Here is a 141,612-nt window from a genome sequence, read left to right as displayed (position 1 = left end):
CGCCTTGAGATCCTGGACCTTTCAGGGAACCAACTGCGTGGTCCGGTTCCAGATTCGTTGATGGTGATGGAGAGTCTGAAAGTGCTGGACCTGTCAGCAAACTCTTTGTTTGGCCCCATACCGTCGCGGATTGCGATGCTAGATCATCTGCAGAAGCTGTTCCTGCAGAGCAACAACTTCTCCAGTCCTATACCGGATGGCATGGATAACCTTACCAGGTTAGAACAGGTGATACTATCCCATAACCTGTTTTCGTCAGCTATACCGCCAAGCTTGTTTCAGCTCGGCAGCCTTCTCCAGCTAGATCTTTCCGGAAACATGCTGAGCGGCGCATTGCCGGTTGATGTAGGAGACAGTATGAAGCAGACCTACCACATGGATCTCTCGGCCAACCGCATGGTCGGAAGCCTCCCGGATTCCATCGGGCGGCTCCAGATGATCGCATACCTGAACCTGTCTGTCAATTCGTTCCAGGGTTCGGTTCCGGACTCTCTTCGCAACCTGGCCATCTTGCAAACTCTGGACCTGTCACATAACAGCATATCTGGAGCCATCCCAAAGTACCTGGCCAATTTCACCATGCTGGCTAGCTTGAACTTGGCTTTCAACAAGCTGCAAGGTCAGATACCGGAAGGAGGTGTCTTCTCAAACATCACACTGCAATCCCTGGTGGGGAACTCGGGGCTGTGCGGTGCTGTGCGCTTGGGGTTTTCTCCGTGTCCAAGTGAATCTCCCAGACGCAATGGTCACATCATGCTGAAGTATCTGCTCCCTGCAATCATCATCGCAGTGATTGGAGCTGTAGCTGCCTGCATGTTTGTTATGATTAGAAAGAAAGTTAAGAAGAATCATCAAGGGATTTCTGCCGGTATGGTTGACAATATGGGCAACCATCAATTGGTCTCCTACCATGTGCTCGTTCGTGCCTCTGAAAATTTCAGTGATGAGAACATGTTGGTGTCTGGGAGCTTCGGAAAAGTTTACAAGGCCCAGCTGAGCGATGGTTTGGTGGTGGCCATCAAAGTTATAAACATGTATCTGGAACGTGCTATTACAAGCTTCGATGTTGAGTGCCGTGTGCTTCGGATGGCTCGCCACCGGAAATGATAAAGATACTGAACACATGTTCCAACCTGGACTTCAGAGCATTGGTGCTCCAGTACATGCCCAACGGGAGCCTAGAGGCACTCCTGCACTCTGGAGGAAGACTACAACTGGTGGGGTTCCTGAAGAGGCTAGACATCATGCTGGATGTGTCGATGGCAATGGAGTACCTACACCATGAGCACTACGAGGTAGTCCTGCACTGTGACCTGAAGCCTAGCAACGTGCTATTTGATGAGGATATGACGGCGCATGTAGCAGATTTTGGCATTGCAAGTTTGCTGCTGGGTGATGACAATTCCATGATCTCAGCAAGCATGCCTGGAACAGTTGGTTACATGGCACCAGGTATGTACTAGCTATTACCACCTGACTCTTCCCCGGCCAATAATCTCACTAACAAAATTTGTGGTTGATCAGTGATGCTGTAACTTCTTGTTTTGTTTTTGAATTTCTTGAGCAGAGTATGGGTCTCTTGGAAGAGCGATGTGTTCAGCTACGGGATCATGCTCCTGGAGGTCTTCACTGGGAACAGACCAACTGATGCTATGTTCATCGGAGAACTGAGCCTCAGGCAGTGGGTCTATCAAGCATTTCCCGGAGATCTTGTCCGTGTCGTGGACCGACGCTGCTGCTTCTCCTACCAGTAGCCTGAATGGGTTTCTTGTGCCAGTGTTTGAGCTGGGTTTGCTCTGCTCGGCTGACTCACCGGAGCAAAGAATGACGATGAGTGACTTGGTGGTGACGCTGAAGAAAATAAGGAAGGATTACATCAAATCGATGGCAACGACGTCGAGCACTGCCCAGCAGTGATTCATCAACTTTAACGGTTTGGTTTACCTCGTTTCTCTATCCTTGTGAGGCATTGTACTGGCTATATGTGCAGTCGTCTGCACTATTCCACTATCTAACAATAGATATCTTTGAGCTTATTGACCGTGGTGGGCTATTGCAAAGGTATGTGCTACCTTGAGAGTTCTCATGCGCTTTTTCCCACGGGCGCTACAAACTCCTTTTGTCACCCACACCGTGGACAGAGGAACCTTCTAGCTTATGCTGCTGCTCCCTGCCAAGTTCTCAAACCAACACCAGCGATCTTACTGCATGTCAAAGAATACACTTGGCATTTTTTTCGAAGGGTTAGACGTGTCAGCTCACCAGTGTCCTTAGCATTTGAAGTCCTCCAGACAAGTGAGTGGCTCGGCAATGACTATGTATCACTCGCGTGATGTTAAAACTTGTATCACCCGAAGCATATGCTCTACGTAGGTGGAAAGAGTACGGCCCAGTCTAGTTACGGTCATCGCAGCGTTTCATGAAGATGCACATTAGATAGCATGTATGCGGTGCCAGACTGGCCGGATAAAAAACCTTTTTCTTATTCTTTTGTCCAAGACTCCGAGCGAGGTAGGAAGGAGCTGGACGTAGTTTTTTTTTTCTATTTCTTTCTCTCTTTTTTCCTTCTCCTTTTGCTATTTATTTATTTTCTTCCACTATTTCACTTTCCTTTCTTTTTTTTGCCCTTCTAATTGTATCCCTATACATATTTAGTTATTTTTTTCTTTGTAGGCATTCCTAATTCTTTTTTTCATAATTCAATATGTTCGTTTATTTATTTATTACTATGTATGCTAATGTGCATATAAACCAATGTGTTTGTTTTCCCTTTTTCTATTCCTATCCTTTTATTTTTTCTATTTCTTTATGGTTTTCCTTTTCTTGTAATCCTTTGATGTATAGTATTTATTTGTATTTCTGTTCCCTCCCTTTTTCATTCTAAATCCCATGTGGATATTTATTCTACAAATCAAAGCTCTTCTTATTATATATATATATTATATACTAATTTGTTCATATTCTGTTTATCTAAAAAGATAATTTGCTTGCGATGTGGATGCTTCATCATGTAAAATTATTTGTTTGTGTCTAACTAATTTGTTCTCCTATACAATCAAATATTCACGATGTTTAATCTCTTATTCGCAGTACACTATTGTTTGTACGCTACGTATAATCTTTTTATTTGTAGAAAACGATAGCTTGTTCGTATTGTTCCACCATCAAAATTAATTATTTTATTTTAAGAAAATGTTTTATAAAGAATATTTTGCAAACATAAAGAATCATGGTCTTGTTTTGAATGTATCTTATAATAAAAAACATGATGGTCAATCTGAGTTTATTTTAGATGCTTGGTTTAATATCTATAGAGTCTTTTTTATTTTGGAATTTGTATGGACATGGGTGCATCACTATCTTTATCTTCTCTTGCATGCATATACCAACTCTCACTCCCTTTTAGCTGGCAACGCTACACAATAGTAGTCTCATAAATAATAAAGTATACATGGATGAGCCGGTTGTTCGCAGCGGATACATGCATGCGTGCAACCGCGCTGAATTACTGGGCTGCCGATCCATCTAATACCGCTAACCGCTTCATGTGATGACTTGTGGCGACACGTATGGCCGGGCCCGCACCCGAGTGGCTCGGCCCACCAGCCAGCCGCCTCGCCTGCGGCCACCCTCACCGGCTGCTGCTTGGTGCGAGCTCCGTGTGCCCTTCCGTTCGAGGCTCTGAGCCCGTGGCCGTAGACTAGAGGAGGACACGAACTGAGTTCCATACGATCATATCGCTGTGCTTTCTCTTCTTTTATTTCAGTTAATATATATGTAGTTCATACTTTTTGCATTTCGATATGTTTTGTTCCACGTGATATCTATATTTGTTCCACTAGTTAAATATATTTTAATCCATACGATCAAAACATTTGTTCCACATAATATGAGTCTGTGTTCTATGCATATCCACATTTGTTCCACCAGATCAAAACATTTGTTCCACATCATCACATCTATTGTTCCACCCGATATGAGTTCTTGTTCCATATGATATCTATACACATATGCTCATATGATTTTCAATTTCTGTTCACTACAAACAAAGTTTATCTGTTGTAATTATTATTATCTATTCTATTGGAACAAGTTTTAAAATTTTATGTGTTATATTTTGCATAATTATTTGCACTTTTTTCACATATAATCAATTTGTTCTAATACAATTAAAAAAAGCGGTTTCTAATTTAAACGTTCCTATCGCGCGCCTTTCTTTCTCCCTTCCCGCCACCAAGGGCGCTTGCTGCGTTGTGCGTTGAGTGGCCGTGACACGTCACCGCCACCGCGCGCACGCTCCGCGGGCCAGGTTCCGCCACCAACTCCAAGGCGGTGGCCGGCGGGCATGCATGCACGAGCACCGCGCCGTCGATGGGGGTCGCCCCCGTCCGTCCTCCCGTGACCCGAAACAGCGGTCGAGTCGGCCGCCGAAACCGAACCGGGCTAGCTCAGCCGACACGCTCGGCTCAAACAGTCGCGCTGCGCGCACGGGGCCACTCTTTCCCCGGCCGCTGGAGATTCTCGGACACGCCCCCAAGTTCCATGGGCCACCGCCCGCGACGAGCGCGAGAGGCAGGCGGAGTCGTGTCGACGGAGCAGCGGCAAACACTACGGGAAACGGTTACTTTGCCGAGTGTAAAAAACACTCGGCAAAACTCAAAAAACACTCGGCAAAGGCTTTGCCGAGTGTTGCACTCGGCAAAGGGCACACGGAAGAGAGATTGTCGGTAAAGGGTTCTTTGCCGAGTGCATTTCGTCGGGCACTCGGCAAAGTCTTTGCCGAGTGCAAAGCGCCGCGCTCGGCAAACTTTAAGCGCCGTGACGGAACAGGGATATGACGGCTGGTTTGCCGAGTGCCGAGCGTTTGACACTCGGCAAAGGATGTCACTTTGCCGAGTGTCAGATGCACGGCGCTCGGCAAAGGATGTCACTTTGCCGAGTGTCAGATGCGCGGCACTCGGCAAAGGAGGTCGCTTTGCCGAGTGTCAGATTCACGGCACTCGGCAAAGTGACCTCCTTTGCCGAGTGTCTGATGCTAAGCACTCGGCAAAGATTCTTCACTCTTTGCCGAGTGTTTACACGCGGCAAAGATTCTTCACTCTTTGCCGAGTGTTTACACTCGGCAAAGATTCTTCAGATTTCCCATTTTAATCTGTTTTTTCGATTTCATCCACACATATACATATATATCAGAAAAATATTATATCATCACAAAGAACACCAATATCACATCTATATCACAAATGTCACATATATACTACAAACACAATTGATTCACATACATATCCCAAAGTTCACACACGTACTATTATTACAGATCATAAATATGCATGTCTCACAATATAGTCCACAGATGTTCAAAAACATAAAAAGTCTATCGAAACAGGATAAGTGGTAAGAATCATGATGAAGACCTCCAATCCGGCGACCTCCATACCGGCGTAGTTGGAGAAACATGAGGGTCATTTGAGGCCGCCGATTGATTCTGCAAAGAGGAGAAGCGATCCCATGTATGAGACAAAATAAGTAAAGGTCAGACATGGGTAAAACTTATCCATACTCACAGGAGTAGAAAACTCCGCAGGAGGTCGAGGTGGTGTAGCGAACAACGAAGGTGGTGGAGCTACACCCGTTGCGGCACCAATAGTCTGCATGTAGGCAAACATATCCCTCATCCTGTGCTCGTTCTCCAGACGTAGCCTCCTCTCTTCTTCTAATTCGGCCTACAAAATTTTCACTCCAATGTTATGATAATACAAAGAAATGGTATACAATAATCAATGAACGACGAATAAGAAATGACCTGGAGTGCCTGTATCCGGTACTGTGAAGTGTCTTGCCGAGGTCGTATGCCTGGGCTCGCACTCGTGCTCCTTGCTCTAATCTGAGATAGAGTAGGAGTAGAGGACGAGTCGATTGCGCTGTCGGCAATCCAATACCGCCCATGATTCTTACCTCCTCCAACCCTCATGACGAATTCTCCGTCAAGGTCCTCGGTGGCCGGATCAAACTCTGGACCATGGACCTCCCTTGCCATCGTTGTGTACGCATTGAGGCGGGTATGGACCATGGGGTTGCTGTATGCCTCGGGCCCGTCCTCCGGATTGTAGTTGACGTCAGACGTCACCTTGCCCTTATGGGACATAGCATATGCCTTCAAGAGGGAGCAAGGCTGGCCACCATGTGACGACGACTGCAAGAAAACAAGCAAGACGATTAATAATCATGCATAATTGAGTTCAGGAGAAATAAATTCATTCGCGTACCCATGCTTCTGCGTATCCGCTGAGGCTGCGACTGCCTTGATGGTGTGTTGCACCTGGCATCAACAAACATCGCTCCCGACAAGCGTTATGCGACTCCTCCCACTCGTCGGAGCACCACTTCTGCACCATCTGTCGCCAGCAGTCTTGATGCCCGAGGCACCAATAAGGAGTCGTCTACAGGGCATCAAGTATTTGAAATATTCGAAGATGAAATTAAGCCTGCTTAATGTAAATCAGAATGCATATAAAATTTTTTATTTACCTGCAAGTACTGCTCCTCAGTCAAAGACATGGTTCTTGCTTCCATTTTGGTGACCCTCTCCCCAAGAACGTTGCCGTGAAAACTAATAATGGCCTGGATACGCGCCTCATAGTGCATATCCACGACTCGTTTCTTACATACTTTGGTGGCCACCACATCAGCTTTGTCCTCAAATCCATGCTCACATCTGAAGAAATCCTGCATGAAAACATGGAAACACGATGTATACCATTCATTTTTTTAAGAATGTGAAATGAATGCAATGTATTTAGCACTTACCCACAGCTCTTGTTTCACCCGCTCCGCCTTGTTGTTGAATACCCTGCCATCCCGATCTTCAGCATCAGGGGCGGCGGCGTAGTGGTCGAACGTATAGGCCGGCTCCATCACTCCACCGTACTCAACCAGGCCAGGGAAGTGTTCCCTGCAAAGAAGACCGAGGATACCATTGACGGAGCGTTTGTGAGCAGCACCTGCACTCTGCACAATCGTCCAGGACCTGCACAAATGATTTGGACTTGTTAATAGTTTCAAATTTGAATTTGAACATATAACAAGAAAAAAAAATATGAAAAGTTACTTACTTTTCCCCTTCGGGTCGAATCAACGGGCGCCTCTCACGAGGTATCGGTCGTTTAGGGAGACTGGCGGGACCTGTACATGTGATTAAGAAAAATTATTAGTAGACGCTCGACTTTGACTATGAACGTATAACATAAAGATGCAATGAAAACATATAAAGGTTCTTACCTCGCAAGTAGACGCTCGGCGAACTAGAGGCACCAGAACCAGAGGCGGTCTGCTGCGCCTCGTCCTCCTCCTGCACCTCCTCCTCCTCCTCCACATGCACCTCCTGTGCCTCCTCCTCCTCCGTCTCCTGTGGGGGCACCTGCGGCGTCCCCCTCCTCCTCTCAGACGACCCAGATGTAGCTGACCTAGCCCTCTGGTAAAGCGACCTAACGGTCCTCAACCCACTGCCTACCATCTTTGTTCAATCACCTGCAATTAAGAAGAGTAAAGTAATTAGTACATATAAACAAGACGTACTTACAAAGAGATGCAAAATAAATTAAACATAAATGCATAATAATATAGTATTACATTGATTAAAAATAATCTTCATAATCGGGATTAGCTGGATCATAAGTCTCATCATCACTATCAATCAAATCATAATCAACAGTATCCGAAGGATCAACGTCATCATTGGCATTGCCTAAATATAATCGTTCTAGCATTTGTAGTTCTTTCACATTTTCGACCTCATCCTCCTCCTCATCAACAACCGTTTCAACATCCATTCTGTCCGCTTCGGTTAAGTCTATCTCAAATCGCCCTTCTAGCCCCTCTTCTTGAAAGAATTCTCCGTCATATGTGTTTGGGTCTAAATTGTAGTCTTCATCGTTTGGAACAGGTACTTTACCGTGCGGTGATACCTTATGCACAACATACCAACCCTTAAGATGCTCTTTGGTTTGGCACGCATATGGGAGATAATAAATTTGTCTAGCCTGTTGGGCCACAATATACACATCGTCTCCAGGGAAGACGGAATCCTGTCAAATTTCCACTAGCCCAAGATTAGAATATGTCCGTCTCGTTACTTCAGGATCAAACCAATGACATTTGAATATGACAGGATTAAGAGGTTTAGAACCATAAAAACTGAGTTCGTATATTTCTTCAATTCTTCCATAATACTCGATCCCATCAAGGCCAGGAGTAAAAACTCCAGTATTTGTGGTCTTTCGATTGGGTCGACTTGCCTCGTAGCTTGCTGTACAAAAACGATATCCATTCACGTCATAAACAGAATATGACCTGACCCTAAGGGCAAAGCCATCGGCTACCTGTCTCAACTCAGCATTCATCGTATGGCCCTGCATGTTCAAGCACATTTGATCATTGTATGCCTCGTATATGGGACCAACTTCAAATGACAAACTAAGTACAAGCTAGATTGCACGGTTACCTGCTGTTTGAACCAATGAATGAAATCGGGCGCTCCATTTCCGGCACCCTGGCTAAAAAGGGTATCACATTCCTGTTGGGTAGGTTCTCTTGATCGATGCCAGAATTCATGAATAAATTGCTTCATGTACGGCACCACCTCGTCAAGGTTGGTCAACACATATAGCATTATCTGGCGCCACTCTTGATGTGTCAATGTCTTGGTGGTTGAACCACTTGCACTTCCGAGTTGCCCTAGGAAAAGGCTAAGGTTCGAGTCATTTTCACTAGCATTGTAACGAGGGGGTGGATTGTGCACACTAGGGAGGTTGTCACCATAGTATGTTGTTGTGAAGTTCGACACCTCCTCCAGAATGTATGCCTCTGCAATGGAGGCCTCGATTTTACATTTATTTCCACATTTCTTCCGAAGAACCTTTAGAGACCGCTCGATTGGATAGAACCAACGACCCTGAACGGGCCCCCCCATTCGTGCCTCATACGGGAGGTGCAATATCATATGCTCCATCGGATTGAAGAAGCCGGGTGGAAAGATATTCTCCAACTTACAGAGCAACACCGGTGCAACTTTCTCCAAGTCTGCCACCATGATCCGAGATAACTCCTTGGCACAAAGCTGGCGGAAGAAATAGCTCAACTCTGCAAGCACTAGCCAGACATGCTCAGGGACATATCCTCGAACCATCGCCGGAAGAAGCCGCTCAATCCATATGTGGTAGTCATGACTCTTCATCCCTAAGACTCGCATAGTAGATAAGTTGACCCCCCTACTCAGATTAGCTGCATACCCATCAGGGAACATCAACCTCTTTATCCATTCTAGTACTTCCCTCCTTTGGGGCTTGCTCAATACGAAATCGGCCTTAGGCCTTCTCCATGTCTTTCCACGACCAGGAGGCTTCATCTCTAGGTTCGGTCTATCGCATAACATTGCTAAATCAACTCTAGCCTTAACATTATCCTTTGTCTTACCGGGAATGTCCATGATTGTTGCCCAAAGTGCCTCAGCGACATTCTTTTCAGTGTGCATCACATCAATATTGTGTGGAAGGAGAAGATCATCATAATAGGGGAGCCGAGTCAAGCCTGACTTATGAGTCCACATATGTTGCTGGCTATATCCCACAAAGCCACCTTCTGGATTCAGCACGAGGCCATCTATCTGCTGACGAACTGCGGCACTAGTCTTCATAGGAGGTGCAAGGTCTGTCACTACGACACCTTTCATAAAGTTTTTGATGTCTCGTCTGAATGCATGATCAAGAGGGAGGAATTGCCGATGTTTATCAAACGCCGAATACTTGCCACCCTTCTGCAACCAAATGAACCTAAGACCTTCCTTGCATACTGGGCATGGATACTTCCCGTGAACACACCAAGCGCTGAATATCCCATACGCCAACAGGTCATGAAGGGAGTATTGGTACCAGACATGCATTTTGAAGTTTGTCTTTGTAGCCCGGTCATATGTCCATACTCCTTCCTCCCAAGCACGGACCAATTCATCAATTAGAGGCTCCATGAACACACCCATATTATTCCCCGGGTGTCCAGGAATAATCAACGATAACAATATGTTCTGTCGTTGAAAGCATACGCCTGGAGGAAGATTGAGGGGGATAACGAATACTGGCCAACATGTGTATGTTGCAGCCATCATTCCATAAGGATTGAACCCATCTGTTGCCAGCGCAACACGTACATTACGAGACTCTCTGGCTTTCTCATGATGAATGCTATCAAAGTGGGTCCATGCTTCACCATCGGACGCATGTACCATCTTATCATGATTGTATCATTTTCCATTTTTATGCCATGTCATCTGTTTTGCGTATTCCTCTGTCATGTATAACCGCTGGATTCTCGGTATGAACGGAAGATGACGTAGGATTGTCACGGGGATGTCAAGCTGCCTCTTCTGCCCATCACCAGAGTCTACCTCCATGAACCTAGAGGATCCACACCTTGGACAATACTTTGGTTCTGCGTATTCTTTCCTAAACAAGACACACCCCTTCGGACAAGCATGTATCTGGTCATACGGCATCTTGAGTGCACGAAGAAGTTTCTGTGCCTCGTACATGCTCTTTGGAAGAATGTGACCCTCCGGAAGTAGGCTGCCAATAACTGTCAACATACCATCGAAGGCGTCTCGGCTCAGGCTATACTGTGACTTTAACGCCATTAGGCGTCCAATGGCATCCAATTGAGAAACCTTCGTCTGTCCATGAAGGGGTTTCTGTGCCGCGGCAAACATGTCGTAGAAGACCTTTGCAGTTGCCTCTGGCTCCTCCTCCGTATGTCCTTCAACAAATTGTGCCTCGTGGTAGTCATGTAACATTTCCGCTACCCCGGCATCGGCATCATATTCCTCGACACGTTGCCTCACCACCTCCTCTCTCATACGATCGGCTTCACCGTAGAAGACCCACTGGGTATAGCCTGCCGTAAATCCATTCAAACAAAGATGTTCCCCCATGACCTTCTTCGTTTGTCGTTTCCTATTTGCACATTTGCTGCATGGACAGAAAATTCTACTCGCTCCTTTAGCAGCTTCGCCAAACACCCGTTCCAAGAAGGACTCGGTCTTGTTGATCCACTCATCGGTGACTTGACCCCGACTTAAGTGGCCAGTGTACATCCAGTCACGGTCCTCCATCCTCTAACATATGCATTGGAAAGTAATATCAATTTCACATGACAATGCATTCACACTATTTAGCCTAAAAGATGACTAAGGGACTAAAGTTACAAACATTGCGATCTCCTAGGCTTCTATGCTATGTTAATATATTTAATGGTCCAAAATGGTACCTGTCTCTACTTCAATACAAACAAACCATAGCAAACATATTCGCAAGTACACATGCATCTTCTGGAGGAACATTAATGGATTAACGGATGCAGTACCTGCGGCGGCCGGGGGAGCGGGGCGGGGACGGGGTTGCGGGGCGGGGCCGAGGGCGCGCGGGGCGCGGAGGAGCGGGGCGGGGCCGAGGGCGCGCGGGCCGATACACCTAAAAAGATCAATTTGTTAGAACTAAACAACTCACAATACTCACAATCCGCGGGCTGGAAGGCTTACCAAGCAATTGAGTTGGCAGTCTCCCTAAGCTCTATACCAATCCCGGGGACGGGGCGCAAGGATGTTTGGTACTTTGGTTGAGCAGTACCTGCGAGCACAGAATCCCCGGGATTAATGGAAGGAAAGCAGCAGATTCTAAACAGAAAAAACATCTTCCAATCTCATCCACATTTCCTACTGGTGGTGCAAGTTGAATAGTGAGTGGTATTACATCTCCTTTCAAAATAATGTCAGCAGACTTGTAATTAACATTTCTAGCTAGCCTATATATGCAAATAATGAAAACAGAAAAGGCCTAACTAAAAAAATGATATATGCTTTAAAAATGAATAGGATGTTGTACAATCTAACATTTGCATGTAAAATAATCGTTGCATGTAAAATAATCGTTGTAAAGTGTCACATTTGCAGGGGCGCTCGGGGCGGGGCCGGTGGCAGGGCATTACTAGATGGTAGTTACTAGATGGTAGTTGAGTAGCTGGTCATTGACATCAATACCTTGTATCTATCTTAGCTTTTGTAGCCTATATAAATAGGAGAGGAGAGGCGCTGCAGCAATGCAGCCTCAGTTCAGCAGCGCAGCAGTTTCTTGCGTGCTATCTCTGTTCTCCATCCCTGTCCTGAGTGTGTGCGTGAGTAGCAGAAGCCTGAAGGGCTAAAACAGGTCGCGCTAGTGTGTGTGCTTGAGAGTGAGTTTAGGTGCTGATCAAGTGCTGATCAGGTTTAATTTGGTTGCGTGCAGTCTGAAGTGTAGAAAATGGAGGTTTATAGCAGCAATAGTTCAGAGTTGCATGCATGAACAATTTCCTTCTTCTTGTAAAAAAAATAATAAGACTACCGGCATCGTTGCCAACGCATCAAAAATAATGGAGTCATGTACAGGATAAGAAATGAACAAACACTGAAAGTTCAGAGGAAGAAAAATAATCTTCTCTTAGTAGACGTTTGCAGCATAATTCAATTCATAAGTGCATTATAGAACAGATGATGCGATTGATATAAATCTATAATCTCATACAAGTGGCGGGGGCGGGGGCGGGCCGGGGGCACGGCCGGCGGGGTCGGCGGCGGGGGCGCGCGGGGCCGGGGGCGCGCGGGGCCGGGGGCGCGGCCGGCGGCGGGGCCGGGGGCGGCGGCGGGGCCGGGGGCGCGGCCGGCGGCGACGGCAGGGCCGGGGGCGGGCGCGCAGCCGGCGGCGGGGCGCGCGGGCCGGGGGCGGCGGCGGGGGCGGCGGCGGGGCCGGGGGCGGGCGCGCGGAGCAGGCAGCGGCGGGGCTTTACGAAATTTGCCTAAGTGCTGCTAGGGTGGGAGCGAGCGAGGGAGCGGGTGGCGGGGGGTATATTGAATAGCTTTGCCGAGTGCCAGATCGGCGGCACTCGGCAAAGTCACCCCTTTGCCGAGTGCCTTACGGTAGGCACTCGGCAAAGCTATTAAATATATATATAGAGTAGCTTTGCCGAGTGCCAGATCGGCGGCACTCGGCAAAGTCAACTCTTTGCCGAGTGCCTGACGGGTGGCACTCGGCAAAGACGTCACTTTTTCCATTTCCCTTTTCCCAATTCATTTAATTTTTGTATTTATTGAAAATTGAGCTAGAAGTCACTCGAAAAAAGGAAAATAATGAATGAAAAAATTATATTCATGTTATTGAAGGATGCGTTGAGATCTTATCGAGAAAAAAATCAGAAATTTCAAACTTGTTGTCCATAAAACATGACGACGAACTTCATATCCAGTTATTTTAAAAATGTATAAAAAGCAATTATGGTTGGAAAATTATGAAATTTGTCGAGATGTAATGAAATCATATGGGAAAGCTATGATAAAAATATGATGAGGTTTCGTGGAAGTTAAAATATACGATGCTTACAAATTGAATGTTCTTCAAAGAGATATATGATTTCATGTGACACCCGATTAAGTGTTAAGCATCGTAGATGTCAAACTTTCATGAAATCTTATACAAATTTTATCACAATGTCCTCACATGATAACATGACATCTCGACAAGTTTCATAATTTTCCGACCAAATTTATCTTTAATACAATTTAAACACGACTTGAACATAATTTAGTCGCCATGTTTTGTGAATAGTAGGTTAGAAATTTATGGTCCTTTCTTCGTTAAGGTCTCAAAGCATGCTCATTAATATGAATAACAATTTTTCACACATTTTTTCCACTATTAAAATGACCACGCAGTTCAAATTTGAAATATTCGAGAAATTCACTACAATGAAATAAATTATCGAAATATAGCAAACACTTGGATAAAAGAACCTAAATTACATATCTTGTTCAGGAGACTGTAGGAAGACAATACAAAAATTTTTAGAGAAATTAAAGAAAAAAAATTTGTATATTTTGCCGAGTGTCTGGCAGTGGCACTCGGCACAGGCTCTCTTTGCCGAGTGTCTTGGACCAGACACTCGGCAAACAATCACGGCGTGACCTACCGTTATTTGCTGGCGCATGTTTGCCGAGTGTAAACCTTTGCCGAGTGCCAGGCACTCGGCAAAACTTTCTTTGCCGAGTGTTTTCCTTTACCGAGTGCCCGACACTCGGTAAAGGATTAATTCACCGTGTGTTTGTCTTTGCCGAGTGCGGCACTCGGCAAACAGTCTCTTTGCCGAGTGCCCGATATTTTGCACTCGGCAAATGGTGTGGCACTCGGCAAAGGGCTGGTTTCCGGTAGTGAAAAGAGGTTCCGTTCCGAGGTCGAGCGGTGCACGGGGGCCCTGCCACGCAGGCGGCGCTATGCAAGGGACTAAGGATGGCAATGGACATGAATTATCCGCGTACCCGCGGGTAAAAAACCGTTGGGTATGGGTTTGGGTACCATTTCATATCCGCGGATACGGGTACGGGTAGCGAATAATATCCACGGATATTTTTAAAACGGGTAACAAAAATTACTATCCGTACCCGAAACCCGAAATCCGCATCTGACATGTGGGTCCACGTCGAAACCATATATATAACGAAAACCCTAACCCTAACTCTCCCACACTCCCACCCCCACTCCAGCAGCCCAGCCGCCGGCGCCCCCTCCCACCGCCCCACCCGACCGCCCACGCCAGCGCTCCACCCGGGCGGCGGCTCCGGCTCCGGCCGCCCCCCCAGCTCCGGCCGCGGGCAGATCCAGCTCCGCCCGCCCACCCCCCCCCCGGGCCGCCCGCCCCGCGCCCCCACCCCAAGCTCCGGCCGCGGGCAGATCTAGCTCCCCCGCCCCCCCTGCGGGCACGCCAGGCCGCCCTCCCGGCACCCGCCGGCGGCGCTAGGCCCCGCCCCCGCGCCGCGGGTCTCCCCTCCCCCCCCCGCCCGCCCGCCGGCGGCGCTAGGCCCCGCCTCCGCCCCCCCCCCCCCCCCCCGCGCCAGGCTGCAGTCTTGTTATTGGACAAACGGATATATCCGCAGATATCCGCTACCCGCGGGTAACGGATATGGATACGGTTTGCTATCCGTTGCGGGTAACGGGTATGGGTTCGGGTATAGTTTTTAGGTCACGGGTATGGATATCCAGAGGCAATATCCGCGGATAGTTTACCCGTTGCCATCTTTACAAGGGACGGAGCTAGAGCTAGGTGCCTGCCCCCTGTTGGTGAGTGGTGACTTGGATTGTCAGTCGCTTCCTGGCTGAAAACCGAGGTACCGGACAAATTAAAGGATTCAGTTACCCGAATTATGAGTCACCTGAAGTTTGGTTGCCAAATTCGGCAAGACCAAAGGTGATCGGACCGTCTCAAGCCGTGGACGGCGAAATGCTTCATCTGACGGAGTAGTACTACTTTTACGTTGATAAACTTTCAGTTTTAGCTAATAATTGTTGGTCCTAACCTGGAACTTGGGATCCATACATATAACCTTCTAGATGTAATGAAAAAGGGCACTTGTGTCTTGTCTATAAAATCACTTGTAGTGCCTAGTTACCCTCACTTTATTTTATTTTTCGAACAAAAACTTATCCTCTGTTCATCCATCCATTCCCACCTTCTCCTGATTCCCGTAAAGTTTTTACCTGCTTGCCAGATCATTCCGATCCTGTCACTCGGCTGTCCGGCGTGTAACCAACTCCGGCACTCGGCTCTGTCAGGTAGGGATGGAAAAGATATGAACGTGAATATCCAAAATATCTGATATTCATATTCGGTTAAACATCAATATGGATATCCATATCCGTATTTGAATTCAGACCCTGTTTGGTTGGGATGTGGATGTGGAAAAAACTGCTGTGGGCTGTGAGCTGTAGAAAAAACTGCCGCAAGCTATGAGCTGTGAGAAAATTGAAAGCCGTTTGGCTAGAATAACACTGAGCTGTGGAAAAAGCTGCTGTTTGCTGAGAAATATCTGTAATACCCCCGAAGCGTAGAGGGCATATTGATATTCAAATTGATTGTAAATCATTGTTTTGTTGACTAATTCGCATGCAAATGACCAGTTTCAGAAGGGAATCTTAATATTTATTAAGTTTTGCATTCAGCACTAATATATGTTTGATGTTAGGAAGCGGTAGCAAGGCTTATGACCCATCCTTCATCTTCTCGAATCACCTTCACAGGCAAACTCGAGCGTAGCATGGGCTTCAATCGTACCAAACGATGATTGTTGGGGGCGAATTCCGAGTTGGATCCTGAATCGTACCAGGCTATCCCTAAGGAATGGGATAAGTCCAGATCAACATCCGTATGCAAACTTTAAAGTGGACTAAACTAAGGGTATAACAAAAATTGGGATATAAGTAGGGTTTCCTATGCATACGCAATAACAAGTATATAATCTTCCAGACTCCGAACTTGGGCCATTCCAGCATCCTGGACTCCCGATTCAGCACACACCTTTTAAAACCACCAAGTCGGTATGAAGACTCCCGCTCCCCACACCTCAACTGCCCCAGGTAGGAAGTCATCGCTAGAGCGAGGTAGAAGATATGAGTAATACTACCTAATAAGAGCAACAAAAGAGTAGGGATGTCCATGACCAAGGATGTGGCTGTACGTATAGTTTTCACCCTGTAGGAGTTGTACAACTTGATCCACTCGAAAGAAGCCAGCCGGGGATCCGCAAAGTGGACGACGAGACACCGGTCTACTGAAACAGAAACTAGTAGCCTCGGTACCATCCGGCTTTCCTGGGTTTTGGGCATATCCTCTCGTAAGAGGTCGTCCCGGGACTGTGAAGCCTCCCTTGCGTCTCGGGGGATGTGAGGTCAGCACCTCCTCCCCCTCACCGATATCCGATCCTCCTATCGGCTTGGTACCGTACTTGCTAGTACCGGGCCAGGCCCACCCTCATAATGGATAAGTGGTGTGCACCCTTAATATAGTCCCATTAATTATAGTTACTCTCACTCGGTCCTCAATTGCCGAAGCGGGCATCTTCATCACATGGATCTCCACCGCAATGGTCCGCAACTACACCCATTACGGGTGCCCCCAACTCCTCAATCAAGTAACCAAAAATTTATACCCGCCACATTTACTTCGTAGGGTGTGTCAAGATACACACCCCAAGCTCTCGATCCAATATCGAGTTAAGTTCGCTCGCTCCCTGCTATAAGCCCTATTCACCAACTCTTGGAAAGTGTATCTCCACTCACGCCAAGACTATCCATCCATTCTCACACATACATATGCAAAGCATAGCAGAGCATTTCATATATCAAATGTATGGGATAACAAAGAATTGAGGTAAATAAATAGGCTACGTGGGTTCATTCACCACAACACAATAGGGAGCAAAATCATATCTAGCAAGAAATGCCTAATAGGTATTTAAATTGGAGATGGGCGTGAACCTGGCATTTCTTTGTAGTCCTCTTGGGCCTCCGGGTAGTCCTAGCCGTCGGGCGCTATTCGTAAATATGTATAACGGCAAGAGCCAAAGTGCAAAAGTGCATGAAAGTTACCAAATAAGACCCCAAATCACAACAAGATCTATTCTAACAAGTAGTTCATGATTTTAGAAGAATTATGGAACTCGTTTCATAATTTTTGGAGGTCCGGTTCATTTATTATGAATTTTTAAGAAAAAATCTATTTCTAAAATTAATAAAAGGATTTCGGAAGAGAAAAACACTTAGCAGTGACACGTGCAGCACCAGAGCGTGCCACATGGCATGCTGATGTCATCAGTGGCATGCTGACGTCAGCATGATGTCACCAGGGGCCTGTACTTGCTGACGTCAGCATTGATCAGTCAACGGGGTCAAGGTCAGTGGGACCTACTGGTCAGCCTCACCCCGAGGCTGACAAGTGGGGCCCTCGGTTAGGCCGAGTAAAAGAAAAGGGAAGGGACATGGCTCAGGATTTTGGGCTGAAAGCGTTGGGCCGGCTCGGTCGGGCCCATCGACTTAGCTCGGCTCAAGGGCCGGCTTGGCAGGCTGGCTGGTTAGCGGCTCGGCCTGTGGCCTTGTAGGCCGGCTCGGTCTGGCCCATCTCCCCCTCTCCCTCTCTCTGACAGAGCGGGCCCAGGGGCAGAGCCCCTTGCTCCCCCTGACAGGCGGGTCCCGCTTGTCAGTCTCCCATCAGATCTGGTGTGGTGGCCAGATCCGGTGCGGCTCGGGCCTGTGCAGATCTGTGTGCGTGTGGGCCGGTGTGTGGGTGTCGTGCACCCAGGGCGTTACATGGAATGCCCCAACGGGGTGGCCATGCTGCGATCGCGACATCGTGGTTGCGTTCGCGTCCAACAGATCCGCGGCAAGGCCGGGCAGGTCGTAGGCGAGAGGCGCGCACGCAGCCGAGCCAAAAAGGCGCTGCCTTTGGCCAGCGCAGACGTGTGAGCACGTTGGGCATGACCACAGCGTGGCGCAGGTGTGCCCGCGAAGTGACAGTGCGGCTTAGATCCAGCGGAGGTCCTGCCCACGCGCAGGCTCCTGGCGTTCCGGGTCCACGCATGTCCGTGGCGCGTGTGGGGTGCCAGCGTTTCGGACCCACGACGCGGCATGGCGGCGTGAGGCAAACGACGGCGGGCGGCAAGGTTGCACTGCGGCGGGCCTCCTACAAATAACGCGACGGGTAGGGGTGCCTAAGGCCTTATACGGTGGGTTCATCGGCGGCACATGGCATCATGCCGGCAACAACAAGGAGGTGTAGGTGAGCGCCAGTGACACATATCGAGTGGTTCGAAGAAGAACAGGGTGCGGTGGGGAGGCGTGGCCATGGCGGGTTGGAGCAGCGCAGGTAGAGTAGGGGTGTTGTTGAGATTCGATCGGAGGCGCCGACGTGGGGAAGATGCTCCGGGGCGTCTCCAGCGCTGGCGGCTTCCTTAGCTCTTCGACTTTGGGTGGCTCCTCTCTAAGCTCCTCCTCTCCTCCTTTCCTCCCTCGGCCTGTCGGTGTTTTTACCGTCGGCCTACCTAGGGATACCCTAAGGTAAGTGATTATTTGGTGAGGGTTCACCAGATCTAGAATCTGAAGGTGAATGCAAAGACACAAGACACAAATTTAGACAGGTTCGGGCCGCTAGAGTAGCGTAATACCTTACGTCCTGTTTTGGGGTGTTGTATATTGCGCCCTACGCTTGGGTGTTGAGTTGCCTGTTGTTTGCTCTCTATTGGTTCTCTGCCTATCTAGGTATCCCTGCCTCCTTTATATATCTCAGGGGACAGGGTTCCTAGTAGGATTACAAGGTAGGAGTCCTAATAGGATTACAAGGTATGAGTCCTAATAGGATTACAGTGGAATTCTAGTAGGAATCAGACTTCTTTTTCCTTACGGTTAGCTTCCTTGTAGTACCCAAGGGATCTATCCCTGACAAGCCTCCGAGCTCTTCATAGCCGAGTACTGCAGGCATTTCGAGTACTTCTGAAGTAGTCTTCGGCTTCTTCTGAAACTCCGTCTTGAAGGTCTTCTTCAAGTACTTCCTTGGTTGCATCGAGGCTATGAGGTGCTCATGCCCCGAATAGCTTCAAATCTTCTTTTGCATGGGGTACGATGGAAAATCGCACTCCATATGGAGTAGCCCCCGAGCCTTAGGTTGAATTGAAGAATCAAGCTAAGGGTCAAATTAGTCTTGAATCTTCTTTTCTTATCCTTCGAGTACATTCAAAAAATAAATAGTCGATGACACGTATCCTGCGGCCCCCGAGCTTTGAATCCAAAACCCTTAGGTTCGAAAAAAGGATCCAAAAATCGTGGCATTGGTGTTACTCTGAAATTTTGAGAAAAACTCTTCGCCTTCTGCACAGTGAAATTGAGCCTCTCGCTGGTTTATTTAACCGCGCAGTGACTTAGGGTTTTTTCTGCACTCTCAGTCTTCATATGAGTAATCTTCGAGTAGTTTTGCGACGTCCAGCCCCCGAGCTTACGAGCCAGAAGAGCCGAAAGAGCCATGTCGAGTAGTGTGCATCGCCAGCCCCCGAGCCTGGGAACTAGCGGAACTGTGATGGCACGCCGTGCTGCTTGGAGAGTTGTTGCCGAAGCTTGATCTGAAAAAAGACAATGCATACATTATGTAGCATAATGAGAAGATACCGAGTAGTACTCAGTAATAATGTGATGACACCAAAATTTATTCGGTGTAAAAATTGCTGTGTCAAGCTCTTTTTTAGGCCATTTAAATCTCCCGAGTAGTCCACCCTTTACGTTCACCCGGTCCCAGTTCAAACTTCGCCTATAGCATGTACGAGTCGCTTAGGTCTCTTGCCTTCGCTCAGACAGGACGGGTCGCTTAGGTTATGACTGGAGACTCGAGGTTTCACGGATTAAGGTATTTGCTACTCGAGTATATTAGCGACCGTTAAGAGGAGACAACGAGCAAAAAGTAGTCGTCATGTGACAAAGAGGATGTGCAGTGCGCAAAAGTAGTCGACAAAGTGTAGCTCTGGAGGGTTTCGATGCCCATCGAGAGTCGTACACGGATAAGTAGTCGGCGAAGTGTAGCTCTGGAGGGTTTCAATGCCCGTCGAGAGACGTACACAGATAGGTAGTCGATCATGGTGTAGCCCCCGAGAGTTTGATGCCCGTCGAGAGGCGTACCCAAAAAGGTAGCCGATCTTGTGAAGAACAAGTCAGAAAAGGTATAAGTCACTTAGTTTGATTCGTGGACGAATGTCGATGAAGCCGTGGAGCTCATTGATGGAGCTGCGATGGTTTGTTGATGAAGCTCGACTAGTCGGAGTCTATTCCAACTAGTTTTCAAGTCAAGACGAGTAGTTGATGTAATCGTTGTTGTGAGGCTCGCCCTCGACTAGTTTCTAGTCGAGACAAGTAGTCGAAGTAGTCGTCGGCGGGCCGCCGATCGTCCTCGCGAAGTCGAAGTGATCGCCAGCGGGCCGCCGAGCCTTCTCGCGAAGTCGAAGTAGTTGCTGGCGGGCCGCCGAGCCTCCTCGCGAAGTCGAAGTAGTCGAACTCGTCGCTGCTGCGCGCGGACATTGTGGCTCAAGCTGAAGGTAAACCGGGTTGTGGAGGTCGGCAGCCGCGGTGCATCGACGTCACAGCGTGAGGTGAAGTCGAGCCGAGCAGTCGAGGTCGATGTAGCCGTTCGCTGAAAGATCCGATCTCAAACTCCATGATTCGATCCGCCGATGCATATGTACGAAGTAGCAATCCGCCACCTTGAGTGGATTGATGTTGATGAAGAGGTTCTTCAAATTCGCCCAATGATCGCGACGATCGGCCCCACGGTGGGCGCCAGCTGTAGGTGCTTTTACCGTCGGCCTACCTAGGGATACCCTAAGGTAGGTTATTATTTGGTGAGGGACCGCTGGATCTGGAACCTGAAGGTAAACGTAAGGATATAAGACACAAATTTAGACAGGTTCGGGCTGCTAGAATAGCATAATACCCTACGTCCTGTTTTGGGGTGTTGTATATTGCGCCCTGCGCTTGAGTGTTGAGTTGCCTGTTGGCTGCTCTCTATTGGTTCTCTGCCTATCTAGGTTTCCCTGCTCTCCTTTATATATCCTAGGGGATGGGGTTCCTAGTAGGATTACAAGGTAGGAGTCCTAGCAGGATTATAAGGTATGAATTCTAATAGGATTACAGTGGAATCCTAGTAGGAATCAGACTTCTTTTTCCTCACGGGTAGCTTCCTTGCAGTACCCAGGGGATCTATCTCTGACATGGCTGTGACATCCAGGTAATAAGATTTATAAAATTAGACCTTAGACATAATGGACATAGATGTTAAGGGTGTATTTGAAAATTTTCATGTTTTATAAGTCTTTTGTGTGTAAAGTGTGTGCTTTGATATGGTTATATAAGCCCTTAAGTAAGGGTAAGGGCCTATGTGTAAAAAAAGTACAGGAGATAGGGTCCTTTGTGTAAAAAGTTGAGAAGTAAAAGTAACTTTTATGTTTACTTAAGGACTTATTTGTAAAAATCCCGTTCGGTAAGGACGGGAGTAAATTTAAATTTTACCTTTGTTTAAATTTAACATGTAATGCTGCAAGTTTTGGGTTTTTAAGCTTGAGCCCTAAAACAATGTTGTAGGGCCTGAATAATTCTACAACTTTCGTTTTGGGCATCCTCTCATTAAGTCATTGTATCGATGGGAAAAATTAGTTTACCGTAGAGCCCCTGTGTTTCTTAAGTTTTACAAACAGGTCCCTGGGAAAATCTCCCTTTTCTTCCGCCTCCGGCGCCGCTCTACTCTCTGCTCTGCAGCTTATCGCTGACCACTTTGCCGCCTCCTGCTGTGCTGCAAGTTCCCGTGGGCCATAATTTCCCTCCGCAGGCAGCTGTGCTACTTCCCTCTCGTCCAAACTTGCACTGTGACCTTATCCTCACCCTGCGCACGGCACCAGGTCTTCTGCCGTTGCAGTGCTGCTGCAGTGCCGCCGCCGCCACTCGCCCCACGCCACCTCCCTCCAGTGCGCCTCCTGTCCATCGCTGCCGCGGCCCTCTCCTCCCCGAGCTGCTTCGCCCCGGAGGACCGCCTCCACTAGAAATCCCCCACCTCCTGACGCCCTCAATTCCTCCCCTCGTTCTGTTCACTGCCGCTCCCCTTGCGCCAGACTGCCATCTCCTCCCTGCTGTGCACCGCCCCTCTGATTCAGGCCGCTCCAACCCTCGCCTCCGGGTCCTTGCACCGCCCCTGCCCTTCCCCAGGACAGAACCGCACCGCCGCCTTGCCCTCCCCGGCCGGAGCAGTCTGCTCCACTGAGCTCCGCCTCCCCACCGCCGAGAACCTTCTTTTGGCCCTCCTGCTCACCTTTTGACCCTCAAAATGGGCTCCTGGTGTGCTGCTCGACCCCCCCCCCCGGCGACCATCTGGTGAGGTGCCTCCCTGAGCTCTTCCCCCTGTACAAGATTTCCATCTACCCCCATGGAATCGACCCCAAGCGCCTCCTCTGTTTTGTTTGCAGGTGAGGGACCTCGTGCAGCAATTAAGGCAAGCACAGGGGGTTTTCTGCGAAGTCTAGACCCATAGGAACAGTAGAGTTTGAGGACCTCTGTGTAAGGGTAATCGTTATTTCATGTGATATGCTTGTGCTATCTTGTAAAATGCATAACAAATCGTAGGAAATTCCAAAATTGACAAAACTTGTTTTGTTGGAAATTAGATTTCAAATCCTACAGCTTTTGTTAATAAAGATTGCTGTGAAATCAAATAGTTTTGGATCTATTTTAATTTCAAAGTAAAATGGTAAAGGGTGCATAACTTTCACATAATTGCTTTGTTGCTTGCAATTGTTGGTATGTAGCTTCCATAGGTTATGTGTGAACTTGTGTAAAAATTTCAAACCCAACACTATTTTGTAGTTTAAGTTCTTTTGAATTTGGGCAATTCAAATTTGAAATACTATGAAATTAATTCAGCTTCTTCCTTAGGCTTAATTGCTTAGATCTTTTTGTCATGATCTAATATGTTGATAATTAGTCTATAGTTAAACTTTCAAAACTTTATAATTCTATTTGTCTAGAATTTGAATTTAAACTTAATAGTTGTATTCAAATCCAAATGTTTAAGCTCCTGTTCCAATAACTCCAATACGATAATCACGACTTAATTATGAGTGCTAACTCAAGACTAAACCCCCTTCTGTTTTGTGAGTTCACATATGATAACTGCTTGGATTGCAACTTTATCGTGAATTAAGATAGTTCATATGCACACTTTGAATGTAATATCGCATTGCATGTAGATACGATTATTTCAGCAACGGTAACTATGAGATCTCCCCAGAGTCTACGGCGGATGTTTCTGAAGACCAAGTGAACGTCACCAAGAGATTATCTGAAGCCCCGAACTAAAGTTCGGAAGATAATAATACTAACATCTCTGACTCCAGCCCCACCAGTAAAGGCAAGCCCCGGACATAACCCACTATTTTATTACACCGCAATCTATATCTATTTATGTATTCTATGCATTAAGTTCTTAGGAATTGCTTGAAACCCTAGTTGCATTCTCCTAGGAACCAATGTGATGGATACTAGCATTTGAGTCCGACTAGCTGCTATGCTAATAGGGCCGGTAGAAGTCGGGTGATTTCCTGTCACTCGCGCGATATAGGAATTGTAATGTTTACATTCCTGTTATCACTATAAGGATGCCGGATGGGAGTTTTGTGCGGTATCATGGTTGAGGTGATACCCCGTCTGTGTTGTTGAATTTTGATAAGGTCGCGGTGTGTGCCGATCGGGGTTAAGCATTTGAAAGTACTAGCCACATGCCGCGAAATATGGTAAGCGGCAAGCCTAGTAGCCAATCGGCCCGAGGAGTGGACATACCTCCCACCACTCGTCTTGCTTCTTCTGGTTACTTATGTTCGATTGGGGAAATACGTGTTGCAAGGGCAACCAGGAATACGGGAGTGCGTATGTTCCTCCAGTCGCTTGTGGTGGACCTGTCCACGAGTCGGAATGAAAGGCAAACGGTTGCTTCGGAACTATCGTTGGATGTTCCAAGCGTGTGAGTTAGGTTTACCTTGCAAGGTTAAAATTCGATTCAGAATCGTCCGCCTCTTACGATGATTGAGACTACTTAATCCCTTTATCACACAGAGTAACAAGAGCAACTAAATGATGAGTAATACTGATGGTTGAGATAAAGAGCTCTACCTTGCTTGCTTAGTTATAAGTGCTTATCTAGAATGGATAATCACATAGAACTTGAAAACTAAAAGTTGAGGATAAGGATCTACTCTTAGTTGCTTTTCAGCTAAAACTAAACCTAGAACTATTATAAGACTTCATAAGTCTAGTTATGGGCTAAAGTATACCCAATCCCGGGTAAGCCTTGCTCAGTATTAGTATACTCAGCCTTGCTAGTTATATGTTTTGCAGGTAATGTCTTGAAGACCCTACTCTTCCCTTGCCTTGGCCCTGTGCTCTTACAGAAGGTTGGTCCGTGGAATGGAATCCGTCCCCGGCCAGCACTGGTGATATCGAATGATGTCATGCCCAGGCTTAGCATGACATCCGTCTTAACGACGTGTTGTAATCATCGTGTATGTTTTTCCGCTGCTAAAAATCATAGTTTTAACAGTTTGTAATCTTTTCTCTGAATTTGAAACTTCGTACCTCTTTTGGAAACCCTTGTAATGTAATTTTCTCTGTGATGTAAAATGTGATGGTGATTGTATCTCTGGACTCACCTTCGTGTGAGGTAACCTTATTTGATCCTGTGTATCGGTGGTTTATCGGGACGTTACCCGACAGGCCAAGGGATTATACCGTTTGAAGCACGTTGGAACCCTCGAGAGTGGACTCGCGTACTTGAGCCGGTATAATTCAGTTTGGTTCTGCCACAGCTGGTATCAGAGCTATAAGGTTACCCTGGAGATATATTTTACCTTAAAAATGCTTTCAGTATAAAAGTTTGACCACCAAAATGTTTGGCAAAACTACGTTGGTTTCGTTAAGAATCGTGCTTAGTACGTAAAGCCCTAGGGTAATGTTTATGAGGGAAATAGAGGTGGCTATATATATATAACCCTAACTACCAGCATTACTTTTCTGTCAAAACTTAAATTCATGCACAACTCCAACTTTACATTCTGTAACGACACCTTCGATCGTGAGGTAAGAAGGTAAGGATCCTCAGCCAACTGAGGGAGCTTGGCCTTCCCGTCGGTGATGCGAACCGAACGCTGTTTCTCAAGCAGTGGCCTACTTGAGATGCTGCCGATGTACCAACTTCGGTTGACTACATTGGGAGTATATGGTTCGGCGCAGGGTATGGCGATCGCTGTTCATACCCCCGCATTTTGCGGTACCCCCGTGAATACGTTGTTTCGGCGACGTATGCTAATGTTGTCTGTACGGCGGTAATTGTACAGATGCTGTTTCTATAGTGAACAGTAATGATTGGGGACGCTTTCATGATATGCTGGCATGAAAGGTTTATTGGATATATATATATATATATTGTGGTTTTCTGCAGGTACACTAACTACGATTACGAAATTAGGACGGATAGGGTTTATCGGCTAGTTATTAGGGAGAGACGTATATGTTGCCACCGAAACTAACCACGTAAGTCCGAAGATATTCGGCAGTTGTTTCTGGTTTGTGAGGATGAGTAGAACGTGCATGCATAACTCATCATTAAATACATCATACAATGTGTGTTTTGGTTCTTCTAAGGATGTGTGGTAGGATGTTGATCTTTGATGGGGTTAACGGGATTCTTGTGAAAGTATCTTAAGTATCTTTCTGCTTTCCAACCCTTACTATATCAGAATCCGTTGTCTCGTCCTATTTACCCTGTAAGTCTTCAACAGGGTAAATAAATTTTATCATCCAAACTCTTGTTTCAGATGGTTGGAGTCACACGTGGATCTAGCCGACGTTCTGGCTCGGAAAACTGAACTTCTTAATCTATTGGTACAAGCACAACAAAATCAACAACACCAGCAATCACGAGGTCGTGGTGAACCTCAAGTGGCAACCTATCAAGATTTCCTCAGTACCCAGCCCCCGCTATTCAGCGAAGTGGAGGAGCCCTTGGATGCCGATGCTTGGCTCCGCACCATTGAATCTAAGTTTGTTCTTCTTACGATTCCATGTGCGGACTCTAACAAGGCTTATTTTGCTGCCCAACAATTACGTGGAGCTGCCCGTATCTGGTGGGATAGTTATTGTGCTATGCAAACGGATGGCCATGCTATCTCCTGGGAAGAATTCCGAAATGCTTTCAGGGCACATCATATACCTGAAGGGCTGGTGGAACGGAAACTGAATGAGTTCTTGGCACTTACTCAAGGCACCCGCACCGTACTGCAGTATGCACAGGCTTTTAATCATCTGTGTCAGTATGCGGGCTACCATGCTGATAATGATGCCAAGAAGCAAGATCGTTTTCGTCGAGGTTTGAATACTAAGCTCAAAGAACATCTGAATCTTGTCAAGGCGAATACTTTCAGTGAGCTGGTCAACATGGCACTAACTCAAGAGGATTGTATTATGGCACACCGTGCCGAAAAGAAGCGAAGGATCTCCGCTGGACCTGCAAGCATTCAACCCCCGCAGTATCAGTTGATTCCGAATGTAGCGCCTAGAGCGCCACAGCAAAATACCCTGATCGGCAAACTGGTTTTCAGGCCGCCTCAACAACAAGGAAAGTATCAATCTCCTGTACCTCTACAACAACCACAACAAATTGGCCCACGGCCAACTGTTCAACAAATCCAACAGAGAAGCAGCACCAATCACGGTATCAATTGCGAAAGTGCGGATCACTTCATGAGAGATTGTCCGCAGCCCAAGAAGCCTAATCAAGGGCAGAGTTCTAGTCAGAATGACCAGAACAAGGGTAAGAGGCCGATGATGCAAGTCCGACAAGGACAAATCAACTTCACTACCCTCGCAGAACTTCCAGATGGAGCTCCTATCATGTCGGGTACATTCTCGGTACACCACAAACCAGTTGTTACATTATTTGATTCAGGAGCAACCCATAGCTTCATTAGTAACAATTGCAGTACCCGAATAGGACTTGATCTTTGCCCTACCAAGGGGTCATATGTGATCTCTACCCCTGGAGGAAAAATTATATCTGGCCAAATGGTCAAAAAAGTGCCAATTCAATTGGGTAGCAAGGAAATCAGAACTGATTTGATTCTATTAAACCTAGAGGGTATCGATATTATACTTGGGACAAATTGGATGGCAGAACATAGAGTCCTGCTAGACATCTCTTCCCGAGTGATCGAGATTGACTCACCACATCAAGGAGCAACTACCCTCTATCTGCCCCAGCAGGAGTATCTGCACTCTTGCACTTATGCCATCACGGACGTCAAAGTAAAAGATATCCCAGTAGTCTGTGAATATTCCGATGTCTTTCCAGACGACTTGCCTGGGATGCCACCAGATAGAGACATCGAGTTCATTATTGAACTTCAACCTGGCACCGCTCCTATTTCAAAGAGGCCGTATCGCATGCCTCCAAATGAATTGGCTGAATTGAAAATCCAACTCCAAGATCTTCTTGATAAAGGTTTTATACGCCCAAGTGCGTCACCTTGGGGTTGTCCCGCTCTCTTCGTCAAAAAGAAGGACAATAGCCTAAGGCTATGTGTTGATTATCGTCCACTCAATGCGGTCACTATCAAAAATAAGTACCCTCTTCCCCGCATTGACATCTTATTCGATCAGCTAGCTGGAGCTAAGGTCTTTTCCAAGATTGACTTACGCTCTGGTTATCATCAGATCAAGATTAGGCCATGTGACATTCCAAAAACGGCCTTCTCAACCAGATATGGACTTTATGAATATCTGATTATGTCATTTGGACTTACCAATGCACCGGCATATTTCATGTATCTCATGAATTCAGTTTTCATGCCGAAACTTGATAAATTCGTCGTGGTCTTCATCGACGATATTCTTATATATTCCAAAAATGATGAAGACCATGCCAATCACTTACATATCGTTCTTCAACGACTACGTGACCATCGCCTTTCTGCCAAATTCTCGAAATGTGAATTATGGCTAGATAGTGTGAAATTTTTGGGACACACTATCACTAGTAAAGGCATATCAGTTGACCCAACCAAAGTCCAGGAAATTATGGATTGGAAACCTCCAACTTCAGTCCATCAAATTCGAAGTTTCCTTGGATTGGCAGGGTATTATCGCCGATTCATCCCGGATTTCTCTAAGATAGCCAAACCTATGACTGAGCTACTTAAGAAAGAAGTTAAGTTCCGCTGGGATGATAAGTGTGATGAAGCATTCCACACCTTGAGAAGACTTCTGACAACTGCCCCAGTACTAGCTCAGCCAGATAATACTCAGCCTTTTAATGTTTACTGTGATGCTTCTGGAACCGGCCTTGGTTGTGTTCTTATGCAAAACAACTGGGTCATCGCGTATGCATCCTGAGCACTTCGAAATCATGAGCAAAATTATCCGACTCATGATCTTGAATTGGCAGCAGTTATCCATGCTCTCAAGATCTGGAGACATTATCTTATGGGTGCTAAGTGTAACATCTACACTGACCATAAGAGCCTCAAGTATATCTTCACTCAAGCTGACCTGAATATGAGGCAAAGGCGTTGGTTAGAGCTGATCAAAGACTACGACCTTGAGGTACATTATCATCTGGCAAAGCTAATGTGGTTGCAGATGCACTTAGCCGCAAGGCGCATTGTCATTGCTTATCCATTGAGGCTTTCAATGACACTCTTTGCAACCAACTGAGAAAACTTAACCTAGAGATCATTCCTCAAGGAAGTCTGAATCTGCTGTCAATTGAGAATATCCTTTGAGATAAAATCATCAGGTCACAACTACAAGATAAGGGTATCAAAATTATCAAATCAAAGTTATCTCAGGGAGAAGCTAAATATAGGTGTTTTCACACTGACCATCAAGGAACATTATGGTTCAACAATCGAATTGTTGTACCTAAAGACCATCAGCTTCACAAGCAAATCCTTGATGAGGCACATCTATCCAAGTTCTCTATTCATCCTGGTAGTACCAAAATGTATCAAGATCTTCGACAGAATTTTTGGTGGACCAGAATGAAAAGAGAAATTGCCAAATATGTATCCGAGTGCGATACGTGCCAGAGAGTCAAAGCCAGTCATCTCAAGGCATCTGGTACACTTCAGCCATTACCCATTCCATCATGGAAATGGGAAGACATTAGTATGAATTTCATTGTTGGTCTTCCTAACACCTCCCAAAAATATGACTCCATATGGGTAATCATTGATAGACTCACAAAAATGGCTCACTTTATTCCCGTACATACTACTTACTCCGCCAAGAAATATGCTGAAGTCTATCTGGATCAAATTGTTCGGTTGCATGGTGTCCCTAAGACTATTATTTCTGATCGGGGGGCACAATTCATTGCACGCTTCTGGGAACAACTACAGTCTGCTCTTGGATGCAAACTGATTCGAAGCTCTGCATATCATCCTCAGACAGATGGACAGACTGAGCGAGTCAACCAAATTCTTGAAGACATGCTCCGAGCTTGTATTATTCATTATGGTACAAGCTGGGACAAATGTCTTGCTTTGGCTGAATTCTCTTACAACAACAGTTATCAATCTAGCCTTCAGATGGCTCCTTTTGAAGCGTTATACGGTCGAGGATGTCGAACTCCTTTGAGTTGGTCCGAGACCGGTGAACGCAAAATCTTTGGACCAGACCTAGTTGTCGAAGCCGAAGATAAAGTCAAGATTATTCAAGCCAACCTTAAAATAGCTCAGTCCAGACAGAAAAGCTATGCAGATAAAAGAAAGAAGCCTCTGCAGTTTCAAGTGGGAGATTTTGTCTATCTTCGAGTATCTCCTACCAAGGGTGTTCAGCGTTTTGGCATAAAAGGAAAGTTAGCACCCCGGTATGTCGGACCCTTTGAGATCCTTAAAGTTTGTGGCCCAGTGGCTTACAAAATTTGCCTTCCATCTCAATTGGCTGCCATTCACGATGTTTTCCATGTCTCTCAACTCAAGAAATGTATCAAAGTACCTACGGAGATCGTTGAAACCAGCGCCATTGAGATTGAACCCGATCTATCTTACACCGAGCAACCTATTCAAATCTTGGATACCAATAAAAGAGTCACCAGAAGGAAGACGGTTAAGATGTACAAGATTTTATGGGATCACCACACTGAAGAAGAAGCCACTTGGGAAACGGAATCCTATCTTCAACAAAATTTCCCAAACTTCCTTCAAGCCAATTCCCAAATCTGATCGTTCAATCATCTTCTGCTTCCGAATCTCGGGACGAGATTCTTTTTAGGGGGGAAGGCTGTGACATCCAGGTAATAAGATTTATAAAATTAGACCTTAGATATAATGGGTATAGATGTTAAGGGTGTATTTGAAAATTTTCATGTTTTATAAGTCTTTTGTGTGTAAAGTGTGTGCTTTGATATGGTTATATAAGCCCTTAAGTAAGGGTAAGGGCCTATGTGTAAAAAAGTACAGGAGATAGGGTCCTTTGTGTAAAAAGTTGAGAAGTAAAAGTAACTTTTATGTTTACTTAAGGACTTATTTGTAAAAATTACTTATCATCCTAACCTATCCTGAGTATTTGCAAACATATCAAAGTTCAGTCAAAATCCCGTTCGGTAAGGACGGGAGTAAATTTAAATTTTACCTTTGTTTAAATTTAACATGTAATGCTGCAAGTTTTGGGTTTTTAAGCTTGAGCCCTAAAACAATGTTGTAGGGCCTGAATAATTCTACAACTTTCATTTTGGGCATCCTCTCATTAAGTCTTTGTATCGTTGGGAAAAATTAGTTTACCGTAGAGCCCCTGTGTTTCTTCAGTTTTACAAACAGGTCCCTAGGAAAATCTCCCTTTTCTTCCTCCTCCGGCGCCGCTCTGCTCTCTGCTCTGCAGCTTATCGCTGACCACTTTGCCGCCTCCTGCTGTGCTGCAAGTTCCCGTGCGCCATAATTTCCCTCCGCAGGCAGCTGTGCTACTTCCCCCTCGTCCAAACTTGCACTGTGACCTTATCCTCACCCTGCGCACGGCACCAGGTCTTCTGCCGTTGCAGTGCTGCTGCAGTGCCGCCGCCGCCACTCGCCCCACGCCACCTCCCTCCAGTGCGCCTCCTGTCCATCGCTGCCGCGGCCCTCTCCTCCCCGAGCTGCTTCGCCCCGGAGGACCGCCTCTACTAGAAATCCCCCACCTCCTGACGCCCTCAATTCCTCCCCTCGTTCTGTTCACTGCCGCTCCCCTTGCGCCAGACTGCCATCTCCTCCCTGCTGTGCACCGCCCTCTGATTCAGGCCGCTCCAACCCTCGCCTCCGGGTCCCTGCACCGCCCCTGCCCTTCCCCAGGACAGAACCGCACCACCGCCTTGCCCTCCCCGGCCGGAGCAGTCTGCTCCACTGAGCTCCGCCTCCCCACCGCCGAGAACCTTCTTTTGGCCCTCCTGCTCACCTTTTGACCCTCAAAATGGGCTCCTGGTGTGCTGCTCGACCCCCCCCCCCCCCCCCGGCGACCATCTGGTGAGGTGCCTCCCTGAGCTCTTCCCCCTGTACAAGATTTCCATCTACCCCCATGGAATCGACCCCAAGCGCCTCCTCTGTTTTGTTTGCAGGTGAGGGACCTCGTGCAGCAATTAAGGCAAGCACAGGGGGTTTTCTGCGAAGTCTAGACCCATAGGAACAGTAGAGTTTGAGGACCTCTGTGTAAGGGTAATCGTTATTTCATGTGATATGCTTGTGCTATCTTGTAAAATGCATAACAAATCGTAGGAAATTCCAAAATTGACAAAACTTGTATTGTTGGAAACTAGATTTCAAATCCTACAGCTTTTGTTAATAAAGATTGCTGTGAAATCAAATAGTTTTGGATCTATTTTCAATTCAAAGTAAAATGGTAAAGGGTGCATAACTTTCACATAATTTCTTTGTTGCTTGTAATTGTTGGTATGTAGCTTCCATAGGTTATGTGTGAACTTGTGTAAAAATTTCAAACCCAACACTATTTTGTAGTTTAAGTTCTTTTGAATTTGGGCAATTCAAATTTGAAATACTATGAAATTAATTCAGCTTCTTCCTTAGGCTTAATTGCTTAGATCTTTTTGTCATGATCTAATATGTTGATAATTAGTCTATAGTTAAATTTTCAAAACTTTATAATTCTATTTGTCTAGAATTTGAATTTAAACTTAATAGTTGTATTCAAATCCAAATGTTTAAGCTCCTGTTCCAATAACTCCAATACGATAATCACGACTTAATTATGAGTGCTAACTCAAGACTAAACCCCCTTCTGTTTTGTGAGTTCACATATGATAACTGCTTGGATTGCAACTTTATCGTGAATTAAGATAGTTCATATGCACACTTTGAGGTAACTATGAGATCTCCCCAGATTCTACAGCGGATGTTTCTGAAGACCAAGTGAACGTCACCAAGAGATTATCTGAAGCCCCGAACTAAAGTTCGGAAGATAATAATACTAACATCTCTGACTCCAGCCCCACCAGTAAAGGCAAGCCCCGAACATAACCCACTATTTTATTACACCGCAATCTATATCTATTTATGTATTCTATGCATTAAGTTCTTAGGAATTGCTTGAAACCTTAGTTGCATTCTCCTAGGAACCAATGTGATGGATACTAGCACTTGAGTCCGACTAGCTGCTATGCTAATAGGGCCGGTAGAAGTCGGGTGATTTCCTGTCACTCGCGCGATATAGGAATTGTAATGTTTACATTCCTGTTATCACTATAAGGATGCCGGATGGGAGTTTTGTGCGGTATCATGGTTGAGGTGATACCCCGTCTGTGTTGTTGAATTTTGATAAGGTCGCGGTGTGTGCCGATCGGGGTTAAGCATTTGAAAGTACTAGCCACATGCCGCGAAATATGGTAAGCGGCAAGCCTAGTAGCCAATCGGCCCGAGGAGTGGACATACCTCCCACCACTCGTCTTGCTTCTTCTGGTTACTTATGTTCGATTGGGGAAATACGTGATGCAAGGGCAATCAGGAATACGGGTTTTGTAGTCGCGCTACAGACGTATGTCCTGCACTTTGGGAGTGCGTATGTTCCTGCAGTCGCTTGTGGTGGACCTGTCCACGAGTCGGAATGAAAGGCAAACGGTTGCTTCGGAACTATCGTTGGATGTTCCAAGCGTGTGAGTTAGATTTACCTTGCAAGGTTAAAATTCGATTCAGAATCGTCCGCCTCTTGCGATGATTGAGACTACTTAATTCCTTTATCACACAGAGTAACAAGAGCAACTAAATGATGAGTAATACTGATGGTTGAGATAAAGAGCTCTACCTTGCTTGCTTAGTTATAAGTGCTTATCTAGAATGGATAATCACATAGAACTTGAAAGCTAAAAGTTGAGGATAAGGATCTACTCTTAGTTGCTTTTCAGCTAAAACTAAACCTAGAACTATTATAAGACTTCATAAGTCTAGTTATGGGCTAAAGTATACCCAATCCCGGGTAAGCCTTGCTGAGTATTAGTATACTCAGCCTTGCTAGTTATATGTTTTGCAGGTAATGTCTTGAAGACCCTACTCTTCCCTTGCCTTGGCCCTGTGCTCTTACAGAAGGTTGGTCCGTGGAATGGAATCCGTCCCCGGGTAGCACTGGTGATATCGAATGATGTCATGCCCGGGCTTAGCATGACATCCGTCTTAACGACGTGTTGTAATCATCGCGTATGTTTTTCCTCTGCTAAAAACTATAGTTTTAACAGTTTGTAATCTTTTCTCTGAATTTGAAACTTCGTACCTCTTTTGGAAACCCTTGTAATGTAATTTTCTCTGTGATGTAAAATGTGATGGTGATTGTATCTCTGGACTCACCTTCGTGTGAGGTAAACTTATTTGATCCTGTGTATCGGTGGTTTATCGGGACGTTACCCGACAGGCCAAGGGATTATACCGTTTGAAGCACGTTGGAGCCCTCGAGAGTGGACTCACGTACTTGAGCCGGTATAATTCAGTTTGGTTCTGCCACAACGGCCCTCTCTTCTTGGTGGCGGCGGCGGAACAGGGGAGAATACCCCCGGGGCTCTAGGGTTTCGCGGCTGTGGTTGGGGGCTCCTTATACACGCGGCGCTAGGGCTTGGGTGCGTATGGACGACGGCGATGCTTGGCTTCCGTGCCACTGACACGCGGCACGCATCCGGCGGTTGCGGGAGCGGGGCTAGGGTTTACGAGGGCGCGTGGGCGGTCACGGGCGGTCAAGCGGGGCGCGCAGGTGACGCGAGCGGTTCAGGGCATGGCCGTTTCGCTTCGATGTTGCGTAGTGAGGGAGGGCGCGCAGATGGCGGCCGCCAGGCGATAAAGCGGCGAGGAGGAAGAAAGGGGAACAAGGGAGGCACGCCTGACGTGTGTGGTCAGGGTAGCAGCAGCAGCAGTGAGGAAGGTTGGGTGGTGTTGGGCCGGCGCGCAGGGTGGGCTGAGCAGGCCGGAACGGGGCGCGAAGCAGGCCGAGGCGAGCGGGCCAACGTGGGCCGTGCGGTGCTAGGCCGGTTAACGGCCGCGCGAGGCAGGCCGGGTGGCTCGGCCTGCTGGCGAGCTAGGCTGCTAGAGGGTTATGGAGGTTTGAGTTAGCTTTTGAAATTAATTTGAATGCCATATCATTTCACACTAACATTACGGTACTTATCTCAATTTCATTTAGTATTACTAAGAATTTGGGATAGAGAGAGGTTAAACTCATATAGAATAGCTATTAGCACATACACAAAAAGTTTTTGAAAACTTATTTTTTAAATTTATAATATTTCGAAAGAATTCCGGAATATTACATTCAGGTGGATGCCCCGCCCGCCGTTGACGAACGACTTCTGGGAGGGTCCCTTCCTGCTGGAGGTACACGGGAGCCTGGCCGTGGCGGCCGTCTTCGACGGCTCCATGGACCTGTGGGTGCTGGAGGACTACGCCGGCAGCGACGGCAGCTGGAGGCACCACTTCCGGGTGAAGCTGCCTCCGTCGTTGCTGTCGGCGCGCTGGGCGATGAACGCCGGCGACCTGGGGCAGGATATGATTCTTCTGCAGGACGGTAACTATGTGGTGGTGTTGTACGATCTCGCAGAGAAGAAGGTGCTGAAGCAGTTCGAGTTTGCTAGTGATAGCAACGACGATGACACACGTCCGACTGGCTATGTGTTCAGGGATAGCCTCGAGCGGCATGCCTTCTTCGATCTACAGGACCCCAATTCTGCACCTTGTGTCTAGCAATTTTTTTTTCAAGACGAGGCTGAACCACATTTTCATTTCACCCTTGTGTCCAGCAATCGATGATGTGTTTTTACTAGATAAGCTCCAATACTGTGCTGCAAAGCAAACCGTGTCTTCAGGATATTGGCGAACCTACAGAAGTGGTTATGAGATCTTTTCGAAAAAGTGGTTATGAAATAGTTGACAGATACGTATCAATTATTGATGCTGGTTTAATCAAATTGTCGGATTTGGAGATCTATGTGAAACTACACTAGCTACAAAATGCAACACTGAGGCATTCCTTTTGGTTTGATACGATAAGCCTTCTCACCGGCATACAATCCAAACTTAGAGATAGAGGTCTCTTCACCTCCAACTTTTGACTCAAAGGCATCATTGTTGACAACATCAGAGCACATACAGAACATACCAAGTCACTATTTTCTTACGTCTAATAATATATAGTTCTAGAGTGTAGAGATGGCTATATCATCATAAGGATGATTTAATTAGGAGGACATCGAGGTTGCCATGCCAAACAGGATCTTAGTAATTGAGAGTTTCGCTCTTTTTTTTTTAGTCAAATTGATTAAGAATGGTCCCACAGTTCAGAGATTTGCTTCTTGGGCATTGGAGATTGAAAAGGTTAGTCATGGAGGGAACGGTGGCGATGGGAGAAAAAAAAAACTTTCATAGGACATAATTTTATTTATTCATTACATATAATTCCTTAGTTTCAAATTATAGTTTATTTTTTACTTTTCTAAATATAACTTTTTTCATTAAGAGGAGGGAAGAGTTTACAAGATTTTGAGGAGTGTCGCGAGAACAAGCTCCTTAAAATTAAACTAGGAAAACTATCTAAATATAAGTTTTTACTATGTATATAAACAAAATGTATATCTAAGAGTAAAGGAAAAAGTTATCTATAATTTAGAACGGAGGAAGTAATATTATTTATAGTTTTGCTAGTCAAAGTTAAGAAATTTTTTTGAGTTTGACGCACCTACTTGAACTTATGTATGATCAGTGGCAGTATTTTCTTTACTAGCTAGCATAAATTAAAGCCATCTACCTACCGACCAGTCATCCCCAGTGGCTTTCAGATTTCTTCGTATGGACCCGTGCGATGGAAAAAAAACTGCAGCTATTTCCGCCTTTGCTCTTCTGTGTGGATTCACCGGCCCTCTTTAGTTCAATTAATGGAACTAATTTTCTAAAATGGAAGATAGTAAAGATATGGTTGTTTCTAGTGAGAAGCCGCTTTTACCTGTTTCTCATTCGTAGGCAAAAAACGAGAACTGATCCTAGCGTTTCTGTTTCGAAACACCCATGCACCAAAGGTTGCGCAGGGATGCACTCATTTCTGCTTTCTGGACAGAAACCGGATAAAGAATCTCTGCCAAAGGGCCACTGAGAGTTCGGCACAACTGACCATATTTCAAAGGCGGAAAGTTTTTCTTAGTGCAGAAAGATATTTTTGTTACTGGTTAGCGCACCAATCCAACAAAGTCCACCATGCGGCTCTCAACTTTTCTTCATTGTGGGCCCATGCGGTGGAGAAAACTGCATCTGTTCTACCGTGCCGTATGCGCATGGCAAGCACGAGCATCCTTCGAGATCATGTTAAGAAGATTGGGTCATGCTCCAGGGAAAAGAAAGGTAGGAGAGGCCAAAGATGATACACAGAGCTTAAGGTCTCAACTCACTGCCTCTCTCTCTAGTCTCAGGTGTAGCTCATTTGCAAGAGCAAGTCAAGCAGTTAAGAGAAACAGAGAAAGTGCGTGTGTGCTCGTGGTGTTCACAAAGTTCCGATCCTCTACTTGAGACTACTTCATATGTGCTCTTTTGGTTTTAGCTGGATAGATTTAGACACTGAGTATCTTGAATGAAGGGACGTGGAGAGCACACGCAGATCTGATCTGCGGGCTGGTGCTTCCGTACTATTCGACGATGAGATGACAAGATTTTTGGTGTTCATGTTCCCATCTCCTTTCTTGAATTAATTATACACGGTCTCCCAGTCAGATCTCTCCTGCTAGTTGTTTTCTTTTTTGTTATTGATTCTACTTCCTGCCATTTCACATCTAGTCTCAGACCCATAATCAACCAGACCTTGGCCCCAAAACTGCTTGGAGTGCCGGTGAGCGAAGCTCAAACCCAGCTGCAAGCTCTGAATACCACTTGGTTCTCATGTCCCAACAACTTCCTTATTTGCAGGAGCAAAGAACAGTACAGAGGGGAAGGCCGAGGCGATCGAGCTATGGTGCCAGCCGTGATTAGCGCATCCAAGGGGGTGATAGGTCCCCTTCTAGACAAGCTCACTGAGATGATGGAGGACAAGTAAACACCAACCTCATAGGTGTCTCCAACAATATGGTATTTCTAAGAGATAAGCTCCGAGCCATCAATGCTCTCTTTGAGAAGCTGGAGGACACTGATGAACTTGGTCCACTTGTGAAGGCTTGGAGGGACCAGATGAGGGAGATGGGATATGAAATTGATGATTTTGTCGATGATTTCTTGCACCGTGCAGGAATTGGTGGTGCAAGTGCTGTTTTCATCGATAAGGTTTCTCTCTTTATCAAGAATCTGAGGGCTCATCTTAACACTGCCAAGCAGATCAAGGAGCTCAAGGCTCATCTAAAGGAGATAAATGAACAGCCTAAGCAGTACAAATTTGGAGATTATGTTTCTATATCTGGATCTGTGGCCGTTGACCGTCGATTGCCAGCACTTTACAGTAATGAAGCCAATCTTGTTGGTATTGAAGGCCCAAGGGAAGACATTATAAAGTTTTTAACAGATACGGATCAACAACTAAAGGTACTATCAATTGTTGGTTTTGGAGGTCTAGGAAAAACTACACTTGCCAAGGAGGTGTATCATAAAATTGGAGGGCAGTTTGACGTCATGGCATTTGTCTCAGTTTCCCAAAGACCAGATATAATAAGACTTCTCCATGGTATACAATCAGAACTTGGGATGAGGGAATCTCCCTCAAATTTCAATGTTAAAGTCATCATTGACGACATCAGGAAACATCTACAGCCTAACAGGACACTTCACTATGCATTTTATTAATTCTAGTACTTTTGCTTGCTGCAACTGTGTAGGCTATATGTGTTAAAGTTTGATGATAGTGGTGTTTGAAAAAATTTTGGTATGGTTTTAGAGTTTTAAGAAGTTTGATGTGTTAATCTTTAATTATGTGATAGAGCTACAGTCTAAAAGACTTGTTTTGGGCTGCTGTAGGCGTCCTTTCCTTTGATGAACATATAACACCTGTTGATGCACCTCACGTTTTACTCCAAGAAAGTTTAGGTGTATCAGGTCAAATGAACATGTTTACTCATAATCTGTCTACCTAGCTACATATTCCCAAATATACATAGTAATTTCTTGGAATGTTATACTGCATACATGGATTTTTGCTATTCAAGTCCAACAGATCTAAAGTGATTGGTATTAGCAATTGCTTAGCATATAAGCCTGTCTTAAATCATAATGATAGCTTCATTATATATTCTTAAGATAAAGGTGCATGCATTTTACTGAATAGAGTTTGCTTATTCTATCTTATCTTTCCCAACAATTTAACAGGTATATTGTTGTTGTTGATGATTTGTGGGATGCACGAACTTGGGATACAATTTGGTCTGTTTTTCCTGAGAATGGTATGGGTTGCATAGTAATTCTGACCACGCGAAAGGAAGATCTGGCTTCCAAGTCATCCTATCACTATGGTCACTTCAGTTACAGAATGAAGCCTCTAATCGACCATGAGTCAAGAATTTTATTTTCCAGGAGCATGTTTGGCTCAGAAAACCATTGCACTTCCCGTTTTAGAGAAGTTTCAGATGAAATCTTGAGCAAGTGCAGTGGAATTCCACTTGCAATTATTCTTGTAGCTAGACTACTAGCTAATCGACCATCACCACTAAGAGAAGAATGGGAGGGTATTCGGGATTCTATAGGCATACAGGAATCTGGCACAAACCCCACCTGGGAAAGGATGAGGCAAATTTTATACCTAAGCTACAAGGATCTTCCTCATCATCTCAGGACATGCTTTCTTTACCTTGGTATCTATCCAGAGGACTCTGAAATCCAAAGGAGTGAATTGATTAGACAATGGGTAGCTGAAGGCTTTGTCCACCATTCACCTGGGCAAAACTTGGAGGACGTTGCTCAGAGTTATTTCAGTGAGCTTATCAACAGAGGCTTGATTCAACCTGCAAACACTAACTACGGGGAGGTGGTTTCTTGCAGAGTACATGATGTAATTCTTGATTTCATCCTAAGTTCATGTACGGAGGCTAATTTTGTCAGTGTGGCATACAATCTAGGAGAAATTAGAGGTCAGAATGAATACAAGATCCGTCGACTGTTATTGGACCCGAGAATTGGTGATGAAGGAGACACCGCAATAGCCGGGACAACTGCTACTACCCTGTCACACGTTCGATCTCTTCAACTGTTTGGAGAACCCCTACCTGTGTTGTTGTTGTCCAAATATCTCCGGGTGCTGACATTGGAAAATCAAAGGGTCGATCTGACTACAGTTGGGCAGTTATTTCAGCTCAGGTATTTGAATGTTTCAGCTGGAGCAATAGAGCTCCCTACTGAAATACAAGGACTGCAGCATCTGGCAATATTTCAGATATTTTGCACAAGTGAAATAAGATTGCCGTCAGAGACTGCTCGGTTGCCCCGGCTGCGCCACCTGATTCTGCCACTGTATACAAGGCTACTTGATGGCATAGGCAGAATGAAGTCTCTATGCACTCTCGAAGGATTCGACGTCTCGGATGTCCAGAACATCAACGACCTTGGTGTGCTTATCAATCTGAGGGACCTTCAGCTCTACAACAGTCAGGTTCTGACAGAGATAGAGATAGATGCTTTGGTGACCTCACTTGGGAAACTCTGTAACCTCAGAAGTTTGTGCATCATTTGTTCAGTCGGACAATGGACACATGACGTGAACGACAGACTGGGCTCGTTGTCGTGTCCCCCCTTCCATCAGATTCAGAAACTTGAACTGATACGATGGCTGCTGCCTAGAGCTCCAAGGTGGATCAATGGCGGTCTCCAAAGCCTTATCCGCCTGAAACTCAGTGTCAAGGAGACATCAACCGCCGAGGTCCGCGTCCTCGGTGCGCTGCCCTCACTCAATGACCTCGACCTGTGGGTGCAGAGCTGCCCTCAAGACGAAGCTCCTATTGCTTTTGGCCCCGGGGGATTCCCAGCTCTGGAGCACCTGAAGATCTACTGCGGCGGGGATTTCTTCTCACGCCTGCGCTTCGAGGCGGGGGTCATGCCAAATCTTCAAAAGCTCACTCTGTCATACATGGACTCTGAATGGAGTGGTACTGCACCAGTCGGCGTCGAGCACCTGCTGAACCTCCGAGAGATGCAATTGTTTCCGTTTTCTGACAGTGGGAGTGTGGACAACGACCGTATCAGGCGCGCATTCACGGGAGTCGTAGAAGCACACGGTAGAAGTCTTGATGGCGCAGCACTTCGAGTGTGTTCTCACCCCGTACCAAGGACAGTCGCACAGGAACCCCTAATAGGTGCCAAGCAATCTTTGGTCTGTTATAAACGTTGAAAGTAAACAGATCAAACCGAAAGGGGACACGAGATTTAACGTGAAAAATCCAACCAATACGGAAGGGAAATATCACGAGCGCCAGCCAGCAGGAACTTTAATATATCAAGAGTCGGGTTACAGCGCCGTACGGCGGCTTACAAGAAGATTATCATCAAGGAAAAACCCTAATCCGACGACGGACCTCCGCTACGCTCTATCACAAGTCGGCATTTTATGTGCAACTAAATTTGGAACACAACTCAACATGGTCCAACACAGTTTCAGCATTTTCTCTTCGGGTGTACGACATTCTCGCCGTTCCTTTTCGTGGCAATAAACATTTATTTACTTGTATGGTGAAACTCTGTTCACCAGTCAAAAGTAAAACAAACTCTGTTCAGAAATGTTTTTGGCAGTACGAGGCTGCTTTGTTGAATGAATGTTTTGAGTAACCATCTGCTAAAACTAATGCCTTAGAATTACATTCACTACTAAAAAAAGGATTTTTAAGGCGGGTAAACACTATTTGTAGGGGTGCGGTATCCGCTCCTACTTTTTCAGTTGCATGAGCGGGTAACGCGCTCGCTCCTGCAAATGCATTTTCAGGCCTAACTGAAAATGCATTTCCAGGCCTAAAAATACATTTTTAGACCTAAAAATATATTTTTAGGGGCGGGTGAGGGGATCACCCGCCTCACCCGCCCCTAGAAATGGTATTTGTAGGGGCGGGTCCGCCCCTACGAATTAATTTCTGAAAAAATTTAGAAATATAAAAAACAACAAAATAAAAAAGAAAAAAATATTCCCACCAACCAACCACCACAAGCCCCTCTTACTGCTCAAGCCTCGCACGTACCCTCATTTTCACCACACTATAGTCATTTGTGATTCTATGAGGTATGTCATTCTTTTGTATTAACTATTAAATCGATTTGTACGAGTGGGTGCCGCCATCACCCTCCCTGACAAATCCGTTTCCAGGGACGGATTTCCAGAGGTGGGCGATACCACCACCCGTCCTGAAAATATTTTTCTATTTTATTCTAAAAATTCATTTAATCTTAGAATATAGCAAAATAAATAAAAAAGTAAAACTTTTACACTATGATTATTATGAATTACAGATACAGAAAAAAATATGACAAGTATATTTCAGTATATATAAATGTTAAGATTGTGAAACCTCAAAGTATGACTTAAATTGTATGTATGAGATACTATATAGCACAACGCACATACTATAGACTATAGAGTACAACAATTCAATCATGAGTATCCTAAACTTTCTTAAATGAATAGTTTATATACTATAAAATTTTAGATCCTACCACTACAGCTTAGATATGGAGCTAATCTACATCGAGGTTGTTTGGAAAAATCAAAACTTATAGATTTTTTGAACCTTAAATGAAAAGTTATCAACTACAGAATTTTAGGTCTCGTCAAGCTCTACAATTTTGATATAAAGTTTGACTTCATCCGAGATCATATGAAAATTTATGAATTTATTTGTGTTGGATCATTTGTAGAGACGGTTGACGCCATCACCCATCTTTAAAAATGTATTTTTCACCCGTTCCTAAAAATGGTGGCCATTTTTCCAGGCATCACCCGTCATCGAATACTACAATAACCCCGCTCCTTTTGTAGGAGTGAGTTACCTTTTGGGCCATCCCAGAAAAAAGAGACACCTCTAAAAATCATTTTTTATAGTGATTATTAAATTTCTACGCCCTTGCAAATTGATTCTCTCATAATAGCTAGGCTTCCGAGATAGTAGCAGGTAGAAACGAGACCCGTAGTGGAGGAAAGTTCTAAAAACATAAGGATAATAATTATCAGGACTGACACTGTAGTGTCCTGATAATCATTTAATTTCATCATTAGTCATAAAATCTTTCGTTATGTTCACAACGGGAAAATCACACTTGATAATAATTAAGTCATGGAAATACACAAAAATTCAGGAACTGTCATAAATATAGTAGAGTAGCTTATACTAGTACATTTAGTAGATAGATAAAAGAAGGTAGACACGTTTGTACAGATATATAGTAAAAGGCAAAAATGCTAGCATGAATTGGCTGAATTGGATGATAATAAGTATATTTGCACACTGGTTCACCGCGACAGCTAAGTTCCAATGATCATCTTCAAGTTAGAGGAACAAGGCTGCAAAACAAATACCTAGTTAGCACAGGATTGCATGCGCAGTATTTTCTTTATTTTAAGGGTATCAGAAACTTACATTTCTCTAAGATCGAATTTTTTTTCACGAAGTCCTAGCAGAAGGTTTGGCAGGAAACGGATAAAATGATGAGTAAAAATATAGTCAAGATGCGGTAATCCTTGAAATACTTGTGCTCCCAGGTCATTCTGCAGAGAAAGGAAGTGTCTGGTTAGTAAAAAAAAAAATCCAATCTATTTGGTCAGCGGAAGCGGTCATACCTTTACCTACAAGAAATCGATCCTCAAGTTTGTTGACTTGTGTAACATTAATGCAGCTAATTCTTTCAGTGTCTGGTTGATGTCAAATATGTTATATGTATTATATTCATAGGGATAAGTATACATACGTGTGAGCGCATGCATCTGCATCGTATATTAAAAATATAAGTAATTTACAAAGAACTACAGATGGACAAATGGGCCATCTAGCATGGAACCAGGCCAGTTATGATCAAAGCTAGGGAAGGGAGGCGGCGCCGGCGCTATATGATGACGAGGAGGATCGGAGGCGCCATGCAGGAGAGGCGGAGCGAGCGTACAATAGAGGAGGGCCATGCGGTTTGGGAGGGGCGGAGCTGGGAGCGAGTGGGCAGTCGGAGGAGGGTTGATGGCGCGGCGTTGAGCAGGAGGAGGCCGAGCGAAAAGGAAAAGGACGGAAGAATCATCCCACGTCAGTCTTGTAACTAGCTACCAAATAGGGGTTGTTGAGAGAGCCAAAAACCTTGGATTCTAGGAAGGAGGGAGGGTTTGGAGATTTACACAAAATAAGGACTATAATTGTGGGTTTATTAGAGTTTAATTTTTGACCTCGCTTTTAAATTTGAAGTAAAAGTCTTATTTAGAGTCGCGAATTACTTTGCTAATTTGTAGCATGACTTGTCCTTCAAGCTGTTGCGTTAGACGAACCAAAGATCTCCATTGGCTTGTGACCATATAACAGTAAACATATCTTGAGGGGGGCTAATAATTAATGTACTCCTCTATTTTTATTTACATATCATGTTAGGTTTGTCCTAAATCAAATTTAGTCAACTTCGACCAATTCTAACTAATTACAGTGACAATTAGCTAGCAAGGCAATGTAAACTAGGAACATGCACGCAGGGAATTAGTGGTTAGAGAAGGAAATGCCTCGAAGAAGAAATAAAAAAAAGAAAGAAGGAGCGGAATTGAGGAGATCGATTAATTATGCAGCAGGTGTGTGCGTACGTACCCATTGTTGTTTCGGCACATGCGTAAACCAATTCCTTGCAAAGAAGAGCAGGTCCACGGCGGAGTTGTCATACGAGGGAGGATTCTCGTAATTGTACACATTGCTGAAGAGTGGATGATGGGAGAGATTCTGGGACCAATTGGTTTGTTTTGTGCTCTCCACGGCCTTCCGGAATACAGTTCGCCGTTCTCTAGTCAGCGAGTCCTGAAATCTGATGAGGTTCCACCACATGCTTGCCATTTGGACGGGATCCACCGTCGCAGCTAACGCTTCCAGCAGCTGCGTGCGTCCCGCCAGCAGGCCAGAGGTGGCAGGCGACAATGGCGTCGTCGTCTCTGCTGACAGGGTCACGAGGGTTGAGTCTATGCTCTCTACATGTAAAGGGTACTGAGGCCCATTGCCGCCTGTGCGACGGAACACGCGCTCTATCACCTCGCGGAGTCGTCTCAAGTTCTCCTTTTGGGTATCGTCCGTCAGTGTCTCTTTTGCACTGATGTTATGGAGCTTCACTGAAGCTGTTTCCCACAGAACGCCATCCTGTTCGTTGGTAACGACCGAAACCCGCAATTTCTCCGCTGTGAGTTCGTTCTCCCGGAATGCCAGCTTAGCCTTGTGGTTCTTCAGGACACACGACATGATGCCGCGAAGCACCCTCACGCCGGCTTCGTCCAGCACTTTTGTTGAATTCGACACTCCTGGCCCAGGCGGTAGCTCGTTCACAACAGCATCCTTGGTCAAGGGCGCCTGGCGTACTAGCAGTTCATCCAACGTCATGTCCTCCCGACTGCACAGATGATTAATGTACATGTAAACATCATGTTCAAGAGATTAACAAGTTCATTTCGAGCGGTGCAAAATCAGAGCACAGGGAAAGAAAATTAAGCCTAGGCCGATTATTCGGCTTATTACCTGCCACCACGAATCCTTGGAAGAACATCTATGGTCGACTCATCTCGAATTGCATAATCTCTGAGCAACGTACCGTCCCGCAATGGTTTCGCGCCAAAGATCAAATACTGATCCTTAGCAGGAATCCCTTCCCGTTCCTCTACCAGGCATTTAAGTGTTTCCACCGTGCCACTCTGCAGATTGGTGTTCAGAAGGCAAGTACCATGGCAGGACCTAACAAAAATCTGCATTTATATACACACATGTATATAATTAAACGATGTTAAAACTAAGTATTGCTAATTAGAGACCAATATGGAGCCTTCTAGTAAATCATCACGGGACAAGGTAGAAAAAGAGAGAAATTCTACAAATTCCTCCAAAAAAAGCAAAGACACGATCATTAATTCTATAGACTCGATCACTTTTGGCATCAATAACTAATGCACTCCTAACTAGTAACCTCTACCATTATAAAAGATAACCTGAAATAATTCCATGAATCTGCATCTTAGTTACTCCAGTTGCCATTATGAAAGAAAATAAAACCCTAGATTTGCATCTAATAAGTCACCAACCTTTGCTATTATTAAGAATAAATACTTGCAATTACTAGATGCACACTCCTTTTGGAGTCTGCACATTAAACCTCATGGAACACATTAGAAAATGAGAGAAGCCCTAGAAATTCCTAAAAAATGCACAAAATATCCAGTCATCAATTCTCTAGACTTAATCATTGTTACCAACAATAACCATTGTTGCTAATCTTCTACCTTTGCCATTATGAAAGATACTTAAAAGTAACCACTAAATATGCACAAAAATTGTCCACCTCTAGTCCTCTACCATTATGAATAATAACCCTTTAAATTTGCATCTAAGTTATCAATCTTTGCCATTGTTATAATAATCCTAAATCATCTAGTAATTCTATGTTCAAATTACCTGCGACTATCATTATAGAAACAATAGCATAAAATACCTTTATATATGCTTTGAAATTACCCATCCAACAATCCAATCCTAACTCAAAGCAATGAAAGCATATCAACTTCCTTGGTTAACAATCACATGCCAATGACAGAAACAATTCATGTTAGATTATATACCAATCCTTATGACTTATATAATTTTCTACTTTAGATAAAATTGTAAAATTTTATAGGAAATGTTACACCATTTCTACATTAATAGTATGAATATAAGCACTCCCATTATGTAGAAAAAAATATGTGGCAGCACTTAGAGTTCTTTAGTAGATAAAAATTCAATATGTAGGGTATGTACTGCAAACTCAAATAGTGCTAGAAGTTTTATAATATTAGCCCATTATAGTATCCAAAGAAAGGCTTTAAAATTAAAGGTAGAACAAAGGCTAGGTTCTCAACGCAGTTTTTTCCTTGAAACCCTAGCGTCTGTATCGATAAGGGTATAATGTTAGAAAATAAACAAATTATAGCTGGAGAGGGTGCACAGATATTGTTTAGATAGATAACAAATTAAAAATGTATGTTTGTGTCCCAAAATACAACTTTGGTTGTATACGACTCCAGCACGTTTAACAAAATTCTATTATACAGTATCGATATTAAATTAAATTGCGTGTGCGGTTGTTGTCTGATGCTGCAAATTAAACTAATTGGCGCGATATTTCTCTTTTATTTCTTAATATCTGTATATTTATTTTTTCTGTGAATTATCCCATGATAGGAGTTATACCGTGAATCGATCTAGGACCGTGGCCAATCCAAACCATGCTAAGACTGTCTCCAGCGGGGAACTGTAAAGCGTTCTGTACTCTATATATAGAAGAAGATTCCGTTCTCTATTGCTCCAGCAGCGTTCTCTAAATGGTCCTCTAAAATAGAGAACGCTACAGGTTTTCTCTATATATATAGAGATTCTCTCTCCTCTTCTCTATTTTTCTTTACGTTTCAAACACTAAATTAAATAAAAATAAAATATGTCCATAGCGTTTGAGGTATGATAAATACGCACGTACAAAAATTTGGAACAAAATACGTTTCTAATATAGGGTTTAATGTATAGAGAACGAGATTTAGAGAACGTTGTTGGAGAGAAATGAGATATAGAGGAGAGAATCTTGTAAAGAATTCTGTAAAAGAAGGATGTAGAGGATGGGATTTGGAGGATATCGCTGGAGACAGCCTAATGATGCGGACAGAGAAATGATGGAAATTAAATGTGATTATTATTTGGCAAGATGCATGCGCACGTACCTGGGACTCAAAGTTGTCGTATTCCTGTGCGAAAGAAGATGTGGATGCACCAATGGCAGCCCCATTCCGCCTATTATTATCGTATCTCAAAAATAAGTCTCTAGGCATGCCAAACATTTTCATATTGTTGGCACCAGCAACGACAAGAGCATGATCCTCCGCTGCAACAAAAAGTCAGTTTCAATTCGGCAATTATTATCTCAAGCAGACATCACCGACTGCCGCATATGTACGGATCTAACAGTTAAATATTCATTTGTTATATATCAATTAATTACACATAAATTCAAATTGATCACCATATGGATTCATCATTTGAAACAAACTCTAATCATAGAATTCATGGAGTGAGTCATTTTGTTTATGGAAGCATCTAGCTCCTGATTCAGTTTTTGAGATTAATAATGTGGCATCATGGTCATTGTAACTAACTTGTGTTTTGTAGCGATAATTATAAGTTAGGTCACTATGATGGGCTTTATGGTTTTATTGCATTTCTCAGTATTGGTGCAAATGATATGTGTGAAGGAGATAAGGAAGACCTAGCCCTGAGCATAGAAGAATGGGAAGAATCCAAGTTGAAACTCGAATCAATCAATTTGGAGTATTTTGAAATGCACTAGAGAACATTTGATCCTTACGCGACCCTTTGCACAGGTGCTCTAACAAGGACTACATGAGAGTACTAACCTTTTTTATACCTTGAGGAAAATTAGTATTCTCAACCTTCTCTTAACTTTCCACAATTTACATTCTCAGGATTTGCATGCTAGGATTTTGTGCGTTAGATACACAAACTTTGAAGCTGGTCACATGATGAGTAATAAATTTAGAAGCCAACATCTCTTGAACATCTTGATCCTTTCAGTGTATAATCTTGGCTAAAAACAATGCTTAACTCACTTCATATTTTTCCCATAAAAAACAATGTTTCTCTGCAAGAGTCAAGGAGTTGTAGCTCTTGCATACATCAAGCCCTTGGTAGTGAATTTTACAGGTTTACGTACATTGCTTTTGATCGATTGACGGAATGAAAAGAAGTCCAGATATTGGAATATTTATATCTCTATATCGTACTCGTACCTCAATATATAATGTCAATAAAGTATATATGCGGGTATTCAAATCTTAGTGCGACGTGCATAATTCCTACGGACATTTGTGCAGCGCAGAGAACTGTGTGTGTGTGTGTGGGGGGGGGGAGAGAGAGAGAGAGAGAGAGAGAGAGAGAGAGAGAGAGAGAGAGAGAGAGAGAGAGAGAGAGAGAGGGAGGGAGGGAGGGAGGACTAACCGATACCATCTCTGTGGTCGGAGCTGCCGCGGGTCGCCATAGCTCCGGCAGGCGGCAACCAGTGCTGGTCGACCTTCGTGGTCTGCTCCTTCCGTTAGCTTCTCATGCTGGTCGCGCCCGCAGATCGCAGATAGAACAACAATGTCACAGCTAGCAGGGCGAGTCGTCGGCGACTTCATTAAAAACAAACGGAGCTAATGACATGATGATGGCCGAGCGCGTTCGACGCGGTGAGAAAACAATGGCTCTAAATCTCCTTGCTGTTGCGAGCGAACCAACCCCCCGGCCACCCAGCGGCCGATTCCAAACAAAAGAGAAAAGAATGACTCTACTTGGGTGGTCATATTGGCACGCCCAGCAGGGAGAAGATGCAAGGGAAGAATTTAAGCCTTGGGTGCAAAGAACCTCAATCAGTCTCCTAGAGGATGGCTTGCTTACTGAATAACCCATCAACAATGAACCATAAAATATAGGAGTACGCTCGTCTTTTATTTTCTTTTTTTTACCGTTTTAAATCCTTTTATTGCAATCTCCATATCTGACATTGTTAATTTACTTATTATGACTTTGTAGATTTATACATAATGAGTAATCATCCACACATATCTTTAGATCAAGTTGTGCCACATTGGCTAGCTGGCTTGTTCTCCCACCCCGTCACAGCCATCCATCTACTGTGCCAATAGTGATGCTGAAAGGTGTATAAGCTTTAAATATTGGGGCCGGGGAAAATGGATAGAGATTCCAACTCCATAATTGTGCCTGTTGGGACATGGGAAAACCCCATGGCAAAACCTAGATAATTGCAGGATATCGAGCAAAATATTTTTCAAAGCCCAAAAACTCATCGATCTCCCAGCCAATTCAAAGATCCTAGCTAAAATCCATTTTTTTTGTTCGGCGAATTTTTAGTTCCCGCTGAAATAGCCTGATATCAATTTAATGGAATTTCAGGCGGCCAATGAAATGGCTTGAAATGAAAGGCATTCGAGGGCCTAAACATGGCAAGCTGATCGCCATGAACTGCCTTTAACTTTGTACTTTCAATTTTTTCAATATTCCTCAATCTCGACTATATCAGTGTTTGGGCCTTCTAGAAGCCATTATTGGGTCACTTGCATGTGGTCCTTGGACATCGAAATCCTTCGGGATGACACCAAGTGATGATAAGATCAATTGCGGTTGCTATTTTTCATCTTGATCTCGACTTAGTCTCATGGTAAACCTTCCATGCACATGTTGTTTATGCCTAAGGAAGCTTAGCTTCTTGAATTTAATCGAATGTGGCGACCATGTGGGCGAGATGGGCTTCATGTGGGTTAGCATCGCTACTAGAAAAATGACCTTCCAACTGCAGTCCTTATATGAAGTGAACGATCATGAAAGTTCGTGTAAGGGTAATGACTCTATCGATCATAAATTCATAATCTTGGCCAACAACTTATATAACATGACAGGTTTTAGGAAGGTAAATATGCAGGGGGGGGGGGTTTCGAAACATAACAATCTTTTTAGAAACACACTTATCTTCATAAATACACGATAAGCATATCGCCTGCCACTAAAAGAATTTTCAGCCAAAAATGTGAGAACTCAAGGAGTCGGCGGCTCAAACTCAGATGGCTAGGTTGCAACACAAGAAATCTAACCAATTCGTAGCTAGTTTAGAAAGTTAAAAGAGAAGAAACGGTGCAATTGACATCATCTGTTTTTCTTTATGAATTGTTTCCATTTTAGCCGGCCAACATATCTTCTTATTACGGTGCGCCAAGGTTGAGCTGTCCAATTGTGGCGACTATAGCTCGGTAACAATCGTTTATATATGTCTGATTACTATATAAAAGCCTACAACTTGTCCGAATATTCGAAGCTTTAGACAAATTTCGTCGATTGCTGTGGCTGCTCAGAAATTTTCATTACGTCCTATGTCCTCTTCTTCCAATTTGCCCCCTTCAATTATGGAGATTAGCCGATCGAACTTGTAAAAAAGAGAGAGATTAGCTGGACATTCTCTCTGTTTCTCGTCGCTTCCGCTGTCGTGAGTTAAGAGGTATCGTGCAGATTACAGCTTGATGGCGTGCCGGCCGGAGTGTTTAATTGGCGAGTTGGACGGCACCACCTGTTGTGTCGTCACACACACACACAACACGTACTCAAACGACGTGTGCCGATAGCGACTTGTAGCTCTAGTTGCCTATTGTGTTTGCCTCGATGCCATCGTCCCATGTGTTTCCTCCTCGGTCGTCACATCGATACGACGCTTGCTAAATGCTCATAGCATTTTAATTTATTGATAGGATTGCGACTAAGAATATGATAAGCATTTATTTTTTCCGACCTAGTATTCGGTTTGACCTACTGTTCGGTTGGATGATTGGGTTAGTTCCACCCATGAAAAATATAGTTCCATTTACATACTTATTTTATTTTGAATATGTAGAGGAGTTCGACATGAGCGTATATATTACAAAAGTTCACGAGCCTAACAGGACAAGTCGTGATGTGCATGCACATCCGCTAAACCGCTCCCCCCCTCTCTCTCCCCATCTCTCTTTCTCTCCATATATATATATATATATATATATATATGAAAAATCTATTCTACACGCGCTTATAGTTATTTCTACATGTGTATCTCATGATGCAGAATGTATCTGACCTAATGAAGGTACGTACGAGGTGTATGTGATCATACCAAACCATCTGTGATGCTATATACACTGTATTGTGTATGTGACCATACGTAGAGTATGTGGAAATACTCAATTTTATATACTAGTACTAAGTTATAATAATATATATTTTAAAAATAGGATGCTGTTGGTGTTTAACAGGCTGCCCACCGAGGGGTATACCCAACGTGGTAAGTTTTGGGTGAGGAGACGCCGAGATCAGGAACTCGAAGGAATAAGGAACACAAAGCTTAGACAGGTTCGGGCCGCTAGGTGCGTAATACCCTACGTCCTGTGGGGTGGTTTGTATTGCCTTAGGTGTAGAATGATCTAGAGATCGTGTTTTGAGAGGGGTCCCTATCCTCCCTTATATATCCGAGAGGTTAGGGTTACAAAGATACTAACCAACACCAGCTAAGAAATCATACCAGAACATATCTCGAGTAGATTCCTCCTGTATCGGTTAGCTCTATCTCCTACTTAAACGGGATAAATAAGAGATAAACAAGATAAATAAGAGATAAGACGGACTTAATCTCTTAAACCTCTTTAAACTACATTATGTACACGATCCCGTGGTCCTGGGTCTGACAAGCCCCCGAGCTCTTCGTAGCTGAGTACTGCAGACTTATCGAGTACTTTCGAAGCAGTCTTCGTCTTCCTTTGAAGCTTCGTCTTGAAGTCCTTCTTCGAGTACTTGCTTGGCTGCATCGAAGCTATGAGGTGCTCATGCCCCAAATTATATTTTTAATATGGCGTGCGATTGAAAAATCGCACTCCATATGGAGTAGCCCCCGAGCCTTAGGTTGAATCGGAGAATCAGGCTAAGGGTCGCATTAGTCTGTAATCCTCCTTACCTTTCAAATAAATTTGAAAAATAAGTAGTCGATGCCACGTATCCCGCAGCCCCCGAGCCTTGAATCCAAATCCCTCAAAATTGGAGATAAGGGTCCAAAAATCGTGGCATGCAGGCTAAAAATGTTAACTTAATAAATTACCAAAATGATGATACAAATGATGGAAATTAGATCAAAAATTCAAAAAACCCCTTTTTTCGGGCTAATTAACCCTGAAAAAATGATTAATCAAATATTTAATCCAAACAATCCACCAAATGACCCCTCATCTTTGGAATATTCCCCAACCGCTGGTTATTTAACCCCGCGGCAACAGTGAGAAGAAACTGTGCCTCCAATCTGCAATTTGCCAAAAGCCGCAAAAATCCCCAAACAGAGCCGCGCTCCGCCGCTATCCTCCCAGAGAAATCCCCCCACCCCGATCTCCCCGCCCCTCTCCCCGCAGCCCCCGAGCATCTCGTGGCGAGCGGATCGGAAATGGCGCCCAAGAAATCGGAAATCGAAGGGAAAAAGAAGGAGGTGCACTCGTCGACCGGAGAGTGGACATACAGTAAGTGTTCCCTCAACGATCTGAATAAGCTAGTTTCCGAGGGGTTGCTGCAAGACAAAAATCTTGTCAACTGGCGCCCCTCTTTCCGTGAACCTTTCCCTATGGAAAATGTTGACGAAATCGTCATATTTTACCACTTTGCCGAATGAGGATTGGCCCTTCCCTCTTGTTCTTTCTTCCGCGGCCTTCTCTATTATTACGGGCTTGAGCTCCATCACCTCAACCCGAATTCCATCTGCCACATTTCCATTTTTATCCATTTCTGTGAAGCCTTCCTCAGAATCGAGCCACACTGGGATCTTTTCCGCTTCCTCTTCCGCGTCAAGCCACAACCTACCTCAAAAAAACTTTCTGAGTAGGGGGCGCCGGCATCCAACTACGTCAGCAGGCCGGCGAAAAGTACCTCTCGTACAAATTCTCCTCCAACATTCCTGGTTGGAACAATCATTGGTTCTATACTGAAAATCATGCCCCCAGCTCCCAGAAAAAACAAATAACCCACCTGTAGTGAGGCTGGAGTGGAATCTTGAACTGTCCAGGGGGGACATGGATCAAGTCGAGGAATTATTAGAACTCATAGAAGCAAACAAGTTGATGGGGGTGACCGGCGCTTCCGTTATGTTCTCTTTCTTCAAACGCTGAGTCCAACTGATCCAACAGCGCCACCATCTTGGATTCGAGTACACAGGCTCTGAAGATCCATCTCGCATGTGCGCAGAGGAGCTGTCAGACGACGCCGCACTCCTCCGAGTCAGGCGGGTACTGCTGGACGTGGACGCCGTCCCCTATGTCCCAGAATTGTTTTGCGCGCGGAATGCTCCACTGCCGGTGAGTATTCGACTACTTTTTATTGGAAACAAACTCTGTTCTACTGCTGTTAACTGAAAATCTTCTGCAAGGGCACACAGAACTGTACCGCAGCTACCCGCCGCAACCCGACATCCCCCGACCAGACCACCTCCTCCCCAGCGCCATTGTCGAAGCAAAGAGGGCTCACATAGCCCAGGCTTTGCCCAGCAGCGGGTCCACAGAGGACGAGGGCCGCCTGGTGGAGGAGGATGCTGAAAAGGGGGCAGAAAGGGATAACTCCTCCAGGCTAGCCGTGGAGTTAACCGAAGCCCTACCTCAGGTGCCGCAGGGTCGTCGAGTAGTGCGCAAGCGAAAGACGCAAGAAGTCGAATCTTCTAGGTACTGGTTTGCTGCTTTGATGAGTTGCCAAATATCAGTATTATTGTACACTGACAGTATTCACTTGTAGTCTTCCTGCTCTTTCACCCGGGACCGAGCCCGAAGAGATGGGAACAGGTCCATCCGCCACCGCGGCCATTACCATTGCCGTGGCGGGGACCACACCGTCGGCCGATCAAACCCCGCCGCCCGCAACGGAAACTCCACGGCGAGCCTTGCGGGTGAAAAAGGCCGTCAAAAAGAAGTCTACATTGTAAGTTTGCATCTGGTCACATAAATATTCTGCTTTTTTCGACTTGTATAACAATGACTCCGACATCATCAGGGCTGCAAGCGCGGTGCAGCTCCAGCTGGATCTGGCCACGACTACCTCAGCCCCCGAGTCGTCAACCCGAGCTGAGTCTTCTGGCGCAGGACCAGCCACAGCCGCTCCAGCCCCTGAGGCGTCGGCGCCTGGTGAGGCAGCGCCCACGGAGCCGGCCCCCGAGGCGGACGCGACGCTGCCCGACTTGCCGCCTCCCGAGCTCCAACAAGATGAAGCCGGAACTGGTGGCGGGGAATAAGTCGAGGCCCCTGATGCCGCTCCTACGGATGGCACAGGTAAGCGTCTGACCGCCCGCGGCTAGCTACCGGGATCTGGGCGCAATGTGTTGACAACATTTGTATTTGCAGGTGCCCAGCAGCCACCACCCGAAGAAGCCGCGGGGACCACAGGGGGTCCTCGTGAGATACTGAAGGCCGGGTCCGGATACAAGAACGTCATCAACACCGACCTGGTGGATGACCCCATGCTGACGGCCGAGAACATAAAGACCTTCAAGGAACTGTACGACTTCTCCATGGTAAGACCTGAGAATTGTTCTGCTTGTACATATTGGCGAGCTGTTTTGACCCAACCTCGCCTTTGCGCAGAATGTGATCACTCACTCCCAGAGGAAATCGGAGAAGCTGAGCGCGGTTGTGAGTGGCCACCGAGAGCTGGCTGCCCTGGACAAGCACATCTCCGATGAGAAGACAAAAAATTGCTATCTGCAGAGGGAGCTTGACATGCTGAAGCAGGAAAGAACTTGAGAGACTTGGCTACTCAAGAACGACCTGCAAAACCTCGAGAAGGCAAACGCCGAGCTCCAAAAACAGCTCAAGGAACAGCAGGCGGCGCACCAGGAGCAGCTCAAGGAGGAAAAGAAAGCGCACCAAGGTAAGACCTTGCTTCCCTCGGGTACTTTTCCTTAGTAGTTTCCCCTGGTTGCTGAAATATCTTCACCGTAGAGCTTAGGAAAATCATAAAATACAAAGAAGAGCTGCTTACTGACATGAAGAATATGCTGTATCGTCGTACAGATGATGTCGAGAGGCTGCAGAAGGTAGTCGCCGACACTGAAGAACAATTCGCCGACTGCCTTCAGCGAATCAAGACGCTAGGCGAGGAAAAGGGGCAGCGGGAGAAGGAATTTGAAATTGTCAAGGAAGCCGCCCAGGAACTGGTGGACATGGTGGATCCACCAGAAGAAGGCGAAACAAGCCCGCGGCCCTTGCTAGAACGACTTCGCGAAGCGCCGCAAAAGGTGGTCAGATTCCTCTCGGAAGCCCTGGTTGCATGCGTCAGCCACGCCCTCACCTTCGTGTAGTCTTTTGTGCCGAGGGCACAACTAGAGATATTTGCTCAGGGCATGGCTGCGGATTGCACCGAGGAACAATTCGACCAATACCTCCAAGAAGCCCAACCTGTAGCAGAACAAATAGTATAAAGTGTACTGCAGGATTAGGGTGTAAAAAATAAGTATTTACTTCCTTGTATATATAGTTTCTTTGATGTCTCCACTTGTGTGCCTTGGCTGAATTGGCGTCCAGGCTTAAAACGCTAAGTAGTGGACACTACCCTGGGTGCAGCGATCCTGAAGGTAGGCATAGCTCCAAGTAGGAACTCATCTAACAAGTGAGCCACAACCCGATCGAGCGGGTCTGAACTGTTAGAAAAGAAAGCGAGCATCGTTGCAAAATTGCCGTGCTTGAGGCAGAAAAAGCAGAACTACCCTGAGTGCATCGACTCTGGGTGTAGTCGAGGTCGCTCTTTGCATGAGCACGCTCCACGAGTTAGGTAGGGACCGGATTAGCGGATCAAACTCGTTGGGAGCAAACGCGGGCATCGCCACGGGTCTGCCGTGTGTAAGGCAAAAAATGAAACTACCCCGAGTGCAACGACTCAGGATGTAGTCGAAGTAGCTCTTCATGCGAGCCCATCCAACAAACTGGGCATAAACCAGTCGAACGGATCGATTTTGTTGGGATAAGTGCAGTAGTGAATGACCATTCAAGGCTGTGGCGGAAGTCGATTTGTAGAAGGTAAGAACGGAGCCGAGGCTTCCGTCAAAACACGAAGTTGATAAGATATGAACGTGGCCGTAGCCTCCGTAAAATTCATGACAAGAAGTCGATTTATATAAGTACAGCACGTGACCGTAGCCTCCGTGTGTTCATAAAGGAATTTACAACCCGAATCTTGTGGCACATAGCCTCCAAATTGATTCGAGAAAAGGAGACCGTCCCAGCCCCCGAGGATTCAGCTATCACCGGACATCTTCTCATGGGTAAAACTTGCGCAGGTTCTGGATGTTCCAAGAGTTCGGAACATCTTGACCCTCGGGATATTGTAGTTGATATGACCCCGGTCTTGTAACCTGCTTGACGATGAACAGGCCCTCCCACCTTGAGTTAAGCTTGTGTAGGCCGGATTTGTCCTGAATGCGACGTAGGACCAAGTCACCGATGCTGAATGATTGTTCCCTCATGTTACGATCATGATATCGCAGAATCCCCTGCAGGTATCGAGCTGACTGAATAAGAGCGGTCAGCGAGCCTCCTCAACAGAATCGAGCTCTAATTGCCTCGCCTCGTCCACCTCGCCTTCGTTGTACATTTCAACCCTTGGGGACTTCCACATGATATCGGCCGGTAAGATAGCTTCAGATCCGTATACGAGGAAGAAAGGCGTTTGTCTTGTGGCTTTGGATGGCTGAGTCTGAAGCCCCCAGACAACATGTGGCAGCTCGTGTATCCATTTGCCTCCCTTCTTGCTATTTTCATCGTAGAGTCTCTTCTTGAGGCCGTCGATTATCATGCCGTTCGCCCGTTCGACTTGTCCATTAGCCCTTGGGTGTGCAACAGAGACATATTTAACCTCGATGCATGCATTCTCACAGAACTCCTAGAACTGGTTGGCTGTGAAATTTCATCCCAAGTCTGTGATGATGGTATTTGGGAAGCTGAACCGATGCAAGATATCAGAGACGAAATCAACAACTCGATCTGGTGTGAGCTTGGCTATCGGCTTGTACTCGATCCACTTGGTAAACTTGTCGATAGCCACCAACACATGGGTGAAACCCCCCAGCACTATTGTGAAGGGCCCAATCATGTCAAGGCTCCAACAGGCAAAGGGCTAGGATGGCGGTATGATGATGAGGCTGTAGGCTGGAACATGGGACTGCTTGCCGAAGAATTGACAATTTTGGCACCTGCGCACGAGATCTTCCGCGTCAGATACTGCAGTGGACCACCAAAAGCCGGCCCTGTATGCCTTCCCCACCAGCGTCCTTGAAGCTATATGGTTGCTGCAGACGCCCTCATGGATCTCCTGCAGTAAGTCGTAGCCATCTTCCATTGTGACGCACTTCATGAGAACACCTGACCGAGCGTCACGCCGATAGAGCTTGCTGTCGACTTGGACGAAACCCTTGCTTCTGCACATGACGCATGCCGCATCTGCGCTTCTGGCGTCAATTCCCGCTGGTAGCCTTTGATCTCGGATGAAGTCAATAAAAGCCTCTCGCCAGTCCTCCCCCAGCGCCATAACCTCTCGATCGGGTTGTTGGGGACCCGCATCGATGGTTACCTACAGAGAAGGCTTGATGGATGGCTGCTTGAGCTCCTGGATGAAGACTCCCGGTGGGACCTGAGCACGTGCTGACCCCAGCTTGGACAAGGTATCCGCACCGACATTGTGCTCTCGTAGCACCTGATGAACCTTCAAGCCGGAAAATTTACTTTCCAACTTGCGCACTTCCTGGATGTAGGCGTCCATCGTCTCCTTGTTGCAGTCCCACTCTTTGTTGACTTGTTGAATGACAAGAAGGGAGTCGCCATACACAAATAGTCGCTTGATCCCTAGTGATATCGCCAAACGAAGCCCGTGAAGCAAGGCTTCATACTCGGCTTCATTGTTGGATACCGCCCACAGGATCTGAAGGACATACTTCAATTGCTCGCTCCGTGGAGAAATAAGCAGAACTCCGGCACCGCCGCCATCGAGCTTGAGAGACCCATCAAAGTACATGGTCCAGTGCTCTGGCCTGTCAACTAGAGTTGGAACTTGATTCTCCCTCCATTCAGCCATGAAGTCGACTAGAGCTTGAGATTTGATTGCAGTGCGTGGCTTGAACTCGATTGACAAAGCTCCCAGTTCCACTGCCCACTTTGATATGCGCCCCGTGGCATCTTGATTATGAAGAATATCAGCCAACGGGAAATCCGTAATCACAGTAATCTTGTACTCGTCGAAATAATGGCGCAGCTTTCTTGACGTGATTAAAATTGCATATAAAAGCTTCTGAACGGTGGGGTAGTGTACCTTGGATTCGGAGAGTACCTCGCTGACGAAGTAGATAGACCTCTGCACTCCAAACGCATGGCCTTCCTCGCCTCGCTCGACTACAATAGCACTGCTGACAACATGGGTTGTTGCCGCAATGTAAAGTAGTAGGTCTTCCCCCGGCAATGGTGCTGTAAGGATCGGAGGAGACTGAAGATGATGTTTCAGATCTTGCAGAGCCCGCTCGGCCTCCTCCGTCCATTGGAACTGATCTTGGTTTTTTAGGAGCTTAAAGAAGGGTAGTCCTCTCTCCCCGAGGCAGGAGATTAACCTGTTCAGGGCTGCCATACAACCTGTTAACTTCTGCATATCCTTGATTGTGGCCGGAGCCCCCATATCAGTGATGGCCGTGATCTTTACAGGGTTGGCTTTAATGCCCCGGTTGCTGACGATGAACCCGAGCAATTTCCCTGAAGGTACTCCAAAAACGCACTTGGTAGGATTGAGTTTCCACCGAAATCTGCGCAGACTGCTAAATGTTTCCTCCAAATCTACAATCAAGTCGTCGGAATCCCTGGTCTTGATGACCACATCATCCACATAGGCCTCAACATTCCGGTGCAGCTGACCCGCGAAGCACATCTGGATTGCACGCTGATAGGTTGCTCCTGCATTCTTCAACCCGAAGGACATGGTTTTATAGGCATACGTCCTGTACAGGATGATGAATGCAGTCTTGATTTGGTCCTCCTCGTTAAGCGCAATCTGATGATATCCTGAATAACAATCAAGAAAATAAAGAAGGACGCAACCAGCCGTTGAGTCGACAACTTGGTCAATGTGCGGCAGCCCAAAGTGGCATTTCGGGCAGTGCTTGTTGAGATCAGTGTAGTCAACACATATTCTCCATTCATTATTCTTTTTTCGTACAAGAACAGGATTAGCTACCCACTCTGGATGGATTACTTCCTTAATGAATCCAGCTGCAAGGAGTTTAGCTATCTCCCGTTTGATGGCCTCACTCTTATCGTGGGCAAACCTTCGCAGGCGTTGCTTCTTAGGCACAGCCTTTGGGTGTACATTCAGACCATGCTCGATCAACTCCCTGGGCACCCCTGGTATATCCGCTGGTTTCCACGCGAATATGTCTCGGTTAGCCCGAAGGAAGCTGACGAGCGCGAGTTCCTATTTGTCACCTAAGCCCGCGCCGATGACAACGGTCTTAGATGAATCTCCCTCCTGAAGCTGGATCGTCTTGAGGGCCACGTCGTCAGTTGACTGGATGCTCGACTTGCTGGCCTTCTTGGAGGTAATCTCCAGCCCAGACTGGGAGAGCTGCACGGCCGTGAGTACTTCTCCGGAAGCACCTGGCACACGAGTAGTCGAAGCGTACTGAATCGCCTCCTGATTGCAGTCATACGACTTCTTCAAGTCGCCTCGGAGAGTAAGTACCCCATTTAATCCTGGCATCTTGAGAAGCAGATAAACGTAATGTGGCAGTACCATAAACTTGGCAAGTGCCGGACGACCCAAAATTGCATGATAAGAAGATTCGAAGCTAGCTACTTCGAACTTGATGAACTCAGTACGGTAGTTCTCCCTCGTGCGGAAGGTGACTGGGAGGACAACCGTACCAAGTGGGTGTGCCGTGTTACCTGGGACGATGCCATAGAAAGGGGACTTGCTGGGAACCAGCATGTCCTTGAAGTCCAGGCCCATCTTCCTCAAAGTGCTGACGAAGATGAGGTTGAGCCCACTCCCGCCATCGATGAGGACCTTGGTGAGCTTGACCTCTGCCACCACAGGATCAAGGACCAAGGGGAACTTTCTGGGCTCCGAAAAGCTCATCCACTGGTCGTCGCGAGAGAATGAGATGGGGACCTCCGACCAACGGAGTGGTCATGGTACCGCCGGCTCGACGGACATGATCTCCCGAAGAAGCAGCTTCTGGTCCCGCCTGGAGCCAAAATCCTCATTTCCCCCGAAGATGACATTGACGACCTTCGAAGCGTCCTGGAACTTCGGGTTACGCCCTTGGTCCTCTTGGTCGTCATCCTCGGGCTCTTTGTCCGCAGGCTTCTTGTTCTTCTTACCACCACCGGAGTTGCTGAACGTTCTCCGAGGGTGGTAGCAGTCAATGGCAGCGTGATTGGCACCTGGATGCCATGGGCACTTCTTCTGCAGGAGCTTCTCGAACTCTTCCTGCGTTATCAACTTCTTGCCCCGCGAAGGACGATCCATAGCCGCGATGATATCATCTGGCTTGCGTTTTCGGGGTGGACCTGAAAAGTCCCGCTGGCCTTTGTCGTTGCGGTTGTCGTTTGGGCGCCTCAGATTACTATCTTGAGGCCGCGGGAACCGCTCCCGCATCTTCTCCTCCTGTTCCGACCAATCGTGCATCATATCACAAAGGTCCGCAACAGTCTTCAGCCTATTCCGCCCAAAATCCCTGTAGATGCCTGGGTCGGTGATGCCGTTGTAGAAGCAGTCGATGATGTCGTCCTCCGAGATGTTCGCGATGGTGGCGCGGATGTCGAAGAAGCAACGTGTGTAGGATCGCAGGAGCTCATTACGTTCCTGTTTACACTGAGCAAGATCGTGACGAGTACCTACGCGAGCGATCGCTCCTTGGAAGTTGTCGATGAAGACCTTCTTGAGACACTCCCAGGAGTCGATGGAGTTGCTGCTGAGGCTCTCCAGCCACGTGAGCGGTGCAGGGTCCAAAGCCATCAGGAAGTAGACGACTTTGGTGATGTTCGAGCCCCCTGCGACCTCAATGGCCGTGGAGTAGCAACGGAGCCACTGCTGAGGAGCCTGCTTGCCGTCGTACTTGGTGATGCCGACCGGCTTGAAGCCCTCTGGGTACTTGTAGCTGCTGAATCGTGCAGAGAAAGCTGGAAAACAGTCGCTACAGTCAGTACCTTCAGTTTCGACTTCTTCGCGGACCTTGCGCCTGGAGGAGACCACGGTCCGCGTGTCGCGACCTTCATTAATGTGCTGGCGCAAGTCTTCTGTAGGAGGCTGATGATTGGCCTGTCGCGGGTTACCCCCTGGAGGTGGCTGTTGCCTCCCGCCAAGGGCCTGGCTCCCGCGAGCGTTGTCGTTGTTGTGGCTGGGCTGATATCGAGGGCGACCGCCAGCCGTTCGGCTGTGAGCCTGGCTCCGACTCTCACCCATGCGCTCCTCCCTGATGGTGGACGCCAGGTTTTGCTGATCCAGCTGGATCTAGGCCCTCTGCGCGTAAAGAAGTGCTTGACGCACGTCCGGATCGTTGCTGCGCTCGAGGATGGTCGTAACCCTGGAAATGTTGGCCACCGGGGTCCTGAAACCCCGTTCGCTTACGGCGACAAACTCAGGTCAAGCTCGCGATACATAGATCGTCTACGCTCGTTGGCCCTCCTTCGCCGGATTGCACGGGCCCTGTTCCTGGCCCTCCGCACCTCGCGATCGGCGTTGGCAGTGGCCTCATCTTCAGAGACCGCTTCAAAATCGGCGACGGGAAAACCACCATCATCCTCGCCTTCTTCCACCATTAGCACCTGGCGGGAGGGGAGCTCGTCAGAGCTCGCGTCGACTAGTTCAGTCGACCCCTCCGCCACGGTGGCTAGCGGCCTGCCCTCCTGAAAGGGCAAAGGCTCGAGATGGGCACAAGTCGACCCTCAGCCTCGAGTAGATTGGAGAGCGCCATGCCCCTCCAATGCACAATGCGCCCCTCCGGCATGGAGGTGATCATCAGATCACTGGCGCCAAAACAACCCGAAGTCCCCAGACACGCAGTGGCTTCAGGCCTTCCAACCTGGAGCAGAGAGTCCAGGTCCTTCTCTAGCGTGGAGAGGGACCCAGAGACGTTGGCCTCCTGGAGATCAGTGGCCGGATTGCATGAACCGAGTCGGGATCGGTTACGCGAATCCTTAGATTGGAATGAGTCCAACCCAAGGGAAGTTGCCGCAACGCTGGATGAAGTCGAGCCTGGAGCAGACTCCATCTCGATCTTTGTTGCAGAAGCATGGGTCGACAAACCATCGAGATTGTCGACGAACTTGTCGAGGTCGCTGCGGGGATCCGCAGCGGAAGTCTTTGGCTTCATGCCGATGAGGAATCGCCGGAAATCGCCCACACCATCTGCGATGCAGACCCACGAGCCAAAAACAAATGTCGTGCCCTGAGAGGGAACTAACCTGGAGAATTTGAAAGATGCCATCGAGCTCGCCGGTGGATCTTCGACGCGCTCCCCTACCTGGCACGCCAGCTGTCGGTGTTTAACCGGCTGCCCACCGAGGGGTATACCCAACGTGGTAAGTTTTGGGTGAGGAGACGCCGAGATCAGGAACTCGAAGGAACAAGGAACAAAAAGCTTAGACAGGTTCGGGCCGCTAGGTGCGTAACACCCTATGTCCTGTGGGGTGGTTTGTATTGCCTTAGGTGTAGAATGATCTAGAGATCGTGTTTTGAGAGGGGTCCCTATCCTCCCTTATATATCCGAGAGGTTAGGGTTATAAAGATACTGACCAACACCAGCTAAGGAATCGTACCAGAACATATCTCGAGTAGATTCCTCCTGTATCGGTTAGCTCTATCTCCTACTTAAACGGGATAAATAAGAGATAAACAAGATAAATAAGAGATAAGACGGACTTAATCTCTTAAACCTCTTTAAACTACATTATGTACACGGTCCCGTGGCCCCAGGTCTGACAGATGCTTTTGAAATTTTTCGTATATATCCATTTGAAGTACCAAAATAAGTATATAAACATACTCAAAGTGATAAATGAGTATGTAAACATACGTACGATGGTATACTGATGGTGAGACTAGCTACACACGAGCGTAGATAAAACTCGTCATATATATATATATTAGGATGTATGATAAATATATAGAGTGGTGGGAACATATGTGTTAATTCAAACTCCGAAAATAAAATTGCTCAAAACTACCTTCAATATACACATGGCTTTAACTCCAAAAAAAATAGATCTAGAGCTATGCCGAACAGCCTTATATCTTAACTTTTGTTGTTACAGAAGAATTTACGCAATTTTAGAAAGATTAGAAGCGCAAGATCTACATCGCTTCATATATATAACCTTATATATATAGTATATAACTTTAATATTGCATATGATATATACTTATTTGTCGATGTTTTGATCACCAGCCAGTAATTTACGCCGCGCTTCTCGATGGCTCGGTGGCTAACAATCGAAGGCAAGGATTTAGACTGGTTCAGGCAAAAGCCCTACATCCAGTATGGGGTGGCTCGCTTCGTGTTCGTCACGTTCAAATGCAAATGGTGTGTGTGTGATGTATGATCGCATCATCCTTCCTAGAGAAGGCCTAGCTCCGCCTTATATACGTGGCGGGATGGGCTACCTTGCGTGAGAGAGGGGTGGTGCCTTTTTTTCCCGGGGTCGGTTGCCCGACACGTGTCCTACCGGGGCCTGCGTCCATTCGTGCTCTGCCGCCTGCCGAAGTCAAGTCCCGTTCGTCTGGTCCGCGGAGCCGCCTAACACGTCCTTGGTCACATCCTCTATCCCCGTGTTAGGGGATGGCATCGTTCTCCTCCTGCCCCATCCCCCTGATGCACCGGGGGCGGGCCTCTCGCCAAGTTGGCAGGTTCCCTCCTCCTCGCTGGTCGAGAGGTCGGGCGCCTGGGTTCGGCGGCCACCGGGTTCGTGGCAGGGCCCACTAGCTCGGCGGGCCTACCTTCCCTACGCCTGGCTGCGGAGGGGACCTGACACGATCCGTGGCATCGTGCTGATGGAGTGGTGGTGCAATCGGTGGTGGTTCTGGGTGTCTTGGTGCTAGCTTGGCCATGTGTGAGTCACCTCTATATGCCCATCTTGGTGCAGGTTGTGAGCAAAAGCTCTGTCTAGCTTAAGCTATGGCCGCCGGTGGTAGCATCCCCAGATATCACACCTCTCATTGGAGGCATCGTCGAAGAATCTCTAACAACCTTTCTCTAGGTGAAAACTAAGATCCGGCTCTGCCGGATCGAGCAATGTTGACGTCTCGATGTCAAGTCCTCGTTAGAGGCATTACTTCAGAGATAGGCATCACTAGTACAGAAAAGGCCTTTAGTCCTGGTTATGGAACCGGGACTATAAATCCGGGACTAAAGACCCGGACCATTAGTCCCGGTTCCCACACCCGGGACTAAAGGCCCTGTACAAATGCAAAAAAATTACTCCGCATTCAGGATTCGAACCCACGACCTATTGTCTCGCGCATAGCTTTCTTGTTAACCCACCTATACAGCACATGTGACTCTACTTGGGATGCTTTTCTTTTAAAACGACCCATGAAACTACCTTTAGTCCCGGTTGATAGCACCAACCGGGACTAAAAGGTCCTTTAGTCTCGATTGGTAAATGGTGACTCTTTAGTTCCAGTTGATATTACCAACCGGGATTAAAAGTTTTGAACTTTTCTCCAACCAAGACTAAACGTTCCTCCAGACCCCTAGCTGTTAGATCCGGGACTAAAGCTTTTATTGGTCCCAGGCCCAACGGCGATCGGGACAAATAAGGACCAAAGACGCTTTATGTACTAGTGCATCTTGAACTTGTGTGTGGTGCTAGGCCCTCAAGGTGAATCTCAGGCACCAAGCTCATGGAGTTGCCGATGATGCGGCGCTGTGGTTCATGCTAGAAGTTGGAGCTTGTGTTTAGTGTGGTAGTGTTATTCGCGGTTAAGCTATAATTTCATACTTGTGTTAGGACATGGTGTCATTATCCGTGGTTATACCATAGTTTGCGTGGTGTGTCGTATGAGGCCTAGTTTAGCTAGGTGGATTTTATGGTTTTAGCCCGATTTTCCTAAATTAACCGAGCGTTGTAATAAGGTTGTCTCATTTTCCCTAAAACTGAGGCCGTTGATATGTGGTCGGACACACCGTTTCAATACAATGGGATGCTCTCCCCCGTGACCATTCAAAACAAATAACTGAATGTTTACCGCAGTGATTTCAAAATCCAAGGGTGGGTGAGAAATAAATCTGCCAGCTGAAGCAAGGGGCGGAACTTGGAAAAAAATGTAAGTGGAGCATACTATACATGCATAACCATAAAAAATAGACGCGTATACAGGGCGAGAAATTTCAAACTACCACTGCGAAAGGTTTGAGTGGGGGTTGGGGCCTCGCTGGCGTCAACGTGGGTCTACCCCATAGTTAATGTTTTTGTCTAGTATTTTTTTTCTCAAACATATAGAAGAGTTACGTATCATTATATTAAGAAGAAGGATTATTTTATCTAGCGATTGCGTTTACAGCTATCTTGTCCTGTATGTAGTTGTTCTTCCTTTTTTTTTGAAGGAAGTAGTCGTCGTTCTTCTTAAGCAACCATATCATTCTTTCCCTCGTCTCCCTCTCTTTCCTCCACCTCCATATTAATAAACAGCTTATCGTTCACACAGCATTATAAGAAACTTCACAGGTGCAAAGGGAAGAGAGCCACCAACAACGCTCGCTCCCACAATTGCATTGAGAAGTCGAGAGTGCCTTGCTGCTGTTCTTGTAGGCTGCCGGGCAGCAGATTCATCTTTTCCGTCCTCTTGATTTCTGCCAACACATGCATATATATGGCGCCTAGTGGCCCTTGCCTGATGCTTGATCCCCTGGGCGTCGCCAAGCACCCCCCAGACCGCCGCTCCATCAAGACGGCCACGACAAGCGCGGGCAAGAAGGTGTCTTTCTGGCTAGAGGAACACACCACGAGCAAGGGCATCTTGTTGCTGGGCGCGATCTGCCCAGACACGCCGGACCCCTATGGTGGAGACGCCATTCCATCCTTCCTAGAGGTGGTAGGCGTCGACGAGGGCCTCGCCCTCCTCCGTCTACGTACTCCCGACAGAGGAGTCCCGACGGACTACTTTGTATGCGACATCGCCGATGATGATCAGAAGGTGGCCCAGCGGCTTCCCCAAGGGATTTACTGCTCCGGCGGCTCCGTTGGCCTCCTGCGCATCGTCGATGGGAGCAGCAACAACAGCCGCGACAAATTTCTTGTGGCTAACCTTCGAATAGAGTTGGATGAAAATACTGAGAAGATGGAAGCGCACCTCGACCGGTGGTCGCCTTACTTGAGGGACAAGTGGAACCAACAGAAAGTTGACCTGCCGTTTCCCGAGGACAAGAAGGGTGAGTACATGTGCGAGTGGCGAACGGACCAGGTGGTCTCCTTGGGGAATTCCCTACTGTGGTTCGATCTCTGGCGAGGCATCCTACGCTGCTCCAACCTTCTTCTCCCCGGTTGCTCCAGTGAGGACCATGAACCTCCGAAGTTCCAGTATGTGCCACTTCCTCGTCTCTCCCCAGAAAAGCCAATCAAGGACGCCCACCACAGAAGGGAGCGACCGGAACCATTCCGGAGTGTTGCCTGCTGCCAAGGTAAGTTTATTAAGCTTGTAAACCTCCATTGCCCTGATGGCAATTCTTTAGAGGTCGAGACCTGGAAGCTGGGTCGTACAACTAGGAACAACGATGGCTGGGCCTGGAGTATGGAAGGCACCTACAAGTACGAAAAACTACGGGAGACCTTCAAGGATAAGTTTCCTCCGGAATCATCACTGCCACAATGGAAGGTCAAGCCACCGTGCTTCCCTGTTCTGGGCACGCACAATAGCAGCATCCTTTACCTCACATTGTCGGCACAAAACAAGGCATTCTTGGTCAGGATTAGCGTCAAGGACAAGAAAACAGTGAGAATGGCCGAATATTCAACCTTCTGCAAACATAGAAACCTTCTCCGCCCGGTCGATCTCTCCAAAGGTAACGCTAGCTGTACAGACCCCACGGATGAGTGGGAACTGGTTCACATCTGGGGAAGCCGTACGCGTAAAAACTTATTATCACGAATGACGCCGTCGTGGTTATCCAAAAGCTAGCTTTGTTTGTGCCAATGGGGTGTACATGAGCTAACAGCTTAAGTTTAAGAGATGTATTCATTACTTCCAAGTGTTGTACAAAATTTTTATCTAATTTTTTGAAACAGATGTGTTGTACAATCTTCTTTTAAAGGATGTGTTGTTCAATTTAGTGGTATGAAATTTCAGTAGATAAACCTAGCGCATATGTGATTTGTTCTCCGTTTGCCTTGTTCGCATGTAAACGAACGGACCCTAAAGGTGCATTAGCCATTTAGGGGCCGTGGGGAGATCAACTCACGTCGTCCCGAGTCATGTCTATGGACACATCCTGTACCGCTACTTCATCATAGTAGTGTTGAAAGTATACGTTTAAATCTATCAGATATTATATTATGTAGATCATTGCTACTGCAATGTAAACCAAACCAAATCTAGTTGCAGATAGGCACGTGTAAACCGTAATAACATGCCCATGTGAACGGTGTAAAAAGAAGCAGCTCATACAATGTAGGTATAGACAGGTCACAAAATGCAGTGTAACACACAACTGTGACAGATCCAATTGGCGCTTCGTCCTCATGTAGACTTGCTGCAGGGTACTCGATGCGGTGTAGATCGAAGATGAGGCAGTGCAAATTATATTCGATCCATTCGAGCGGTCACGCAGCTACACTGCCCCGCTCGTTGCCACCCGCCGCCACGGCCCCACCCGCCACCGAAACCCCACAGCTGCCCCACCGCTGCGGCCACACTTGCTGCCGCCCGCCACACCTTGTCCCCGCCGGCCACGGCCACACCTCATCCTTGCGGGTTCGACACGAGAGAGCAAGGAGCGGTGGGGCTGCAGAAGGGTAGGGCGCGCGGTGGCGGATCGGAGATAGGAGAGACAGACCCGCGATACTACTAGAAAGGATTTACATGGGTAGATAAAACTTCGTTTGTAGGTATGGGTGCGGTACCCGCTCCTACTTTTCACAACTATTTTCATTTGTAGGGTGGGTGCGGTATCCGCTATTTGGCGGAACGGGTAACATGCTCGGGCAGGTCATGCCTTGATCTGTTCTAGGGGCAGGTCATGACCTAATGCTTTCCAAGGGCGGGTGAGCCTATAACCTGCGCCCCTGGAAATACTATTTGTGGAGGCGAGTTGGAAATACTATTTGTAGGGGAGGGTTATAACCTGCCCTTAAAAATTTATTTTCAGGGGTGGGGGAGGGCATGACCCACCCCTAGAAACATCCGACCTGCCAAAAAATTCACCGATTTGAATGAGTTTTTGGAATCTATTCTCCGCTAATTTTGACCTAACAAGCTAGTGCGCTACTGAATGTCATAGTGATCCATATAGAATATGTTTCATAAATATAAATAATTAAGCAAAAAAATAAATTATATAAAAATAAAACATATATACAGTGCGTCTAACCATTAGAGTACAACATTCTAAGTGCATATTGAATATATATTTTTCTCCTAATCACGAACGCTACTGGAGGCGGCACGGTGTTGCTGACGAAGACCAATGTATTTTTTCAGTTGCTAATTCATGTTTAGGGTGAACAAATTTTCCCCTTGTGTTGATCACTTCATGCATAATGAAATGGTATAAATTGGCGGATCATTTAGAAGTTGTTGATTATGGAGTTGCTAGTTGTGGAGTGGAGGCCAATTCCACAATTAATGAATCCACAAAAAAGTAAGCAAGTGTTAGATAGACGCAAAAATTAAGCAAGAGTAGCCCCTTACACGTTCAGGATCAGTTGTGTATCTTCCAAGCACCCTCATATGCTCGCACAGGTAATACCCTACCCACAGTACACAGAACCAAAAGGTTGCTTGTGACACAGGAAGTTGGTGCGTATAGTCATTTTTTTCTCTCAGGTGGATGAGGTCCTCCTTTGGAAAGGTAGTAGTGCTCGTAAGTCATGTTTTAAAAGAAAGAAATGCATTTTTAGGGGCGGGTGATGGCGTCACCCGCCCCTAAAAATACCATTTTTACGGTTAGGGGCAGGCGGTGGCGTCACCTGCCCATAAAATGCTTTTCTAGTGGCGGCTGAACTGCTACAATAACCCCGCTCCTTTTGTAGAAGCGGGTTACCTTTTAAACTGTTTCTAAAAAATATGATGCCCCTACAAATCGTTTTGTGGGTGCGAGGCGACGAAGTCAGAGGGTGGAGGCATCGATGACACCGGAGAAGGTGGCGAAGGAAGGACCCTGGGGGGCAATTTTGCCTGGCAACGGCTTCCATCCAATCCCCTAAGGCGGTCGTCGGTCTTTGCCGCTCACAGGCGCACACCAACCAGCGCCACAGCTGGGTTGGACGCCGTGGGGGACCTCGTCACACGCCACCACCCTGCATGTCACCGCTGGGATTCGCGCCGTCACCACCACTCCTCACATCGCTGAGGCCCCTTGCACCGCTGCCACTGCAGTTCCTCGCTCTGCTGCGGGTGTCCCGTACACCACCGCTGCATCCCCATGCTATTGTTGTAGCCGGAGAGAGAGCGGGGGACACGGCCAACCCAACCGCTCCGAGTCTTGCCGCCCCACTCCTCACCACAACGCCACAAGCGAGGGGCGAGCGGAGGGGGGAGGGGTGGGGTGGGGTGGCAGATGAGGGTGGCGGATCAGCCGGCCGAGAGAGATCGAAGTGGAGGGAGGGGGAAAGAGAGACAAGTGGGAAGCGTGAGAGTGAAGTGGTTGGGGTCTTCTACCGTACATGGTCATCACCATCGGTTCGTATTACCTCCATAGTGGGCATCACCGCCAGTTTGAGCCACTAACTGGCGGTGATGCCCGTCGTGACTATCATTGTCGGTTCCAACAGCCACTATAGCCACCTACTTTGGAACCGATGATCAAACTGACGGTGATGGAACGTTTGCAATGATCCGATCTATAGTAGTGGAAATATTTTTTTGCTCTAGACTAGCTCTTGAACCAGAGCCTGTTCTCTATCTCATGGATCTCTATATAGGATAGACGTCAACATGTATCGCACTAATGACGTGTCTTCATGGAGATTTTCATCATGAAGTTATTACTTTTTCCAAAAGCTAAGAGGAACTTTCATCCGAAGTTCAGAGAACATTTCCCTATAAAATACGTGCCTGTAGTTGTGACTTCCAACCTTCTCTTGAAGTATACGATAGCAACGTCATGAAGCTTTGACTTAAAAATCGCGTGCTAGGTGCAATTGTCCAAAGAATGTGGCACCAAGGTTAACACATTCAGCTCCTATCTAGGTTGTTCATCGAACCTTTAAAATAACTAGAATTAAACAGACACGGCATAAGCAGAGGGGATGTCATGGTAGGTAATACATCATTATCTGATTGCTCAATTGTCAAAAGTCCGGCACAGATGTTGTCAACATCCAATATAGGGCTAGCGGATTAGGTTTGAAGGAAAATCCATCTAGCCGAACTGAACTGATCAAAGGTAGTACGTAGTTAGGTGGTTGCTTAATGGGCCACTTATGTATTCTAATGTCTTGGGTTGAGATGTTGGTATTACTCTCCATCTTCATGTTGTTTTGCAAGTGAAATTTCTTGTTTATTGTCGATCTTTCATCTTCATGTTATTTTGCAAGTGAAATTTCAGATCAAGTGTATTGCCGAGCTCTCCTTCTCTCTCTGCGCTCCTCTACTCCCCAGCCTCCCCTTCCCTCCCTGCCGCACCGCCCCTGCCGCCACCTCCCCTCCGCTCCCCTCCCCGTCGCGCCTCCCCTGCTGCCACTTCCCATCCCCTGCAACCCCTCCCCCGCCTCCCCTTCCTTCCCCCACCACCCCTCCCCTACCGCGGCGCGGAGCCGACCCTCGCCCTTCCCACGCCAGCCGCTTCACTCCCTATCTCGCGACGGAGGGGCCACAGTGGCGGCGGCAGCGCGCAGTGCCGCGCGGCAAGCGGCCTATTTTTTTTATTTTGAGAAAACAGCATCACCGCCAATTCTAGTCCAACGGGTTTTGATCCGGCGATGATGCCATTTTTGATCCGGCGGTGATAGGGTGTTGTGTACTTAGTGAAAGGCCATAGAGGCCTGGACCATCAATATACGAGGGTCTTTCTTCGTATGTAGCAGATGGTGATGTTTGAGTCAGGAACTAATATGTAGTTTATTAGCGAACAAGTTGAGGTTAGATATAGGAAGTGGAATCCTTCTTGTAATTGTAGTTGTACACACGTGCTGGAAGTCTATGGCAGTGGTGGTTTTGTCAAAGATGGAGTCCTGAGTCTTGACGCCAAGCAAATTAACTGTAGAGAGAAGAGCAGATCCTGCTATCTTTGTGTGAAAGAAAGAAATAAATCCCCACCAACTTTGGTCGTCAAACATGATACTATCTCCTACAGTTTCCAAGAATAATTGAGTTTTCCAGTTGGGTTTATTTTTGATACACAAAAGTAGAGTGTTGCCAACCTTCGCATCTACGTTTGCGCATACAATGCGATGGCAGTAGGGAAACCTTCGTGCAAACTTTCAGAAGTATATCTGAGACAGTTCTCCTCCACAAAAATAAACAGAGAAGAAAAGCAGGTTGCTAGTTTATACTACGCTAATTTTACAGTAGTATGCAGTGCTTTCTTGTTTATTGTATAAAAATAATTATGGAATTTTGCAATTATAAAATATAAAAATAGTGGAGAGACATGAATATCTAACCTGAAACAGCCGATAATATGAAAGGCTCCATTTGGTCCAATCTGGCTCAACCTTTTGGGCTTTTTAAGCAGGGCTCCAAAATAGATGTCGGCCCATAGTTCATCTTGGGCTCTAATAGATACTGGCATGGTTAAGTTGCCGAAGGGAGGAAGTTGCTCCAGCATGCAAAACTGCTAGATTACAGGAAACCATAAGAACATTGAAAAAGGTGAAACAAAAGGGCATATTATAACCTATATAAGCTCAATTGCACAAGCTGTGTATTTACAGTCAGGTATTGGCCAATTCCTCCTCCAATTATCATAAATAACTCGAGAGGGAAGAAATGTTGTGGTTGATGCTTGATGGAGGCCACCAGTTTGAAATGATAACAGGAAGGATAAAGCAATCAACTGGGAAAGAATTACTGTTTTTTTAACAACAAAATGATCGGTGAGAAATCATTAACCGTTCTAAAGCAACCTGGCTGAACCACCTTACCAATTACCAGACCTGTACTCCTGGTGGAGGGGATGCTGGGACCGCTGCAAAGGAGAATTAGAGGGACCCAATTGTGATTTCTAGATCAAATTCACATTATGTCAAACACAAGGTCATATATTGCCTCTCAAAAAGTACTAAAAAATAGGGGTCACATCACCTCAAACTATGGATGCAAGCTATATATATTTTGGGTCATTGGATCGACCTAAAAAGTTAATAAAATGAACTAGAATGGCATTCTACATAAATAATTTAGGAGGAGAAATAAACTAGAGTGGCATGCCATCATAATTAATTAGCTGACAAAAAAACAGTATTGGGTACCCACTTGCATCCTTGGCTCAACCACATGCCTCCTACTATAGGTACCTTTCTCCCCAAAATAAGGGATCAGGCACACATATTGAGCAGAAAAGTAAGAAAATTCATATGTTAGAGCCTTGGGCAGGCCTAAAATTGAGCCCTGAAAAATTGTCGATGGTGGTCGCAATGCAAGATGTATGTTGTATTATGCATCGCAGCCACCCCGTGCATCCTCCTCACCTCCAGTGCTGCTGCTTCAGCCGGAATCCTCTAACGAGTACCAGCACGCCTGCACATCGACCGTCCGTCAGCAGCGGTGGCAGCAGTTTTCCACCTTGACCTGATGCTGCTAGGGAGACCCAGTGAGGATCTCCACACCGTCGCGGGTGACCAGCACGGTGTGCTCGAACTGCGCGCTGAGGCTGCCGTCCGCAGCCACCGCCGTCCAGCCGTCATCCCACAGCACGCACTGCGTGCTCCCCATCGACAGCGTCGGCTCTGCACGCAGTCAATTCTGCTACATTGTTGATTGATCGTCGAAGCAAAATCATGGGCATCATAGAAAGGAACAGCGGCGCGTACCGATGGTGAACGTCTGGCCTGCAACCATGAAACCCGGCTCATAATCGTCTGCCATGGATGTGTGTTCAGTTAGCGCTTCACTGAATTAACCAAAATCATTGGAGAAGAGCTACTTACATGTACTCCATATGATGGGTTCGCAATGGAATATCCTCCCAACGCCATGCCCAACGAAGGGGTCGATGCCATAGCCATACTTGCTGGCATGCTCACTGAAACAACCCAAGCAGAGCCGTCACTGAGACAATCAATTTCACAGAAAAAAAAAATCAGCTGGGAAATTCTGTGAACTTCAGTAAGACAATATGCAACCTATCAGCAATCCTAACAATCCAACTACTATTCAAATGATTTGACGTGTTCACCGGAAAGTGTTGTACTAGTTAGAAACTGATGTACGAAATATATTTGTCTGGAAGTCGACAAATCCACAGAAGATTCAGGCTAATATATGTTCCATAAGAGAGATCAAGACCTTATTCTCTGGCCAATGTCCTTGAAACTAGCACCATGTCTGCAGGCCGATATGCCCCTCATCATGCACTCTTCAGTGACCTGTTACAGACCAAAAAAAAAAAGACAGTTTGTTCAGATACAGGTTAAAACAATTTGTTAGGAAGTAGTTAGAAGAGGGGAAAGCAGAATCGAACCTTTACAAGTTGTTTAGTAGGTTCATCAACATCTCCACAAAAGTATGTTCTTGAGGTGTCCCCATGATAGCCCTGGAGCAACACTCCATGTCACTTTACAAAGTGAGGGTCAGCGATGACCATATCGACCACTTTAAGCAGAACAGTAAGAATGAATTTGGTGGCTGATAAGGAAAAGAACAGCTAGCAGCACATACGTTTAAGTAGACAGTAACATCAATGTTGATAATGTCTCCATCCTGCAAGTTCAGTGGAAGGAAGCACAACATTTCAGCTCATTATTAAGTTCTGCAATCGTACCAGCTGGCTTATGAACAAGAAAAGTATCTTCTTTCAGAGCTAATTTTAGTTTGCAATTGGTATCAATCAATCTAGTAACTTAAGAGAATTTCACTAATTGCAATGTTATTCTGCTTCTATGGCTCTACAAGAAATGATTGATTCTAATAAACTGCTACGTTCAAAAGCAATAAAATGGCTCAACCTGTAGCTCGCGAGAATCAGGGATCCCGTGGCAGGTGCACTCGTTCACCGACGTGCAGACGCTCTTCGGAAACCCGCCATATCCAAGGGGCGACGGGTAGGCGCCGGCGTCCACGATCATCTGGTGCACAGCCCTGTCGATCTCATCCGTCGTCACAGCCGGCTGCGCAGAAAAGAAGAAGACATCACACACGTACGGGACACAAATTTCCCCAGAGAAGACGAAGTAGTCTGATCTGCAAAAATGCTCACTGCTCAGTGCTCAGTGCTCACTTTGACCAGTGTTCCTGCGTACTGGAGAACCCGGGCGGCGAGCTCGCAGGCGTCCAGCATACGCATGATGCTCTCGCCGTCGTGCACCTGCCGGTCCGGGCACACGTCCGGGATGGCGTCCGCGCCGACGTACGGAGGCCGGGGGATGTGGTCCGGCACCGGGAGGCGCGCGCTGACGGCCCCCCGCCGCAGCGGCTCCCTCCTCCTCCTGGCTCCTCCTCCGGCGCCCTGAACCTCTGCAGCCCTTCATTTGATTGCGTCAGAGTGCAGGAGTGTGCAGTAGTTGTTAGAAACTCTGATGCGTTATTCCACTTTGGGGCGGATTTTGGGCATGGATTAGAAGGATCTCTGTGTATGTGCACCTGCAGATGATCCTGTTGGATTCTTCCGTTCTCCGCGGCGTTCTGGATGCTACGCGGAGAGGCGCCTGAGGGGCGGCGTCGCCTGCAAGAACAAGAAGCAGCAGTGGGGACAAGGAAGACGCTAGCAAGGATGGTGGCTTTAGAGAGGACAGAGGGGTGAGGAAGGGAAAGCACGCACGTGGACGGCGACAGTGGGATGCGGCAAACGGCGATGAGCGGTGCTGGTTGAGCTCCGCCGCCGGGACCCTCGCCGCCATCGCCGTTGTTGGGTTTGCAGGGAGGCCGCCGACGGCGGGAGGTGGGTGAGGATAAGACGAGGGACAGGTGGAGGAACACTATTTTTCTAGAATTGTTTTTTCAAACCTTATTATTTTTGTAAGACAAAACCTTATTATTTTTAGGAATGAACTTAAAGTTTTCCGTCTCTATTTTTCTTTCTCGAGCTGTCAAACCAAGTAGGATACTTTGCGTAGAAACATTTTGCAAAATCCTACAGAGAATCAACAAAGCTAGAAACATTTTTTTGGAAAACAATATTAAAATTGCTTGACTAAAGAGTGATATGGCTCACACATGGAAGCGTGTCATCCAACTAGGCAACAAACATTTCCATTCAAAAGAACATATAAGGCATTCTCAATGGGAGTTTCGTGCTCATTGAATAGGTTATCATGTTAGTTTTTTATGATGTGGCAAAGAATTAATAAAGAGAGAGGTGAAATGAGTATCATAGAGATAAAATCATATCCCTAGACTCGAATCCACGGCTCAAACCGACCGATCTCATTAGACCATGTCACCTCCGTTTTCTCGACCATTTTGATCATACGTGAACGGTTGAGACATCCAGAAGATCTGGCAACAGGGATAACACAATGGTGCTGGCTTTGGAAGAAATCGAGCGCCCCTTCAAGAGGGGTACGAGGTGCGGTGGTGGTCCATTGCCCATCCTCGATCACGGCAACAGCGGAGGCTGAGCCCCATGGCGGCACGTGGGGAGGAAAGGTCAGCCAGCTCTGTTTGCGCCGGGAGTTGTACTTAATGAAATATGTGCGGTCTAGCAACGGTGATGATAAGTTAGCCCCTTGACAATGGAGAGGCGCAAAAAGCATAACAACATGGAGAAGTGAAGCAATGTGGTAATTCCCCTTACAGCATGGCAACCCTCACCACCGCGTATCCAGAGGTGGATCTAGGGGGTGCAGGGGCTGGTGTCCCCCTAGAGCTGGTGCATCAATGGAGGAGGAAGAAGGATTAGAGAGAAAAATAAGAAAAGTAAAGAAGAAAAATGGAGAGATTGAGGAAGAAAGAAGGAGCTCAGGCCCCTACAATATTTTGCTGCATTCGCCACATATACTTGGTGAATAGAAAACTTAGAGTTAACAGTTATACTAATTGCTAATTTAGAGTTTAGGAAGCCAGCCCTTATAATGCTAATAGATACATAGCTGATAGCTTAGAGCACGGTATTCTTACAGCTACTTCTCTAATTTAAATTTGATATTAAAGTCTGAATTAATTATGGGTTCAAGACATGAAACCTTGGTTCTGCGAAGATATTATGGGGTTAATACTGCAATAAGATCTGAAACAAGATTTGCATATACCCTCACAAATATTTTAGAAAAAGATAGTAAAGAATCTAAAATGGTTCCCATTCTTTCTCATGAGATATATAGATATCTACCAAAATATTACAACAACTTAAGATGATGAGTTGTATTCGTGATGACCAGTAACTCAAAGACATGGTTTGCTGGCTTAAAACTAGATGGCATGGAAGTTTGACATTTGATAGAAGGCTAATAAATCATTATTGTTAAATTTACATTTGCAATTAGATGTCTACTGTTTATTTTAATATAATTTTATGATAATTTGCATAGATAATTACCATGAATCTTTTATATTGAACGATGATTGCATCTATGTTCCCCTGCTATTCATTATTTGGACATTATATAGTTCCAATTCTAATTTCTCCTTCTTTATATCTCTGGTAAAATGTCATTTGCTATAACCATGTCAACCATACTTTAAGATTTGAGCAATGGCGGACGTGACAAAAGGCAAGGAGGGCCAAATTGTCAAAAGTTGTTTATCAAGATGCTAATAGCTGAATAAATATTAGATTTCTCAATGGCCCTTTTTTGTTGCTTAAGAACTTCCATCAGGGAAGGGGGCCAGAACCTAGTTTCGCCTCCATTGGGTTCCGCCCCTGGATTTGAGGTTGAGCTGCTGAAACTAACACTATTTCCCAACTTTGAGAGACAAAGATGATATTGAAGAGTATGTCAAGGAATGAAGTAGATACCCAAGAGAGATCAAGTGGCTATAAATGAATAGGGATTTCGGAAAGTTCACAAATTTCATCTCTCTTAGTCTTTCTCCGGTATCTTAGATTTTTTATATATTTTGTGCCTTATTCTAATCATCTAATGTCCAACTACAACATTTATAAGCTGGATAACGCCAAGATTGTTTTTGTTGCGATTGTGCATTCCTATATAGGCCCGTTATGCATAGATGTTTGGCTAATTGTTAAGTAATTATGAGGTACAATTACCAATATTCGGCTAAACACACACTATAGTGTTTCTCCATCAAATTTTAAAGCTCTTCGACCTCACACAAAACCACCATTAGCTCAAACATGGCGCAGCCCGCGCCCTAAGTGTTCTAGTATCTAAAAATCCAGTATCGCCAGACCTAGTTATTCTATGCCCCGACTTATAGAGGTAGGAATTTGTAGGATTTGATTAGTACTATAATCCTAAATATTTTATTGATCAAACAGCACCTAGATTTGAACTGGGGGTAAAGGATTTGCAGTCATTGTGGTAACTTTCAAATTCAAAGAAACTCTGGAACCAAAAATGCGCAATCCTGAGCCAAATCCCTTTCTTAAAAAGACAAGTGGTTCTCAAACTAGAACCCAAAGGAAAATAATAGGTTCAGAGACTTAATGGAAGTTGTTCTAATGAATCGAAGTAATTACGTTGTGTTGGTAGTGGAACTCCATATAAATTATAAAAAGAAAGGCTTTATACATCTAATACACACGTATAGATACTGACATAGCAAACGATTAATCATAGAACCCATATCATAATATAGGTTCTTTATTTTATTTTTTAAAATGAATCGCGAATACATACTTCACAAGCAATGCTTTTATCAAATTCAAAATGTATTCGCCCCTGGAAACGCTCCGATGTAATTGATTTTTTATAAGGTACGCGGTACAATAGAGTTGTAATTCACTTGTTACTCCGGATGCTCGCCAAATCTGAAAAAACTTCACAAATAATGATCCTTGTAGTCATAATCGTAGAATAGATCCTAATCGAAATGCATACATTTGGTTCATACACAATTGGCATGGTAAGAAGAGATGTAGTTTATAGACTAGAGAGGGACTATCTAAATCCTAAAGTGAGACAAAACTAATAAACTAGAAAAGATCGATATCAAGATAAAACTTGCACATTTTCTCTCTTTCTATATATATATATATATATGTTTCTAAGATAGTTTGTATTTTTCCTGTAGTCTAGTGTCTAGAAAACAACAAAGAATAAAACAATGCACTCTAAGAAACATAAATATGATAATCATTGAGAATGGTCTAGCTATCACCGGTTTCCTCGTAATAATGACAATTAGAAAGCTCTAACCTATCTCTATATATTATTATATTATCTCTACTACTAAAAGGACCTTAAGCTAAAAAGATCCTAAGCGGGACGAAACCTTCCGTGGTGTGTGGCGGCGCGACCCTCACTAATCGGCCTTCGTTCAGCCTCTAGTCTCCATGGTCAGTCCGATCGGTTTCGTTCCGCCGCTTCCTCCATGGCTCGTCGGATCAGACCTTCGTCGCATCCATCGGGCGTTTTTTCCTTCCGCGAGGAATCTTTTGCCGTCGATTCGTATTACGGGAGATCCGATTCTACCGCCGCAAAGCCCTTTCCTCGCCTTCTCAGGCCGTCGCCCCCGCTCTCCCCCCCACCCCCGGCTCGCCGCCGCCGTTGCCGTTGCCGTTGCCGTTGCCGCGTCTCTCTCCGACCTGGCGAGCCGCCGCCTCCTTCCGCTCACCCAGCGCCTCCACCTCCTGCGAACCAGCCGCTCGCCCAGCGCCTCCACCTCCTGCGAACCAGCCGCTCGCCCAGCGCCGCCTCCTTGCCGCCCGCCCAGCGCCTCCACCTCACGCCCATCAACGTCACCTGGCGAGCCGCACCTGAGATCGGCGCACGACTTCCCTGGACACCGTCACCTCCTCCATCGTGGAGTACGGACAGCAGCTCGCAGATTCCCCTCCCTCAATCTGCACCTTGCCCATGCTCGCCCCTCCCTGCATCCGCTTGGTGTCGATCCTCTCTTCTTCCCTGCGATCCGTTTTTCACTCCGCGCCGATCGGATCAGTCTGCTGTGATGGCCGGTTCCGTGCGAACCCAGCGGATTCCGTCCTCCGGCCTCCGCGAACCCTCGTCCTCCCTCTCTACGCCACCTCCACCTGCCCTAACCCCTGCCCACTCTGCTGTCCCGGGTCAGCGGAGATGCGAGTGGGATCCATAATTCCACATCGATGAACAAGAAGGCCCCATTGCACTCTCCGTCATTTTCTGTGGTATCCCCATCAGAGATTTCAGGCATGGAGGTTTCTGCTTGTATTTTTTAAAAAACCAATGCTTGTGTGCGTACATGGAAATGGAATAGTATGAATCATTTGTGGCATACTTGCATTCTGCAGGTTATATGTGTTTCCCAAAAATATAGCATGTTGTTTAAATTATTCCAATCAAATGCTCAGCAATATGAAATTGATCGTGGGGTGCTTGTGCCATGTGCCTCAACCACAACGGTTCAGTGCAGAGCAGATGGACAGCATCAACGTAACTAACTGGAACTGGAAGATTGATCCTCCTAATGGTGAAAAAATTATCAAAGTTCCTGAGGTTCAGGGAACCGAAATGAAGGTATGCTTCTCCTATATTTTCCATGTTGCGATCATGCAAACATAAACTATTACAGTTGTACTATATGTGGGTTTGCTTTCTTGCAATTTCCGTTGGTTTGTCTCTGCTATCGTGCAGATGGATGACTTCCTGGTGTGATGCCTTGAGGAGTGTATGGTGACTGGTGAGTTCCTGCATCTTGGCTTTTGGATGATGGCTCTGTCAATATTAGAGTATCTTGGCCTTTGGATAATGGTTCTGTCAATATTAGAGTATCTTCGCCTTTGGATAATGGTTCTGTCAATATTAGAGGGGGCTGGGTGAAGGAGAAGCCGGCGGCGGCGAAGAAAAAGTTCCTCCTCGAGAGGCCTGCTGTGCTTTGAAGAAAAGTGCCTCCTCGAGAGGCCGAGGTCACCAAGATGTGCACTAAACAGGTGCGTGCTTCAACTCCAGGTATTGTTCCGTTCCTCTATCTGCCAATTCTGATTCTCATGGATCCACACGTTCAGATTGTTTAAGGTTTCTTTGTTTTTCTTACCTTCTCCGATCATAGATCAGTGTATGGCTCTACGATTTTTAGCCCAGTTTGCTGATCTATGGGAAGATAATGATCCGAACCTTCCTTTTCTGTTGTAACTGCTGCTTCTACATTCCTATGGATTAGCAAATAACAGTGTGTGCTTATGTACTTTCTAGCTAGTCAAATGTGCAGTAACATTTTTCTGCTTGTATCGACATTTTGTAAGCTAAATATATAATTGATCAATTACCAGTTGTGTGCTCAATAGTCTAGAAAAATTGATTTGTTCCATCAACCAAACTACACCGTATTTACCTATGCATTTTGGAAGACATCTGATAATCTTAGTTTTGTTGAGTATTTGTTTCATAGTTCTTCAATTCGAGAGATTTTGACATGAGAAGCCCCACCGATTTGACACTAGAAAGAGCAAGGTAAGTTTTGAAAGCAAACTATGTGGCCTATACCAAATGCTGAAGGAAGAAACAAGTACCTTGAGCTACTACTCTCTATCATTGAGGAGTTCGGTCCAAACAGGCAAGCGTCACCGGAGCTAATTACATGTGTCTTAACATAATTTCTTCCCGTTACTATTTTACAGAAAAGAAAACAAATTCAGCAGTTTAAAAAACACTATAGTTTCGTTGTGTTCATTGAATCTCTTTCTGCAGCCTTCTGTTCTTCTCATTGAGCAATCCAATAAGCAATACATCAGGTGTTTCCTACACAAAGTCTTGACATCTATTGCTGCACTTGGCATACGGCAGTAAAATTGGTTTATGTTGTCTTATCCTGATTTCCAGTACAGTATAGTAGAAGCACTCTATCAGGTAGCATGCACGATTGCATCACATAGTAAACAAACCTTGTTAGAATCTCACAAAATTCTTATGAGTCTCCTTGACTTCTTGTTTTGATGTTCTCTAGATTGGATGGCTACCTGTTTCCTTTGTGATGTACGGATCCACATAAGAAGGGAATACAACTTGCTTCTCTTATGGTGCTTTGTCCCATCCCAAATTCAATTTGCATGCATCGGAGATTGTTAGCTGTTGTGATTACTAAGACTAAACCTGTGGCTGACCATTCTTTCTTTTTACAGTGCTGGATGTAGCAGACTCTTTCTGCTTGTGTTAAATGGTAGCTGGTTTGAGTTCAATGTAATAAAACTATTTGATTTCTTCTTAAAGCAAAGATATACAGCTCTCCCGCATATTCAAGAGATAAAAGAAAAAGAAGGCGAGCACAGGTAGAGAAAGAGAAAGAAGTTCTACAAAGTCTGGTGGCTGGAGGAGGCAACAAAATGAATGAAATCTCAATCTAATTCAAGAACGCATGGAGGGCATCGGAGCATGAGTAACTTGATCCTTCCAACAAAGGATTAAATATGAACTAAATTTTATCTTTTATATATTATTTTTAATTTCTGCCATAAAATGAAATAGCTGATTTTGCTTCTTCCATTTAGCTATAAAACATGTGTGCTATAAAGTTTTTTTTGAGATGTTTTAGCATGCATATTTGGTATGCTATAAAGTGTAATTTTTTCAAACATGTGTGCATGCACATGCCTCAATTGCTACATGGCATTACAAGTTTTTCATATAATAAAGATTGATGGTAACACAAAAAAATAATGTTTCCCATAGCATCGCACGGGCACGAATCTAGTACTACTAAAAATTACCATTGTCGAGGAGGCCCCAGGATCAGATCGGACAGGTTCTCCTCCATTGCTACCTTACTTAAAGTGGTAAAGCCTCCACCATCTTTTTTTTGTTTCTGGATACCATTTAGATGTGACATACTTGCAGAAGAGGAATTCCGGTTTAAATGTGTTTTTGTCTCTTTTGTTCAAAATTTATCAGGAGCTCATTGTCCTGAAAGAATAAAGAAATTTTCTGGTAGGGATGGAACCTACCAATCAATCTTGTAACTGAGAACAACAATCAAGTGTATTATCATTATGATGTGGCAACAGGAGGAGAAAAAGGACCAGAGAATTAATATGAGTTTAGGACCTAAGAACGATTCCTGTATAAGCAAGAAAAATATTCGTACCTTATTCTCAAAAGGTCTAGAAAGAGTCATCTGACAAGGAAATAGAGAATGATCATGCCCAGGAACCCCTTCACGAAGCAAGTTTTATGTGGTAACTGCGCTTGCTGACTTTAATTGTCTCATTACTTTCGGTAGTTTCAGGTGCAACAGTAATAATATGGAAAGAGTGCGTGAAGTATCGATGTCATCTGCTACGGGTGATTTGTGGCATAGCTTGGGCCTGTCCAAAGGATCACACTTGCCCTGAATCATCTTTGCAACCTTAATATGAAACTTATAATCATAATTAGTGCTATATAATTTTATTTTTCTTGTTTGGAGGGTTACAACAAAACTAACAGAGAGATATGGGTAAATCACTTTTGCAAACCATAATTACTGATATGATCTCCATGTGTGAACACATGCAAAGTTTTCAGGCTAATAGCATTTATGTTTCATTGCTGTGACTGATACATCAATCCTGAATAATTTTGTGTGTATCTGCATTCAGTTAGCTTCCTTGATAATATAATATAATCTTATCCATTTAGGTTTCCCTACTCAAGGTTAGTGAGCCGGTCTTGGAACCTGAAAAGGCCTTTGTCAAATTTTTGCATAAAATTGCAGAGAAGATTGAGCTAAGCCTTTGACTGCTTGAGCCTTGCAATATGGCCTTGGACATAACTGTTTTTGGCACGTTTCCGGTACAAATTATATATTCAGTTCATGGCTTCCATTTTTTTTTGTGAAGAATTTTGGAAAGGAAAAGAATAAAGAACTTGGCGAAGAAAGTGGGAGATTGTTCAAACCACTGAGCATTGGTGAGCCAAATTTCCTTTCAGAAATTTTCTTTTACTATTGCTTTCATTTGGGAGTCTTCTTTTTCTGCAATCAGCACCGTTCATAGGAGTCAACATGCATGAATGCTTTGTCTGTATTATTTCAAGGTATAGCACTGGTGGTAGTATTGTGCTTCTGAAAGGAGTTGTCTGAACGGAGCCATGTCTTTGCGTGTCTTTTGCTGTTGATATGTGCTATTGCAGAACATTTTTTTTCTGAGAAATATACTACTACCCTTTGCTGATCTATATATCTGATATGTCTCATTTCTTGATTGCTTGCCATGTCATGGGTTATAGTTAAAGCAGCTTTCGGTTAAAATATTGTTTACATTTGGTGTAATGAAGGTTTGTCCATGGAGGTGCTCAGCTATCTGTAAAGTGAAATTGATGACCTGATGTTGGCTGGACATGGCTGGATCCTCTCATAGCCCTCCATGCATCAAATTGACCCCATCTCACATGATGAGGACATCATCTAGATGGAATTATTTCTTTTTGCGTTGTTTTGCTTGTCAGTTTTGCATCTGCTACATGATTTACAACAAGACCTACATATGTACATATGCTTCTGCTTTGGTGTTTCAGTGCATGGGTGTGTCACTTGGATACTGGTCAAATTAGGTACTAAAAAATTTAGTGTTTCTGAATTGATTTCATGTATGCTTACGCTAAATAGAGCATGCCAAAAAATGTCATGTAGGCTTCAATCTCTTGCCTGTTTTTTGCTTCACTATAATGTGTGTAGTTTCTTTGTTGGTTAATGTTCGATTTGTAGGCGAGCATATGTGATCTGATGAAAAGAAACGGTGGTAGGTCTCAAATTCAGAGACTTGTCAAACACCACCAATCTAGGTCTACTATATGCCCGTGCAGCACTGAAGGTAATTCTTTCAGTTATTTTGCTCACTTGTGGACTGCAGGCCTTGTCTTGGTTGATTTATTTATGTACATGGATTTTTCGTGGTGATCATAGTACATGGCACCACTGAGTTTACTGAGTACCCATCTTGAATGTCATCAGATGTTTGCTAAATTAGTTCGACGAATGTCTCTTTTGTTAAATAAAAAAGTGTCATGTTTAGGTGTCTAGAAGCAGAGGACCTAAAAAGAACGAACTACAATAAAAAAGTGTTATGTTCAGATGTCCAGAAGCAGAGGACCCTTCAGCTTTGGCAGTAGGGCCTGTTTAGTTCACAGGCTGTAAACGCAAAAAAATCGTAAACGCAAAATTTTTGAAGGAATTTTGCTTATTTTAAGTACTAAATGAAGTCTATTTACAAAACTTTTTGCATGGATGGGCTGTAAATCGCGAGACGAATCTAATGAGCCTACTTAATCCATGATTTGCAAAAGTGATGCTACAGTAAACATCCGCTAATTATTGCTTAATCATGGATTAATTAGCATCATTAGATTCGTCTCGTGATTTACAACCCATCCATGCAAAAAATTTTGTAAATAGACTTCATTTAGTACTTCAAATTGGTAAGATTCTTTTGAAAAAGTTTTTTTTACCTTTACGGCACGCAAACTAAACAGGCCCTATATTTATAATTCATTTGGGCGAACTCTGATCCACATGTTTCTAACCTTGTGCTCTTGCAAATGATTTCCTTACATGAGATGAGTTCAGAAAGTTCGTGGAAAGTTTGAATATATACATTGTTTAGAAGATCCATGACAACTTGACAAATCATCAGGCCACAGCTGGGGGTTGCACGAACTATTCTCAGGGTGCGTTCGTTTCCCCTTAGAGGGGTCTAAAAAATAGCCCCATAGATTAGAGGTCTAATCATCAAGAGCTCTAATATTTACGAACAGCCCTCTAAAGCTTTGATCCGACTCCTCTGCTTCTCGGTGGTGCTCGACAGGGAGCGGCGGCCGCGGCCTCGGCGGCCTCCGCCGCGGCGCACGGGAGGACCAGGGGGCAGCGGCGCGGCGCGGGGAGGAGCAGGGGGCGGCGGCGCGGCGCGGTGGGGGGAGAGAGGGGACGGCGGGGCGGCGGCGCGGTGGGGGGGAGAGAGGGGACGGCGGGGCGGCGGCGCGGTGGGGGGGAGAGAGGGGACGGCGGGGGCGGCGCCGCGTCGGGGGGGAGCAGGGGCGGCGGGGGAGGGGCCGCGTCGGGGGGAGCAGGGGTGGCGGCGGGGGAGGGGCGGCGGGGGAGGCGCTGCGGCGGGGGGTGGGCGGAGCAGGGGCGGCGCGGGCGCAGGCGGCGTCGGGGGGCGCGGGCAGGGGCGCCGCGGCGGGAGGGCGGAGCAGGGGCGCCGCGTCGGGAGGACGGAGCAGGGGCGCGGCGGCGGGGGAGGCGCCGCGTCGGGGGGTGGGCGGAGCAGGGGCGGCGTGGGGGGAGGAGCAGGCGGCGGAAGAGCGGGCGGCGGCGCGCGGGGGGAGGAGCAGGAGCGGGCGGCGGAGGAGCGGGCCGCGCTGGGAACCGTGACGCGACTTTAGAGGATTTTAGAGTGGCCGGTGGCTCTAAAAGAATTAGAGGTCTAAAGTGAACAGTACCGCGGAATTATAGGGCCGTTCGGTACCAATCCTCTAAAGTTTAGAGGATTTGGCCTTTAGAGGCCGGTACCGAACACACCCTCAAGATCAGAAAGCTGGGGGGGCATGCAGCCGAAGGAGGCAGCAAACGAGAGGGGCTGAAAAGTGTCCTCACTTTGTCATGTATCATTATCGCGAAGCAAACATTAGGAAAGAATCCTTGAGAACAAGAAGAAAAGTGTCCTTATTTTGTTGAATTAGTTGCCTGCTAGCATTCGGCTTCTTGTGATATCTATGTTTGATATACTGTTTTGGATAAATTGCTAGCTTCTGATGACCTTAATACACCATGATGGTATGCATACGAGGACAGGGTGGGGGCATCGTGTAGAGAGTCCTTATTTTCTTTTGGAATGGTTCGTACTTAACAAAGATAGAGTGTTTGTATTTGTTGCTATGTATCAGTGCATAAATTTCATATAAAAATTGAGCGATGTATGGGCACGAACCTAGTATTAATTAAAATTAAAATGACACTGCAAAAGCACTCATAAAACCGTGAGTAATACTGACATGCGGGCCCTGACTTAAATCCGCCCGTGTTCCCCTTCCTCGAAAACCACCACAGAGATGCAAGGAATCCCCTCGTCCGCAGCGTTCAAATTTTGAATCTCGGAGCCCTTCGTCTGCCGCCTACGTGCACCTGGTTCATACACCAAGTCACCAGATGGCCGTGCTGCCGAGCCCAGCCACGAACGGCTCCATGCCACCGGTTCATGGACCGGGTTCACAAACCCTCCCGTTCCTTTCCTCTCGGCGCCCCCAACCTTTTCTTTCTCTGCTCCGCCGCCTTGCCTCGTCTGCTCCTCTATTCCGTTCGGCTCCCAAAGAAATCGGGATGGGGACGGCACAGCGGAAGGAGATGGCGGACGCGGTGTCGTACGAGGAGCAGCGGCGGAGGCAGGTGGAGGCGAACAAGCGCAAGCTCGAGGAGCTCCAGCTCCACCACCTCTCCGCCGCAGTCAGAGAGGCCGCCGCCAAGCCCTCGCCGGTGGGTCCCGGTTGCTTGGCCAATGGCCTGGCTCTTCCTTGTGTGGCTCCATTGTTCTTTTTATCCTGGGCTTGAATTATCCGAATCGGCGCTTCTGCAGGCCAAGAAGCGGAAGGCTCGGGTGCCGCGGGACGCCGCCGCGGAGCCGCTCCGGCGGTCCGGCCGCGTCGCCAACCTCCCGGAGAAGCCCAAGTACCGCGAGGTGAGTTCCAAAGAATCATACGCACGACCAAACATTTCATCTTTTCCGCTTCCTCCGCCGTGGCGAACAAATCACAGATTCACAGTAGTCAGACCAAACTGATCCAAGAACGCGCACAGATTTCTCAATGTGTGTGTTTTTTGTGCCTGCAGGAGGTTCAGGATTTCGGAAGGAAGGTTAGAAGGTACGCACACAGATTCCTTCCCCCAATCTGGCAATCCATCTGTGATGAACTGATGATTCGTGCTAGCAGTAGAAATCTTGATTTGTTTTTGGTTGTTCTTGGGCGGCAGGACGTACGGCTCGAGGAGGAAGGACCTGGCGAACCGGGTGTACGCGACCGACGAGGAGCGGAGCCACGCCATCACGAAGGCCGAGGAGCTGGCCGACGAGCTGGGCTCCAGCTTCCCCCTTTTCGTGAAACCCATGACCCAGTCCCATGTCACCGGAGGCTTCTGGCTGGTAAAGTAGTGGAAGCTCCGATCTGATGCATATCGGTCATATGCTGCTGCCAATTTGATTACCATACATTCCCCGAGAGCGCGAGGGTGCTTCTTGTTTGATGGATTGGTGAAATTGCAGGGCCTCCCGACCCCGTTCTGCCGGAAGTACCTGCCCAAGCGTGACGAGACAATCACGCTGGAGGATGAGGAGGATGACGAGTCCGAGACGCTCTACCTCACCAGGAAGATGGGCCTCAGTGCTGGATGGAGAGGATTCGCCATTGAGCACAAGCTGGTCGATGGAGATTGCTTGGTCTTCCAGTTGATCGAGCGCACAAAGTTCAAGGTGAGTGATATATCTTGCGTGACAGAATGCCTGCTTGAGTCATCCATGGAACTTGCTAAGTGGCTGATTTGGTAACCCTTTTCATGGACGTTCCAGGGAACTTTTGCCCAATAATTATTCAACCCAAGCATCTAAGTATAATTTTTTTTAGATAATGGAAAAGTTTCGGCTTCAAACCCCTCCACAGAGAGGTATCAGTCCACAATTATTACAATCACACACTCAAAGTTTAAACCATACTGTGTTTAAAATTAAAGACCAATACGCAAAATAAAGGGCCATCCATGGGACGTGAAGTACCGTATAGCTGAAGACTCCAGAAGCTGGCATGCTTCGACTAGTCGCTCCCTTCTGTCATCAATGTGCTGCAACAGAGCCCACAACCGGAGCAAATATGTCCACATAAAAAGCACCTGTAATAAAGTTTTTGGTCTACAATTGTGAAACACAGTACAATTAGTGATGCCAAGTTGTTACAACAGTTGGAATTGTGTTACATCAATTTCTTCTGCAGTTTGCTTATATCTGAATTTGTGGACAGAACCACCTGACATATCTACTTTCTCCTAAATTATAACCAAAATTTTGGGAATCAATATTATTTAGAAAGAAATAAAAATCTAACTTGTTTCAAACTTGTCCATTTTTGCAGGAAATAATCCACATTTGTACAAAATTTGTCTAATTGAAACTGGATCTTTATTTTTTTGCTACTGTTAGATGTTCTCATGACTGCTATCTATAATGTTATTCCAGTATCATGACTCCTTAAGGATTAACTAGGAGAAATATATGTGTTCTACTCTGATCAAGCAATTTCTTTTACGCAAATGGCTCAGGTCTACATGATACGAGCAAGTTCCTACCACGAAGATGAGGAGTGATGAAACTAGTAGCTTCTAATATGGTGATTGGAGCACAGGTAAAATGTCACCTTCGTTGTTTACAGTGGTTGAATGAGTGTTTCATACTAATATCATTTCCATGTTGGTTTCAGACATTCAGCTCATCAACAAATTTAACCCTTATCATGCCAGTTCCATTTGTGAAAATAATAGATGCTCTGATGATTATCTGAACTGTGGTAAAGCTTTTTTGGTGGGGACAGCCAGATTTTCCTTGCCCTTTTGTTCCAGAAACATTTCATCGATATTTGAACTCTGTGACCCACATTTCTTTCGTAGGTCAGTACTAGATTAGGTATTTTTACACAATTTCATTTCTGTATGTTTTCTTTTCGAAATTATTACATTTCCGTAACAATAGCAAGTTATTTGTTTTCTGGTTTTATCAGAAGTCATCAGAAGTTATGTTGTCTTATCACATGAGTTTGAGGGCAGTGAATTTTCTAATTTGAATGTACAAGGCTGTCATGAACCCATGATATTGACTGGTTTCCTTGTTCCTTTGTCATTCTCAGCTCTGGTGACGGTTGCACTGCACAAAACCAGTGTGAGCAGGATGGAACAAGCTCGCATGTGGAGATTGCTGGGCATCTTCAACCTTTTGGCTGGCGAAAACACTGATGTTCTCCCAGTTGCTAATTTGTGGACTTGGGATTTCGACTTGCATGGTTCAGAAACCTGCACTATGTAAGGGGAGGTGAATGGCAACTAACGTTATTTTGTAAATTGATGCCCGTCCTGGCTCCTGTTGGGGTCCATTTCTCTGCTTGAATTATTCCAGCTCAAGTGCGCTAGTCATTACTATACAGGCGAAACTAACTCAACGCACTTCAAACGGAACAACCCATTACCGCTCGATGCAACCACGGTTAGACAGGATCGAGGTAGGTTTACCTCGCACAAAGGCGAGTTTATAATCACACCACAGCTCACCAACTTTTAATTCACAGAAATATTAAGCATTATTACAATCTGTTTAAAGTAAACTTATACAAACATTGTTTAAAACTACAAGCCATGCAAGCTTGTTCAGAGTCACAGTGGAAGAAATTAACACGCGATTACATACGTCGTGAAAGTTAACACCACGCTTAGCCCGAAACATGACGTCATTCCGGAGGGTCATTATCAGCCGGGGACGGATCCTATTCTACGGACCAGCCAAACGGAACAGAGAATGGCCAGGCTGGACTATCCATTTGGTTCTCACAGGCCATACCTGAAAGACAGACTAGCAAGACTGAGTATGCTAATACTTAGCAAGACTTAACCGAGATTGGGTATACTTAGCCCGAAGCTAGACCATGGAGGATTGAGAGGTTCTGGTTTTCTTTTTGCTGAAAAGCAACAAAGAGTATGATCTAACTTTCATATTTTAGCTCTCAGATTCTAGTTTCATTAACCATTCTAGGTAAGTACCTATGCTAGACAAGCAAGGTAGAGATTAGCATCCATCAAGATTATTCCAACAATAGTTACTGTTCTTACTCTATGTGGCAGAAGGAGCAAGCAGTCTCAATCTCCGCGAGAAACGAACGATTCTGAATCGAGTTTCATAACCTTGCAAGGGATCCTAACTCACACGTTCGGAAACTTAACTTTCCGAACAACCGTTCCCATCATATTCCGGGTTATGGATCAGGGCCACCACAAGCGACTGTAGGACCATACGCACATCATGTGCGGGACGTACCTCTACAGCGTGACTGTATGACCGTACTCCCGTCCGCTGTACGGAACGTATTCCCACACGTCAGTGCGTGTGTGCAACAGAAACCAATATATCGAGTGGTGGGGATAAGTCCATTCACCGGGCAAATCAGGTAATAGGCTTACCGCATACCATATTTACGGCATGTGGCTAGTACTTTCAAACACTTGACCACAGCTACCACACACTGCGACCTTATCAACTTTTATCAATACAGACGGGGTCACCTTTCAAGTCATGATACTGCACATGACCCCGTCCATCAACCTTATAGTGATTGCAGAATAATAAACACTCAACTCCTATATCGCGCGAGTGACAAGAAATCACTCGACTTTTGCCAGTCCTATTAGTAGAGCATCTATTCGACAAGGACTCAGGTACAATACATAGGTTCCTAGGATTCATGTATCTAGGTTCCATTTCAACTCCTAGACTTAATGCATAATATAGATATAGAAGTATAAAACTGTATAAGTGTAGTAATTTAAAATACTGGGTTATGCATCGGGGCTTGTCTTCTTGAGCGGGGCTGGGGTCAGGGATGTCAAGGACTTCCGAACCTTGGTTCAGGGCTTTAGTTAAATTCTCGACGACGTTTACCGGATCTTCAGAAAACCTTTGCTCATGTTCCGGAACTAGTTCGTAGTCTCCGTCGTCGAGTGTTGTTGACTCTACATGATATGCAATGATTTGAATTAGGTGGTTCTTGAGTTAAGAATTTCATTTCACGATAAAGTTGCAATCTAACAATGAATAAACACAACTTCATAACATAAGAAATTTGAATTCAACTTTACTATTGGTATCTTAATTCAATTATCATAATCAATTAAATTAATTAAATTAGGCTAACAAGTTTGATTTTAGTTTTGAAATCCACCAAGGCTATGGACTTGAATTTTTGTGGGTAAGCTTACTTCTAGCAGATGAGCTTACTATGAATTTTTTATAATTTTCTGAAAATAGAAACTAAAGCATTTGAATTAAGTTCAAATTTCAAGTTTAAATTCAAACCCTAGACAAAACAGTGCCATAAATTCTTGAAAGATTTACTATGAGCTACTCAATTACAGAACATCATATGGTAAAAAGATCTAAGCATGAAAACCTTAGTAACATGCTTGAATAAATTTAAACCATTTCAAGCTTGATTTGCATAAGTTTAAATTAGTTCAAGCTATGGTCCAGTACTGCAAGTGAAATTTGTACACAAGTTCACTCGTACCCTAAACAGACTACATACTAAAAATCACAAGCAATAGAGTTAGCATGCAAAAGTTACACATAAGATAACCTTTTGCTAAACTTTAAAATAACTCAAAAAGCATTTGGTTTCAAACCAGACTTTAATAACCAAAATTGTAGAGCTAAACTTCTGGAGTACAAAAAAACTGGTTTGGCAATTTTTGAATTTTTATACAAATTCCTATAGATTTTCAAATTTGGCTGATTTGAAATAGGGGGTACTGATTTTCCACAGAAAGGCCCCAGGAAAGATTTAAATACTTGCAATTGGGTCCTTGGCCGGGTTTTACAGGGAAACTAATCAACGGCGATCGATTTACGGCGAGGGGGCTCACTGGCGGCGAGGGAAAAGTGGGGGAAAAGATTCAGGAGCTCACGGCGGTCACGGGGGTGGCCGGTGTTGAGGAAGGGAGTGGCTGAGGCGGCGAGTTGATGGCGAACAGAGGCGGGCGGCGGGGCTCCGAGGGACGGCGATGGCGTTCCGGTGGCCGGAGTGCCGGAGTGCGGCGGGGAAGTAGCTAGAAAGCTTCCTCGGGGTGATGTGGTGCTGGTGGTGTTCTTGGCTGGGGCTGAGAGGGGGTGGAGCGTCGGAACGACGGCGAGACCGAGCGGCGGTGGAGCTTGAGCTCATCGGCGCGGTGGTCCGGCTGCTCTAGCACGGGAGAGTGAAATTGGGTGGGTCTGTGAGCATCAGTGGGTGGCGGCGGTGCTACTGGAGCACTGGATCAAGGGTGGGAGGCGGCAAAGGCAGCTGACGACGGCGAGCTGAGGCAGTGGCGGAGCTCCGGCGAGAGTACTCGAGCGGAGGAAGGAAAGAGAGGTAATGCGATGCGGTGGAACGAGTAAAAGAAGTCGAGAGGGACTCCTGGGCAAGCTTTAAGACCAGAGGAGGCACGGCGTGCGCGAAGTAGCTGCTGGCAAGCGCGGCGGCGTGCGTGACGGCTCGGGCGACGGCGGCGCGACGTGGAGGGGCAGGGAGAGGGCCAGCAGAGGCCGGGAAGCGGTGGATGCGGTGCTGGAGGGGCACGTGGCGCGGAGAAGAGTGGCGTGGGGTAGCTGGAGCTCGGGAAAACGGCCGGCGAGGGCGGCGGGGTCACGGGCGCGAGGCAGAGCAGGGGGAGGGGCTGGAAGTTGAAGATAAGGACTGATCTGCGATTTTCTAAAAAATACAGGGACTCCACTGTAAAGCCAAAACAACTTTCAAACCATAGCTCAAATGAAAATGTGCCTAAAAGCAAAAGTGTAGAGCTTAGCAAGATCTACAACTTTGCGTTAAGGTTCAATTTTAAAATAGTTAAGAATTTGAATCTAATTTAAAACTTGGTAAAATTTTAAACTTCAGAGAAATCCTATTTAAATTCTACACTCCAATTGAATCCTTAGGGTAGTTTCACTTCTCACCAAGGTTTAAAAGTAAGTACTTATTTCTTGCAAAATAACCCTTTACACATTTTGATTTTACCTACCATTCTCACCTATTTTGCCCCAAAGAACCTAAATTTTCTGGAATTAAAAAATACCCTTTTGCCTTTACATTAAAGTTTTTAACACACATACTCAAGATCAAACATACACACTTTATACTAGAATCTAGTGTGTTTTAATTCTAAGTACCTGAATGTCACATTCATGCAACGGTGGCGGCGGCGGACGCGGCCGGTGAGCGAGTAGGGGGAAAAAGAGAAGCGGAAGGGAAAAATGGAAGATGAGAACGGGTTCGGGATTCGAACCGCAGCGCGATCGGGTGCGAGAAGGGTGCCCATGCAAAAGCTGCGGCGGGCGTTTTTCTGCAAATTTTACCATGAGTTCCGAATTTTCTCTTCTTCGTGTTGAAATATTTTTGATTAAGGGATCTATACGAGCGTATTTACTGTGCATGGAGAGGCTACCTGGACTGCGGGTTGATTTCGTTAAAGTGGGAGGGCCTTTTTTAAAATTTTCACGCGCCTGCTTGCCTGCCTACGGACGGACGGATCGGCGCGATCCAACGGACGCGACTAGGGCGACGTAGCAGCCCTCCCTGAGCGAGAATTCGCGCAGGAATAGAGGTTGCGATTCAGGAGGCTCTAGACTAATGATGTCATTAGCTGATCATGGGCTTGTCTCCAGGATTTAGGAGCCTCCAGGCTCGGTGGAAAGTTTTTGCATCGGCCCGAACAGGCCCAATACCGAATGCAGCCGGCCGAACAACCGGCTCCGCTCCACGGGCCAAGCCAGGCCAGACCCAAAACAGAGCGACCAAACATGTATTCTTCCTCCTCTCACCTCGCGCCTGCAACTTCCAACCACGCTGCAGCTTCAAGCCGCATCGTCGTCACCACCAACCAGTTTAAACAACCTTGACGTCCCCGCCGCCTTCACTGTCGCTCCGGCGACTCTAGAGTCGGCGTCTCCGCGTCTACCAAAACCCCCCAAGCCTGAACCCCAAACCTGGCCATAGCTCATCACATTCATCACAGGCGTTGGCAAGCCTCAGCTCCCTCTCTCCCTCTCTCTCTCTGATTTTTGCCTCAATTTTTCTTTTGAAAAATGGAAATCTTAATTTAGTGGTTGACTGCCGTGAATATTAACATTTGCACCCAATGCAACTGAAGGATACAATAAGCACTCGGATCAAAGCTAACTTGTGACTAATAGCCTAATTCACAAAACTGGTTGGCTTTTGAGCATCGATCTCGAAGGCCATAGTGGATGGAATGAATTCAAAGAAATGAGTGTTCCAGGTGAGCGAAATACTCAATGACATTTTGCATTCTCTAGATATTCAGAATACAAGTTAATTTATAGTGGTTTTGTTAATCAACAGTGCGCGTACGAGAAAAGATAAAACTTGATAAATATATATTACTCTACTTTACAATTAAGGATGCAGATAAAATGATATCTAATCCTCAATTAATATTTTCTTAGGTGAACATGTATATGGCTATACATGGGCACTTAAGGAAACATAATAAAGTAAGCTACTCCTTCCGATCCAAATTGTAGATTGTTTTAGCAAAGATATATAAATTTTATTATATATGTAGATATAATATATATCTAGATGTATAGCAAAATCTATGAATCTAAATTTGCTAAAATAAAACGATCTTGGAGCGAATGGAGTAATTGTTTATTAGGCAAGAGTATAGAGAAAAAGTATGGTGAAGATTGTAAAAAATAAGTAAAACAATAAGTATTCTGTATATTTTCCTTCATCGTCTCTTGCAAATTAATGTTTTTGTTCAGATATTTTTAAGCAGGCTTTGCGCTAAGAATAATGCTCCGACTGATTTAATGTATATCAGCAGACATAATTTCTCGATTAATTGTGGAATAGATAACTCTCGCTAACTTCCGCTCTCATGGAGAGGGAGACGCCGGAGCTCGTGGCGCCGGCGACCTTCCTCCGCGGGGAGGAGGGGGCGTCCCCGGAGTCGGTGCGCGCGCGGTTCGAGCGCATGATCCGGCGCATGCAGGCGGAGGTCTGCGCGGAGCTAGAGGCGGTCGAGGGCGGCGCAAGCGACGGCGGCGGAGCCGCGCTGTTTCGGGAGGATGCTTGGACGCGCCCCGGCGGCGGTGGCGGAATAAGCCGCGTGCTCCAGGGCGGCCGCGTGTTCGAGAAGGCCGCGGTGAACGTCTCCGTGGTCTACGGGGTCATGCCTCCTGAGGCGTACCGCGCGGCGAGGCCTGAAGCCGCGGCGGCGGCTGGAGGGGAGAAGGCCGGGCCGGTGCCCTTCTTCGCGGCCGGCGTCAGCTCGGTGAGTGCGATTCCTCTCGCCGCGCACAGCCCACTAACCAATGGCGTGTTCAAATTCAGATTTTGCATCGTTCAGAAATTTGATATGTTACTCGCTTATCTACGAAAAGTTCAGAAATTCAGTACAAGCAGCGCATCCAAGTTGAGCAAAATTCATTCTTTGAAAAAAATGAAGGAAAATATGCGCAGCTCTCGTCCCAGTTTTTAGTCAAGCATTGTTTTTGTTTTGATAAGGTTCTTCTTCTGTTCGTCAGGTCATTCATCCAGTGAACCCATTTGCTCCAACAATGCATTTCAACTACCGGTATTTCGAAACAGAGGCACCTAAAGGTAATAATGGTGCTGACAGCAGAAATAAACTGAATTGTTTTATTTCTTGAACTTTCGACAACTTCAGATATCGTGGAGGATGATGCACCATTCTCTGCAGATGCACCTGGTGCACCTAGGCAGTGGTGGTTTGGAGGTGGTACTGACCTGACGCCTTCGTATATCATTGAAGAGGATATCAAGCACTTCCATTCCGTATGTCAATGCCTCCTCCATTTGTTGAACATAAATTTAGATCCAGTTATGCTATGTTTTTATTTTGGCCAAAAGCATCAAGGCTGTTGTGTTTGACATTTGTTTACTTGCTATGTATTTGGTGCGCAACTCATTTGTGCTCTACTGGACCCTTTCAGGTTCAGAAACAAACGTGTGATAAATTTGATCCTAGCTTTTATCCTAGATTCAAAAAATGGTGTGATGATTACTTTTATATCAAGGTCAGTTTGTTCAGCTTTTCATTTGATGTTACCGAATATTGTAATTTTTTAAGTGTCAATTTTCTTTTTTGTCACTGACACATGGGCAAATCTCATGGTTGAATTGATCCAGACATCTAAAAAATGCTATATGTTCTTCTTCTTATTCAGTTTATGCACTAGATAGTTATCATGCTTGTCTGGTCACCAGAAGAAGTCATGGAGATGATTATTTGTGTTTGACTGCAGCATCGTGGTGAACGGCGTGGGGTGGGTGGAATATTTTTTGACGATCTTAGTGACTATGATCAGAAAACTCTCCTTCAATTTGCTACAGGTATCATATCATCTCTTGTAGTCTTTTCGGTTAAAGTGAGTCTGGATATAAATTCGCCACATGTTTTCATGGTGTTGAGAATCAGCCCCCAAAGGGGAAGACTATAAATGTGTTACATATTGCAGAAATGACCCTATGCTAGATAGTAATGGCACTAGTATGCAGATACGTCTAAGGACCCCTTTGGCAGGGCTCCACGAGCGGCTCCAAAACCGGCTCCAGCCGGAGCCCTGTCAAACACGGTGCTTCGCCATCGGCTCCAGCTCCAAAGTCCTAGAGCCCCGGAAAAGACGCTCTTTGGAGCACTTTGGGGAGGCGGAGCCAGAAAACGTGGCTCCGTCCGGCTCCGCCTCACCCTTTGCCAACCCTGCCCCCGGGTGCCCGTGGCAGCGCAGCAGCGAGAGGAGGGCGGAGGACAGCCAACGGCGTGGACGACGGCTCCCGCGACAGTAGATGGAGGAGGCGGGCGGAGGTGCCTGCGGCGGCCGGCGGCGGGAGGGAGGGCGAGGAGCGCGCGGCCGGCCGCCACCGGCCGGAGTGCGAGGGAGGCTGCGGGAGTGGTGTGGGCAGCGAGGGGGAATGGGAGAAGGAGAGAGAACGTGAGAAAAATAAGAAGAGAAAATAGAAAAACAAGGGTAATTTGGACATTTCATCCTTTTAGACAATATGAAGAAGCCATTTGCCAAATGTTTTTTTCAAAATGGCTTCAGCTCCACCGGAGAAGCTGCTCCACTAGAGGAGCCGGAGGTGGAGCCGTTTTTGGAGAAGCAGGAGCCCTACCAAACAGGCCCTAACTCATGGTAAACCATCTTGTAACTGCTGACTAAAATTGTGCCTGTTGAGGTGCTTTCTTTCCATCTCTGCAGAGTGCGCAGATTCAGTTCTACCTGCATATATACCCATTATAGAACGCCGCAAAGACATTCCATTTACTGAGGAGCACAAGGCATGGCAGCAGCTACGGAGAGGTCGCTATGTGGAATTTAACCTCGTTAGTGCCTTTACATGCAGATAATTATTTCTTAGTGGTGTCAGCTCTACTCTGGCCCTTACACTTGCTTCTTATGAAGGTTTATGATCGGGGAACCACATTTGGCCTCAAGACTGGAGGACGGATTGAGAGTATCCTTGTTTCTCTTCCTCTTACCGCACGGTGGGAGTATGATCATGTAAACTGAGAAGCTCTCTTACTTATCTTATGCAAGTCTAACGTTATTAAGATGTCTGGTTCTTCCTGTTCTAAAGCACTAGAGTGTCCAAATATATAATTTTTAAATAGTATGGAAAACACATTTAGGATTTAGTATCTGGTTGGCTGTGTTATTGTGAATCATTTGAATTGGGGAAGTTTCTCTTGTTTCACCATTTGCATTATTGCACCTTAAATTTGACCAAGTTTTCTAATATACCATTTGTTTTGTAGAAACCAGAAGTAGGGAGTGAAGAATGGAAACTTCTTGACACATGCATAAATCCTAAGGAATGGATCAGACTTGTTCAAAAGTTCTTGCTCTTTCAGTACCTTACTATTAAAATGTCACTTTGGTCTTTGTATGGTTCATGGGCACATTGTTTACATGTAAGGCGGAATGCCATTTTCTTTTTCCTTTTTTGCCTTGTGGCAATGTAACTGATCCGATTATATCTCTCTAATACAAAAGCACGAAACTCCTGTGTTTTTTGAGGAAAAAATGAATGAAAAGCCTAAGTTGTCAAAAGGATTAAAAACAAGGACAGAAAATTATGTCTTTCTGGACTTCTGAGAGAAAAGGAAACTTACGCTCATATTACCATTCTTCTTGCTCACGGTAAGTATAATACTATAATGGCAGGATTATTGATTAGAACCAAGCTTCTTGTTCAATTTTTTGGTAGACGTAATTCTTCTGCACACTCGGCAAAGTGGTTACTATTACCTTTTTCATCTGGATCGATATTTTCTCATAAGCCGCAGGTACATAAAATGCTTGGATCAAAGTTATGGATCCCTTTTTTTTTTGTTAGAAGTGATTCTTTCTTGTACATGCAAAATTTGAGATTGTTCGGATTTCTATTTATTTTTTGCCATCTATTCGGTAACTCTTATTTAATGGCAGGGAGCAGTAGATAGTTTCCACAGTCCTAGTCATAAAAGTAACATTTGAGGTTGTGTTCAGTAAAATTATGGTAATTGTTATCGTTCTATAGTACTCGGAGATAGTTAAGTAAATTTGAGAAGTAACATTTCGTTTTAGTATGTGCATAAGAGATAGTTTAGAAGATATTATTTTTTGAGAAGTAACTTTCCCGTCACTCTCCCACCTGTCCTAGCGGGCCACGTACAAGCAACAAATTCAAAAAATATATTTTACTCGCAGCACCCGGTGCAAAATCGAGCACCACTGCTAGGGCGTGCTTCCCAGCACCCTTGCGTCCAGCGTGAAGCACCGTGAGAATCTTACTCTCTTTCCTCGTAGCACCCTCAAAAAATCAACGTTGGAGCTGCTCTAAGAGTAATTAGTTTTCGCATCTAGGAAAGATCGTTTGCACAACTTGGTAATTAGTTTTCTTTTATAACTTTACACCACTAGAATTTACAAAAATTAAAGTAGAATACTACATTTAAATTTACAAGGTGTGTTTTGTTTCATTAGTGTAACAGTCCAAAATTATTAAGCATGACAGGGAGCATATATGCGCATCATCTTTAGAATCTCTGAAAATTTTGAGCTTTATTTCAATGTTTTGGACTTGTTTTTTTTTTGCCATGTGGCTTGAGAAGGAACTTGGATTCTCACCATAGTACCTATGTCAGGAGTTAATTTATGAACACACTACCTTTCAAAACATAGTTTGGGTGACTTTTGTCGGATTTTGAAACCTTCTCGATGTAGCCCAAAATTCAAATGTAACATTTCAGGAAGAATTTGATTTCAAATATACAGAAAAGGCAGGTCTAAGCAAAAAATGGATCACCCTTTATTTATATCATTTACTTAAAGAGTTACAAAATTTTTAGAGATCTCTAACTAGTTCGTTTGGATCCAGCAAAGAGAAAGATAGCTGTGCAGGTTCTGCATAGGGTGATCTTTTGCTCGGCTGAACTGAACCGTGTCACTTCCTGTCAAACCCCACACAAACCTCAAGAGAGACGCCAAACAAACCAGCGCTCCCTCCCCTCCCGTTCCTTCTCTCCCTCTTTCCCTCCTTTCCCTACTCACCTTCACCTATGCCGCTCCGCCTGCCTCACCCAAGCAGCGCGTCGCCGGAGCTGCCGCCGCCGGCGAGTTCCATCACGGCCACCACGGTACCTCTCCACGATAAACCAGGCCACAAGCTCAGCACCCAGTTCCCCTTCTTCCTCAACTCCGGTCAACAACCTCGTCGCCAATCTCCTCCACCGCCGCCGCTCTGCCCCAACCTGCGGCTCCCCGTTTTGACTTCCCCCGCATTTGGTGAGTCCTTCTTGCAGTTTCCTTTCGTCTCCACTGCCTTTTGGCATGGTCTAATGACTGCTATGGCACCAACATGCTTTGATGTTGCATGTCACCCAAATCCCAGTGCATGTTGGAGTTTCGTGGTAAAACGGAACCCCATCACTCGTAGATGCAATGGCGAATCCAGTAGGCAAGTGAAGAGTGGCTTATCTTCCTTCTCTTCTTCTTCCCCTTCTCTTCTTCTTCCTCCCTCCTTCTTCATTCTTTATTCCTGAAAATAGAGGGGGCTCAGAAGGTACCCATTGATTTTGGGAGATAGGGGGGCTCGATCCCCCTAGGCCCCTTTAGATCCACCCCTATTCATCCCTGTGTAGATGCTCTAGGAACAAATCCCATTGCAAACCATTGCCAGAATCGCCGGCAATGGCATCGTGGGAACTTTTCGAGTTATTTATAGTTATGCAATTGCTTAAATTCTGAACAGAATAGTCAAGTATTTTTGATGTTCCTGAGGAGTACATCAAAAAGCTCAAATCATATATGACGAAGACCGTGCTCCGAAGTGCACTGAATGTTTTGTTTTAAGGACACTTGACCTTACCCATTCGTTTTGAGCCATGTCTAGGTAGAATCGGCAAGATTGAACCGAGGCCCGCCCGGGCACCGCCGGGGGACAACCAGACCAACCAGTAAGCTTTCTTTCCGAAGTTTCCTCCCAGGGGTACTCCCCCTCCGGCGGTCATCACCAAAACCTAACGAGAGATCTCTCTCTTACTCCCTTTTTTAGAATGGATCACCGCCTTTGTTCTATACGGAGCGAATTGTCGCTATGATAGGAGAATTTGTAGTGGCTCATTCTTCCTCCGGGGAGCCTTCTGTGAATCAGCTGGCGCCTTCATTCCATCCTATTGAGCGGGAGGCATCGATGGAACAATACGTTTTCTTGCTGAAAAAGAAGCTACAAAAAACTTCTCTACTTGATACTTTATCAACTACTACTTGAAACTTATGTATTAGTATGATTAGATTGTTTCAATCTTTTTTTTACATCTCATGCTTCATGTGCACTATCTACATAGCACTATTATTATTATTATTATTATTATTATTATTATTATTATTATTATTATTATTATTATTATAGAGATAAAAACACAAAGCAGAGAGTTTGAGCCTAAGCCAGATCCTGTCATTGATGAACCTCCAATTGAGCACCAAGGCAGGCTCTTAAGCATATCCCTGAATGTGTTAATTATATCTAAGTAACATATACTGCATTGTCAGCCTTACTTAATTTTAGAATAGTACCAACTAGTTGAGTAACGAATAACTGCTTAGCCATGCTTAGACTCTATTTGGTAGGGCTTCTCTACCGGCTTCTCCGATAGCTTTCGATGAAGCACTACTAAATGGGTGAAAAGAAAACAGCTCCACACAAGAAGCCCCTACGAAACGGCTTACACTAAAATGGAGGAGCTGAAAGAAATACCTTCACCGGCTTCTCCTCTCTCCCCAAGTATTAATTGACTATAAAATTACCTAATTTGCCACTGAGGAGCTGACAAACATTTTGGGAAATGGCTTCAGCTCCATTAAAAAAGTTGTTCACCATTGAAGCCGAAGCCGAAGCCAAAGCCGAAGCAATTTTAGAAGAAGAGTCCTACCAAACAAGCCCTTAATATCGGTAGAACTCTTGACAAAGATATCACCACTCGCAAATCATAGGGTGCTTGTTTATTTACAATTGAGTGAGCAACACTAAACTAAATGATGAAATTCTTCAAAAAATAAATAAATGATGAATCAAGTCGGAAGTGCTATTGTTGCCCATGAGCACCTAGTCCTTGTTAGCACCATGGCCAGGGTGGATCACGCGCAACTTTGTATGCCAGCAGACAGTGACAGAGGGGAACGCTACCAGGGTGAATGGTATAACACTCTTGTTTCCTGCATGTAAGCTAAAACCAATAATGTTTTAAAACTTATGGGCGAAATGATGCAATTTTTCACCAAATGCTAATCTTTAAATTTGGAAACCGTGCATCAAGGACATTATCGCTTCTATGTTTTGAGTTGCATGCTAATTTGAGCATCTTCTTTCCTCTGAAGAAAAGATCTAAAAACATGAAATCCACTTTCGGCCGGATTCCTTTATACAATTTAGCCCGGCCCACTATTCTTTTTCTTTTTCTTTACTAGCAAAAGGTAGGTTGGGTTCCCCTCCTACCTTGTGGCCCGGCCCGGCCCGCTACGCCACCGTCTTCCTCCTCTGTCCGCTTCTGCCTGTCGCCGAGCGCCGCGCAAGCTCGGTCGCTGACAGACAGGTGCAGGCACGCAGCTCATCTCACCGTCGCGGTAAATACGCCACCTCATCCTCACCGCCTTCCCTCCCGGCATTATTAAATTATCCGGCTCGTCCTCGAACGGATGAGCTAGCCTCCTGCCCCTGAACAAACCAAGCCTAAGTCGTTGACTGAGAGTGGGACATTGCCCCACATTTCGTATTCGATCTTTATTGATTACAGATATTCGTGTCCATATTTGTTTTTATAATGCATGTATCCGATTCTATATCATCATTTTTTTCCTCAATTCAAATTCGTTTATGAAATAAGTGTAGATATCTGATATTATCTATACTCATATAAAATAAAGAGATAAGTTTAGTTTATACCCTTAAATTATAATAAAAATTTTATTTTTAACCTTTAACTACAAAATTGGATAAAGAATATTCTTATGTAGAAACCGGATAAGTTGGTGGTTTTATATTTTTTTAAAGAATAAAAATTATAAAAATCAAAACGGATTTATCTTAAATCAGAAAACATGAAACCAGCACCAAAGTTTTTCAAAAATATAATCTATCTCTTGTTGCTATATTTGTATCTTATTTAATAAAAAATAATAGGTATAACTACAAGCGAATAAATACTAGGAACATAAAAAATAGCATCCGAATAACTAAAACTAAGGATTCAAATGGGTATCCAATAGTGGTTTTTAGATCAGCTAATTAATTATGATGGTATACCACTCTTCATTTTTCTTCCCAAATTATTTAGGCAGAATGCCATTCTAATTCATTTTATCAATATTTTAGGTCGATCCAATAATTTAAAATATATAATTTGTATCCCTAATCAAAACAAGCAGAGTGTGGTTACATCTTTAGAAAAACACTGGCACCATTTTTATATCCTTTTATTTAAAATTAGTTACTTATGATTGTTTTAGTTTAAATTTGTATATTTTTAATTTTCGCAAATAGAATACCACGTTTGAAACCACCTAAACGGATAAGTTTATCTGGTTTTAACAGCTGGACGACCTCCATTATCCGATTTTATAGTTAAAAGTTGAAAATTAGACTTTTGTTATAGTTTAAGAGTGTAAATTAGATTTTTCTCTAAAATAAAGCATCATTCCAAACCACGCTATAAATATATTACTTTGATTTAAAATTATTTTTAAACACTTTATCGTATTTATTTATTGGTATAATTTTTCCCATATTTTATTTATGTGTTTATTAAAATATTTTATTTTCTTATTTTTGATATATTTAATTATTGAAATATTTTATTTTTGAAGAATTTCGTCAAAGAGATTCTTAAAAAATAATGAGCGGCGGCCGATAATGAGCGTCGGCTCGTCAAAGAGTATGTGGTTGGGAGGATTGTTTCCCGGTATTAATAGAGCTCAATCTGCGCGATTGTAACCATTGTGCAATTGTAAATAGCACTATGGCCATCTGACACACTGGCCAACTTAAGATCAAATTGAATGTAAACATTGAGCTTGCCCTTAAAGAGAGAAGATACGCGTAGGTGACAGGGAAGGCATCCCAATCATAAATAGAGCTCAAAATCTGCACAACCGTGTGTTCTCTCCCTCCCGTGTTTCAAAACATCGAAAGCATGCTTCGCCGAGATTCTAGGCCGCCGCGTGTTCCTTGCCGGCATGCAAGCAGATGCATTGCACGGGGTGCCTCCAGGCTTGAACGAAACTAATCAGACGCTGATTGGTTTCAGGGTATCACAACGGAACACAATCGGATCTGTCGGACTATCCATGGAAACTACACGGCCGACATAGGACTATATAGACAGATCGTAAAGCAATCATCTTTGATTGATGGAAGGAAACAAAGCAATCATCTTTGATCGCCTGCTGGAATAGAGCGAGAGCGACGATGGCGACGGACAGTCACCTCCGTCGTGGCTCTCCCTCGCCACGCGAGCAGCACCACCGCAAACGCCGCCGGCCAGCTGATGATGATCGTGGGGAGGAACCGCGCTTCCCCGCCGCCGAGGGGTCGCCGAGGGAGCCGGTGGCGGCGGCCACGCAGGTGACGCTGCGCGGCTTCGACGACGGCCTCTCGGCGCGCGTCCTCGCCGACTGCCTGGAGGCCGCGGCGGGCACGGTCTTGCGCTGCCGGGTGAAGACCTCCGTGACGCCGCCCGGATCCTACCCCGACTTCCAGCTCCGGCTACCCCACGCCGCCGCCGCCGCGGCGTCCCGTGCCGCGACGTCGCCGCACGACGGCGCGGTGCCCGCGCACGCCTTCGTCCACTTCGCGCGCCCGGGGGCCGCGGACCGCGCCGCCAGGTCCGGACTCCAGCTCTGCGGCGGCGGCGGTAGGATGCATCCCTCCGACGTGATCAACAGCTCCCTCCGCGCGGCCCGCCGCCGCCGCCGCGGCGACACCAAGCCGATGCTCTTCCCGGACTCGCGCGTCGAGGCCGGCGACCTCGTGGCGCCCGACACCTTCCTCGCCGCCTGGCGCGGGGCGGACGACCCCGCCTGCATCTCCGCGCTCGACTTCGTGGTGGACCCGTCCGACGCTCGCTGCCGGCTGCTGTTCGCCCGCGACGCCGCGTTCGTCTCCCTGGCCGGCGCCGCGGTGCTGCTGTGCTGCGACGTCAAGTTGGAGTTCCCCGTCGCCGACATCGTGCAGGCCCTGGCGTTCATGGACGACGACTCGCTGCTGTTGCAGCTCTCGGCCGTTCCCCTGCTGTACTACCGCACGGCGGGGGACGACGTCCATGGCCCGGTGCCCTTCGACCTGATCGACGACGACGACGACCCGTGGATCCGGACCACCGACGTCACCCCCAGCGGCGCGATCGGCCGGTGCCGCGCGTACAGGGTGTCGTTCAGGACGCGATTCTGGCCAACGATGAAGGCCGCGTTGGAGTACATGAAGGGGCAGGGGGTGCTGGTCGAGATCCTTGACACGCGGTGGCGGGGCCTCACCGTCCGTGACGAGCCGGAGTTCGGGATGCCAATGCAGGACATGTTCTTCTCCGTTCAGCGTGCCGAGGGGCTAAGCTTCCCGGTGCTGTACTTGGTCAATGCGGTGGTGCACAGTGGGGTAGTGAATCAGCACCAGCTGACGGCCGGTTTCTTCGGTTTGCTGAGGAGAGAATGCGACGCTGTGAATGTCGCTGCACTGACAAAATTGTTGGGAGGAAAGTTTCAAGAGTTTGATGTGTGCCCGAGGCTAAAAAATGTGCAGGATTGGGCTGCCAGGAAACCCAAGCTTCTTCGTCTTCACAGCAGCAGAAAGGATGGTGCCGATTACAATGTCGAGATGCGGAGGCTGGTGATCACTCCCACCAGGGCATATTGTATGCCACCGCAACTGGAGCGCTCCAACCGCGTTATCCGGCATTACCATCATGTAGCAGACCGGTTCTTGAGGGTAACTTTTATGGATGAGGGTAAGCAGCGGCTCAACACCAGCGCAATGAACTTGTATGCGGCGCCGATAGTCAAGGACATGATGCCCAACTTGTTCCAGCAGAAGACAACAGTTTACAGGCGTGTCCAAACAATCTTGACGAAGGGTTTCCACATGTGTGGCAGGAAATACTCATTCCTTGCATTCTCACCGAACCAGCTTAGGAGCAGATCAGCTTGGTTCTTCGCAGAGGATGGAATCACGACGATCGCAAGCATTAGAGAGTGGATGGGACAGTTTCCAAGTAATAATATCGCAAAGCACGCTGCTCGAATGGGACAGTGCTTCACATCTACATATCCAACGGTGACGATACAACGGGATGAGATGGAGTTTCTTCAGGATGTTAATCATAATGAATACAACTTCTCTGATGGAATTGGCAAGATCACACCAAAACTGGCATTGGAAGTTGCGAAGAAGCTGCCGCTGACAGATAATTACGTCCCATCTGCGTTCCAAATTAGATTTGCAGGATTCAAGGGTGTTGTAGCTGTCTGGCCAGGAGAAAATGAAGAGACACGGTGTCTTTCCCTCAGGCCAAGCATGAAGAAGTTTGATTCTGATCACTATGTGTTTGAAGTGGTGTCCTGGACAAAGTTACAGCCAGCATTCTTGAACCGCCAGATTATAACATTGCTAAGCACCTTGGGTGTCCCAGATTCTATCTTTCGGCAAATGCAGAGTGAAATGCTTCATAATCTCGACAGGATTTTAAAGCACAGTGATGTTGCATATGAGGTTGTAAGAACATGTTGCCCTGAACATGGAAGTACCGCAGGGCTGATGCTGAGTGCTGGGTTTGCTCCTGCAAATGAACCACACCTGAGAGCAATGCTCTTGGCTATCCGGTCCTCGCTGATGCAGGGTCTTTTGGAGAAAGAAAGAATTTTTGTGCCCAAGGGAAGGTGGTTGGTGGGCTGTCTTGATGAATTTGGGATCCTTGAGCATGGACAATGTTTTATCCGGGCCTCAGCACCATCTGTGAACAAGCGTTTTGTGAGGCACAGCTCAATATTTTCCTCAGCAAGCAAAAGGGCAGAGACCATTGTTGGTACAGTTGTGATCGCAAAGAACCCATGTCTTCATCCAGGGGATGTCCGTATCCTTGAAGCAGTGGATGTTCCGGAATTGCATCACCTTGTTGATTGCTTGGTCTTCCCTAAGAAAGGTGTGAGGCCACACCCCAATGAAGCATCTGGGAGTGATCTTGATGGGGATATCTTCTTTGTGACTTGGGATGAAAGACTTGTACCTCCGGGGAAAAGGAGCAGGTCCCCTATGGACTACTCCCCAGCTGAAGCGATACAGCTACCTCGCGAAGTACTTCCACATGTAAGTTCAACTATTCTTGCCATCTGTTTAATTATTATCTCTCAATCCCAGAATATTCAATCTTTATAATTTTTGCTACTCATAGTATTAAATATTTTACTTAGGACAAATCTAAACATAGCTATATTCAATGTAAGCTAAAAATCATCTCAGATAGGCCATCTGTTTAAACCCATATTAGTCTCATCTTCTAAGATATTCCCAGATAAAAATTACCATATGGTTTAAAAAAGAGGATAACCTATATTAACCTAGACGGTTCCAAACTAATACCTTTGATGGTTCCAGACAAGAACCTTTGATGTCCAGATACTAATTTCTGAAAATCATATCCCAAATGTTTTGGAATCGAACTGTCTGAGATACTAGTTATTTCAAATGATTTTTTGACCATCTAAGGTAATTAGCCTTTATTTCTAGTGGCTCGAAAACCATATGCAATGGGATTTTTGAACTGTCTGAATTAACCCTTTCACTAATGGTATATATTAACTTTGTACAACTAGTGGCTGAAGGTTAGAGCAAATTCTGAGAAGTAGCACTCAGAAAGGGTAAAGTGCTGAGCTGGTCTTCAGTTTAGTTTGAAATTAAGTTGATGCTTGGAGATAAAGTACATGATTGTGACCAGTTTTTTGCTTAGCAAATGCGTGGTATATATGCCAGCTTTTTCCTTCAGTTTGGTCCATGCAACCTTTGTCAGCTGCCAGGTTTCTCTTTTTATATTATTTGCTAAAATGAAAGTATACTACTCGTTTTGACCTTATGTTTTTGGCTTATTAATTAGATTAATTCTGGGTATGAATAACTTCAAGTCCATTACAGAGTAGCTTTCTGTTCATTTTGAACGTTTGCATAACTTTGAATGCTTATATAAGGTCCAGTTGATTAGATGCATATAAGAACATAGAAAAACTATTTGAGCTGGTTTCTTCATATCGCTTCTTTGATTGGTGCAAAACTATTTGTTGTCGCTAAACATGTCATTAACAATACCTTCTGTTCCAACAGGATATCATTGATTTCTACTTGGAGAACATGGTAAGTGACAACCTCGGTCGGATAAGCAACGCTCATGTTGTTCATGCTGACCGTAGCAAGTACGGAGCGATGGATGAGAAGTGCATTCAGTTGGCCGAACTAGCAGCCATCGCTGTGGATTCCCTTAAGACCGGGAAAATTGTAACAATGCCAACTTACCTACGACCAACAGAATATCCTGACTTCATGAGGAAGGAAGATGCCATCTCCTATAAATCAGAAAAGATCCTTGGAGAGCTTTATCGGTCAATTAAAGCAGCATATGGATATGATTTAGTTTCACACGGTACCAACACTTTAGATGATCTTGTTTATGACATGGATCTAGAAGTTCCAGGGGCATCAGATTTCCTCGAGGATGCTTGGCAGTGCAAGTGCTCGTATGAAGCACGGTTGAACGCGCTACTCAATCAATATGGCATGCGCACTGAAGCAGAGCTTGTGACAGGGGAGGCATGGTCGCTTACAGGAGACAATAAGAAACAGCACTACGAGACACAAGAGAGGCTTAACTACTCATATTTCCAACTCCACCGGGAGTACCGAAGTATCTTTGAAGGCAATGCTGAGATATCCGTAGAGGAGAAAAATCTAGCGTATGAGACTAAAGCATCCGCATGGTACTAGGTAACAAATCATCCCTACTGGATCCAACGATCAAAGGAAATGCCTCCAAGACTCAGCTTTCCGAGGATTGCTGTAGATTACTTGGCACGCATCAAGACGAGAAGGATTGCAAAAAAGTTTCGACTAATGAGCCCTGCATTATATAATAAAAGAAGCTTTATTGTTAGGCAATTACATCAAGGTGGTACAATCACTCTAACCATTAGTTAGTGGATCCAAAGAGGCCCTAACTCAAGTAATCAACAAAAGTGAAGTGAAGAGATCCTTCTTGGTGTATGTTTCACTTCGGCATCTAGTGAGCCTATTTATATATAGGTGGAGCACAATAGGGGATACATGTAGCCATAGGGTGACTGTGGTTATATGGTGGACAAGGGTTGGTCGACCCTCCTATCCACCGCCTCAGCCTTCGACTGCCTTAGATCTTCTATGCACGTCGGTTGTACTTGTCTCGAGGTAGATGCATGTTCGTGGGAGCAAAGGTAGGGTCGACCGACCCTATCGGATTCGGTCGACTCCGAACCTCTTCTTTTATGCGTTTGATCTTCCGTGATTTGGTCGTGGACCTTGTGTGATATCTTAGAGCTAGTTTGATCTGTAAGTTCGATCTTATCAGGGGATTTGATGAACCCATGGATCCAAGTAATATATACATGGAACCTCGGAACAAATCGACATCAATCCCTCGGTCCTGAGTACTCCTAGGTATGTATTCCTGCATGTGACTGATGACGAGCTAGAGTTGGACTAAGCCGAGCCTAGCCAGGATCCAAGTTTTGGTCCAGTTGCTCATGTACTTGAATAAACACCAAAGCCCATGGAATTTTAATATGTAAAAAGTAAAATATGTAAGGAATTTAGTATATTCTCCATTTGTTTTCAAGAAAACAGTGTTTAACTATCGAGATAACGAGGAATTACAAAAGAATTTTTTCAACAAAAATGTGAATTAGGAAGAGTTGGTCGACGGAATATGAATTGGAAGAAGGAGAATTCAAACTAGGCAAAAGACCTAAAATAGTTAAATAAAGATAAAACAACTTTCTTATTAGCAAGTAGTAAACCATAGTTCTCATCCTAGAAAACCATATGTATCATCGATTTAGAGCTCCCAACTACAAAACTCTTTTCTAGAGCGAGTCAACAACTCGTGGATCCATGTTTTGGATGAAGATGGGTTGTCAAAAAAGATAGAGGAGGTAGAATGGGCTGTTTGTCAGATCTAGTATGGATTGAAGGTTGTAGTTCCGACGGATAACTCTCTTATCAAGTTCATTAATATCTGAAGTCACTACAATCACCAATAACAACTTAGTTTTTACATGCAAGATAACAAAACAACGCATGAGGAATTATTGAGTGATGCGCTCGAGGAAGACAGTGCTCTTGGGCGCTTAGACCCGACCCCAACCAGCATGCTACTAGCAAGAGAAATAGGTGGATTCACATCACCAAAAGGTTTGTAGGTTTGAGATACACATGGCATCACCGATAGCCTTCTATGCATGCAATGTAGTCAACATGGCCATTTTATACACCTCTTGTCTTTCCAATGTCGTAGCCTCCACGGACAATGTGCCCACCCATGGCCATCTCTGTGCCACAGCCCTGCTACCTCATAGAGTGAAACACATTGTGATGCCCGTTGTGCCACCCTCAAGCTATTCAGCGTGGATACGCTAGAGACAATCGAGTGAATGCTAGATCAAACCTCCACGATGGTGAATTAAGAAGGCTATTTCCCCTAGGGCTAGGAAACTACCATCGCTAAACACCACCAATGTATCAGGCAAGCATGGCAAAACTATCCACCACAGCCTAAGCCACACGTGAAGGATGCCCCCAAAAGGAATATCCTTACAACGAAGTAGTGGTGTTACGTTAGATCCAACCGAGGGGTTAGCAGGTTCACCCTGGCGCCACCCTACAGACACCACCATCCCCATCTTATCGTTACCTTGGGGGCATCTATAGTAGGGAACAAAGATTATTGGATAAGGGGGGAGGAGATGAGAGTGATTGCCATTTTCTGACTGCCATCATGTTCGGTATACCTCTTAGGCAGCGTCGAGGCAAAGAAGGTGGTTGGGGTCCATGCATGTAGTGCTATAACCATGGAAACGGTATCCACCTCTTGACACTTACGATGTCACAGCTTACACGGATGTTATGCCCAACCATGTCCATCACTGTGCCAGAACCCCACTTCGTCATATGGTAAAACATCCTAGGCCACCCCCCAATTATCATATGGAGCAACATCCATGTTGGTTGTGGTGTTAAAAATGTCAAGAGGTGGATAATGTGGCCAAGTTGGTTGAATTGTGTGCATGGAAGGCTATCAGTGATAACAAGTGTATCTCGAACCTATGGACTCTTCAAGGCTGTTAATCCACCGTTCTTGCTAGTAGCGTGTTAGGGTGAGATCTAAGTGCTGACGTGCACCGTGTTCCTCTAACACGTCACTCAATAATTCCTCCTGCATTGTGTTGTTATCTTGCAGATTTAAAACTAGGCACTTTGTTGGCAGTTTTTATCGTGATATTCGACCACCATTTGACAACATCACTCGCATGCCATTCAGCGTGGAGCCATTGAAGACAATAGATGGAATATTGGATCATGCCTCCATAGTGGTGAATTAGGACGGCTACCAACCCTAGGTTGGGTAACCACCGCTACTGGATGGGATTGGCCACACATCCTCCACTTGTAGTTATTCTTCTTCTTCACCAAGACGGGATTGGCCAGCCACTCCGGGTGGAACACCTCCTTGATGAATCCTGCCACCAGTAGTTTGGCGATCTATGTTTTGATGGCCTGCCTTCGATCTTGAGCAAACCTGCATAGGCGCTGCTTCTTTGGAGTGGCTTTGGGGTTGAAGTTTTGTGGGTGCTTGATCAGTTCCCTGGGCACCCCTGGCATGTCTGATGGTTTCCACGCGAAGATGTCACGGTTGGCCTAAAGGAAGTTGACGAGCGTGCTTTCGTATTTAGCATCCAGCCCTGAACCTATCGGGGCTATCTTGGATGAGTTTCCTTCTTCCAACTCGATAGTCTTGATGCCTACATTGCTGGTGGGTTTCACCTTGGACTGGCTCAGCTTCTTTGCTAGAATGTCCATCTCTGACTGAAAGAGTTGCTTGGATGCCGCAAGTACTTCTGCAGCTGAATCGGGTACTTGGGTTGTTGAAGCGTACTCGATGGTTTCCTGATTGCAGTCGTAGGACTTCCTTAGGTCGCCGCGGAAGGGGAGCATGCCATTGGGCCCTGGCATCTTGAATAGCAAGTACATGTAGTGGAGTACTGCCATGGACTTTGCTAGAGCTGGACGTCCGAGGATGGCGTGATAAGGTGTTTCAAAATTGGCCACCTCAAATTTGATGTACTCAGTCCGTGTCCTGGAGGTAACTGTCAAGACCACCTTACCAAGGGATACCGCCGTGTTCCTTGGGAAAATTCTATAGAAGAGCGCCTTACTCGGAGTGAGCATATCAGAAATATCTAGTCCCATCTTCTTCAGAGTGCTTGCAAGTAGCACATTGAAGCCATTGCCTTCGTCGATGAGTACTTTGGTGAGGTTGGAGCTTGCCACCACTGGGTCTAGGATGAGCGGGAATCTTTTAGGCTCGGAGATGCTAGTGAACTAATCCTCTCTGGAGAAAGAGATCGGTACTTCAGACCATCTCAAGAACCTTGGTGTGGCTGGTTTGATTGCCATGATTTCCCGGAGGGTGAGCTTCTGGGATCATTTGGTGGGGAAGCCAGATTTGCCGCCGAAAATGATGATGACAACTTTGGAGATGTCTTGATACTTGTCACCCTCAGACTTGTCTTCGTCTTCTTTCTCCTTCCCCTTCTTCTTGTCATCCTTCTTTAGGGGCTTGGCACTGAACGCTCTGCGGAGATTATAGCAGTCCCACACAGAGTGCTTAGAGTTTGGGTGCCATGGGCACTGCCTGTGGAGGAGCTCGTCGAAGCGCTACTTCATGTTGGTAGCCTTCTTGCCCTCATAGGGCGCGTTCCATAGCCACGATAATATTGTCTGACTTGCGCTTTCATGATGAACTAGAGTAGTCTCGCTAGCTTCGGTTATCATTGCGGTGGTTGTCGTTCCACCTGTTCTGGTTGTCACCACAGCGCCTCGAGTAGCACTCCTGCTCCTGGTCCTCTTGATCCGCCCAGCTATGCATCATGTCACAGAGGTCCGCCACGGTCTTTGGACAATTTCTCCCGAAGTCCCTATAGATAGCTCTTTCGTAGAGGCCGTTGTGGAGGCAGTCGATTACATCGCGGTCAGAGATGTTCACGATTGTAGCTCTTGTCTTGAAGAAGCATTGGGTGTAGGTGCGTAGGTTCTCGTTCGTGCCTTGCTTGCACTGGGCCAGGTTGTGGCGAGTACCTGCCCGCTGGAAGGAGCTTTGAAAGTTGTCGACGAACGCCTTTTTCAGGTTGTCCATGAGTTGATGGAGCCCGGCGGGAGGCTCTTGAGCCATGCGAGTGGGGCGGGTTCCAAAGCTATCGGAAGTAGATTACCTTCATTTTGTTGGAGCCACCTACGACTTCTATGGCAGTGGGGTAGCAATGTAGCCATTGCTGCGGAGCTTGTTTGCCGTTGTATTAGTTGATGCTAACTGGCTTCAAGTGATCAGGGTATATGGTTAGCCTGACCCTGTGGGTCGGTGAATGCAGGGAAATAGTTGTGATCGTCAGGAGCGCGATATCCCTAAGTCACTCGCTCCTTTTGTCTAGCCGTGATGATTGTTCGGGCGTCATGATTAGTGTTAATGTGCTGCCGGAGATCTTGTGGAGGAGGGTTGGGTGGCGCCCTTGGTGGCCTTGGCCGCCTATGGGATTGCCTCCAGGTCTTGGATCGGGTCTTCCACCTGCTGTTCAACTATCTTGAGGTTGCTCTAGGGGAGGTGGCCTGTTGCTTGCATGTTGGTCAACCCTTGAGTTGGTGAGGTGCACTGATCGAATTGGGTTTTCCTTATTGAGTAGAAAGTACGCTCATTGGGTGAGTCTGAGGGCATCCTCTGTCTCCGGCCATCATGGTAAAATGCGGAGGAGGAAAGTAGCTTCAGCGATGTTGGCCAGTGGGGTGTGGTATTGGCGACCGTCCATCTGAGAAAACTCAATTGTTCAGATTGCATCGGGAGTCACAGCGTGCTGTTGTGCGCTGTCTTTGCTTGGCTCGTTTGGCGTCCAGCTCTTCATTGCATCCTCTGCTGCTCATCCTCCTACGGGAAATCCGTAATGTTCTCATCGGTCAAGATGTCTAAGTAGTTCGTTCTCATAATGGTCTCCACCTATGTCTGCCATGAAGGCTTCATGATCTGGCGAGTAGTCCCTGGCTTGAGGTCATTAGTATGGTTAATCCTTCTTCTTCCTTGATGGTGGAGAGAGGCCTACCATCTTGGAATGGGAGTTCACCAAGACAGGCTACTAGGCGGGTTTCGTCGTTGGCGAGTAGTTCGAAGGGTTTCATGCCCTTCCAGTAAACTAATCTGCCTTGCGGAGTTAATGTGATGATCAGGCCCTGCTGGGCGCCTGATAAAGGTGTCCTGCCGTCAGAGTCCGAGTCGTTATTAGGAACACGATCAGCCCCCCGGCATGTTGGTGGCTGAGTCATTTCCAAGTCCTTCTCCAATGCGAATAGGGACTGGGACTGCATTGCCTCCTGGTAAATGGTGGCTGAATGGCATAGTCCGAATAGGGTTCAGGTGGGGTGGGTGCTTGGGTGGTGTGCATCCGACTCGAGCAGTCCAAGCTGAGCACGAGTAGAAGTCAGGTGGGACCCAGACTTGCTCTCGTGGTTCCTGATCGGATCAGGAAGCGGGATCTCATTGAGATTATCGATGAACTCATCAATGATGCAACAGGGGGTTGGTGTAGACGCATCCGTCTTTGTGGTGTCTGCGAGGTGAAGATGAAAGTTGTCTGCACCATTAGCGACCAGACCTTGGAGCCAAAGGTGAATCTCGTGCCTTCTTCGAATGTGACGGTGAACTTGAAAGACGCCATCAAGTTCTCCAAGGTAGTAGATTTTTAGGTGGAGTGTTGCCGAGATCAGGAACTCGAAGGTGCACACAACACAAGGTTTAGACGGGTTCAGGCCGCTGAATAGCGTAATACCCTACGTCATGTTTGGTGGTTTGTATTGCATGAGATTGAGATGTCTTGGAGTGGTCCTTGCTTGCCCTTATATACTCCCGGGGGGGGGGGGGGGCAGGGTTACAAGTCATGGTTATGGTATTCTTAGCAAGATACGACTTGAGTCCTACTCGGGCTTATACTAGTAGTTTCCTTCTATTTTGACTAGGCCTACTCGTATCCGAGTAGTTTACAACAAATTTATGGCAAGGTACAGGAAGTAACCTATCCCTACTATATTACATATCCATTACACGTCAGCAGTCCCATGGATGCTGGTCCGACAAACACCAATGTATTAAGCCCGTAGGCCAAAATGAGGCAACATTGCCTATACCACATGTGAAGACCACCCCCCCCCCCCCCGCGTGAGGAAGCAGTGGTGTCAAATCCATCCCACGCAGCTGTATAGTCACCACCATTGCCATCTCACGGGTACCTAGGGGGGTTGGCAACCCATGACTTTTAGAGGGGTTAGACCCTACTCCTTCTGTCCTGTAATATAAGGCATCCTAGCATTTTCATGATAGATTAAGGAGATAAGGAAATGACATATGTACCCCTATTTAATGCCTTGTTTGGTTGCAATTTTGTTGTTTTCATGGTTGTTGGGTATTTTAATCACTGCGAAAGTGAATCCGCAAGCGTGTGGATACCAATGTAGCTTTCTCCTCAGAGAAGAGTATTCCAAGGGTATCGAATCCAAGTGAACGTGTGAGTATATCTACGATTCTAGTATCCAAGGAAAACCAACTAGATAAGGTAGGCGAAGGGTAGAGAGGATTCCTAAGGATAGCACTTAGATAAGTTAAAGGTCGATCTCTCGGGTAAGACTCGCTTCGGGCATCGGCTTACTCCTGGTTTGCTAGGAGACTCCGGCCAACGGCTCTACGCTATATCCGAACGTGGAGGATTACAAAGGACCAACAGGGCTATCACCACCTGCGGCCTACCTCTAACAATCCATGGGATATGCAGCGTGGTGTGCTCTGTTTGTGGGTGTTGGTGCATCGTGTTAGCGCTGGAGAGTCCGTGGCTCTCCCCCACACTTGTTTGTACCTGTCGGAGGAAATCTCCAGCCGGGTGGTGGAATGCACCCGCCTAATCCTAGTTAAGGATGGGTTTGGAGGAGACTTAGGAACGCTTGATCGATGGGCGGATAAACGCAGGAAAGACACGAGGATTTTAGAGTGGTTCGGGCCGCCGGAGCGTAATACCCTACGTCCACTTGTGTGTGTGTTGCTTGAGCCTGAAATGTGTATCATGAACCTGTCTTCTATCGAGTGCACTGTCCCTTTTATAGTTCAGGGGAGGTGCTTACACTGAGCGGGGCCCCGACAGGTGGGCCCGGCCAACAAGAGCCTGCTGTACGAGAGATATGGAGATCATCCTCTCGAGCTCCTCTCCGTAGTCCTCTCAATCGGGAAGTTGATGTGCGTATCTACAACCAGGGTATGGCTGTGTGCAGCCATACCCGTACAGTGACTGCTGTCAGTGTTGCCCAACAGTGAAGCCGTGTTGTCACTGTTGGGACAGAACCTTCTGTCAGGTGACGGAATAGCGCTGACCCGTTGCGCCTTTGCCTCCACGTGCACTGTGGCAGCGCACGCCTCAGCTCTCCTATTACAGGCCATCATTACGCCACGCGCGGCGCCGTGACGGGACTGTACGCCGCTTGCGCACAGTATACAGTGACACGACGCGCCGCCTTGGAAACAGGCGAGCTCACCGTGGTGTCAGCCTACCTGCCCTGTGTGTCAGTGGCAGGCCACACCTTTTGACTTGGGCGCGCCCAGCCCAACTACTGCATTAAATGGTGGTAGGTGGGTTGGAGACCCGCGAAGGGCCTCCTGCCACGGGCACGTGGCAGGGCCAGCCCCACTCCCACCGCAGGGGCGGCACGTGGCGGCACTGGACCCCTTCCCGGGGGGAGGGGGGTCCGGGCCCCCCGAGGCCAGTTGGAGCGGTCAGGCCCGTGATGGTCTGACCATCACACGTGGCGGCTTCGGACCTCCCTGGGGAGTCTGGGTCCGCGGGGGCTACCCGATAGCTCCCCTGCCTCCATGGGCACGTGGAGGCCCCGGACCTCTAAGAGCACGGGGAAGGTCCGGAGACCATGGTCCCAGCTATCAGGCCTGGGCCGTACGCCACGTCACCCAGGAGAGGAGGGGGAGATCACGGATAACGAGACGCTAAGGGCCTGGACACCCTAGCAGGAGGTACCCCTGTCCGTATGTACCGACAGAGGCCCCCAGGCCCACCTCGGGTGAGGGATGAACCCGCAGGTGGGGCCAGATCCCAGCATTGCGCCGGGTGGACAGCTTGTTCCCGCCGGGGGAGGGCATTGTAACACCCTAAGGTATTTTTCCTTAAATTTTAATGAATTTATTTGGGCTCAAATAAAATTTTCCAGAGTTTTCTCTAATTTACCTTGCATTTAAAGTAATTTTAAAACGTAAAGAATTAAAATTTATTTTAGGTTCAACATGTTTGTGCATTCATGCTGGTGCATAAGTTTTATTTGGTTGAGTGCATAGGAGTTGAATTCAAATTTGAGTTGAATTCAAATAGAATTGAGTTGGGTTGATAAAGAAAAGGGAAGAAGCAGGAAAGTAGGTCAGTCATTCCTTCCTTTCTCAGTCATTCCTTCCTTTCTCAGTCATTCCTTTCCTTTCTCAGTAATTCCTTTCCTTTCTCAGTAATTCTTTTCCTATTCTCAGTCATTTCTTTCCTTTCTCAGTCATTCCTTTCCTTTCTCAGTAATTCCTTTCCTTTCTCAGTAATTCCTTTCCTTTCTCAGTCATTCCTTTCCTTTCTCAGTCGTTCCTTTCATTTCTCAGTCATTCCCTCAGCCTGACCCCACCTGTCGGCCCTTCCCCCTCTCCTCCTTTCTTCTCCGGCGCAACCTCCCTCCCCGAGATCCCCGGCGAGCCCCTCCCTCGGGCCCGCGCGTCAATGGGACCGCTGCCACCCTACAAAGAGCCGCCCCAACCATCTGGACCCTAACCCTAGCCGTCACTCAAACCCCCGGCGCCGCCACCCTTTCCTCCGCCGCGCAAGCTCCCTCGGCCTCACCACCGCGCCGCCGTTCCGCCGCGCTCTAGGCCCCCACAGCCCCCGCAAGAGCTCCGCCGCGCCTCCTAGAAGCTTCCCGAGCCGTGCATTGGAGCTCTGGACCTCGGCATCACCGGAATTGAGCCTCGACGCCGCTGCCGGTGATCTGCTCCGCCGCCTTAATTGCCCGCCGTCGTTGCGTCCCGGCCTCTCTTAACCTCCTGGTTACCTCCGCAGGAACTTCCCCGACCAATCCGTGCGGCCAAGGGACCTCGAGCCTCTCTGTTGCCGCCTGTCCACGAGCGCCGCCCCGTTTCTTCCACCGGCCGTCGTCGTCTTCCTCACTCCGTCGCGTCTCCGGCCTCCACAGCCCTCGGTGAGCCTCGCCTCCTACCCCTGGTCCTTTTGCACCAGAAGTCGTAGGCATTAGCTAACCGTAGCGCCAGAACACCGCTCGCCGGCGTTGCCCTTTGCCCGAGCCGCCGTGCATAACCGCCGTCCCCGCGAGCCCATCAGATCGGACCAGTCCGATCCAGATCGGACCATCCGGACCCCTCTGTTCAGATCGGACCGTCCGAACCGGAATGCGTCCGAACCGTTCGATTTAGATCCAACCGCCCTTATTAGAAGCCGCGTACCGGTCAGCGCCGGTAGTTTTGCTAAAGAGACCCCGGCCTTCTTGGAAATAAACCCGCAGTCCACCCCGTGAGTCAAAAGTATTTGCAAAAAAGTCCTTTTCTTCCCGTTTGACCCCCCTGGCTTCTCTGGAAATTGAACCCGCGGTCCGTGGCTTGGGTTCTCTCGCGCTAGCCCCCGAGTCTAGGGTTTATTTACGTTTAAGCCCTCGGTTTTTGTGCAGAAGCCCCTGGAAGTTAGGTTTTTCTTACAAATAGGTCCCTAGAACTTGTTTTAAGCGTAGTTTTCGCGTTCTAGCTCCGTTTTAGGTGTTCTTTATATCCGCGCGATCGTTGTAACGCGTAGAATAGTTCTAGGCCAGTTTTGTGTGCTGTTCTATTCTATTGGTGTACTGTTTACTTATAGTTTGTTATGGTTGTGCATGTGTGTATGTGTGGACTATGCTTGATGATCACGAGTAGACGCGGAGCCTTTGGACCAGTACCAGGAGCCACCATCTTCTGAAGCTTTTGAGCAGCAGCAAGAGAACTTTGAGGAAGGCAAGTATAACATGAATCTCCTATCACTTTTAAATACAATTTCATACTGCATTTAATTCTGTGCGCCTATAAGGATTTCCTAGCCACCTTTATATCCTTTATATATATCCTTTGGGTTGCATTTTGGTTAGTTGTGCTAGGTTGCTGCGCTATAACAAATCTCGGTCCTTTGTAATTAATTTGATTAATGGTCTTATGTAACTTAATTCTGGAGCCGACCCTCTGTGCTGTGTGCTTGAGTGGTTTGTGCGTCCTTAAAAATATGTTTTTGTAGAAACATGGTTTAGGGGGCCAGCACGGTGCTTAGTGCTTGGTTGGCCACTCTCCATAAGGACCGGTTCATAGAGCGACAACCTGGGACAACCGCGCAACCACAAGACTGGAATGGGACGGTCTTGACTTACTAATTAGGTCATTTTGGTTCCGGGGTAACTTACCTGCGTGGGCAAGAGGGGTGGTAAGCTTCAATGGTCCCTGCTCCTCCGGCTTGGTTTGTGCTGTGTGTCTTGTACCCCCGGAGGTGGGCCCCATCGTCGCTGATCCAGAATCCTTAGCGGTTACACCTTACCAACGTGATTCTTTGTAACGGTCTCGTAGTGTGCTTGCTAGCCATCTCACCTAAGGAAGTGTGATGAATAACTAGCGTAGCTCACGACTTGTGGGTAAAGTTGTGCAACCTCTCGAGAGTGTAAAACTGATATATCAGCTGTGCTCACAGTCATGAGCGGCCCAGATCCTCCTTTTGATTAGTGGGGTTATCAACCTTTGATTAGGGAGATTCCCCGGGTGGTTTTGGTTTGGATGGTTCCCAGTAGTTCTTAATTAATACTGATTAATTTCTTATGCAATTTGGGTTATGGTAATTCATCCACTTGTAGTAATTAGCTTTAATAAAATTTGCCAAGATTAAAAGCTAATGCAGTTGAGTCAGCTAGCCTAGAGCCTCATAGTTTGTGTTATACTTGTTGAGTACGAGTTTGTACTCACACTTGCCTCTCTACTCTTCTGTTCTATTTCGGATATCTTCGACTGCTGCTCAGTGCCCGGCAACGTGGAGGACTACGTCAGCGGCTTTGATGACTTCTAGGCGTTTGTCTCCCAGTCGACGTCCCTGTGGTGCCCAGCTCTTCATGTATTCATTTTACGCTTCCGCATTGCTTGAACTGATTCTTGATTCAGTTGTAATAAAGATATTCATTTATTAATTTATACGCTTTTATTCGTGACATGTGTTGTGATATCTTGATAATCTGTTGTATATATGCGTGACTTGATCCTGGCGCATATATGATTGCTCGATTTATGTTCTTATAAATCGGGTGTGACAGGCATGGATGTCCTTTCCCTCGTAGCGGGATCCCCAAGGGGCCCGTCCCCCGCCCGCGCTGTGCGCATCAGGCGGTTCAGATTCTTGTCTTATTCGAGCCCGTCCTGCGGCTCGGGCGGTTCGGATTCCGCATTTTCCCCTATCCTCCAGCGGCCACGCCTCTGACTGGCGGGCCCGGGCCCACCGGTCATTGGGTGTGAGAGGAGGGGGCCTGGTGCAGGCAACCGTTCGACTTCTCTTCGGTCGCTGTGGGGCGCGAGAGGGCGACAACCTTTTGCATAAAAGGTAGGCGCCGAAGGGAACGGCTACCTTTTCGCTCTTGCCAACAACAGACGCTGTAGCGCCCCGCACTCTTCCTTGCGATCAGCTTCCTTGTGCTCGGCATCCTTCTTCTTCCTGTTCCCTTGCGATCCATCCATAGCAATCTCACCGCCATCACCATGTCTTCGCTTCCTTTCCCACGCCGCTTCCAGACCCAGGCCCAACTGGACCTGGTGCGCTGCCTTGTGGGATGGACCGCGCCGGAAGAAGCCAAGAAGATCAGGGCCGGCAAAATCCCCCTCCGCGACCTTGCCGCGGGGGAGTTCATTCTCTTCAACTAGTACGCCATGTGCGGGTTGGTTCCTCCGATCTCCTCCTTCTTCCTCCTGCTCCTGGAGGAGTTCGGCCTCCAACTTCATCATCTCACCCCCCACCCCGTCCTCCTTGTGGCGGTCTTCGCCCATTTCATGGAGATGTTCGTGGGGGTGCGCCCCTACACCACCATCTTCAGGCATTTCTATGCCTTGGTCGGGACTGGGAGGAGCAAGCGCGAGGTCGGCACGTACTATTTCCAGCTCCGGCACAGGATGGCGAGCTCCTACATCAGCGCCTTTTCCAGCTTCAAGTGGGAGGACTGGCGTGAAGGCTGGGTTATTGCGGAGGCTGACCCCCACGACCACCTGGAGCTGCCAACAGGGGGATCCCAGAGCGATCGGAGCACCTGGAAGGCCAAGCCGATGATAGCGGTGGAGCTCGTCCCGGGGCTTAATCGGGTCAAGAATCTCCAACGGAGCGGCCTGACATCCATGATGGTGCTGGGCGACTTCCTGAAGTGGCGAATTGCTCCCCTGCAGCAGCGGTCCCGGATGGCCTACATGTACACAGGGCTAAATGATTGCTGCAGGATCGCGCGCGGACCCGACACCGACTTCTCCAGAGCGGAGCTGGAGGTCGCGATCCGAGGAATGACTGGCGAAGCATTCAGCCCGGAGTCCCTGGTCCTCCCGAGCGGGGTGAAGGCCCTGTGCGAGGACCAGGCGTTGCGGGCGTCAGTCCTGGCATCAATGCCGACCCTGGACGAGGGTGGCCTGGCGGTCCGGCAGCTGGGAGGCGACCCCAATCACGGGCTCCACATCCCCGGCGCCACTCCAGAACGCCAGCAACGCGCCAGCCAAGGTCCCGCGGGGCCAAGCCCCGGAGGTCCGGCCCCCAGCGGGAAGGGGAAGGAGAAGGTGCCGGTGCCGGAGCACCGGCACAAGGACAATGCAGGTGCCGCCCCGGCTCAGAGGGACGACGGGGCCCAGGGGATGGCCCCCGCGCGGAGCAGCCAAGCAGAGGGGAGCAAGTCCCGGAGGCTCCAGCGCAGTGACGGCTCCTTGGTGGGGGAGCCGGCCCCTAAACGTCAAAGAACGGTGGAGGCGGAGAGGCCGAGCGGAGCTCCAGCACCTCCGCCGCAGCGCCAGCAGCCGGAGAGGAGGTCGGAGGAAATGCGGCGGCCTTCCCCGAGGCAGCAGACTCCTCCACCGCCACCTCCGACGCGGCGGCCCGCGACGCCGCCACCACCGACGAAGCCAAGGCCGCATACCCCACCCCCGCCGCCAGAAGCACCAGTGGCCGGGAATATCCGCCAAAGGCCCGGTGGGCCTTCGGCAGAGAAGGTGGTCCCCCCAAAAGTGCGGGGCAGTTGGGAATGGTTTGATTTTGAGTAAGTGGTCTCCCTTGGAACTTCCTGTTATCCCAATTTGTTTCCTGGGGCCCTAACCTTGTTGGTGATCTGACAGGTCCCTCACTTCGGACGCCACAAGTACGTCCACTGGAGCCGCCTCAGCTGGGGGGTCCGGCCCCCAGCCAGTACCAGCAGAAGTCGGACCCGGTGGTCCGGAACCAGAGGTCGCCACACCCCCAAGGCCCGAACCCACCCCGGGGGAGGAGGCCGTCGGACCTGCTGCGTCGACCGAGGCACCAGCAGCAGCAACAGCAGCAGCAGCACCGGACGCCGTGGTGAAGCCTCCACCAGCTGAACCTGCAGCGGCAACCAAGGCAGCAGCGCCGGAGGTGGCGGAGTCGGAGGCAGCAGCGGCGCCGGAGGTCGCAGAGGCCGTCAGCACCACCACTCCACCTGCGCAAGAGGAGGAGCCGGAGGTGGTGCCAGGAAGACGCCTCCTACCAAGTCCAGCAGAGGTCCCGCTCCCCGCCTCTTTGCTAAAAGCCTGCAGGTTCACGAGGAGCTGGAGGCAGGCATCCGCCGGGAGTGGGTGAGGCTGGAGGCGGAATGCCACCGTCTCTTCGACTGGGAGCAGCACCTGGGGGACTGCATCAAGTCCGTCTCCGCCCGCTACGCCGATGAGCGCGCTAAGCTCGTGCTGGAACGCGAGCTCCTGCAGGAGCAGCTGCAGCGGGCTCTCGACAGAGAGGCAGCAGCTGCCCAACGGGAGAGGGCGGCTGTACGGCGGGAGAAGCAGGCCCTCGAGCGGGAGCTTCTGGTGGAGACGAGGGTGCAGGCGGCCAACCAGTCCAAGAAAGTGGTGGAGATGACCAAGGCGCAGGAGGCCACTCTTGAAGAACTGGCGGCAGCCGCGGCAAGGAGGGAAGAAAGGCTCGCCACCCGTGAAGCAGAGGAGGTGACCCGGCTCGAGGAGCTCCAGGAGCGGGAGGCAGCCGTGGAGAAGGAACTAGCGGCCGGGACCCGGAGGTTTCGGGAGCGCGAGGCGGCCCTCCAGGAGAAGGAGGCCAAGGTGGAGGAGTTCCAGCCGGAGCGGAGCGCCAGCATTGGCCGCATCGTAAGGTGGGCCGGTGAGGTGAACTCCTCCCTGGAAGCTCTCGGAGCAAACCCCATCTAGGTGGCGGAGGCTCCCTCTTCACTTGGCGTTGCCCTCCAGGTGCTGGACTCCGCTGCCGAGCGACTTCAAGGCCTGGAGTCCGCATGCTCGACCTCCTGGAGACAGAAGGGAGAGCAGTTGCCCGGGGGACGGCTGAATATATCCTCACCTGCTTCCGGAGCCACGACCCCGCCATCCAACTAACTCCCGTCCTGGTTGGTCCCATCCGGGCGACGGCGGCCGCCGCGAAGGAGGGTGTGCAGGAGGCGGCCGACATGGTGGTGTCCCACATCTGACGCCGTCCCGACGCCTCCGGACCACCAGGGCAACAGGATTAGCATTTTTGTTATTGTTTTTGTAATATAACTTCATGATGTGATGTAATATAATTCCGTGTACATTATTAGTAATGCATTTAAGTATTTCGTGCATCTACTTTTTGCGAAAAACTTAGCTGTTTTCCTGATTGTCGAGCTGTAAAGTGTTCTCAAGTACACCGAGGTCCCATGGCCCCCTGGGAGGTAGTCGCGATAGGTCGGGACTAGCTGCTATAGAACCGAGGTCCTGCACATGACTTAGGATCGATGTTTAGTAGACATCCCCACGAGGTCCCGGTCTGGCCAGCGAAGGCCTTCTGAGTTGCGTAGCGGGTCGGAGCGCCAGAGCCTAGGTTCGGGGATTAAAGGGATCCCGGCCCCCGGGTCCATGGTTCGAGGTACAACGGTACTCACCCTAGGGGGGCAGGGCGTGTAGGCTTAGGGTACGGAACCAAGCTAAGCGGCTACACGACCCTGGACCCCAGCAAAGAACGAGGACGTCTCCCTGAAGCCAGTTCCCAGGTGTCCGGTTCCTTTTCTCCAGCGGGGCAGAGGTCTTGGGGCAGAGACGTAGCGTAGCAACTCAAGAAGGGCCTCGGGCACGGCATAGACGTAAAAGTCCACGTGGGGGGTTAGTGTAACGAGAAGCAAAGAAAAAATAGAACCGCATAAAGCTTAAGGACACACTGAGAGCAAATCTTTCCTTAACGAATTGGTACAGAAGGATTGTGCAAAGGTGATGCTACCAATTACAAAGGAAAAATTCCCTCTCAACTAGGTCCTAGGGATAGAACTTACGGAGGTGCTCTATGTTCCATGGATTAGGTAGTTGCATGCCTTCCTCCGTAGCCAAACGAACAGATCCGGGTCGGCACACCTTTGTCACCTTGAAGGGCCCCTCCCAGCTGGGGGAGAGCTTGTGCAGGCCCTCTCGGTTTAGGATTCGCCTTAAGACTAGGTCCCCGACCCGGAGCTCCCTACTACGCACGAACCGTTGGTGATAGCGCCGGTGCGCTTGGTTGTATCGTGCGTTTCAGATTGCTGCTCGCCATCTCCGCTCGTCGACGAGGTCCACGTCTTGGCGACGCTGCTGTTCCTGCAAGTTCTCGTCAAAAGCCTGGACTCGTAGAGAGCCCATGGTGATCTCCGGGGGAAGGCACGCTTCGGCCCCGTAGACCAAGAAGAAAGGGGTTTCCCCTATCGCCCGGCTGGGTGTGGTCCGGTTTCCCAACAGCACGCTCGGAAGCTGATCAATCCATCTTGCACCATGTTTTTCAAGATCGCAGTATGTCTGGATCTTGAGCCCTCTAAGGATCTCAACGTTAGCCCGCTCAACTTGGCCATTGCTCCTGGGATGCGCCACTGAGGTGAAACAGAGCTGGATACCAATGTCTTCGCAGTACTCTTGAAAGTATTGGCTTATGAACTGAGTCCCATTGTCAGCGATGACCCGGTTCGGGACCCCGAACCAGCACACGATTGACTTGAGGAAAGCGGTTGCTGACGCCTTGGTGATGTTGACCACTGGGGTTGCCTCCGGCCACTTGGTGAATTTGTCAATGGCGACATAGAGGTACCGGTACCCGCCGACGGCCCTAGGGAAGGGTCCCAAGATATCCAACCCTCATACAGCAAAGGGCCAAGAGGGAGGAATCATCTGCAGTGCCTGAGCTGGAGTGTGTATCATCTTTGCATGGAACTGGCACGCTTTGCAGGACCTTACCAACTCAGCTGCATCCTAGAGCGCTGTCGGCCAGTAAAAGCCATGCCGGAAGGCTTTACCGACCAGCGTGCGGGATGAAGAATGACTTCCGCACTCGGCTCCATGGATCTCCGCGAGCAAGTCGCGGCCCTCTTCCTAGGTGATGCACCGCATGAGGATGCCGTTGGCGCCACGGCGGTAGAGATCCCCTTCTACCACCATGTAACACTTAGCCATCCGGACTATGCGCTCAGCAGATGCTTGGTCTTTAGGAAGGAAATTATCTTTCAGGTAGTCCCGGACCTTAGAGATCCATGCATCGGGACCTTCCTGAGAAACTGGGCATGGCTCCCTGAGGTCTTCGGGACCCTCAAGGGAGCACACGACCCTTGGTGGGTTCCACGGATGGAGCACCGCCGGGACCGCTAGCTTCGAGGTGCTATTCCGACCCCCTTCGCCCAGGTCGGCAGGCTGGGCGGAAGGCTTCAGCAGACGTCTCTGGAAGAGCAGTCGTGAGTCCAAAGATTAAGGCCTCATACTCCGCCATGTTTTTGGTGGCCTCAAAATCGAGGTGCAGCATGTACTTCAACTGCTCGCCACGTGGGTCGATGAGGACCACGCCAGCCCCTGCCCTCTTACTGCGGGCGGACCCATCAAAGTATAGCGTCCAGTGGGGTTCGGCGAACACCGGAGCCCTGACTTTCGGACGTGGGGGGTCCGACCCATTGTCTGGACCCCCTTGGGCGCTTGGTGCTGGTGTCCACTCCGCGACGAAGTCAGCAAGGACATGGCTCTTGATGGCGTGGCATGGCTGGAAGTCGAGTTGAAAACCAGCGAGCTCTGCTGCCCACCTGGCTATGTTGCCCGCGGCGTTGGAATTGTGGAGGATGGCCCTCAATGGGTAGGAGGTCACCACCACAATCTTGTGGGCCTAGAAGTAGTGGCGGAGTTTCCTGGACGCAACGAGTAGAGCATAAAGGAGTTTATGCGTCTCAGGATACTGAAGAACCTCACTGACGTAGTAGACCGGCTTCTGGACGGTCCTGACTCTATCAGGCGGACTGGATCCTTCTGCTAGAGCTGGGGACCCGCCGGACCCCAGGTCGCTTGGTGTCTCCCCGGGTCGGGACCCGGCTGGACCCTCCGAAGTAGGGCCGGTTGTCAGATTGGTGGAGGCCGGACCTCCTTCTCCTGCAGGGGGGTCCATATGGGCCCCCTGTGGGAGTTGCTCGGACCTCTCAGTGACCAGCACCATGCTGATCACTTCGGCCGTCGCTGCAAGATAGAGAAACAGTGTCTCTCCTGGGTCCGATGCGACCAGGACCGGCAAAGAGGTGAGGTACTGCTTCATCTCTTGGAAGGCACGTTCTGCCTCTTCAGTCCATGTGAGTGGACCGGACCCCCTCATCAACTTGAAGAAGAGAAGTGCCCTCTCCGCCAGCCTCGAAATGAAGCGACTGAGGGCTGCAAGGGACCCCGTTAGCCTCTACACATCCTTGAGGCGCGCAGAGGGTCTCATTGCCTCAATCGCTCAGACCTTATCCGGGTTGGCCTCGATCACCCGGTGGGAGACCAGGAAACCAAGAAGCTTTCCCGCCGACACGCCAAAGACGCATTTCTCGGGATTAAGCTTGGTGGAGGTCGCTCGTAGCTTGTCGAAGACTTGAGCTAAATTTTCTAGGAGGGAATTTGATTCTCTAGTCTTGACAACGATGTCATCTACATACACCTCAACAATATCTCTAACCAAATCACCTGAAGTGATGTTCATTGCACGACCAAAGGTGGGTAGAGCATTAAGCAATCCATAAGGCATTACTATATAACAATAAAGACCATCCACTGTTACAAAAGCTGTATGCTTCCTATCATCCCTAGCCATTTTGATTTGGTGAAAACCAGAATAGGCATCTATGAAGGACAGCAAATCACACCCGGAGGTGGAGTCTACAATTTGGTCTATACGCGAGAGTGGATAAGGGTCTTTTGGATATGCCTTATTAAGATTGGTGTAGTCGATGCACATCGGAAGCTTTCCGTTAGCCTTCGGGACCACGACTGGATTGGCCAACCACACTGGGTGGTAGACCTCCTCGATGAAGCCAGCCTGTAGCAGTTTGCGGACCTCTTCACGGATGAAGTTTTGCCGCTCGATGGACTGCTTGCGTGGCTTCTGCCGGACCGGCCTGGAGTCGGGGTGGATCTTCAAATGATGCTCAATCACCTCCCTAGGGATCCCGGGCATCTGTGACGGTTCCCAGGCGAACACGTCAAGATTTGCCCGGAGGAAGGCGATGAGCGCGCTTTCCTATTTCTCTCCCAGATTCCCACCGATGCGGGTGGTCTGGGGGGCCTCCGCTCCGACCTGGACGGTCTTCACGGGCACATCATCCGTATCGGACGGACGAACCTTGGGTGCCTTGGCCGGAGCCTTGGCACGCGAGGAGGAGGGGTCGGACCCCTGTGCGCCAGCTGTGGGGGCAAGTCCTGTTGCCAGCGTGTGGAGTTTTTCGACTGCCACGACGGCAGCGGCCCGGTCGCTCTGGACGGTGAGGACGCCTGCCGGAGAAGGCATCTTCAGGACCAGGTACCCATAATGGGCCACGGCCATGAACCCGTATAGGGCCGGCCTGCCGATGATGGCGTTGAAGGGGAGGTTAACTTCCACAACCTCGAACTGCACGTTCTCGATGCGGAAGTTGTCCTCCGTCCCAAACGTGACCGGCAGGGAGATGGTCCCTACCGGGTACACGGGATCCGGGCCCACTCCGAAGAATGGACGCGATGGAGTCAGTTTGGACTCTGAGATCTGCAGGTGCTTGAACGCTGCATAGCTGATGACGCTGAGGCCAGCGCCTCCGTCGATCAGCACGTGGTGAAGGCGGATGTTGGCAATGGTGGGTGCCGTGACGAGCGGCAGCACACTAGCGCCCGCCATATTTTCCGGGCAGTCCAACGGCCCGAAGGAGATGGTGATGCTCTTCCACCGCTGGTGGGGCGCCGCCTTCGGCGTCGCCTGCTTCACCGAGAGAACCTCTCGGCGAAGGGTCTTGACATCCCGCCGGGAGACGAGCTCCGAACTGCCGCCGTACATGACATACAGCTTCTTGCGGCGCTCGTCACCACCAGACTCGGTGTCGGACTGGTGGAAGAGACCCTTGAGGTCTTTATTGGGGGTTTGGTACCCCAACTCCCTCTCCGTCGCGGCTGCTTCGGCATCGGAGGCTTTCTCCTTGCCGGATCGCCGCGGAGGGGATGAGCCTTCCCTGGAGGCTTGGTCGCGCCTCTTGCTAAGGCGCTCCGCGAGCTTCTAGATCTCGTGGCACTCGGTGGCGCTGTGGCGAGCCCCAGGATGAACAGGGCACGACCCGGGGTCGGTGCGCTGTTGACGTGGGCGCTTGCCTCGGGAGTTCTGGCCCCCGGACGTCGCAGCAGCAACGGCCGGACCCCCGATCCGTGACTTGTCAAAGCCACAGTTCTTCTTGTTCTTTTTCTTGCCGCTGCCAGGGGCAGCGCCACTGGGCCCGCTCATCTGAGCGGGACCTGCCTGGGTCGTAGAGTGGCACGGGCGGCCTTCTACAGCCCTGGCGCATTTGTCCGCCAAAGCGAACAAGGTGGTAACGGTTTCCACCTAATGAGTCGCCAGCTTCTCCAGCATCTTCTCATCACGGACCCCCTGGCGGAAGGCCGTAATGATGGACGCGTCGGAGATACGCGGAATGGTTCCACGCACCTTGGTGAAGCGGGAGATGAAGGTCCGAAGGGTCTCTCCGGGTTGTTGCTTCACAGCGTGGAGGTGGGCCTCCACACCGTGCTGCTGGTACACACTGGCAAAATTTGCCTTAAACTGTGCGCAGAGCTCTCCCCAGGACTGGATGCTCCCCGGGGTGAGTTTCATGAGCAGGTCCGGGCTGGGCCGGTCAAGGCTACATAAAAGTAACTTGCCATGACGACGTCGTTACCTCTGGCCGCCGTGATGGCGGTGATGTAGACCTGCAGGAATTCTGACGGATTGGTGGACCCGTCATATTTTTCCGGTAGGTGGGGTCGGAACTTGGACGGCCAGGCGACCGCGCGAAGGTGATCTGCGAGTGCTGCGCAGCCCACGCCCGACACCGGTGCCTGAGCGAGTCCCTGCGGCCTGGCCATGGCTGCATCGAGCTCGGGCGCAAGATTTCGACCCTCAATGTTGAGCTGTCGATTGCGTGCTCGCTCAATGGAGACCCGGGCATCCTCTCCCGCATGCCTGCGGTTGAGCTCCGCCCGGAGGTCACCGGTCCGTGCACTCCTCACTGATGGTGAGTGCACAGAACCGGTTGCGCCGCCCTGATGACGGCGCTGCCTAGACACAGACCCTCCCGCAGAGCTTGGGGAGGCCTGAGCCAGGTTGAGGAGACGGTCGACGTCGTCACGCCACTGCCTCTGGGCGTCTGGCGAAGCCGCCTCACCAGGAGGGTTGCGGAGCAACTCTCTAGCTGCCATGAGTGGCCCGTTCAGTGCGGGCACCGATTGGACCACAGAGGCCCGCTCCGCCGCACGCTGCGGGGCAGCACGCGCTGCCACCCTGGATGTAGGACGGCGTGAGGCGTGTGGCGTTGAGGATGCCACTTCCTCACTGAACAAGAGGTCGTGGTGACCATTTTTCAGCACCATTGTGGTCTAGCCCTTCGACCAAGCGCGAACCAAACCTAAACCCCTACCTGGCGCGCCAAATGTCGGAGGAAATCTCCAGCCGTGTGGCGGAATGCACCCGCCTAATCCTAGTTAAGGATGGGTTTGGAGAAGACTTAGGAGCGCTTGATCGATGGGCGAATGAACGCAGGAAAGACACGAGGATTTTAGAGTGGTTCGGGCCGCCGGAGCGTAATACCCTACGTCCACTTGTGTGTGTGTTGCTTGAGCCTGAAATGTGTATCATGAACGTGTCTTCTATCGAGTGCACTCTCCCTTTTATAGTCCAGGGGAGGTGCTTACACTGAGCGGGGCCCCGACAGGTGGGCCCGGCCAACAAGAGCCTGTTCTACGAGAGATATGGAGATCATCCTCTCGAGCTCCTCTCCGTAGTCCTCTCAATCGGGAAGTTGATGTGCGTATCTACAACCAGGGTATGGCCGTGTGCAGCCATACCCGTACAGTGACTGCTGTCAGTGTTGCCCACCAGTGAAGCCGTGCTGTCACTATTGGGACAGAACCTTCTGTCAGGTGACGGAATAGCGCTGACCCGTTGCGCCGTTGCCTCCGCATGCACTGTGGCAGCGCACGCCTCAGCTCTCCTATTACAGGACATCATTACGCCACGCGCGGCGCCGTGACGGGACTGTACGCCGCTTGCGCACTATACGATGACACGGCGCGCTGCCTTGGAAACAGGCGAGCTCACCGTGGTGTCAGCCTACCTGCCCCGTGTGTCAGTGGCAGGCCACACCTTTTGACTTGGGCGCGCCCGGCCCAACTACCGCATTAAATGCTGGTAGGTGGGTTGGAGACCCGTGAAGGGCCGCCTGCCACGGGCACGTCGCAGGGCCAACCCCGCTCCCACCGCAGGGGCGGCACGTGGCGGCACCGGACCCCTTCCCGGGGGGAGGGGGTCCGGGCCCCCCGAGGCCAGTTGGAGCGGCCAGGCCCGTGATGGGCTGGCCATCACACGTGGCGGCACCGGACCTCCCTGTGGAGTCCTGGTCCGCGGGGGCTACCCGAGAGCTCCCCTGACTCCATGGGCACGTGGAGGCCCCGGACCTCTAAGAGCACGGGGAAAGTCCGGAGACCATGGTCCCAGCTGTCAGGCCTGGGCCGTACGTCACGTCACCCAGGAGAGGAGGGAAAGATCACAGATGACGAGACGCTAAGGGCCTGGACACCCTAGCAGGAGGTACCCCTGTCCGTATGTACCGACAGTACCTATATGCTTGTTGATGTGATGTTGTCCTCCCGATACACTTCCTTCCTTATTTCTCCTTGTTCTTGATGTAGCCTTTCGTAACCTGTAAGGTGAGTGCCTCGACAATACCCGAAGGATAAACTTTCCTTAAAAATTAGTTCATTTGATTCAAAGGAAACTATGATTGTGGGTATCGCATGGCAATCCCTTGCTCAATAACATGTATGTCCACCTTGCTTGCTATTTGGAGTAGACCAAATAATATCTTGGTTGCAAGGTTAGTGCACAAATACAACTACGAGCCTTCAATAGATATTATTATAAAGCAGGACAAAGCACAACCATCAAAAGGGCACCGGGGGAAGGACTCCCTAAAATGATCATACGACTCGAAGTGCCTTGGCACAACGGACGGTAGATCTTGGAGATATCAAGGATGAGCATGATCCTTGTGATGAAATGGGATGAATCATCATGCCCATGGAATAAGTGGCTCAATCTTCGGGTAGAACAACTCAAGAATGTTCATGGCCCCATAGGAACAATTCCGAGTTCGAATCACGAGGGAAATGAGTTTGTTTCAACTCATCCCCTCCTTAGTTAGGAGAGCTTCACATTTCAAAGCTGATTATGGTGGCAAAGCAACCCATCCTAATCTTCCAATAGAAGTTCAATTCATATGAAGGGTGAACATAACTTCTATCGGGCATCAATCAAAATCAAGGAATAAGATGTGAGTTTTGAATCACTTGATTTGATTGGCATCGATCAGTAATCAAGGACTAGGATGTGGGTCTATTTCACTCGATTCGATCGGTATGGCCCCTATGATCCCTTGACCCAAAAACGGTGATTCGTACAGACTACAATACGGTGGTCAATGTCAAGGCATATTTCTTGGTGTATACGAAACACCTTTGATGTTACCATGACACGGGAACATGATGGGCTTCTTACAGTACCTCTTCTAGGAAGTTGTGGTTAAAATAGATAAGTCATTAAGAATGATCCTCTTCTTCCAACCACTCCTTCCTCAACCTCCCTCGAGACATGGTCTTGAGGGAAATTCAGACGAAAGCACTAAAAGGGATTTTTTTTGGGGGGGGGGGGGTAGGATTCGCATGAGGTGCCCTTTCCCTAAGATTCTTGTTGTTCAGGAGAGGTACCTTCAGTAGAATTTTAAATATAATCGAGATGAAACTCGAATTCAGCTGATGATAGTCCTCGGTCGCTCAATGCACTCTCGTCTTAACGGGGCATCATTATGTAGACTGACCGAGGGAGTGATTTCTCGGATACGATCCAAGAGTTCCTTCCCTTTTGTCGGATCCTCATGGAAAAACGAGCCTTCAGAGAGGGTGTCAAGCTGCAGGCCAGCATCCTCGAAAAGTCCAAACCAAAAGTATCGAAGCAACATGTGCTTGGGTATGGACAGGATCCGGCAAATCTGCGTAAGAGCAGAGAAACGAGCCCATGTTGTGCCTAGAGAATCCTCCTCTTGTATTTGATGGTGGGGGTTCTCATAGCTTAACCCCAAGAAGGACTTTTCCTGAACTAGCATTATGAGTGAGGGTGAATCTCGTAGCCAGATGAGAAACTAGGTTCCAGAAAGACTCACCCTGAAGGGTCGAAAAGTGTGTACGAGGATAACCTTCCATGGATAGCGGGGGTAAAGGTAGAGATAAAGAAAAGCAAAAAGATACGAACACAAACTGGGTAGCGAGGGTGAAGGTAGAGGTAAGGTAAAACAAAGGATATGATTCTTTTGTTAGAAAAGAAAAAGATAAAGATACGAGGACCACTAGGTTCATAGATAAACAACAATCGTTCCCCGTCAATGGTGCCATAAAGCTTGTTGGGTATTTCAACAACTCCAAAAGTGAATCAGCAAGCGCACGGATACCGTTGTAGCTTTCCCCTCAGAGAAGAGTATTCTGAGAGTATCGAATCCAAGGGAACGTGTGAGTATATCTACGACTCTAGTATCCAAGGACAACCAACTAGATAAGGTAGGCGGAGGGTAGAGAGGATTCCTAAGGATAGCACTTAGATAAGTTAAAGGTCAACCTCTCGGGTAAGACTCGCTTTTGGCACCGGCTTACTCCTGGTCTGTCAGGAGACTCCGGCCAATGGCTCTACGCTATACCGAATGTGGAGGAATTACAAAGGACCAATAGGTCTGTCACCACCTACGGCCTACCTCTAACAATCCATGGGATATAAGGCAAACGAAGGATAACCCTTAGCCCAGACACCACGTCTGCGCTACTGATTACTACTGCAGTCTAACTACATCTTCGACCCATAGCAAACTAAAACACTCCATATAAATACGGAGCGACTAACCCGCGAGTAAAAGAACTGATCTCACTTAGACATAAGTACTAAACCAAAGAAGGAATCATGAATACTCATAAGATGAAATCAAGGATCTAATATTGAATAAAGTATTGATAGTAGAGATTCATATTAGAAGAGGAGTTCTGAGTCTTTCCTATCTTCCAAAGTCAAGAAATAAGTAGCTACTGTATGTTTGCCCTTTGGCCAAGCATTGAAAGTACTGATCACATGATGGCATATGGAACCAGTAAACCTATGTAATCCTTTGGATTTGAAACATGTTACCCTACTTGAAGTGGCAGTTAGCGGGGCATATCCTGAAAATTATATTGGGATCTGGTCTTATGGGGGTCCCATGCCCAGGGGGGTGCGAATATGGGTTTGGGTAACCATGGTTGAGGTCCTTAGGGCACTGGGAAGAACGGTTGCTGTGTGTGGCCCAATGGGACGCACACGTATTGTGTGATCAGGTTATCTCCTGCAAGGTATATAATCGGTTTGAATCGTCGCACTTCTCGATTTTTGAATACCGCTTGATTACATTTGAACATCGTAAAGTTAATGACTATGGAATTATCCTCAAAATCTGAATGTGATGAACTTAGTAGGGTCTTGGTTGTTGTGTTTTTCCTATATGCTTAATTTAATCTCAAGTTTATACTTAGCATAAAATGACAAAATATAAGGAACCACGATAGTAAGCTTGCAGTTTAGCCAGTTTACAACCTCAGTCCACCAAATAACCTTGCATATCTTTGAAAAGTTTTATTTATATTTGGTTAGTCGAGCTACTCTTACTGAGTACCTTTGAAATGAACCAGATTCCCAAATTGAGAATCCGACTCCCTGTATCATTGTGATAGTCCCTGTGTCAAGCGCTATCACATACAGAACTCATTTCAGGCATAATATCATACACATACTTCGCATAAGGTCAAATATAGGTTTAATTATTACATATCCCAACTAGAATGTAGTACGATCCCATTACAAGCCTCTTGGGCTAAAAGAGCAAACAGAAAGCGGAAGGCGGTAACTAGGCTTCTAGCCCATCCCTCATCTTCTGGAATCTCAACCATAGGCAAACTCGAGCGTAGCACGGGCTTCAGTCATACCAGCCATCGTCGTTGGGGTCAAACTCCAGGTCAGATCCTGCATCTACCTAAACTATTCCTAAGGAATAGGACCGGTCCATGTCACCATCCGTATGCAAACTCTAAGGTGGACTATACTAAAGGTATAACAAATATTCAAGGAAAAAACTAGGGTTTCCTATGCATAAGCAGCATCAAGATAATCATCATCCAAACTCCGATCTGGCCCGGTCTGTGACAGTTCGTGTATTTGTAATGCTAGACATACATTTTGTTAGTGTGAAATATGTGTTTGTTAGTATAAAACTTATGTGTGTTTGTGTGAGGCTTTTGAAAATTAAAGTGCAAGTAAAAAGGGTGTTTTTGTAATTACAGAAAAACCTAGGGTTGTTCTTACAAAATGTAATTGGATGGGAGGTAATCTCAAAATGAGTGAAAGGTGGTTTTGTAAACATATTTTTCTTATTTTATCCCTTGTAAAAATATATATTTATTTATCCACAAGTTTCATTGGAAATGAGTATGTTGAAGTGTGTAAAAATTTTGGATAAAGTGGTAAAAATAAGGGTATTTATGTAATTTTATAAAAGTACAAGTCCTTTTATGCAAATGTTTGATTTACAAAAGTAACTTTTAAATTTACTCAGGACTAAAGTGTAAAATTGCAAGTCATCATGACATGTCTATCCAGTCATTTTGACGAGTCTATCCCGTCATCATGACGTGTCATAAATGCTTGCATTTAAGTCCTGAATTTTATAAAGTTTTATTGTTTAGAACAAAAGCAATTCAAATCCAACTTTTGTTCAAAACTTCACGCGTAAAAATATAAATTTAGAGTTTTTGAACTTGAGCCCTAAAGCAAGTTGTAGAGTTTGAAAAACTCTCCAACTTTCATTTTGGGCATCTCTTCATTAGGGTTTTAAATCAACGGGAAATTTTGGTTTTACAGACAAGTCCCTGCAGTTTTCTATATTTGCGCATAAGTCCTTGGGGAAAACTGTTCATCCTCCTCCTCTGTTCTCTTCTCTCTAGCGCTTTTATCCCTTCCCCACCGGCAGCAGCGCTAGCAAAACCTCTTTTCCCCTCCCTCTCTCTTCCCTCCACTGGTACAGAGCGGCGGTGCGCAGCAGGCACGGCCCCGGGCGGCTCCAAGCGCGCGAGCGCGTGCGCAGAGCTGGCAGCGCCCAGCGGCCCCAGGCGACGGCAGAGGCCCAAGCGGCGCGCGGCTCGGGAGCAAATGGAGCGGCAGCGGCGCGAGTTGGCGGGCCCAGGCGAGCGCGCGGAAGCCAGCGGCGTAGGCGGGCCGGGCGAGCGCGCGGAAGCCAGCGGCAGGCGGGCCCGGGCCGAGCGGGCGGCCGTGGCTCAGCGCGATTACGGCGGCGCGCGGGACAGGCCCGGCTCGGGTGCGACCAGGCGCGGGCGAGCCGGAGCAGCGGGCGCTGCGCGGCGTGAGCAGGCGAGTAGCGTGGCTCGGTTCTGGGCGAGCGGCCCCCAGGCGGCGCGTTGGCGCGGGAGCAGCGCACGGCGCACAGGAGGAACGCTGGAGCGCGCGGAGGCTGAGCGGGGCCGCGCAGGAGCGGGCACAGGACGCGGCCCAGGTGTGACGCGTGCAGGCGTAAGCGACTGCGGTGGCTCGGCGCAGGAGGCTAGCGGTGCTGGCTCGGCCGGAGCGGCGCAAGCGCGGATGCGGAGCGCGCGCGCGGAAGCCGACGGTGCAGGTGGAGCCGCGGTGCGGCTGCGGTTCGGGCAGGCGAGCGACGGCAGCACGGTGAGCGGCTGCGGCTCGCGAACAGAGGCGCGCGAGCAGGCGATGGCATGCGCAGGGCGTTGGCATGGGTGAACGGCCGTGGTGCTGGAGTACAGGAGCAGGCTCGGGACCGGCAGAACGTACAGAGTGGCGCGGCCCAATGCAATTGTTGGGCGAGCAGAGGATCGCGCTAGCACGCGCGGTGCTGAAGAACGCGAGGATCCTGCGGCTGAACGAAGCGACGAGCATGCTGGACACCGTGTCAGAACGGCAGGTGTATGACGTCGTCGAATGGATGTTATGACGGCACACAGGCGCGCATGCGCAGGAGGAGCCGCGATGCGGCGGCTCGGCGAGGCCCTGCTCGTGAAGGACCTAGAGGTAACCCGGCGCCGAGCTTGCGAAGTGACTAAGCGAATGTAACACCGGCAACGAAGTGAAGGTGGAGGTCCGGGCTGAATTGGACTAGCGCGTCCACAAGTGTGGAGCGGAAGCGTTCTGCCCGCGGCGGTGGTAGGCCGATTCGGATGGCATCGCAACTGGCAAGAAAGGCAGCAGAGCTACACCTTGTGCAAGCGAGAGTGACGCACCGGAGCTGCAGCCAGGTATGGCGGCCCTGCAAGTGACTGCACGGGCATATCGGATGTGTTTCTGCGGTGCATGAGCATGAGCAGAGAAGACTCAGTCCGTGAGCAGGAAAACCCTAAAATTCGCAAAGAAGATGGCATTGCGAACCAATCCGGCCCTATCGGCTTCTCCCATGAGTCCATGACATCCAGCAGCACCTTTCCCTCGTCGATCGCCGAGCAAGACCACAACACCTCAAGAAAGCTCGTGAACCCTCTCATCGAGCTCTTCTCGTCGCCAATCCTATTCACCGTGGGAATTTACTTTCCGCGTGTTCTTCTCCACGACTAAGGCTACCCCAAAGTTTTCCCTAATTCACTGAATCTTCTTAATACCGGCGATTCCTTTGCCGGAATATCGTCGTTATCTTCCTGTTATCTGTTTTCTCGGACCAGGGACTTGATTGCTATGTTTTAGAAAGTTCTAGGGTGTTATTTATAAAATTTCCAAAGTTTTCTTTATTTCAAATCAATGAACGTTTACAAGTTTTATGTTGTGCTTTTGAATTGAAAGTTGTGATTCGTGGTCTAGGTTAAATATTAGAGAATGAGTGATTTACTTGTACCTTGTGTTGTGTGCATGTGTTATAGTTGAAGAGTAATAGGATGTATGTTTTAAGTGGAAAAGTGTGACAGTTAGTTAATCCTATCACCCTAGTGCTCCTATCCTTACCATCAAGACATTATCCACGTCTTGATTGCTGTTTCCTTAAGTTCCTTGTCGTATATAGATCCTTGTTAGTCCGTGTGCATCTATTGCTTAGCTAATACGTCTCAACAGTTATGCTTCAGTGTCAGGTTATCAACCCAACCACTTAACATCTATTTTCTTTAAGCCTATAATGTTTCTGTGTAACAGCTGTCAGTCGATACTTCTACCATCGGCTGATTAGCTGATACGGTTATTACCTTTCTAGTATCGGCTACTGCCGATACAATCCTTTTGTTCTGTCCTACATCGACTGCACAGAGTCGATGTATCGGAGAGACACCCACGATCTTATGATTCTTACCATCGGCCGACCCAAGCCGATTTTGGTTGCTTTTCCATATCGGTCAAACCTAACCGATCGATCCTTAGTTTCCCCATCCTTATCCACACACTTCTATCAGTCGATTTATCGACTGAGAGGTCAGCTTTATACTTATCGGTCACATACCCTTAACCACACTCCAATCGGCTATACGTCACTCAATTGTTGTGCTGACGTAATCGAGTCGATACAACCACACCTAGTTATCTAGGATAACACTTAAGCACATCTCCATTAAGACAACTGCTTTAGGAATATCCCTCTGCTGAAGTAATCGATGCTTTCATCGATCATCTAGGAACCCGATGCACTCATCAATCAGCTAAACCCTCGTCGTTTCCAATCAGCTCTGTTGTAACCCTCAACAAGTAGCCGATCCAAATTAGTTGTCTCCCTAAAGCTTTATCTAAGTTTAGTCTACATCTTTTGATTGTTATGTGAGTAGTATGTTAAACGAATGCTGAATTGCAACTTTGTTATGAAATAAAATAGCTTATGTGCACACTTTGAATGAAATGTTGCATTGCATGTAGATACGATTACTTCGACAACGGTACCTGCGAGATCTCCCCGGAGTCTACAGAGGATGTTTCTGAAGACCAAATGAACGTCACCAAAGGATTTCCTGAAGCCCCGAACCAAAGTTCGGAAGATCTTAACTTTACTAACTTCAGACCCACCAATAAAGGCAAGCCCCGGACATAACCCACTATTTTAAATACACTGCAATCTAGATCTATTTATGTATTCTATGGATTAAGTTATTAGGAATTGCTTGAAACCCTAGTTGCATTTCCCTAGGAACCAATGTATTGAGTAGTAGCACTTGAGTCCGACTAGCTGCTATGCTAATAGGACCGGTAGAAGTCGAGTGATTTCTTGTCACTCGCGCGATATAGGAGTTGTAATGTTTACATTCCTGTTATCACTATAAGGATGACGGACGGGAGTTTTGTGAGGTATCATGGTTGAAGTGATACCCCGTCTGTGTTGTTGAAAGTGATAAGGTCGCGGTGTGTGCCGATCGGGGTTAAGCGTTTGAAAGTACTAGCCACATGCCGCGAAATATGGTAAGCGGTAAGCCTAGTAACCAATCGGCTCGAGGAGTGGACATACCTCCCACCACTCGAATTTGGTTCTTCTGGTTACTTGATTCGATTGAGGAAATACGTGTTGCAAGGGCAACCAGGAATACGGGTTTTGTAGTCGCGCTACAGACGTATGTCCTGCACTTTGGAAGTGCGTATGTTCCTGCAGTCGCTTGTGGTGGATCTGATCCACGAATCGGAATGAAAGGCAAACGGTTGCTTCGGAATGACCCTTTGGTGTTCCAAGCGTGTGTGTTAGGTTTACCTTGCAAGGTTGAATTTCGATTCAGGAATCGTCCGCCTCTCACAATGAATGAGATTGCTTATCCCCTTTATCACACAAAGTAACAAGAGCAACTATATGATGAGTAATACTGATGGTTGAGATAAAGAGCTCTACCTTGCTTGCTTAGTTATAAGTGCTTATCTAGAATGGATAATCACATAGAATTTGAAACCTAAAAGTTGAAAATAAGGATCTACTTTTAGTTGCTTTTCAGCTGAAACTAAACCCAGAACCATTATAAGCCTTCATAAGTCTAGTTATGGGCTAAAATATACCCAATCCCGGGTAAGCCTTGCTGAGTATTAGTATACTCAGCCTTGCTAGTTTTATGTTTTTCAGGTAAAACCTTTGAAGACCCTACTCTTTCCCTGTCATGGCCCTGTGCTCTTCTAGAAGATTGGTCCGTGGAATAGGATCCGTCCCCGACCAACATTGGTGATCTCGAGTGATGTCGTGTCAGGGCTTAGCATGACATCCGTCTTGACGACGTGCTGTAAATCATCGCGTATGTTTTCCGCTGCTAAAAACTATAGCTTTACAGTTTGTAATGTCTTTTCTAAATTTAGAACTTCATACTATTTTAAGAAACTCATGTATTGTAATTTCCGGTGATGTAAAACATGATGGTGATTGTATCTCTGGACTCACCTTCGTGTGAGGTAACCTTATTTGATCCTGTGTATCGGTGGTTTATCGGGACGTTACCCGACAGGCCAAGGGATTATATCGTTTGAAGCACGTTGGAGCCCTCTGGAGTGGACTCGCGTACTTGAGCCGGTATAATTCAGGTTGATTCTGCCACACGGTCCAACACACACCTTCCAAAACCTCCAAATCGGTGCAAGAACTCTCATTTCACACACCTTAGCTGCCCTAGGAAGGAAGTAACCACTAGAGGGAGGTAGAAACATGGGTAACACTAGTCTAAGATTGCGAAGCCGGTTCAAGAGATGTCCATAACCGAGGACGTGGCTATACGCATAGTTTTCACCCTGAAGGGGTTGTACACCTAGACCCACTCGAACCAAAGCCAGCTGGGGATCAGCCAACTGGATGACGAGACACCGGTCTACTGAGAACGGAAACTAGGAGCCATGGCACCATCCGGCTTTCCTAGGTCTTGGGCGCATCCTCCCGCAAGAGGTCGCCCCGGGACTATGAAGACTCCCTTGCATCTCGGGGAACGTGAGGTCATCACCTCCTCCCCCTTCATCGATACTCGATCCTCCTAACGGCTTGGTACCGCACTTGCTAGCCTCGGACCAGACCCACACGCATAATGGGTAAATGGTGTGCACACTTATCATAATTCCATCACCAGGTCCACTAACTCGGTAGA

General features: G+C 47.3%; 6 protein-coding genes, 2 long non-coding RNA genes and 2 pseudogenes across 46 annotated transcripts; 7 read left to right on the top strand and 3 right to left on the bottom strand.

Annotated features, from left to right (window-relative positions):
- LOC112897398 overlaps window positions 1-2,148 on the top strand; it is a 5,658-nt pseudogene extending 3,510 nt beyond the window's left edge.
- A 35,044-nt stretch (window positions 2,149-37,192) lies between these two features.
- Window positions 37,193-41,682, top strand: LOC112898453 (putative disease resistance protein At1g50180). 6 transcript variants are annotated; one of them, XM_025966777.1, is made up of 3 exons: window positions 37,193-37,793; window positions 37,871-38,615; window positions 39,254-39,487. In XM_025966777.1, the coding sequence occupies exons 2-3, from the start codon at window positions 38,027-38,029 to the stop codon at window positions 39,340-39,342; spliced, it is 678 nt and encodes a 225-aa protein (XP_025822562.1). In that variant the 5' UTR covers window positions 37,193-37,793; window positions 37,871-38,026; the 3' UTR covers window positions 39,343-39,487. The 6 variants fall into 6 exon arrangements, with proteins under 6 accessions (XP_025822562.1, XP_025822563.1, XP_025822560.1 ...); XM_025966778.1 differs by having other exon boundaries at window positions 37,871-38,476; window positions 39,254-39,407; XM_025966773.1 differs by lacking the exon at window positions 37,871-38,615 and adding an exon at window positions 41,515-41,682 and having other exon boundaries at window positions 37,202-37,312; window positions 39,254-41,246.
- Window positions 41,683-43,198: 1,516 nt separating this feature from the next.
- Window positions 43,199-72,631, bottom strand: LOC112897700. 5 transcript variants are annotated; one of them, XM_025966060.1, is made up of 8 exons: window positions 72,498-72,631; window positions 49,111-49,283; window positions 47,820-47,980; window positions 46,562-46,630; window positions 45,598-45,821; window positions 44,689-45,472; window positions 43,495-43,622; window positions 43,199-43,418 (listed from the first exon to the last, which is right to left on the bottom strand). In XM_025966060.1, exons 2-8 carry the CDS (start codon window positions 49,148-49,150, stop codon window positions 43,400-43,402), a joined length of 1,425 nt encoding a protein of 474 aa, XP_025821845.1. In that variant the 5' UTR covers window positions 49,151-49,283; window positions 72,498-72,631; the 3' UTR covers window positions 43,199-43,399. The 5 variants fall into 5 exon arrangements, with proteins under 5 accessions (XP_025821845.1, XP_025821846.1, XP_025821848.1 ...); XM_025966061.1 differs by having other exon boundaries at window positions 49,111-49,217; window positions 72,498-72,624; XM_025966063.1 differs by lacking the exon at window positions 46,562-46,630.
- On the bottom strand, window positions 71,856-75,976 carry LOC112897701 (methionine aminopeptidase 1B, chloroplastic-like). 18 transcript variants are annotated; one of them, XM_025966068.1, is made up of 11 exons: window positions 75,634-75,973; window positions 75,272-75,515; window positions 75,000-75,161; window positions 74,713-74,754; window positions 74,516-74,587; window positions 74,341-74,420; window positions 73,983-74,103; window positions 73,866-73,913; window positions 73,524-73,781; window positions 72,978-73,021; window positions 71,856-72,670 (listed from the first exon to the last, which is right to left on the bottom strand). In XM_025966068.1, exons 1-9 carry the CDS (start codon window positions 75,888-75,890, stop codon window positions 73,554-73,556), a joined length of 1,254 nt encoding a protein of 417 aa, XP_025821853.1. In that variant the 5' UTR covers window positions 75,891-75,973; the 3' UTR covers window positions 71,856-72,670; window positions 72,978-73,021; window positions 73,524-73,553. The 18 variants fall into 18 exon arrangements, with proteins under 18 accessions (XP_025821853.1, XP_025821855.1, XP_025821851.1 ...); XM_025966067.1 differs by having other exon boundaries at window positions 72,558-72,667; XM_025966073.1 differs by lacking the exon at window positions 71,856-72,670 and having other exon boundaries at window positions 72,704-73,021; window positions 75,634-75,715; window positions 75,812-75,970.
- A 3,786-nt stretch (window positions 75,977-79,762) lies between these two features.
- On the top strand, window positions 79,763-81,373 carry LOC112896333. Its single transcript, XR_003229427.1, has 3 exons — window positions 79,763-80,609; window positions 80,727-80,772; window positions 80,899-81,373. It is a non-coding gene; the product is annotated as an uncharacterized LOC112896333 (long non-coding RNA).
- Window positions 81,374-81,779: 406 nt separating this feature from the next.
- Window positions 81,780-82,565, top strand: LOC112896334. Its single transcript, XR_003229428.1, has 2 exons — window positions 81,780-81,938; window positions 82,036-82,565. It is a non-coding gene; the product is annotated as an uncharacterized LOC112896334 (long non-coding RNA).
- Window positions 82,566-87,357: 4,792 nt separating this feature from the next.
- On the top strand, window positions 87,358-90,196 carry LOC112896332 (B3 domain-containing protein Os06g0194400-like). Of its 2 annotated transcripts, XR_003229426.1 has the most exons (8): window positions 87,358-87,528; window positions 87,629-87,730; window positions 87,883-87,914; window positions 88,024-88,192; window positions 88,313-88,519; window positions 89,359-89,441; window positions 89,517-89,703; window positions 89,940-90,196. XR_003229426.1 is itself a non-coding variant. In XM_025964275.1 (7 exons), the coding sequence occupies exons 1-6, from the start codon at window positions 87,376-87,378 to the stop codon at window positions 89,401-89,403; spliced, it is 708 nt and encodes a 235-aa protein (XP_025820060.1). In that variant the 5' UTR covers window positions 87,358-87,375; the 3' UTR covers window positions 89,404-89,441; window positions 89,940-90,196. The 2 variants fall into 2 exon arrangements, 1 of the variants encoding a protein (XP_025820060.1); XM_025964275.1 differs by lacking the exon at window positions 89,517-89,703.
- Window positions 90,197-95,683: 5,487 nt separating this feature from the next.
- LOC112897831 (oxygen-dependent coproporphyrinogen-III oxidase, chloroplastic-like) lies at window positions 95,684-98,900 on the top strand. Of its 12 annotated transcripts, none has more exons than XR_003229774.1 (8): window positions 95,684-96,126; window positions 96,380-96,455; window positions 96,523-96,650; window positions 96,809-96,892; window positions 97,121-97,208; window positions 98,075-98,176; window positions 98,279-98,377; window positions 98,632-98,681. XR_003229774.1 is itself a non-coding variant. In XM_025966221.1 (8 exons), exons 1-8 carry the CDS (start codon window positions 95,731-95,733, stop codon window positions 98,836-98,838), a joined length of 1,203 nt encoding a protein of 400 aa, XP_025822006.1. In that variant the 5' UTR covers window positions 95,685-95,730; the 3' UTR covers window positions 98,839-98,900. The 12 variants fall into 12 exon arrangements, 5 of the variants coding, with proteins under 5 accessions (XP_025822006.1, XP_025822009.1, XP_025822008.1 ...); XR_003229770.1 differs by lacking the exon at window positions 98,632-98,681 and adding an exon at window positions 97,374-98,008 and having other exon boundaries at window positions 95,685-96,126; window positions 98,117-98,199; window positions 98,279-98,336; XM_025966221.1 differs by having other exon boundaries at window positions 95,685-96,126; window positions 98,075-98,199; window positions 98,632-98,900.
- A 5,919-nt stretch (window positions 98,901-104,819) lies between these two features.
- Window positions 104,820-109,580, top strand: LOC112898053 (annotated as a pseudogene).
- A 2,751-nt stretch (window positions 109,581-112,331) lies between these two features.
- Window positions 112,332-112,883, bottom strand: LOC112898052. Its single transcript, XM_025966466.1, has one exon. The coding sequence runs from the start codon at window positions 112,881-112,883 to the stop codon at window positions 112,332-112,334; it is 552 nt and encodes a 183-aa protein (XP_025822251.1).
- Window positions 112,884-141,612: the final 28,729 nt, after the last annotated feature.

Source organism: Panicum hallii, chromosome 6, assembly GCF_002211085.1.
Source record: "Panicum hallii strain FIL2 chromosome 6, PHallii_v3.1, whole genome shotgun sequence".
Taxonomy (NCBI): Eukaryota; Viridiplantae; Streptophyta; class Magnoliopsida; order Poales; family Poaceae; genus Panicum; species Panicum hallii.
The sequence above is the reverse complement of the archived record's forward strand: the minus strand, read 5'-3'. Positions and strand labels throughout refer to the sequence as shown.

Bases quoted from the DNA above. Each gene is read 5' to 3' on its own strand.
- LOC112897831 (XM_025966220.1), top strand. From the start codon at position 95,731: ATGGAGAGGGAGACGCCGGAGCTCGTGGCGCCGGCGACCTTCCTCCGC. The intron at 96,893-97,120 runs GTCAGTTTGTTC...GTTTGACTGCAG, and splicing joins ATGATTACTTTTATATCAAG to CATCGTGGTGAACGGCGTGG. The intron at 97,209-97,373 runs GTATCATATCAT...ACTAGTATGCAG, and splicing joins TCTCCTTCAATTTGCTACAG to ATACGTCTAAGGACCCCTTT.
- LOC112898453 (XM_025966773.1), top strand. From the start codon at position 37,293: ATGCTCCAGGGAAAAGAAAG. The intron at 37,313-39,253 runs GTAGGAGAGGCC...ACAATTTAACAG, and splicing joins ATGCTCCAGGGAAAAGAAAG to GTATATTGTTGTTGTTGATG. The intron at 41,247-41,514 runs GTCTGTTATAAA...CAACTCAACATG, and splicing joins TAGGTGCCAAGCAATCTTTG to GTCCAACACAGTTTCAGCAT.
- LOC112898052 (XM_025966466.1), bottom strand. From the start codon at position 112,883: ATGGGACTAGATATTTCTGATATGCTCACTCCGAGTAAGGCGCTCTTC.
- LOC112896332 (XM_025964275.1), top strand. From the start codon at position 87,376: ATGGGGACGGCACAGCGGAAGGAGATGGCGGACGCGGTGTCGTACGAG. The intron at 87,731-87,882 runs GTGAGTTCCAAA...TTGTGCCTGCAG, and splicing joins AGAAGCCCAAGTACCGCGAG to GAGGTTCAGGATTTCGGAAG. The intron at 87,915-88,023 runs GTACGCACACAG...CTTGGGCGGCAG, and splicing joins TTCGGAAGGAAGGTTAGAAG to GACGTACGGCTCGAGGAGGA.
- LOC112897700 (XM_025966060.1), bottom strand. From the start codon at position 49,150: ATGGCGACCCGCGGCAGCTCCGACCACAGAGATGGTATCG. The intron at 47,981-49,110 runs GTTAGTCCTCCC...TTTTTGTTGCAG, and splicing joins CGACCACAGAGATGGTATCG to CGGAGGATCATGCTCTTGTC. The intron at 45,822-46,561 runs GTATTTTATGCT...ATATAAATGCAG, and splicing joins ATTTCAAAGCATATATAAAG to ATTTTTGTTAGGTCCTGCCA.
- LOC112897701 (XM_025966068.1), bottom strand. From the start codon at position 75,890: ATGGCGGCGAGGGTCCCGGCGGCGGAGCTCAACCAGCACCGCTCATCG. The intron at 74,421-74,515 runs GTTCGATTCTGC...GGTCTGTAACAG, and splicing joins CTACTAAACAACTTGTAAAG to GTCACTGAAGAGTGCATGAT. The intron at 74,104-74,340 runs GTCTTGATCTCT...TGATTGTCTCAG, and splicing joins GACATTGGCCAGAGAATAAG to TGACGGCTCTGCTTGGGTTG.